Genomic DNA, 144,179 nt, shown 5'->3' on the forward strand with positions numbered 1-144,179 from the left:
ACTTTTTAGACAATTATTTGGAATGACCATTATGAAAACCATGAGCAGTGTTTGCTGCCAAGAGCCAAAAGTATATCACTTAAATTAACAAATTCATAATTACACTTAAAAGGTCTTTTAAAGAATTTCACATAAATTATTAAAATAACTGATTTCATTCTTTTTTCGTAAAATATGCAATACTTCTTACATTTATTTATATAAGATTAAATACTTAACTTGAAAATCCAACCTATAGGTATTATTAAAACCTAGGAAGTAATTTTGTAAATAATTTACTGAACCAAATAAATATTGTTATATCAAACAAATATTGTAGCCATTGGGACAAAAATTATTTCAAATTATAAAATTAGGAATAATTTTTTTTAAATAAAAATTACAAAAATGACTATTTTCCACCTTCGCTATACAACTAATAATTGTAAAATTGTTGTATGCTTGGATTTTTCATAATTTTAATTTTGCAAAAAATCTATCTAATCCAAAATTATTCAAGAAATGAGTGCATTTAATTCTGTAAACTTAAAAAGATGGGAAAAACACATGCCATACAATACGTAATAAATTTTCATGAACCCATAGTGAAAATTTTACAGTAAAATTTTAAAAACAAAATTTGCATATAACTAACTGAAACAGAAAAAATAATTAAAGGCAAGTAAAAGCACCCCAAAATAAATTGAAAACACTGAAATATATTATAATTATCCGACAACAACTTTAAAAAAAATTACCATGAAAACTTTTAGACAATTATTTGGAATGACCATTATGAAACCAAGAGCAAAGTTTGCACCCAATAGCCAAAACCATTTCACTTACAGCATTACATTTAAAAAATCTTTTAAAGAATTTCACATAACTAGAACCAAGTACCTCTGACTACAAGAACAAAGAACCTTTTCGAACAACGCGGTAAAAGATTGCTAATATGGCCGACGACATGCTGGATGTTACTTCGCACATGCGCAGTACGGTACGGAGGGTGGATGGATTGCCCCTTTAAAATAAGCTTCAAGGATATACATAATGTGTCTCTTCGGTCTGACGGAGCCACATTTGCCGCGGGGAACCTTTACTTCTTCCCCTTAGATATTCTTTGATTCGCGCAAGAAATCACCTGATATGCGGTCAGGTCGTAAATTTACAATCCCTTTTTTCAGGGGGAGAGCTGACGAGGAGGGGATAATCTTGCTCGGGGTCTTGAGAAAATGTGCGGGGGGCCGTTTAAACATGTAATTTCTCTACATTCAGTTTTATACAGAGGAAAATACAAATTGAATTTTTCTAATGAATGGAATTTTGTACAATGAAAATTTATTATTGAACGATAAGCTGTAAGGCAAATAACATCTTTTTTTAAAGCCATAGGAGTAGAAAGACAGATATTTGTTACAGGAATGAATTTGTAGTAAATATTGAGTTTTTCATTTCGAATGCTATGTTCCATGTATGCGAAGTAGCTGAGTATGTGAGAAAATAGTCTTAACACAAATGGCTTTCAACCTTTTCACGTCTAAGGACTGTTTTTCAATTACATTGTGATCGCTGCTTTTTGGTTAATTTTCTAACATATAAACAATATTTTTTTTTATTTGAGACTTATGAATAAAATAACGCAAACTAGACTTCAAAAAATTCTTCAGAATGAAGTTAAATAATACCTAAAAATACATTATTGGTGCACTTTTGGGTTTTATATGTAGTAGTTAATATGGAATCCTTAAATTATATATATCTATGTATAGGTATATATAAACGGAACAAAATATAGAACAAGGTATAAAATATCAAAGAAAAATACCTTTATTATACAATGTTCATTACCATACGTATGTTTACGTAATATCAATATAAATGGTTAGTTAGGTTTCGTAAACATATAATTTATTTTTATATTTTGTATTTTTTGTATTATACATATCTGAAGTTTAATTTTACTTGTTCTCCTTTTGGGTTACGACTGAGAAAGAATTGTTAGGGCATTTATAGGGATTACATTATATGCAATCAGTTAAGATCCGACTTTTCCTTTCTTTTAATCATTATATATATTTAAATACTACTTCATAAGTATACATAAAATATAGCAGTTTTTTAAGCTACTTATTTATATATCTATTGTTTGGTCTAGTTTGTTTGATTATAGCAAAGCATTCGACGGCTATTTGCCTAAGGGTGCCTCGCGGAGAACTTTCTGAGCAAAACGGACTCTTACGCACTTTACACGTGGGGAAAACCACGAAAACGCCAATACGGCCATCCCGTTCACCGGGATTGGAACCCCGGATCGACCTGCCAGAGTTCAACGACTTTACCGCTCAGCCGCTAGTAATCCACACACACACATCCACACATATACATTAAATTATATTTACATATCGTTTATTAAGTATAACTGAATGCAATTTAATCATAAAGAGTTACAAAATATTCTACGGAATTACTTCACTTCGTAGACTTTTTGTAAACTTCACCATATTTCTTAAAGAGAATCTCAGTGCTAGTTCCATTTCCAAGCCATTTATGTACCTTATTTTTTATGCTTTGAATTATATTTAGAGAATTATTTCACCTGGTTATAGCTGAAAATGCAGTTTTTTTATTGAAGAATTTAAGGGTAAGAAGAGAATTATGTCCTTTTCTAATTATTGTTGAAGCATTAATTTTTTAAAAGGGCACATTAGTACGGGTCACTGAACTAAGGTACTCGACACAGGAGAGATTAATCAGCTACTAAATTTTGATTTTCATTGAGTGAAAATGAATTCATCTGCATTCTATAAGAAAACAGATATTCAAAAAATATTTTTTCTATTCTCGCAGTAATAATATTTTTCTTAAATATTCAGCTAATTCATATTCAAATACTCCAATCCATTACAATTAGTAATAAATCGATACAGTAAATAAATAATTAAAATCAATTAAATGGAATTTTAATTGCCATTTTCCCTCTGATAAACCCCTCTTTAGAGTTCAATAACATTCGATGAGCTTTTGTTGGGGTTCATTTTTCTTTATGGTATGCTTACGTTATATATGTATGTATTATGCATTGCTAATACTCGTCAATTGCAACTTTTAATATCTCTTGGAAAAAAAATCAGTATGGGAACCCAGAAAATGATTCTTAGTGACTCTAAAACTATTATTACTAGGCATTGTCATTGCACAGTGTTTAAAAAAAAAACCATTTTTTAATGGTAGATCCTATGCTATTTTTTAAAGGTAGTCTACAATTAAAAGCTGCGAGTCAAAATTAAGGGGGTTGCTCTTAGGAAGCCTTAATTAGAAGTAGTTATAGGAAATGTTAATCAATACTTATTATCTTATGGATTAAACACTTACTTCCTATTTGATCACGTGTATGGCAAACGGATATTCGTCAATCATAAAGAAAAGAAAGGTGAATCAAAATGAGTTATATTCTTGTTTTTCCAACTGCAAAACCATCTTAAGCTACTATCGGATTTAATCTTTAAATTATTCCAATAATAATCAGAACAATGGGAGCCATTATTCTTAACTATAATTTATTAATGCAAATCTTATTTTGGTTTCAAATGCCTTTCATTAACTACATTAATGATATGGATATTTACTAATTATTACTATTACTAAAATAGTTGTAAATACTTTATTACTGATATGTTTATGTACTATTTTATTAAAAAACGTATTTATTAATTTATTAATAAATTTATTATAATTTATTAATATTAATTATTTATTTATTAATAAATTTATTATAATTTATTAATATTAATTATTTATTTATTAATAAACCAAAAAAGTGCATACTAATATTATTAAGCTGTTTAATAAATACGTAAAGGAGCACTTCAAAACTTTTCGTATCCTATGTAATTTGTCTCCATTCCGGTACCGTGTGCATCCTTGTACGCGTTACTGACTTGCAGTGAAAAACAGAGGAGAGCTCCATTCAAGATTTTATTCCTGATCTACTGATACTGAATGAGACCTAAAAGCACTTTTCTTTTAAAATATATGTCCCATTAGGATCCCCGACACAGCCCCTTCCGTAATTAACGTCAGTCTCTTACTCTTGACCGCATTTGCCAAGACAGAACTTAATTGCTTTAAAAAAGTTTTGCGTTCTGAAACATAATTTAATAAAATCAGAGAATAACACTGAACATAAATAAAAGTATGTATTTAATTACCTGTAGTGCATAGAACACCTGCATATGAGAGTTATTAAGTTAATAAATCCTTACTTTTATTCTTTTTGAATTACGTTTGAATTATTTTTTTGTGCTTCATTTTATTTTTATGTATTCATAAGATTTAATTATTGCCCTACGTCATTTATTTCATGAGTATTTTATATTCCTAACTGGTATCGAAATGAATCTTTTTATGTTTTCTAATTCTATGTAAGTCTTACATAAGAATTTTCAACTGGTTGTGGGCAACTCTGAATTGATTCGTAATATGATTGGTTTGGTTATTTTGATTACGGCAAAGCACTTCAGGGCTATCTGCCTGAGAAGAGGGATGCATTCGTGGAAGACTTTCTAAGGAAAATTGACCTGTATAAATGTTACACATAGGAAAAACTACGCCAACGCACATGCAACGAGCCCTTTCGCCGGGATGCGAATCCCGGACCCAACTACGAGTGTTCAGTAAACTTACTACACGACCAGTCCTAGGCTCATTTGTAATATCATTATGTCTATATGTCTCTGAGAAGTAATACTGAGCCATTGTGAAATTTTTGTTGTTTCTAAATTGAAGCATGCTTTTTTTTTTTTTTACTGCCGATAAGATTGATCAAAGCGAATGTTTAAATACGGTCTTTGCTGCTCAAACTGAGTAATTATAGCGCGTGTTGTGGTATAATTTTTGTTTCAATATCGCGCTAATAATGAAGAACCCAAAAGTTATTTAACCATATTATGCTCTTTGTCTGTAATTATTGTCTTGCAAGAACACAGAGATGTGAGGGTGTCATAATATGTCCTATGTATGATGCTTGTATGTGAAATTACTACGCGAAACAAACATTGTCCCTTAGGGCCTTTCTGAATATAAAAAGAGGAGAAATAAAAAGTGACTGTGCAAAGGATAGGAATCAGATACCAAATGTTAATAGATGGGTGTCATATGGGCGGAGGTTGAAATTATCTTCTAATAGTCCTTACTTAAAGTTATCGGCAAAATGAGCTGTGTCGTTGCTGATCGCTTTGTTGAAAAAGTTATTGTTAATATGTCCGATGTGCGTTTTGATATCTTCGATTTCAAGATTTTTGTGTAAATTCTCGTTACGGATGAAACAGGGCGCTCCCGTGGTTTTTCGAAGAAAGATTTTTCGAAGGAAGATATTTTGTAACGTTTGGAATTTTTGGAAATTAGACTTAGAAGCGGTACACCAGGCCGGTGAAGCATACGTAAGTACAGGGCAAAGAATTGATGTATTAATACGCTTTTTCCGTGCGAGATCAAGTTTTGAGGATGCATTGATGATCGGGTTGAGTTTGTGAGCAATGCTAGTTGCTCTGCCGACAGAAGTTGATATATGAGGGTTCCAGGTGAGTGTTGTATTAAATCGCACACCTAAATAGGTTGCTTTGCTAACTTTCGGAATTTTATCATTAAATAGTGTGAGTTCAGTGTGTGTGTTTTACCTTCTATGTCGTCCGATAAGAAAAAGCTGTGATTTGGTGGCGTTGATACAGGTTCTCCAGGTACTACACCATTTCTCAATTTCTCGCATATGCTCCTGTAAGCGTTTAATTGCATTGTCGGGATTCAAGAAACAGGACAGAATGGCTATATCATCAGCATAATATGCTGTAATGCAGTTAATGTTATCGTCAAAAAACGGGAAATCCATTGCATAAATCAGGTACAAGAGAGGACCTAAACTTGAGCCCTGGGCGACTCTGGCCTTAATTTGTCTGGAGGGGGGAGTAGAAATTACCGTATCTGATGGCAAATGTGCGATTGGTGATAAAAGAATAAATTAATAGAATCACCTCCCTGGTGACATTAAGAGGAAGCATTTTATAAATAAGCCCATTATGCCAGACGCAGTCAAAAGCTTTGGCATAAGAAACGCCGTCATCTGATGTTTATGGACTAATAAACTCCACTATCCTAACCAGCTGCATGGTGGTGGAGAGTAATCTTCTAAATCCGAACTATTGATCAGGCGGTGAGCTCAGTACAGAATCCAGACGTTTATAAATAATTCTTTCGAAAATTTTATAAATAAGCATTTTATAAATAAGCCCATTATGCCAGACGCAGTCAAAAGCTTTGGCCACGTCTAGCATAAGAAACGCCGTCATCTGATGTTTATGGACTAATAAACTCCACTATCCTAACCAGCTGCATGGTGGTGGAGAGTAATCTTCTAAATCCGAACTATTGATCAGGCGGTGAGCTCAGTACAGAATCCAGACGTTTATAAATAATTCTTTCGAAAATTCTTCCTAGTGTTGGTAACAGGATAATCGGACGGTGCTTTCTACTCGCGTAAGATCTTTCTCGGGTTTAGGGATAAGAATAATTGTTGCATGTTTCCATGCAGCCAGGAAGTACCTCAAATACAGGCAGGCGTTAAAAATCTCGCATAATTTGGAGATGTAGCGACTCGGTAAATTGTTAATCATTCTATTTGAGATATTGCCCTTGCCGGGTGCTTTGCGATTATGGAATTTTGAAGTAATGGTGTTTACTTCAGCGGGGACAGTGAAATTTGGGATGTTTCGAGCGGTAGGTTGGATTAGCCATCTTTCGATAGTGTTATTTACATGTTCCATAAAAGTAGGATCAGAAAGGTTTGTGTTTGGCTTCAATTGTTCAGTGAAGTGGTTTGCGAAAGCATTTCCTTTTTCTTCATCCGATTCTCATTCTCACGGTGTTTCTTTTCGGAAGTGTTTGTGTTTTGCTATACTCTTATGTTATAGTGTTTAGTGATTCCACTGTCTACGGTGTGTATTTGCAATGGAGGGAAATACGTTTCCCCCATCCAATTCTACAAATAACGGATTTATGAAGGCGGCGGATCGCTGCCATGTGCATGGATTAACAGCTGCTATGATCGAATACGGACATTTCTCATTTGATTGCGACTTGGAATCTCTGCTTGGTAAGGATAGCTTCACTCCAGATAGTTCGAGCTCTTTATGTTAAGGCCTCTATAGAAGCTGAAGTTAAAGCTGCAGGAGCTAATCTTGTTCGCATGATAAAAAATCTGATGTGTACACCACACGACTTCCTTGTACAGAATATTAAATTATATGTATTTTTCTTGCATTTCATTTAAACTTAATGGATTGAATTAAATCTACTTCGCCGACAGCGCATAAACCACAATAGAATAAATGCATTCTTTAAAATTCACTGTAGTATTTGTTTACCATAGCGACAGTCTGGCGCTAGATTCACTTAACAGTATTAATAATTATATAACAGTTAACTTATATAATAATTGTATAACGGAAACTAAGTTAACTATTATATAATCCAATAATTATATAACAATTAACTTATATATTTCGTTCATATTATAACTCATAATGCACAAAATTTATATCATTAAAAGAATAGAATTATCTAATCGTTGCCACATATTCTATTCAAATACTATAATAAAGCTAGAATGATGTATAAAAGATATTAAGCAAACAAAAGAAAAAAGAAACAGTTTTTCACAGACGATTGAGTATTTCTCATTTAATAAATTCAGTTCTCACTTCGCGAGAAGGCAAAAATACATAAAAACTCAAAATATCTATATTAAAAATTACGAAGTAAATCTTAAACACTTATTTCTTCGAAAAAATTCCAGAAAGAATTAAGCATGATTTAATTGGCAATAATAAATGAATGCGTTATCTGTGTTGTTGCGAAGCTAAGTTTCTCTAGATTGGCAACAAATTCACTAGTCTCCTGTTTCAAATGTAAACATCAATGGCCGCCATCAAGAGAAGTATTAGGCTTAGCGGCACTTAAACAACTTTAAAATTGTTGATAATTCTAAAAATATTGCATAGAGATTTACTAAAGGCATAAAAACCTTAACCGGAAGATAAAAACAACATAATACAATCATTTTTAAAGCAAAAAATGTACAATTTACAAACATATAAGAGTAAAGAAACTGAGATTACTGAGCCGGGTAACAGAGTGGATATATATATAAATATATTTATATACGTTTGGTACGGCCGATTGCAACCAAAATACGAGTTGCACATGGGCATGTTATAGCAGTCCTATATACAAAATTTCAACGTTCTGAGGCTACTCGTTTTTGATTTATGCGAGATACGTACGTACATACGCACGTACGTACATACGTTCGTACAGACGCCACGAAAAATTCTCTTCAGAATTAATTTTAAAGAAGTTTTATAATTTTTTTGAAAGAAAAGAGTATTTTATTCTGTCCTTACGTACAGATATCACGCAAAAACATCGTTAAATTGCATTCGATAGCGGTCAAAATGGATATTTTCGTTGAAATATGCTGCCTGAAACTTTTCGAGATTAGAATACTTCCTTTTTACTTCGTACAAGGAAGTAAAAAGGTGAAAAATGCTGATCTCGAGAGAGAAATCCAAGAAGATTTCGACATTCCTCGTGCCGTTGCGGAAGGACTCTACAAAATAATTCAAGGTAAGTTTGAGTTTTGTCTAATATCCTTAATACTGTTTTTTGTGCTGCTAAGCAAAATCGCACAACTAATATTAGTAGTAAAGTTAATGATTGTGATGTTGTATGCTTGAATGATAATGTTGATATTGGTAATAGCAAATCTCTTAAGCCAAAACGGCCTTTTAAAAAAATTGCAAAAAGGTCGATTAACGCCTGCAGAGACGAGGATGGCTTCGTTCAGCCGAAAACACGGCTCGCCCCTCAAAATTAGTTAAAGCAATGTTGTTACTAGTAATAAATTCGAGAAACTGTCTATTGACAATAATGATGTTAATATTGATAATAAAATGCAAAGGAAATCTCCACTGAGTCTGGAACTGAGGCAATCAAACCACCGAGAATTAAACCGTTAATTGTAAAACCAGAAGCCAAATTTACGGACTTTGTCAAAGTGCTCAAAAAAGATAGGAAATGTGAATTTGCAAGCAAAATTAGTGGTGAATTCTTAAAGGTTTTTCTGAAAACGGAGGATGATCACCGTATTATAACTAGTTATATGAATGAACATAAAGTTGATTATTATATAATAACTGCCAAATTCGAAAGGCCAGTAAAGGTGATCATATGAGGCCTTCCAATTGACTGCCCGTCGTAAGAAATAAGAGAGGAACTTAATGCACTAGGTTTCAAAACAAAAAAGGTAGCGCAGATGCATCGATTAGAAACACGAGCCCCCATGCCCCTTTTCCAGGCCCAGGTGGAGAATTTCCCAGGTGTGGATAAACTTTATGAAATTAACTTGTTTATGGGTTCCTATGTTAAAATTCATTCCTATGAGACAAAAGGAGGTGCTGTGCAGTGTCACAACTGCCAACACTTCCACCACTCATCAGATGTAGGTAAATTACAGCCGCGCTGTGTTAAGTGCGCTGGCTCTCATCGTACAGAGAATTGTTCGGCTAAAAGGCTAGATATTCTAAAGTGCTGGAACTGTTTACAGCAAGGACATACTTCAAATTATCGCGGTTGCCCGAAATTCCCGGTGCCTAACAAAAATGTTAAAAGCGATAAACATAATGTTGATTATAATTCTAAGTCACCCTTAAAAAATGTTGTAAATAATGATAAAATTGAAGGTGATAGTAATTCAAATTCGTATGTAAATTGGTTAAAATATGGTAAAGGTATCCCTAAACAAGATAGTAAGCCACAAACTGAGAATTATCTTAATGTTTTAAGTGATATAATTAAATTGGTTAAAGAAATTGCAAATGTTTTTAAAGGATTGTCAATAATGAGTATTTTGAAAAAAAATTGCTAGTAAAATGCCTGAGATACAGTCTACTGACAATGCTGTTGATAAGCTGTTTATACTGTTTGAAGTATTCGAAGGTATATTTGGTTCCCTCAATAATGAAAAATAATTCTGTAAATGTATTTTTAATGTAAATGGCTGTGTGTATTTTTGCTTATGTAAATGTAATTAATGTAATTGTATGTATCTCACTAGGGCACTGAGAGATTTGCACTGACCCTTTTACCGATAGCTGCTTGTATAGTTTGTTCTCAATGAACTCTATCATTATATATATATATAATGCAAAAAAAAGTTTTTTAAAAATTAATTAAATTTAAAAAAAAAAAGAGAAAAAGAAAATTACTTGAAAGAAAAAGAAGAAAAAAAAAGAGAAAGAAAAAAAAAATAGTTACTAGTATAGTTATGTATGTTGTAATACTTCATATATGAATATTTTTCTTTCCAGTCATGATTCGAAAGTATTGTTGTTCTACAGGGGGTAGGGTCTTTGAACCCAGGTACCCCTGTGTTTGTATACCATTCTGCTAGATCAGTTTTTCTTCATCCGTATATAAGTGCTTAGTGTTGTTTTTGAGTGGCATATTTTTAGTTTTGCTTGCTTTTTGCCTTCTGGTGTTTTTCCAAAATGCACCATTTGTCGATCGTGTGGTTCCAGGTAATGCCACGGTGCTCGTCAATGAGGTTTTTAATCTGTCTGTTTCTTTTATTGACCAGCGACTTCACAGCTGAGTCACATGAATAGATGTAGCGCTCCGGAGTCTGTTCCTTTCTCGGATCATGTTTTTTATGTTGGAGGGGAGTTTTAAATAATCTTTATTTGTTTTTATTTTCATAGTGGCATTCTTGAAGGCATCATATAAATGTTCAGTAATATTTTGTATGATGTTATCAACATTCTATGTTTTGCTTAGTGGATACGTGCTTGGGATATGAATGTTTACCAAATTTTTGATCTTATTTCAGTCTGTGCTTTTAGAAATGTGCTCCTTCTCCACCTTGTAGATTCTCAAGTGCGCCAATACTGGAATATGGTCCGATGATAAATCCTCTATCACTTCCGTGGCTAGTAGAAAATTCGTAGATGATAAAAAATAAGTCCAGAATATCTGGGTACTGTGTAGTTTTAGTCGGTCGGAAGGTGAACTCATTTGGGGGATGAATGTAGAATGGGTTGCTGAAAAGGAAATTATAAAGAATTTTGCCGTTTTTGTTGGTCCTACGGCATCTTCAAGCGGGTGTGTTTGGCATTTAGGTCACCGCCTAATAAAGTGGGAAATGGATTATTTAAAAGATTGAGAAGGAGCTGATCTTGGAGATTGAATTAGGGGGTTGTAAAGAAGCATATTGTGATTCCTTCCCAGTTAGGAATGGGAACAGTACCCTTTATTTCTTCAAATCCATTACTGTTATCCGAAAAATGATAGCCTGAGTTAAAACTGCTCTTTACTTAAATAAGGGCGCCTCCTCCTTTGTGCCGAATTCTATCACATCTGTAACTGCGATAGTTTGAGATGCTTAGTGAGTTTGCGGGCGTGGCGTGTGTTTCAGTATGAGGGCAATGTCAATGTTACGTGTATGAATGAAATCTTGTAGTTCACCCAGTTTGTTTGTGAGGTTATGAGCATTCCAGGTTAAGACCGTCACTGGATTTATTATTAATTGCGGCCTAAGGTTCATAACTAGTAGATTCGGGGCCTCACTAAGTTTGGTTCAGAAATCATGTGCTGAGAGTTATGTAACAGAGAAATGAGTCCTGTAAGTTTTGCATAACTTTTTGCGCCTCTAAAACTGAGTAATTTTTCAGTAAATATGTCAGACTTAACAGCCTGAGCGTAGGATATGTTTACCACAAATCTGTCCTCATTTTTAGGGATGGCGTCAGCTTTGGATTTCTGTGTGGGAAATGCATCACAGCTCTCCAGTTGCTAGTATGTTTTCCAAGGAAGTTGCAACACTTGGTTCAGAGTTCTTGGGTTTGGGGCAATCTCGGCTTCAGCTTTGCAGCAGCGTGGTGGGTGATTACATGCCGCTTGTGCATGATGATATCGCTGACATCTGTAGCATTGTAAGAGGCCTCGGCGTCCCCTATATCTCTCAACTTTGATGTGCAGCCTCATGAGAAATTTCAATTGGTGTATGCGCTTGTTCTGCTCATTTTGGGGTTAAGCGACCAAAAATAAGGGTAGGTTTTCGCGTTCTGTTCCTCGTCGCTGCAATAATTGCTCGACTTTTAGAACTTTCTCTTCAAGCTTTTCTTGTCTTTCTCTTCAAGCTTTCTTGTATGTATGCCGGGTCATTGTCAATATCGAGATTCCGAATTACACCTTCAAGTTTTTCTCATCTGGCAACTGACAGGAGTGATATGAAAGCTCGTGTGCTTTGAAAAGTATAGTGATCTTTTTGTGTGTTTCAGGGTTTTTTGTATGTATCTCATATTGTCCTTGTGCTTTCCGTTTTCCTGTGAAATCGGTTAATTCCTCTTTTTCCAGCATCTCATTAAAATCTTTCCAATTAAATTTACATCCTTCAATGCAAATTGGGGGCATTTCAGCGGGGAATTTGGGAAATGTAAAGTGCCCGTCTGTACTAGTTTGAGTTGCGCCAGCCTGGGGAGTATGAGCGTCATTAGGCCCACTAGCTTCAGTACATGAGCATCACATATTAGCCCAACCGGGCGCGTGACCTCATCTGTAGTACTGATAGGCCGTACTATGCTTTCCGTCTGAGACGTGTATGTAGCCGGCTTCTCGGGGGTTTCACCACATTAGCGTGGCTACTGGCCGCTACTTTAGATGGGTTTGTAGAGTGGATTTTATTCGATTTTTTTGTGAATCATCAGCTTTTGCAGCTCTCGGTTTCATCCTACGTTTTACTGCAACATCGCCTTTAGTACTGGAGTGAGTAATCAGTTCAGTGCGATGGGTATGAGCTTTATCGGCAGAAAGCTGAGTTAGCGCATGGTGTTGGTTTTTCAACTCCAATTCAGCTCCAATTCAATTTTTCAGGACTGAGCGGCCGTTTAACACTATGGCTGGAGGTAATACATTTCATGCTTGATTCCACATGGTTAGAATGGGTCGACTCAGCTTTGAGAGGCGCTCGGCTGGCAAGATGAAGGGGTGGTTAGGCTTGCTAGGACGCAAGCTTGTCCGGCCAATTCTCGTTCCGTGTTATGTATTATATCCATAAATCTGTTCAGGAATGCCAATTCAACTTACTCACAGGTCGTCAGGCTATCATTCACTATCATTCATGGAAGTCAGTGCATGAAAGCGATTCACTATATGCTGAATAATTCACATTTTTCAGATAAAGTCCAAGTATAGAAACTTAGAAGCTAGGCAAGAAGTAGGGCACGCAAGGACTTTTTACAGTCCCCAGAACAAAAGGTTCAACGGGAACAAACCTTCTATATGTGCCAACGAGTGCAGAGTTACGCGAGCAGTTATCAGAGTAGCGGCAATCAAGAGCAATGTGAAAAAAGGATGTGATACGAAATCTACACACTTATTTTCTGCGTTAATGGACGGGGAGGGGAGGAAATTGCTGTGAAACAGGAAAAGTATTTCGGGCGGTTCGGAATTTTGAGGATACAGGTTAGCGAAGGATCTGGTTTTCAAAGAGTTCAGGCAGCATATTTCAACGAAAATATTCATTTTGGCAGCTATCGAATGAAATTTAATGATGTTTTTGCGTGACATCTGTACGTAAGGACAGAATAAAATACTCTTTTCCTCCAAAAACATTATAAAGATGCTTCAAAATGAATTCTGAACAGAATTTTTCGTGGCGTCTGTACGTACTTATGTATCCCGCATAACTCAAAAACGAGTAGCCTCAGAACGTTGAAATTTTGTATATAGAACTGCTATAACATTTAGATGTGCACCTCGTATTTTGGTTGCAATCGGCCGCACCAAACGTATATAAATATATTTATATATATATCCACTCTGTTACCCGGCTCAGTGATCTCAGTTTATTTACTTTTATATGTTTGCAAATTGTGCATTTGTTGCTTTAAAAATGATTGAATTATGCTGTTCTTATCTTCCAGTTAAGGTTTTTATACCTTTAGGAAATCTGCAAGCAATGTTTGTAGAATTATAAACAATTTAAAAGCTGTTTAAGTGCGTTTAAGCCTAATTTTTAAATAACATGGCGGAAATGTTTGTTTACATTTGAAACAGTAGAATAGTAGATTTGTTGCCAATCTAGAGTGACAAAGGCTCGCAACAACAAAGATAACGCCTTATTACATCTTTATTACAGTCGATACCGGTTAATCGGACCACACCGGGAAGCGATCGTTTGAGTCTTAATAACCGGCGGGTCGGATTAGACGAACATGTCCTATGTTAATTCAGAAGTCAAACAACAAAAATCAGCTTTATATTTTCAAAATTTTCACAGGACTAGTTTCGATGGTTGTACCGAACCATCATCCTCAGCTGTAAAACCACAAATGAACAAGATAGGAAATAATGATTAGATAAGATAAGAAAGCCTGGACAAGAATAAGCAAGTGGCGCCATCTGTTGATAAAACCAGAACTAAAACATAATTTCTTTAAAGGCCGAAGGCAAAGATGGATTGGAGTTAGGATCGTTAACTACAACAGAAAGATTTTTTTGGATATGAAATGCCTCTAGAAAATCTAGTTCTCTAATGGAAGATGTTTCTTGAATAATTTGGCAGCAGAAAAAATTGAAAGCGTGATTTTCGGAACAACAATGTTGAGCAACAGAAGACTTCTGTGTTTCCTTCTTTCTAACATATGCCTCATGTTCCTTGACGCGAAATTTAAGGCTCTCTTTGTTTGGCAAATGTAAATTAAACCACACTGGCAAGGAATCCTATAAATACCCCAGGAATTCATATCCGAAATGGGGTCCTTGAGTATGGAACTCGGAATTTTATTGATGGGAGAATAAACAACCCGAAAGTTAAATTTCTGCAAAAATATATGCAACTTTATAGCTAATTGATGGAAAGAAGGGAATGACAACAGAATTTTTATAATCTCCTAAAACAAGAGTGTGCCTTTTAGTGTGTTCAGATGAGAATTTTTTAACTGCTTGATTAATAATGTAGGGTGAAAAGCCCCTGTCAATAGCTATTGCTTTTAAATAATTTAGTTCTTTATCAAGGGATGGTTTGGAGGAGCAAACTTGAAGAACACGGAAAAATAGGGATAAAATGAAGCTAACTTTTGTTTAGTCGGATGACATGATTTAAAGTGTGGTGGAAGGGAAACCGATGAAGGTTTACGGTAAACCGTAGAACTGAAGTTGGATGTTTTACAGAGTCGTAGCTAGGGTTTTCAGCGCCCAGGGACAACTGAAGATTTTGCGCCCCTACTGCTTGCCAAGGATGGAAAACATTTAATTCTAAAATGTCTTATCATCAGTTTGGCGCCCCTTGGATTCTGCGCCCAAGGACAGAAGCCCCCTTGCCCCCTCTAGCTACGCCCCTGATGTGTTACGTGCGACCAAAATGTCGAGAAACGGAAGAGAATTGCAAGTCTCAAGTTCAAAAGTGAACTGAATAGTAGGATCAATAGAATTCATTGTTGAAAGAACTTTATTTAAATCATCTTTATTACCTTCAAACAGGGTAAAAGTATCGTCTACGTAGAGGGGCACACCAGTGGCCGAGCGGTAAAGTCGCTGAACACTGGTAGTTCGGTCCGAGGTTCGAATCCCGCGAACGGGCTGGCTGCATGGGCGTTTTCGTGGTTTTCCCCATGTGTAACGTGTATACGAGCCAGTTTCCCTTAGAAAGTCCTCCACGAAGGCATCCCTCCCCTTAGGCAGATAGCCCTCGAGGCTTTGCCATAATCACACACACACGTCTACGTAGCGGAACCATGCCGGGAATTTTAAAGTTTCAAACAATTTTGATTAATAATAATGCATGTAGATATCAGCCAGAATGGGACTGAGGGGGCTTCCCATGCCTAATCCCTCAGTTTGCTTGTAATATTTTTTTTGGAAAACAAAATGTGTTTGTTTCAAATAGAGTTGAGTGAGAGAGTTTTGGTTTCATTAACAGATGGCGCCACTTGCTTATTCTTCTCCAGGCATTTCTTATCTTATCTAATCATTATTTCCTATCTTGTTCATTTGCGATTTTACAGTTGAGGATGATGTTTCGGTAAAACCATCGAAACTAGTCGTGTGAAATTTTGAAAATATAACGCTGATTTTTCTTGCTTGACTTCTGAATTAGTATTTGTTTGCGTGTTATTGTGTCTTAATTATAGAAGCCCCAAACAGGCTTATTTTTTGCTTTATTTTTTCCACGTGGTTTTCGTCGTGTTGCCGTTTGTATGTGTTTCGGAGACGAAAACGGCTTATTTTTGCTTCCTTTTTTGCACGTGGTGTGGCCGCCATTTTGTGATTGCATGGGTTTCCGTAAGTACATTTCTGCAATTTTGAAGTTCTGTTTATGTTTCGCATATATGGATATTGTGCTTTGCTTGTCTGATTTCATGCATTTTGATTACAAACGTTTTGTTTTCTATTCGTTTCAGTGAGGGATTTTTCTGCTGTTTTGTGTGTGATTTATTACTGCTTAGTTAATTTAGTTTGATTTTCTGCATTGTTTATCATGCCTTCATCCGTTAATCGTTTCACTAAATTACGCCCGAAACGGCAAAAATTCCTGAATCATCTTGACCTTTTACTTAAATGTAAATGTAAAAAAATGATCCCCAATTTTATTCTAATCAAAAACCTTCCAGTCGCGTTTCAAGAATTCTGTTAAATTGCAAGCTTGCCTTACTTCGGTCCATCATAAGGGATACACGTCAACAATTGTCCAAAATTGAACATGAACTCTATAGGCTTCATCTGGAACTCGCTAATTCATATCCAAAATTCACTGCCCTTGAACAAAAGTCTTGGTCTAGAACGAAGAATGCAGTTAACCGTCATAAAAACACTCTTGCAGTTAAATTCGAAAATCTTCTTTTACAGTCTTCCAGTTCAAGTAGTTCAAAAAATCTTCCCATCGTAAACATCAAGCAAATAGTTAATATTTCTAATGTTAGTCTTTCAGAAGAACAAGCGAGAATTCTAAAATATAATTTTACCTTCTCACAAACCTGTAAACCCTCGATTCCAAAGATTTTGGCTCCTATTGAAAAAGCTTTCAAGTTCAATGAAGTTTCAGATTTACAGAAAGAAATGATTAAGCATCTTATCGCTCATAATGTGAAATTCAATAATAAACCTTTGAAACCAAATCTAACTGCGAGAGAAAGAGCTACAGTGCGCGAAATTCATTCTAACCCGGATATTATCATTTCAAAGGCCGACAAAGGTGGCCAGATAGTCGTCATGGGTAAGAACACTTACATCGATGGTGTCACTAAACTTTTAAACGAAGGACCATATAATCCGATCCCTAAAGATCCTTCACCTTCGGAACTTTCTTTCTTTCCACCGACAGCGAGGCAGCCGGTTCACATGGTAGTTAGCATATCGGCCAGGTAGCCCCACTGACGGAAATAACTTGAACAAAAAAAAAAAAACACTTATAAATACATATTGTGCTCAAGACGACTGCTGGGGGCAGTGCAAACAAATGCTGGATGAAGACGATAGTGCATGATGGAAGAAGGGTGCATTGCGGGTGTGAAGAACAATTTCAGTTACATATTTACAGAGTTATGGATAGGTGGTTACAAATACTAAAAGTAATAAGAAGTAAAATACAAGAAAGTAAAACAATTGATAAAATAAAAAAAAGGCAAAACAGTGGAAACAATACATAAAATAAGGCAAAATACATAGTTCAAGGTTCATAATTCAAGGTTTACAGTTCAAGGAGATAAATATATACAGGGAATAAGAAAAGCCGAATAAGCTAACTTAAGATAAAATTAGTTCACTACAGGTACAGAGCATACAGGGGCTGTGCTGGTGACGAGGATGGTGGCTGAGAATTACTCCAGCCTGTCTGAGATTTTGCGTGCAATGTTTGTGCATTCGCATATGCGTTTCAATGCATTGCGATTTTTTGAAGTAGCTTCGGCCCATGCATGGATATGATTTGCTACTGGTTGCCTAAGATGATATTTGGCGGTCTCTCTGCAAGCGAACAGATAGTGGTCCGGATCTCCTACCATTCCGCAAGAGCAATGCTCGTTTTCGCGTCGTCTGAAGCGATGCAGGTAAGTCATGAAGGGACCATGTCCTGTTAGATACTGAGTGAAGTGAGACGAGCCAGATTTTAGAAGCCGGCAGACTTTTGGAAAAAATCTGTAAACTCTTCTGCCGGTGGTTTCTGTCTCCCACAGATGTTGCCAACGTTTGAGTAATTCTCTCTCGAGCTCAGCTTTTAAGAACGAACCCGGGAGAGGCACGTCAAGTGTGCGAACGTGGGGGTCAGTTGCTGCTCTTTTGGCTATTGCATCTGCAATTTCATTACCCAGTATTCCAGTGTGGGCAGGTACCCACTGGAGTTCTATAGTATTTAGGTGTTATTAGTAAGAGCTTTTGTATGGCCCTGACGAGTGGATTTTTACTACATGTGCTCTGGATTGCCTGGAGGCTAGAGGCTGAGTCTGAATATATACTGAAATAGTTATTTTCCAGTGCGTAGACAAGTGCAGCTTTTAATGCAATCAGTTCAGCCTGAAAAACTGAGTAGTGGTGCTTAAGCTTCTTTCCCAGATCTTTAAGATTTGGTTCCCAAGTAGAACACAGTATCCGCTACCGGTGCCACATTCTCCTTTGGAACCATCGGTGTAGATTGCAGTGGCGTTGAACCACGTTGGTGACCTGCAGTTAATCGAGATATTGAATTCGGCCGGGTGGCAAGGTGGCTCGGGAATGCTTTGCTCATAGTCAGTATAAACATAAATCTTGTCCCATAAACTTATTGTCTCTTTCAGTCGGAGCACTCGCACTATTGCACTCTCGCGCTGAGCTAAGAGATGCAGAAGCGGTAGTCCTGAAATCACGTTTAGAGCATTAGTGGGCGAGGTTTTATATCCTCGGGTAATGCTCAGGAGGAATGGTCTTTGTGCTGAGCGTAGCAGATTCTCCATTTTAGTAGTGATCGTTATGCCCCACATGGAGGCCCCATACAGTGCAATATATTCAGCAAGTACAGAGTACCACGTCTTAAGCATACTCGAAGGAACTCCTAATGTTGGTGCTGCTGTTCTGAGCATGGAATGAAATATCATGTGAAGTCGTGCCTTGACCTCCTTTAAATGTGGCATCCAAGTCAATGTGTCGTCAATTATAACTCAAAGGTACCTCAAGTTTCTGACTATTTTAATATTTTTCCCATGAAGGTTGATGCACGGGGTTCTTCGATGGCGCTTTACCTGGGCAAATAAGCATACCTTGGGTTTTTGAGTTGGCAATAATTAACTTATGATCATTGGCCCATTTGGTCATCTTGTCCATTGCTTGTTGCGCCCTAGTCTCATATGCCTTGCGGCTGTGCCCTTTTGGTTATCAGCAAAAAGTCATCGGCATAAGCCAGTATTTCCGTGTGAGGATCTGTGTTAAAGAGCGTCAGCGCTGTGTCCGCTACAAGATTCCAGAGTAGTGGACCCAGACAGGATCCTTGAGGTCAGCCTCTATTGATGGAACGTGAGTGCACTCCTGCGTCTGTAGTGGCTTGTAAGCGGCGATCACTTAGGTAGCTGTAAATAAGCTCAAAGAGAATCTTAGGGCTACCCATGTCCTGTAACCTCTTCAGTACATCGGGCCACCACAACGAGTCGAAAGCGCCCTGTATGTCCACAGAGATAAAGAGACTATGTTGGTTATTTCTTCTGTTATTTGTTATTAATTTTCGTAGGTGCTGCAGCAAGTGATCCACCGATCTGCCAGGAATGAAGCCACCTTCGGAACTGTCAAAAATAAAAACTGCGATCAAATCTTCACAAATCATTTCAAGCAACTTAAAACATTCGCTTATCCCATCTGTTGCGAATTGTGCCAGAGTATATGCTCTTTCCAAGATTCATAAAAGTAGTATTCCTTTCCGCCCTATTGTATCAAATTTAAGTACTGCCTCGTATCCTTTAGCTAAATATTTAGTTTCTAGATTTACAACTCTATAAGACAATAACATTTACACCATAAAAAATTCAATAGAGTTAGTAAAAAAGGTTAAAAACATTTCTCTTAGAAATTTACTCATTTTTTTTTATGTAAAATCATTATTTACCAATGTTCCAGTGGAGGGTGCATTAAGATGTCTAGAAACCAGACTTCGCGAATTTCATTTCTCTTGCATCGAAATTGATGAGCTAATTTCTCTCACTCTGTTTGAAACAAACACATTTTGTTTTCCAAAATAAATATTACAAGCGAACTGAGGGATTAGCCATGGAAGCCCCCTCAGTCCCATCCTCTCTGATATCTACATGCATAATAATGAATCAAAATTGTTTGAAACTTTAAACTTCCCGGCATGGTTCCTCTACGTAGACGATGCTTGAAGACGATGTTTGAAGGTAATAAAGATGATTTAAATAAAGTTCTTTCAACAATGAATTCTATTGATCCTGCTATTCAGTTCACTTTTGAACTTGAGAATTGCAATTCTCTTCCGTTTCTCGACATTCTGGTCACACGTAACACATCCAACTTCAGTTCTACGGTTTACTATAAACCTTCATCCGTTTGCATTCTACCACACTTTAAATCATTTCATCCGACTAAAAAAAAGTTAGCTTCATTTTATTCCTATGTTTTCCGTGCTCTTCAAGTTTGCTCCTCCAAACCATCCCTTTGATGAAGAACTAAATTATTTAAAAGCAATAGCTATTGACAGGGGCTTTCCACCCTACATTATTAATCAAGCAGTTAAAAAATTCTCATCTGAATACACTAAAAGGCACACTCTTGTTTTAGGAGATTATAAAAATTCTGTTGTCATTCCCTTCTTTCGATCAATTAGCTATAAAGTTGCATATCTTTTGCAGAAATTTAACTTTCGGGTTGTTTATTCTCCCATCAATGAAATTCCAAGTTCCATACTCAAGGACCCCATTCCGGATATGAATTCCTGGGGTATTTATAGGATTCCTTGCCAGTGTGGTTTAATTTACATTGGCCAAACTAACAGAGCCTTAAAATTTCGCGTCAAGGAACATGAGGCATATGCTAAAAAAAAGGAAACACAGAAGTCTTCTGTTGCTCAACATTGTTGGTCCGAAAATCACACTTTCAATTTTTCTGCTGCCAAAATTATTCAAAAAACATTTTCCATTGGAGAACTGGATTTTCTAGAGGCATTTCACATTCAAAAAACCTTTTTGTTCTAGTTAACGATCCTAATTCCAATCCATCTTTGCCTTTGGTCTTTAAAGAAATTATGTTTTAGTTCTGGGTTCATCAACAGATGGCGCCACTTGCTTATTCTTGTCCAGGCTTTCTTATCTTATCTAATCATTATTTCCTATCTAATTCATTTGCGGTTTTACAGCTGAGGATGATGGTTCGGTAAAACCATCGGAACTAGTCCAATGAAAATTTTGAAAAATAGAGCGCTGATTTTTTTTTTTTTTTACTTCTGAATAATATTTGTTTGGCGTGTTATTGTGTCTTAATGTCCTATGTTGTAAGACGGGACGTGCTATATATAGCAAACAGTAAATGTACATGTAAATCATGTATTAAAATGTAATTATGAACTTTATTGTGCGGTACACACTATGGCGAACATACATGTATATACAAGAAATACAGTCGAACTTTTTTTCATTGAGAAAATTAATTTAGAATCAAATTCTAAGAAACAATCTCCACGATACTCAACATACGAAGCACAATACATACAATTTCTTACCAGTTCCAGTCAACATTTGAAGAACTTATCCAATGTTATGTGACGCGTTCTCTTGACGGATTGCACGTGAACGAAATCGCTGCAAACATCTAAATAACCCTATCACTTCTATGGACGCGCGCGCTTACCCGGGACAATTCCGAGAAACGAGATTCTAGTAGCACGGCTTTAAGCGGCAGGCTTCCGAGAAATGTTTCGTCTAGCTAGGAGGAACCTGTCCCGGCTACGAGCAACATTTTAAAATTTGTCCGAAAATGTTCCGGCTGGAGACGTGTTCCTCGAACGTTCAACCAATCAAACGAAAGTTCTGCTTCTGAAGGGTCACGGGTAACTTTCAATATGGCGATGGCTCTCACTGTGAAGTGATGGGCGGTGGAAATAGAGGTCGATTATTTATTGCTGTTTTGTTGTAATACAACTGCCTGAGTCATTTTTTAAATGTGTATATATTCATTAAATATATAATCGTGGAAATTTCAGAGTTGACAGTATTTTACGACGTTCTTGCAGTTCGGATTTGTTTAAAAATTGTTCGTCGCCAAAAGTTCGCCAAATTTGTCGTATTTCGTGCTGTCGTGTATTATCACTGTTATATAATAGAATTTTATTTCTTAAATTTAAGTTGAATAATTTTTTTAAATCCGTTTGTATATGCGCGGCTTTTCTCCTAATTACTTATCTTTTAAATTGTTAATTGCATAATCAGTGACACATTTTAAACAGCATAAAAGATGCATAAAAAAAGAAAAGCATAGCTTATGTAATAATGAGAATACTCATTAAATTTGTCTATTATCTTCATGTTATTAATGAACTACTTTTCGGATTATAAATACATTAGAAACTATACTTTTATTGTAAATGCTACATATTGAAACATTGGAAATTTATGGATTTATTATTATGCATGATGAAAAACATTTGTATATACATTCATTAATATAAATCTTATTCATTACATTAATACTAATAAATATATATTAACAACTTCTAAACCATCGCATCTCTCTATCTGTATGTAAATATATGACTTATTAGATGTGTATATATATGCATGTATGAATGTATGTATGTGTATATATATGCATGTATGAATACAAAAATAAACATTGCCAAGAAGTTTATTTGAAGTTGCTTTTAATTGAGATAGCGATTATGTAATTGGCAGCAACTATAGTTATCAGTTCTTTGCAAATTATTATGGGTATGTAATAATCAGTTGAAAAATAATTGATAAGTATTTGAGTACTAAAGAGTGTACACATTTTATTATTGGGTTAATTCATAATTATATCATATGTATGATCTACGTAATAAAAAAGTGACTAATAAATAATAAGAAATGTAACAGCTGTGCATTTATAACATTTGATTACTTAAAACAGTGCACAACTGATTATCACCTATTTATCCAGCACACATTTTAAACTATTTTTAGTGTATACAGAATTTGGCTATTACTGATGTAATTGATTATTATAACCAGAAGTGTGTTTATCTGTTACTTGAAGTGCCAGAGTGGAGATCAAAGTGATTAACTTGATAGCAGTCACCTTTCTATTATCTTCCATTACTAACAATAAAGTTTAAAACGAAAAGCGTGTGAGCGATACAAAACAACACGAAGAAGCGAATGTCACTTGAAAGGAAACGTCACTTTCGCCAATCTGAGAGATAACTGATTCTTGCTTGGCTTTCAGCCTATTTACCAAATGAAGATGGTAACCCTATTTCGCCAAAGTGCGTTTCTCAGAACTGTTGCTGCAAACGTTTTGTTCCGGCAACAAATATCGTATGTGATAAGGGTTTTACGCAGCAGTGGGACTGCCTGCATTTCTCTCCTGCATGAAATACCGACATAAAGTTTCAATGCCTTTCCTCGTATCCTGTGTTGTCACTCGCAACAACTTACCACGCGCACAGTTCACTGACTAAAGCGGTCTGAAGAAACCTTGGTGTTTCAGGTTTAAGATGTTGAGGTCAAGAGGGAGATAAAATGCTCGCCATTCAAAGCTTTGGCACTAAAATCATCCCAAAAAGGTGATGAAATGATAGCTTTCTCGTGTAAACTTTAATCATGATTGACAGGCAGGAATTCCTTTCAGGTGGAGCAGGACACTCTATTGTTAATGTCCTGGAAACTCGGGGGCGCAGATCAAAGAAAGGTCAAAGAAAATGGTGAGCATGTTCACCTCCCACCGGTTTTGCTTTTGTCATGTACTACTTCAAGGAATTCCTGACCTTTGATAAAGCATTTTCCTGGGCAGCAGCAATTACAGATCCTCCCATATGTCGCAAAACATCTGTACATCCGCTGTACGCGGCCGACTTGTGGCTTCTGTTTCTTATTCGCTCTCACGTTTTCTGGTCTGATTAAACGGAATTTTGTTCCAAATAAACGAATAACATTAGGCTTATGTACATAGGATTTGTTTCGGTTCTTTAGGATTTGGTCGGTCCGAAAAAGCGACTGGTGCGATTATCCGGAAGTCCAATTAATCAGAATTGACTGTATTGCGAATTAAATCATGCTTAATCCATTCTAAAATTTTTTAGAGGAAATAAGTGTTTAAAATTTACTTCGTAATTTTTAATATAGATATTTTGAGTTTTATGTATTTTTGCCTTGTCGCGAAAGGAGAACTGAATTAATTGAATGAGAAATACTGAATCGTCTGTGAAAAACCGTTTCTTTTTTGTTTTGTTTGCTTAATTTCTTTTATACATTGTTCTAGATTTATTATAGTATTTGAATAGAACATGTGGCAACGATCAGATAGTTCTTCAAATGATATAAATTTTGTGCATTCTGAGTTATAATATGAACGAAATATAACGCTGTTAAGTGAACCCAGCGCCAAAGTGTCGCTATGGTAAACAAATATAGTGAATTTTAAAGAGTGCATTTATTCTATTGTGGTTTGTGCGCTATTGACGAAGTAGATTTAATTCAAATCCAATACGTTTAAATGAAATGCAAGAAAAATGCATATAATTTAATATTCCGTACAGGGAAGTCTTGTGGTGTACACATCAGATTTTTTTTTTCCGATAAGGAGTGCCATTGATCCAAGCGAATGTTTAAATACGGTCTTTGCTGCTCAAACTGAGCAATTATAGCGCGTGTTCTGGTATCCATAGTCGTCAAAATCCATACGATTTTGTTTCAATCTCACGCTAATAATGAAGAACCCAAAAGTTAATTTAATCATATTATGCTCTTTTATTTTAAAAAAGGAAGATATTAATCAAACTGCTCGTAAAATGAGTGCTATGTGTGGACAAAATGCTTTTTCTGTTGACACAATTCAAGGACAGTTTGAGAAGTTTAAGCATGGAAATTTTAGCTATGAAGATGACGCTCGCTCTGGATGACCATTCTCTATGAACAAAAGCTGTTATTGAAAATCCATGTTATACATTTCAGGAATTATAAGATAGAATAACTATTCTAAATATTGAAGTACATGCTCATTTGATGAATATCGGGTAAGTAAACTACTACGAAGTATGAGTACCCCATGCTTTAACACAGCAGAATATGCTTTTCGAGTTTCGGCAAATGATTCTTTGTTAAAAGAAATAAAAAGGCTTTCTTTTCCCTGGAAAAGCTGTTTACTTGCAATGACAAGTGGATACTTATATAATATTGTTACAAGAAAAACATTTTGGGGTAAATCCAATTAACCATCTTTAGTAACATCGAGAGGGCAATCGCAACTCGGAAAAATAATCCCTTACGAATGTTGGACTACAGAGGACTATATATTATGAATTATCAATAGAGCAGCCAATAAAATGGGAAAATACTGGTCCCAAATGGAAGTTTTAAAAGCAAAAAAATCGAAACAGCGCAACCAGACTTGAATCGTCGAGATGTTTGGTTTTCCATCATGGCACTAGTCAGTCTCACGTTTTGATGAATGTCAGACAAACAAGACTAACGGTCATAACGGTGCGTGAGCATAAGTACGCAAACTGATCAGTTTCTCATTTGAAATTGATCGTTGTCACCTTATGGCAATCCGGCGATTTTCATGAAGTGGCCATCTGCTTCTATAGGAATAGCCCGACCTGCTTTCTGGAAACGCAGATTTCAAACACTGAATAAGCTAGAACAACATGGTTTGCGACACGAACTTAATTGCGTTGAGGAGTAAAAATTTAGTTTAACATTTTTTGTTTTCATAAAATTTGACAAAGCTGCATAACAAAGCAATTAAGGGTCCTCTTCATCAGGAGCATAGGAATCTGAGAAATCTGTCAGCAGATTTCTTTGCTCCTGATCAAGACGGATCTGTACCTGTTTGCCCTCAAAATCTGCAATCTTGACTAAAATCTACGCCAAACATAAGGTTGTTGCTCTGCCTAATTTTATATTTTACTTTAACGCCATTCTCTTGATTTTTGCTGCCAACCAGCATTTTCGAGAAAGATCTTCCAGTTTGGATCGTTTGCTCACCTGCACCATTTTAGTTTTTGCTTCGCAATTCCACGTGTTTGCTGAATTCTATCATTTTCGAAATTTGGCGAGTTTCTCTTTTTTTTTATATTTTCCTTCGGGTAGCTTTCTTTGTCCCTGATGAAGAGGGATATGTACCTGTTTGCCCTCGAAATCGATAAGGTCTTGATTAAAATCTAAGCCAAACATAAGGTTGTTCTTTGTCTAATTTTATGTTTTACTTTGGTGGACTTTTCTTCTGTTTTAATATTTTTTTTTTGTTTTACAGTTACATATATTTATTTAAATTATGAACTAATTTCATAATTTAGCTTTCAATGAATGAATTTCAAACTTTAGAGTCCTTACTTCTCTTTCATGTAGATATTTCTAGAAATCAAATTTCATTTTACTAAAGAATATGGTCGTGAAGTTGAAAAATTTGGAAAACACTAGAAAAAAGAAGATATTAAATATTCGTGACGATTCGAAGCATTCTATTACTAATAGTAAATTTTTCATATATACTTCAAATCAACATGTGCATTAATAGCTGAAAGAAAACCCGATAGGATATTAAAAGGATTGGATAGAACGTATGAAGAACTGATTTGATAGATTTAGTATTTGATATTTTTATTAAATTTGTGGTCTATATTCATTTCATATTTTTTTAAAGAAAAGAAATAGAAAGATTAGGTAAAAACCATTTCACCCTTTGTTCTGATCATTTTGATTTCCGCTCTTCATCCGATTTTCATAAATTTATCTCAACGTATTGTGCATTAATGTACTCATTAGTCTTCTCATTCAAAATACAGTATATCTTTTCGTGACGGCCATCCCCCCTAACTTCTAAAAAGGACCAATACTTTTGATATTAACGCTATTCATCTTAGAGAGGATTATAATTCTATTCATACCCAGTCCTCTTCTGCAAAAACCACGGGACGCCCCTGGTTCAACTATACTGTTTTTTTTAGAAGTACCTATACAAAAGGTTTGATTTGGAGATAAATTTAACGAAAATATTAACTCATTATTTTCCTTGATATATCACTAGCACTTGCTGTATTATCTTACTCTTTGCGTTTGAAGGATATGTAAAGTACATTAGTAAGTTTTTGCTATTGTTACAAATGGTCGGACTCTTGCAGCTTACTGTGTTCATTAGCAATGGCGAATACTCATCACTATCTAGTGAGAGTGTGGCTCAAGGAAGAGGGACACAAGAAACGATCGAAATACACCCGTGAGAAAAAATATAGTTTATTTCAGTTTTGCTGGAGATTATCTTGGTGACAGTTTTCCATCAACCCTCTCGTGTCGCCATCATTTTAACTGCCTACATGCCGCACAGTGTTACCAAAACGTTTTCAACTAAAGTAGCAAAAGAGACACAAAAAGGTCGCAAATGACGACAGACATCACGTGATTTTTCTGACGTCATAGTTCCGCATGCTCACGTGACCTCTGACATCATGACAAATTTACCGTCTATTGGTCTGTAAGTTATAGACTGTATTCAATTCTTAGTCTTTTTTATGACGTATCTTAGCTTTAACGAAAATTTTAAAACTCTATTGTTCAATTTCAATTCTTTAATATCCATTTCTTTTTAAATTAATTCTCATTTAATTTAGGTTTCAATTTTTAAATGAATTTGTAAAAATCCATCCTTAAGAGATTGCTCGCGTTTAGACAGTCATCTCTCTCTCTTTTTTTTTTTTTTTTTTTTTTTTTTTTGAGTAAGCAGTTAATGTTTTTAATTCTTTTTTTTTTTTTTTTTTTTTTTTTTTTTTTTTTTTTTTTTGCTTAATTGTGAACATTTTAATTGAGGAATGCTTTTCACTGAGTTTTCCGTTCTGTGTGGTGGATCTGTTTCAGATTCTGATTACTTAAGAAAGCCTTGTTCTTTCACTGTTAAATTTATTTTTGTTGCTATTTAGAAAAATGCCGTGCACTGATTTTTAAGTCCTTTCCGTTACTTAGTTCTTAGCAATATTACAACCAGGAGTATGAATGAGGCGCAAGCTACAAGTTCAGTTCTTTGGTTCGATTCATTATCACCATAAAACTGGGAGGGGGCGGAACTGACTTAAAAACAAAATGCAAGGGGAGCGAGGGAGGGTGGGGAGAGGCCCCGAAGCATTTTTTTTCTTTTTTTTTTACATTTTTCCAGTTCCCTTACCCCTTTCTCATAGTTATATCGGCATCAAGATGTGCAGCCTTGAAAAAGGAAAGCCCACATGTAAATAAGATTGCCAGAAGTCAATTTCTACTTAAGCCTAAATAAAATATTTTTTAATATATATTATATTTAATTGATAAATTATTTAAAAATAAAAGCATTTTACGATACATTAAAATATCTTTGAAGTCGAAAAAAGCAGCATACGAAAATGATGGATGTCGCAAAATTTCACAAAATCGCAAATACTAAAATTTTAACAGCACAAGTTTGTCAAAAATCGCAAATTTGCGCAAAATCGCACCATCTGGCAGCACTGATGCCGCACAGATGCCTTATGTTTACAAATAGTCTTCAGGATTTGTGCCCGTGCCTAACCAGATGGCAATCAGCATCGACAGTACTGAGCAGAGCGGCATAGGTGTAAATGTTAATTAAAATTTGATATTTCTAATATTACGTTGTTAGAAAAAAGGTAGCAAAATTTAATTTCTGTTATTGATTTTAATGTGCACTTGAGCTTACGCTGTTATGTACGCTGTTATACGCTTGACCGTACGCTATATAAACTGGGATTGAGAAAAGTTGGTGCTGCTGTACGTCTCTGAATTATGGCAAATCTAGAAGGAGTTGTGCTAATAGGAGTTTATAGTGTTATGCTAATCTAGAAGAGTTTCGCTAACTATGAACATAATAAGTGAAACTGAAATTTTGTAATGTTTAGAAGTAAGAATTTGTTTTATCCAGCGTTGGGAAATTTGCAAAATATTTTTGAAGGTCCTTTGTTGCATTCGCTGTTATTTGTCTTATTTCCAACATATAAGTCATTGAGTGTAAAACCGAAACTCCCAAAAAGTTCATGTAAAGCTTTTAATTAAATTAGTAATCCACAAAGAGCATAAATATCTGCATGGAAATTTCATTTTTATATTTTCATATTACTATGAGGAAATATATAGCTTTTCGTGTTAAGAATTTGTAAAAACTCCTTGTAACTCCGAAACACGATTTCCGAATGACACGTTTATGAAAAAGTGAGGTACAGTCACATATTAGAAATTTCACGTAAAACTGATTCATGGGAAACATATTTAAGTGAAATTGTGAATATTAAATGTTAAAATGAAATTTTGTAATTTATGAATCATCAGATACCTGCAATTTGAAACATACTTATAAGGAAACTTTGTGGCATTAAAATCACAATCCCATTTCCTGCACATAAGAATTTTCCGTCACTAAATCTTTCGCCAGATTATAATTCGTAAGGTTTTATGAATTTACATAACCGCTGGTTCTTAAAATATTAGTAATCCACCAAAGGATTACGCACATCTGATTAATAATAAACAATTTTATTTTTGGTACATTGATTCTTTATTTTTATTTTCCGCGTTGTTTTACTAGCATAGGAGAAACAGCCACAACATCAACTTAATACTTTTTTATACAGTACGAACATACATAGATATTGAAATGCTTCATACAGTTTTAATATAACTCTCACTTTTTAAATGAAAATATGTTGGTGTGTTAGTAACACCTGAATTCTACAAGGAAAACTTCTGTTACTGTCAACATAATTGGTAGTTCCTGGTTTCACTACACCTCTAAAGCTTGGTTCCTTGCCAGCGGCTACCTTCTAATGGATCCATCTCTCAAATCTGCTGAAGCGACATATGTAGGTATCAAAATCCTTTTCTCATTGTCTAAAGAATGCTTGCTGCATATTGTTCTCAGATATTTAAAACTCAGTTAACTGCTCAGCTCTGACCTATGTGTATGCTTCGAAGTTCCAGACTTTTTTACCCCCTTCAGGATCATATTTAACAGCAAGTTAATGAGTCTATGCGCACCGATAGCTGAAACTGTTAAAATAATATATATGTAGTTCACTTGGCTGTTGCATGATTTTATTTTTATTTTTCGGTATTAAGATTACGTTTTGCTGTTTCTCGCATATATATCTAAGAGAAGATAGTTTACATATAAAAACTTAGAAACAAATAATACACAATAAAAGTAAGATTTAATGGTGCAAGGTGTGACACACACACACACACATACACACACAAAAAAAGAGACTGGACCAATAAATAATTGCACTTACAGAATCAGTTCCCCGAGACATTATCACGTTCAAAGTAGTTCCCTTCAGCCTTTACACACTTCTGCATTCCGTGCTGCCATTGCTGGTAATTCTGGAACCAGGTTTTTGGAAGGCACTTCAGGAAATTCTCCGTTTTTATCTGAACCTCTTCAGCTGAGGTAAAATGGGTTCCCTTTAAGTAACATTTAACTTTAGGAAATAAAAAAAAAGTCGCATGGAGTCAAATCAGGTGAATAAAGAGGATGCCCCATCAAAGTAATGATTTTTCTGGCCAGAAACTGCTTGACAGGTAGGGCCGTGTGAGCAGGGCATTGTCCTGGTGCAACAGCCATCCATCACTCCACAACTATGGCCTTTTTTTCCTTAATTTTTACACGAAGTCTTTTTAGTACTTCAATGTAGTAATGTTGTACTAGTGTTGTTTAACAGTCTGACCACTGGGAACCCATTTAATCCCGGTGAACGTGCTGGACGCCCCGTCCTCTTACAAATTTTCTTTCGCTCCCTGAAAACCGCTTATGCCATTCAAACACACGTGCATGAGACAAAGTTTTATCTCTATAAACCTCGGTTAGCATTTGAAATGTTTTCTCCGTGGCTGATTTCTGAAGTTTTATAAGAAACGTGATGTTGATGTGTTTTTACATTAGACATTTTTTCCGCAGAATGCAGTTGCACGTGTTCATTCAATGATGCAGTACTCCCACTGGCGTGGTTGGTTAAGTCGGAACTGGCCACACGAAGAGGAGATGTGTTGCATGACGTCACCAAAGCAGTTGTTACCAACTCTGTTTTCAAGCTACGCACTTAGTCTAGTTTTTTTTTTTTTTTTTTTTCTTTGCGTCACACCTCGTATGTAAATGTCATTTGGATGAACAATCAGTGATATTCAAAACAAATTTCAGCTTTAAACAGAATCAAAACTAGTTGCTATAGGATGCATGTTCTAGAGAATAACATATTTTACCTCATTTCAAAGAAATTTTTAAATTAAAAAAAATTCGTACAATGCTGACGGAAGCAAATTTACAGATGCAGAAGGAAATGGCATAATTTGTGCGATTAACAATAAGTACAATATTTCAAATGTTTGAAGAAAAAATTTAAGAAATATTTTTCACTTATACAAAAATATATAAAAATACATACATAGGTTGATACAACGTTTTTAACGTAAAAATTGCATACATAATGTACAATATATGCGAAAATAATTCTACAACTGTTGTACTAACATAACCATTTCATATTTTTTTGATGTCCTATATAAAAGTTATTGTACATCAGAAAAAGACATTAGTTTTTAGAAACGTTTTAAGTCTTAACAACTGTGTGACCATAATTTATTTGTACTATTAGCAGAAAAGATCTAAATTATATTAGATAATATTCTACAAATCCTTTTAAAATAGTATTCATTACAAAATGAAACTAAAATCTGAAAAATATTTTATTTATATTTACACAAAATTTGTATTTTACTGAAGAATTTCATTATAGACAGCCTATGGGGAGATTCGCGCTTCACTAACAATTTTGCCTCAAATATATCAACAAAAGTCAAGAATTTTCACTGATGCATCAGCAGTTTAATTTCTCTTACTAAGCGTGTATTTGAAATGCAGAGTTCCAAGGCTTCAAAGCGAAATCACGATTTCTTAATGTATTCATCATTATGTAAATGAAATATTCACAAATCAAATGCATCGATAGAAGTTAGAAACTCTTTTGAGATCGTGGCATAAAAAATCACTTAATTTCTACATCTTTTGAAAGATGCAGTGTATAGTAGTTCTGATAGCAATTGCATTGTAAATAGAAATGTGCTTTTAAGTGCTTGCGCTATTTATTCCTTTACTTTTGATTTTAAAGTTTCCATTTATGCTTTAGCAGACGTCATTGAACGAATTACCTCTGCTCCTTATTCAATAAATGTGTTAAGGGCTTTACTTTTTACATCGAGTATTTCTGTTAAAAATTATTTTGATATCGCTGTTTTGAGAAAACATTTAAGTTATTGTTAAAAAACAGAAAGTGCATTTGAATTATTTTGAATTTATAGGTTTTGTGAAGACATTTAATGTTGCTATCTTGTTAATAATGTGTGTTAAAATTTCATAACTATGGAGCAAGTCTTTCATAAGTTATTGCAGCTGGAAATGTTTTTATAATCATCAGTAAAGAAACTATTATTGCTATTCTTTTGAATTTAGATTTGAAATGCTATTTTTATGAAAATAGCAAATTAAAATTGTATGGCATTAAAACATTTCTAAACTAGATTTCAGTATTTATGTTGAATACATTTAGAAATGAATTTAAGAAATATTTTCAACCGTTTTTGTTTGGGAAAGTTTAAACTGAAATTAAAAATCTTTGGATAATTATTAACATTTTTAGTAGTCTGAAAATGAAATAGTTGTTAAATTTCCTTTATTATTTTTAGAGAAATGTTAATATGACTAACAAAGAAATAGTTTCGAATATTAGTATTTAAAATGATAATAAAAATGTGGTTTTGAAAATTAATAGAAAAAATGTTAAGCGTTGTGACACTGTAAATTGTTGCAAATGAGTATAAAATACTAAATAAAACTGATTTAAGAAAATAAATAGCTAAAATAAAACTGATTTTAGGCAATATAATTGAAAAGTGAAATGTGCATAAAAAAGTAACATAAAATTCTGGGAATTTAGTATTATAATTATGCAATGAATAAATGAAATCTACAAACGACTGTTATTTGCAAAAGCTAAAGCGACCATGTCTAGTGGAAAATTTAAAAAGGTGTCTAGTTTAGTCTCTGACAAGAACTAAATTTGTGTTCGGAATAAAAATTTAATAAAGAGAGAACAAAAGAAGTTGAGTGCTTTTCGTCTATTGGGTTAGGAAAAGAAAATTAAAAAACAATGTTTTAAAGTAAATGGTGTAATTCTCAGATTGCAACAATTGAGCAAAGAAGTATGGTGTAGATTGAGAAAGTGCTGAAATCGAACTCATTATTGGATGAAGCTTTTGTGTAAAATTATTATTATGTCATTAGCGTTCGTTGTACAGCGTTCATTATACGACATTAATCAATTTTGTAATAATGCATTTAAAAGCGATTTATTATGAGCAATGTCTATTTTTAGGATAGCGGGGGGAATATGCAAATTAAAACGGAAAGTTAAGAAACTACAGTAAATTAAAACTAGAATTTTTGATTTACTCATTTTTTTTATCTTACATAACAACCAATAAGAGAAATGTGGACTGAATTAAATCATTCTGAATGAGTATTTTATCATGAACATGCCGCATTTGCTCTCTGCTTCTCTTGCTAAATAGATTGCTCTCGCTGCTTTTCTTACCACAACGTCTTAAAACTATAAAATATATTCAAGAACAGGGGCTCAAAGCGCCAATTTGCCAGTGATGCATAAAAGCTTTTGTCAATGAAAATAGAAACGTAAAATGATTGACTACGTATTATTAAACGTATGATTAAGTGTGTTTTTATCCACCAGCTCTCAATCGTTAACAATGTCAAAAACATTTCACGTAATTTTGTTTTGCCTACACAAATTGTGCAAGTTCGACGTTAGTTAGTCGAAGCTAATTAATTAAATATAACATTTTACTGCTGGTAAATTTGGACATTTTGGAAAATAGTTATAACTAAAACCTGCTGCATTAATTTATTGTATTTAGGTAAAGGCCGTATTAAGCCAATAGTAGAGTCCATCCACTTAATATTCAGAAAATGAGATTTAGTTTGTTAGGTTATTTAGATGTTTGAGTTTGACAAGGTAAATTTTTTTCCTGCTATGCTAATAGTTATTAGTTAAAAATAATACATTAATATTTTATTTATTTAGTTAGGCTTTTATAAAAGTTCAAAGAGTCGTTATTATAATGACTTATTTGAAATATATACTTATCAGTACAAAAAAGTCGACGCTTGTTTGATCTTATTTAGTTGCGAATGAATTAGAAATTCAGTAAATGACTAGAATATGGCAGTATAAATTCTCAATTGTGGCAGTGTAAATTCACGTAACATCAGATAAGAAAACAATTGGTTTCAATATTTTATCTAATAGTAATACAAAAGATTCGATTCGGCACTTGTTTTTTGATCTTATTAGCTAATCGTGAATTAGAAATTCAGCAAATGACTATAATATGGTAGTATAAATTCTCAGTTGTGGCAGTGTAAATTCATGTAACATCAGATAAGAAAGAAATTAGTTTGAATATTTTATATAGTAGTAATACAAAAGATTCGGCACTAGTTTTCTTGATCTTCTTAGCTCTGCGTGAATTAGAAATTTAGCAAATGATTAGATTATGGCAGTATACATTCTCAGTTGTAGCAGTGTAAATTCCTGTAACATCAAATAAGAAAACAATTGGCCTGGATATTATATGTAGTAATACAAAAAATTCGGCAATTGTTTAACCCTGTTAGGTACGTATGAATTAGAAATTCAGAAAATGACTATGATATGGCATATTCACAATTGTGACAGTGTTAACTCATTACAGCAAATATGGAAACACTTGGTTTGATTTGAGTTCTTTGGTTAATGATACTTTAAGTACATCGATTAGGTGATTAATGATAATAAAAACTGCTGAGATAATAGACCCAATAACAAATAGCAAACACAGTGAAAGAAAAAGGAAACAGTTTTCTGCAAGCTTTATCAATTGAATATGAATCGCAATATCTTGAGACCGAGAGGTACTTCACTTCTTTCTTAGTCTCATTCAGTTCAGTCCTATCCACTTTATTATTCCTACTCAAGGAATTGTGTTTTCCACGAACAGAACAAATAACAGCTGGAAAAGATTTCACTGATTTTTCCTTCTGTAACATAATTTAGTAAAAATAAAAAATTTTCATTGCAGTGATAGAGTATTAATGGAAAATAATAGCAAAAATATCAATATAAAATGCAACTGCATTTACATCATAAAGACGTTTAAATTATGAAACTGAATATGTAAGCATTTAAATAAAATTAAAAGCATTAATCTTTCTCTTTCTTTCGAAAACTTAGATCTCTTGCACCTTTATGACCATCCTTAGATTATGTAGCCAATCTGATGACAGCCGCAGATGTATTAGGAAGGTTCGTATATAAAATTTTTTAAAACGAAAGGCTTTTGCTTTTTAGTTCTATTCACACTCTTCAGTACTGACACATAAATATTTTGTCCTAGCATTTCATAATTAAATAAATGAAATAAGTGAATTTAAAATTTTTAGATAACATCATATGTATTTAATACTTTTGCACATTTAAAAATTATTTCGCAGAAAATTTTAAAATTTTAACAAAGGTCTACGAACATGTCAATTCAATTATATCAAGCTAGACAATAAAATTTTTCTAAAATATCTGTTTAATAATGAAAATCTTTTCAAGATTTAGAAATTGTATTATTTTTAATATGAAACTGATTTAAAATATTGGGACGTAAACTACAGACAAAGTCAATAAAATTAATTATATTGCATAATTTATCTTTCATTTGGTTACGATAGAAGGCTGTCGCTTCTAATTCATAATAGTTTTATCAAAATGACGAGCCGAATTCTTAACTCATAAATGCATTTGCAGAAATATGTAAAAGTTTTACATTTAAAAGAAATGATAAAATAATAATTCGTAATTTAATCTAATTTAATCCCTGATATAACGTTTGTTTCAAGTTAAATAAGTTGTTCTAATCAAAATCTTTTTTATGCGCAATAAACAGAAAAGCTTTCAGATTCTGTGTATACTTTTCAGAAATGTTGAAGAGATTTAAAACATGGAGAGAGGTAGTAGTTCTAAACATTATCGCTAAGGCGGTGCTAATTACTGAGATCGAAAGTAAATTATTTTATAAATTATTCATATTCAATTATAATAAAATGTAATTATTGTCTTTAGATGATCTTAATTAGCTTAATTAATCATTGATCGGGAGCATGATCAAGCATGTCTACCACGAAACTCTGCAGTACGAAATGTTTTATTATTGGATTGTTAGTTTTAATCAGATGAATTATTTACTATATTAATCCTTGTTAACAGCCATTAGTTGGTACGGACAGACAGCTGTCTTGACATACAGAAAGAAACTGTAAATTATTCAGCGCTTTTCGCAGTTTAAAACTATATGTCCCATAATGCTATTTTCAGGTTGCAACTTTTCAATTAAAGCATATAAATACGTAACAGCGTTAAATATATATATATATATGAAATATAGAATCTCATACATTATTTTTGTTGTGCAGCCAGGGCAACAGGAATGAGACAAATTTTGGAATTATAAAGTGATACGTTTATTTTGGCATCCATCTCGCAAGCGTTCCTCCTGTACCTTTAGGAGAAGCCCTATTTATAGATATGTGTACATCATACTGCTCATCCCATAGAGCTTATAAGAAATAGACTAACCCAAACAAGTTTTCTCCCTCGTCTGAGGCGTTGACGGCTGTCACCTTGATCACATCCGGAGGTGTAGGGACGACTTGCAGAAATTTAACATTGGTTGGCTATTGCAGCGTGTATAATTATCAAGAAAAAGCTGTATGTAGCGCCTCATTTGACAAATTAGAATTTCTATATATTTTTATTTTTGAAATTGAGATTAATTTTTAAAACTTTAGCATATTTATCAAGCATAATTAACGTTCCAAATAATTATAAAGCTATTCCATGCTTTCAGGGCTGGATATTTTTTTAGCTTTTCCTATGCTGTAACGAAATTTGTAACTAATTCTTTTAGAAAATAATATTTTAAATCTGAACTAATAGAAAATTTCAAATAAGCAATTTTCTCTTGCAATTTTTATGCTTTTTATGGGTGTAAATAAGTGAAAAGTACTAAAATATTTAAAAACGAATTTTTGAAAGTTTTGCTTAAAATTCTAAATTGTGCTGCTTTTTTAAAATTATAGATGAGTATTATAGCACAATTTCTATAAAGGAATTTTATTTCAATTATCTTCCATAATACATCATAGTGCTAAAGACTTTTGCGCCTTAAAAATTTTTATGCGTTTAATTCTAATATTAAAATTGTATTTAACCGTAATAATTAATTTTGCTTGTATTTTATAGTGAAGATTTTTTTAAATTTATTTTAGTTCTGCGGCGGTCGCCCAGAAAGGCTGTTAGTTTCAAAGCGGAATTTTGCGCTGTTTTACTATAAGTGTCCATGTCTCCTTGCAAATTGTTGTTACCAAATATTATCGCCCTGTATTATATGTAAAGAAATTAAATAATGAAGAAATATGCATGAATACATGTATGTTTCTTGCACTGTGACAAAAACGACAGTATCTAGAGCCATCAAATTTTGAATAATGTAATCCTCCAACCGAACGTGGGCATCTGGATGGCCGAATTTCGAATTTATTTTAATCTATTTCATATTTTGTAAAACTTTATAACAAATTTTTGATTAACAAACTCAACGAGTTCAGAGCGACCACTGTACGGAAAATAACAGTTTTACCTCCAATGCGAAAATTCTAAGGATATACTGTTTTCAAATGTATGTGGTTTACGGGCGAAGAACATGATAATCAATAAATATAGGTAACGCACAAAACTTTAAAAAAAGTTTCCTATAATATAAAATTTTAGTGCTTCTAGATTTTATTTTATCTTTTTTTTCCTTCATTACGCTTAGAAAATTTTATGCTCCGAATTTTATGAATTATTAAAATAACTAATCCACTTTAATGTTAATAATTTAATGATCATATAATCAAATAAATATGATCGTTTTGTAATGTTATTATACTTTGGAAAATCACTGTCTGAAAATTTTCATTAAATTTAAAAAGAAAAAAAAAAATATCAGATCTTGTTTAATTTTACCTTATTTATTTCAAAGCATCACGTACTATCAATCTTATTTAATTTTATTTTATTTTTACACAAAATTAAGTTCATAAATTTTGTGCTTAGTGTTTTTACCGTTTTACCAAAGTAAAGATGTTTGTACAAGAATTACGCGTGGAATAAATGCGCGAAATGCAGTAAAAAGTGCTTTAATGAGATATATTAAATTCTATTTGGAAAAAACTGTGGGTTTCATAATCTCATCACTATACAACGTATCACATTTAATAATTAAAAAGAGTTATGTGATACAAACGCCATAGGTTTCAATGTTAAAGTAAACCAGATCGTCCCTACTCTTTCTTGCCGACATGTCAGTGACGCGCGCCTCGCCTACAGGGTTAGTCTATTTCTTATAAGGTCCATGGCTTATCCAGTCAGCGATATTAATTGAAATCACGAGGTGACGCTATCTCCTCATCAGGAGTGTTCTTAAGGACTTTTTATGTAATATGACAGATTTATGAGTTTCATGATTTGGCGGGCGCCAACAGGTTAATATAATTTATAATAAAGAAAGGATTTCGCCAAAATTTAGGAACAGGGATGCAATTTAGGTAGAGAATCGCCAACACATTATTAAGCAATATGAGTAGAATTTAATTTAATCAATCGATTTAAAGATATCATTACATATATATATATATATATATATATATATATATATGCTTTTATCGGTGCTACTTGATTTTTCCGGCCCACGTTATCAAAGCGCTAAGATTATTGCCAAGTTTAAACTACGTACCATGTAGTTTGTGTCTGCGATTGATTTTAGTGCGGCATTAAAAGGTTTTTCTTTCCCAAAACATTTCCGCTACATGAATTTGGAAAGATACGACTCTGATGATGTAGAGGCATATTTGCTTTTTGTTTCGCCACTTAACAGAACCTCGCAATCTTCCCATATTTTGGGTGTCAGCACCCATTGTTGGATCAACAAAATTAAATGTGTGATTCACAGTTAAATTGCTGTAAGCTCGTCTGTTTTATTGATTGTTGGCTCGTCTGTCGCCAACAATCTGAATATATCTTTGATCCTTCTGTGTTATACCGTCGTTGATATAGGTGTGCCTGCTTTTCGATTTGGTACTTGAAAAAGCAAGCACTCGCCACTTTCACGACTTAATCCGCCGAATATATACTGCTGTGGAAGTAGCCTGCCAGCGTTTTTTTTTTTTTTTTTTTCCCACGAACAAATTATCCTCAAGCTGGACTAGTTTTCCAGAGCCACTTATTCGTTCTTTAGGTTGTCGAAGTAAATCTATCGGACAATCTCTCTTATAATAATATTTCCAGTCAATCGTCGTATTTTGACAGATGTTGAGTTGTATCGCACCACTTAAGTGGCATTAGTTCCTCTGCCCAACACTAGAGAAAAGCAGAGTGGTTAGGAATGGTGTTTGGAACCACTGAACCAGTTGTTGAATCGAATGGGCTCTTTTCTTTTATAAATTTTCATGTTTCGCTACATTTTTTTCGTTTACATATAGTTTCATTTCGTGGCCATTTGTACATATTCGTTTGCGAGGTAATATATCTTTTTCCTGGGAAAACTATACGGAATCTTCCGCACTACTCGGTAAGTTAAAAGTTGAACACGTTTTTCTATAATGTTTAAACTGCAAAAACGATTATTATGATATCACACGGTTCGTCAAATACGTAAAAGTACGTTCTTTTTTTTTTTTTTTTTTTTTTTTTTTTGTTACAAAACTGCACGGTTTATCGCAGGGGCCGTGAAAATCAAGTGGCATACTCTTATTTAACAATTTTACCTTGATGAGCTTTTCCATCACTTGCCTTTGCGACACACCTGTTACATGGGCCACATGTAGGAGGATTTATAGGCAAACTTTCCATAGATACAGAGTAAAATATTGTAATGGCCATTTGAATGCAGAAGATGGACTACCATTTTATTTTAAGGAAACTGTTACGGCTGCATCTTCATCACTTCAAACGTAATACACCATTTGCCACATTTTCAAATCAAAATATTTTGTATATTTTGTATATAATCAATATATTACTACAAGCATCAGATAAATTAACAGGTGGCTCCCTTTGTTGTGATGGGAAACCAAAATTTGTATGGCCTTTAAAAGAACTTAAAAGTGCTTAGGGTTTTTTTTTTGTTTTGTTTTTGTTTTGTTTTGTGGAAACGACTTTTGGTTCTTAAAAGTCCTTAATTTCACTTATCTGACATTTCTATTTGTTTTTTACGATTAATTTTGAATGTTAATTAACATTTTTGAGAAATAATTTTTGTGACTCTTTGACAAATATGTATTTTATGGGTTATCATTTGAATTTTTTCCTGCTTCTAATATAAACGGTGCGATTTTCGAGTTTTTGGGCACGAAACCCTGCTTCTCTTGAAGCATTTCAAAATTATTTCTTTTTTAGAATGAAGAGTTCATAAAATATCACATCAAAATAACGTTTCCTGTTTGGTATATGATTTCTTTTATTATGCGGTGCTAAATTTAGCGACTTTTCAACATTTTACCGAATTCAAGATCAATTTGTATACAAAAGTTTTGATCCGGAGATTTGCGAACTTTTCGATATTTATTTTCATATTTTACAAACATAAAAAATTATAATATATCATTAAAATAACGATAATCTATTAAAATTGTAATTAGGAAATAGCATTAAAATAAAACATTTTTATTTTCTCATGTCAGATTTTAAAGTGACATTACTTTCCACTTTGATGTTTTAAAAATATTTTGATTTGAAAAAATAAAGAAGATAATTCATACGATAAAACACCATTTCTGAAGCACCTCTTAAAAAAAGCAAAAAAGGTACTTAATTATTGAAATACTAATTTATCTGTTTTCTTTTATATTTTTACAGAAGTTTCTCTCCCTCCCCAGTCTAGTTGTTTCAAACTGTTCAAATGTGTGTCAGGTTTCTCTTAAAAATTCAATTTAGTCTCTTGTTTTCTAAATTTTTTATTCAAAAATCTTCTGACTCTTTGCTCTTACAGAGTGGGATAATTTTTAGACCTAGCACCTCGGAAGGATTTGAAAACAAGATTTATAGATAAATGTGACAAAATAAAAAATTTCGACATGTCATTAAAATGAAAATGGATAGGTTTTACAGGATATTTGTAATGAATTTCTTTTCTTTTGGAATTAAAGAACAGTGAAAACAAAGTTATTTAAATTTTCTACTTTTGATCCTAAAAAGTCTCTTCCTTAACATGTTTATTTTCACTTTATTTCCTCGACTTTTCACTAGATACAAGGTGGGAAATTACAAAAGAAGTTCTAATCTTGTCCCATGGACAGGTATCTGTAGAAGGGAATTTTTCTATTAAAAAGAAAGAAAATTATGCCAACCTAATCTGTAATCTTTTAATTTTGTTGCTCAGTGCTTCACTAATTTCTAAAATTCTGCCTCAATAGCTCTAGGGCCAGTCCTGACTTTATATCTTTTTACCTTTATTCTCAATATTCATATCATAAGAGAAATAAAATTAGCAGTTTTTTCTATACATTCTAAATATGTGCACTTCTTTAGAGCAAAAAATTTTCATTTAAATCTAAAATTTTAATGAAGAGGAAACTTAATGAGATTACATGAAGAAAATTATTGTTCAAAGGTAAATTCAAATTAGGTTGTGAAGCAGAAACTAGTGAGAGAATTACTTTGTTTATTGAAACAGATAAATTTAGAAAAAATACTAAAGAAAAAAATTATGCTAAATATCCGGAATCAGCTAAATATCCGGAAAATGTTCAAATTAAAAAAAGGCATAAATATTCTGTTGTGAGTTGTTGCTACGAAACATATGTTAGGTAGTTTGTTATGTGTACTTATATCGTTTCAGAATCAATGTCATAAATTCCTTGCATGAAAATGTTAAAAATTAGACTATATTTAGCAATGATGTATCCTACTTACACATTTATTTTATTCTTAAAATTCTTAGAATGATATTATAAAAGTGAAGTTCGATTATCAATAATTGCTTTCGTTTATTAAATTTCCTCTGCTGGTAGTCTCTAAGTTTTTTTTTTTTGCATTAGTGATTTAAGGGTATACGTGGTTAAAGTCGCATAATATTTTATGCATTTAAATTAATCGTAACAGAGGTAAAACTGGATGCACATAGAATTATCAACTTTCATTCTGTGAACAGGAAGTTCTTTTATTCAAGCGCTTAAATTACACAGGAATTTTTATGCAATTAATTTTCAATTGCTTTGACACTGTATTTTAGAGCTCAGAATGCTAAATTATACGATTAGGCCTTATGTAACAGATCAGGAAAAAATGTATAAAAAGCGTAGAAAATTTTAAATTCCTTTTTGAAACTGAAATCAAGAAAATATTTTCAAGCGATTCTCTTATTAAAAAGTATGCTTCGCTCCTGAAGAAAAGGACATTTGATTGATCACTCTCGAAATTAAAAAAGTTTTATTGAATCTAAAATTCTGTTTAAATTTCATGGAGGATCTGAATGAAAGTCCATAAAACACTTAGTCTAAAATATCCTGACAAGACTTATGCATAAGACATTTACAACGAATACGTAATCTATTCCAGAAACTGAAACTTTGCTAGAAGTACTTTATTTAGCTCATTCGGTAAATTTAGAAAATTTTATGAACCCTTGCTCTAAAGCATGCTGTATAGAAAAGCTCTATGCTCAATGTTGTAAAAGGAAACCAAATGAATTTCTATCTGTACAACGATTTGTTAAGTTTCTAGTATAGAATATAAGAGAGATATATCTTCAGCTTATAACTTATGCTTTTGCGTTAGCAATGTTTTCGTAAACATGAGAAATACTTTACAAAATATTTTACATACCATTTTTAAACAAAATATTACGTTTTAGAAGAGCATAACTGAATAAGCATATTAGATTAGAAGATTAGCTTTTTTGGGATGCTAATTACACAGTTTATATAAAAAGTGTTAAGATAACTTAAGTAATTCTAATAGCATTTCTGTTCCCTTGAAGTAAGGTATAACAACAAACTTAACTTACTTCTCTAGCATAGTATGCTTCGTATGAAGCAGCGAAAACTATCAGAGTTGAGAATACAGTAATAATGCATGCAAAGAACCAGATATCCAAAGCCGTCACGTAGCTTATTGGAGGGAGGTGAGATTTATATTGCTGAATCTGCATAAAATTTAAGAAAGCAATATAAGAGGCAATTTTCATTACATTAAATTAAATTTTCTCAATATTGTTGGTTTGTATTACAGTTTACAGAGCATAATTGTTACTTTTTACAGAGCCTAATGATTGTAACACTACATGTACTTGCGTTTTTTAATTAAAACGTTAAATAAAAATGTAATGAGTTTGTGGATCGACTGAAAAAGAAGAGATACTTAAATACCCTATCGATTTGAAGCCTAATAGGTAAAAAGTAAAGTAAGACTTTGACTCATTATTCTATATAATATTGAGATTTCATCTATCTTAAGGAAGTTTTCGCAAAATTTCTCCATTTGCATTTCTGCCACTAATTTTTTCTTTGCTTGTATTTTAATGCACTCTTTCTTTGTATCGTATGGATTTACTTTCTTTATATATTATGGATGTATTTTATTCATGTTGTCCGATGCTAATGCACAGAAGCTGTTTCACATTTATAGAAATATTTCGAGGCCATTTAATTAATGCTTAAAATGTAAATGTCTTAAATGTGTTGTAAGGATCTTAAGTTTTACTAACGTTTATTTTATTTTAAATCTTTACTATCACTTCTTATTTTCTACTTCCGGCCAGAATTATAAGCGTGAAGGAGTTTATGCAAAGTTGTCTGGCGAACGCCAAGTATTTAAGTGTGGCCTTTTTGCCAAGCAGAAGAGAGGAAGCCGTGAGTTCGAAGCAGGCCGCTTACCTTAGAAGTTACGCAGTTGCTACTTTGCCTTCCAGGCCAGAGGTTTTAATCCTCTTGATAAATTAAACGTATTGTAGTGTTCACAGTCTCTGTGCTACATACGCTTTCTGTTATTATAAGGCCAATCTTATTCTAAAGTTAAATTAGAGTTTAGTTTTATTTTGATATCTTTTAAGTTAGACCCCGAGTGGAGGGTCATTGTATTCCGAAGTACGGAAGTCATTGTATATAAAGAAAAAAATAAAGGGTTTTGTATACCCTTCGTCTGTATCCTGTCCACTTACTACAATTAGTGAACATAGCTTTAGTAAGCTCTCTGTTCTAGTCAGGTCATTGTATGTTTCCGAAGAAAGTTAGAAGAAACATTGAACCTGATAGTGGCGCCCGACGAAGAATAACCATGGCCGAGTTTCAAGAAGAACCTGTGCTGCCTGCAGAAACAGCTCAGAATCCAGAAATGCCAGCTGCCGCCCTGGAAGGATTTGGGTATATTGTCCAGACCATGCGCGCTTCGATGAAACCAGAAGCAACGTTTAATGGACACTCACAGGTAACCAGTTTTTTGGAAAAATTGGATGACCACTTCATGCTCTACCCCGTGCACGAGTTTCAAAAAGTTACCTTAGCTACCAGCGCTTTGAGGGGCCAAGCGCTTAACTGGTTCAAATGTATCGGCAGAAGTCTCTTGGGTCAAGCAGGAAGTCCCACCTATACCTACGAAAATTTCAAGACTGCCCTACTAAAAGCCTTCCCTGTTGTAAGGGATCGTGCGAAATTAGAAACAGAACTTTTCAGTATATATCAACAAAGAATGGAAAAGCTCTCCAGGTTTATTTTAAGAAAAATTCACGTTTTCAAGCTCTTGTATGGAAACCGTCCGGATCCTGAAATAATTCAAGTGATTTTGCCGAGGTTACTACCCCAAGTGCAAGACTTTATTGAATTGAGAAATCCGACTACACTGGAAAAATTATTTGAGCTAGCAATCCAGTTTGAAAGTAGAAGAACGGCGGACGTCGAAAGAAGACGCCAATATCAACAGCGAAACCAATTTGGTACGCCAAGACTACAGCAAACTCAAGCACATGGCTACGGAGAAAAAGCGAATCAGTGGGCAAGGAAACCCGAGCATTCAAAAACAGCCGGCGAACGTCGACAGTTCAATAGCAACCCAGGAAAAAAGTCTCAAGGCCAGTGGAGAAAGAAGGAAAGCACCGAAAGAAAAAATAATTTAAACTAAAACGGATTTCTGCTGACGAGAGGGTGCGGAAATCCGAAGGCCACGAAAACCCCTCTTCCTACAAGTTAAATACAGTAATGGTGAAAAATTTAACTCTTCCGAAGATTGAAGTCTTGGTAAATAATATCCCGGCCACCGCACTCCTGGATACCGGCGCGCAGTGTTCCTGTGTGGCAGAAGTCTTTTTTAGAAAGTATTTTCGCAAATACCGCATATATAATGCGGATAATACAACAGTATTAGCGGCGCAAGGAGAACAATGTAAGTGCGTAGGTAAAGTACCTTTGTACATCCGTATCAAGGACGAACAAGTAAAGGTGATGTTTTTTATAGTAAAGAATTTGCAAGCACACTTAATACTAGGAATAGACTTTCTTTCAGACGCACAAGCTACACTGGATTTTAATGAAGCGTCTCTTAAGCTGACGATGAAGCCAGTGCGTGTAGAAAAGGTTGAACCGCCAAGGGTAAATCTCGACCACCTGCCTAATGACGAGCAAGATAGAATCCGACAAGTGGTAAGTGAATTTGCTTCCTTATTTAGTGATATTCCAGGATTTACCCAGGTTACTAACCATAGTATTGACACCGGAGATGCATTGCCGGTTCGTCAAAAACCATACCGGTATGATAAGAATAAGGAAAAAATTATAGAATGGCATATTACCGATATGCTACGTAAAAAGATCGTAACGCCTATCTCAAGTAGTTATGCTAGTCCGGTGGTTTTATGTAAGAAAAATAATGATTATCCTTTGGAGCATCCAAAAAGGTGGAGATTCGCTATTGATTACCGTAAATTAAATTCCATAACGAAATATCCGGTATATCCGTTACCGATTATAGAAGAAATTTTAAGGAACATAAAATCAACCAAATTTATGACAACTTTAGACTTAACGAATGGTTATTTTCAAATAGGGATCAGGCCTGAGGACGTGCCTAAGACTGCTTTTATAACCAAGTCTGGCACTTATGCATTTTTGCGAATGCCGTTTGGCCTTTCAGGCGCCCCAGCAACATTTCAGCGATGCATGGACATTGTGTTAAGACCTGTTCTCGGAAAGTCCACATTTATCTATTTAGACGATATCATTATTACTAGTGATAATCTAGACCAACATGTACAGGATTTAAGACAGGTGTTTTCTTTATTAAATGAGGCCGGTCTAAAAGTTAATGTCGAAAAATGCAAATTTGCAGCCCCTGAATTAAAATATTTAGGTTACAAAATATCGCAAAAAGGGATCGAGACAGATGAATCAAAAATAATCGCGGTACAAAAGTATCCCACTCCAAACACGGCAAAGAAGCTCTCTTCTTTTCTAGGACTTTGTTCATATTATAGGTCCTTTATAAAAGATTTTGCGGCTATCGCTGAGCCATTGTTAAAATTAAAAAGGAAAAAGGCAAGATTCTCGTGGACGGCCGAAGCCAATAGTGCTTTCGAAAAATTAAAACAAGCATTAACGCAAGCCCCTGTGTTGAAATTTCCTGAAAAGGATGAAAATTTAGAAATTTCAGCGGATTCTTCGGATTATGCGGTAGGAGCGGTACTTTCGCAAAATCAGCAGCCAGTAGCATTTTTTAGCCGAACTTTAAATCAAACACAAAGAAACTATTCCGCGACCGAGAGAGAGGCACTTGCAGTTCTGTTAGCAGTGCAAAAGTTCCGAGTCTATTTTGGAAAGGCGCCGATAACAGTATATTCTGATCATGCGGCGGTAACTAGATTGTACTCTGGAAAAAATTTATCCCCAAGGTTAATAAGATGGGCACTCAAGCTGCAAGAATATAATCTGGTAATCAAGCATACCCCCGGAAAGGAAAATATCGTAGCAGATGCCCTGTCACGAATTAAATTAGACGAACAGGGTAATACCGTAAAAGTTGCAATGCTGACAGCGTGTACAATAAATTCCCGAGAAACTGTAATAACCGAACTGGGTAAGGATCCTGAGTTTGGAAGTATTTATGAGTATTTGAAGGATCCTGAAAATTTTAGCCACCAAGATATTGTGGCGATAAGAAATAGGGCGGCCCATTACGAACTAATAGATGGTCTATTATTTTATACAAAAGCTACGAATTCCAACAACGAATTTCGACCTGTTATCCCAGCTAGTCTTAGATTAAATATCCTGCAAGAGCTCCATGACAGCCCTTTAGCTTCTCATGCTGGTATTCGAAAAACTACTCAACGCGTACGCGAGGCAGTCTACTTTCCTGAACTGCAAAAGTTAACAAGGGCGTATGTCCAGTCCTGCCCAACATGTCAAGCCGTTAATTATATTAATTTCCGCCCGGCCGGGTTTCTAAATAGTATTAAATCCGAATTTCCAAATGAAATAATCGGTATCGATTTATTGGGCCCTTTCCCAAAAAGTCAGTTAAACAAAAGTCGCTATCTCCTTGTTATAGTTGATCATTTTAGTAAATGGACCGAAATTGTTCCCTTAAAACGAGCCTCCGCGAAATTAGTTACCGATTCTATTTTAAATAAATATATTTTAAAATACGGGGCGCCCCTAAAAGTTATATCGGATAATGGTCCTCAATTTGTAAGTAATATATTTGAAGACATGTGCCAAAAACTGGGCATACGTCATTTAAAAATGGTCCCGTATCGGCCGCAATCAAATATAGCGGAACGGGTCAACAGAAATATAGTGAAAATTATCCGTAGTTATGTTAAAAATTTTCATAAAAGCTGGGATAACTATGTCAATGAATTTGCTTTCGCCCTTAGGACCGCAAAACATGATACAACGGGCAAAACTCCTGCTGAGTTATTTCTAGGCAGAAAGATTATAACACCGTTAGATAAATTATTTTATGTGCAACAAAGAGCCCCAGAATTTAAAATGGGTGATATAGAAAAACTAATTAAGGAAGCAAAGAAGAATACGGAAGTAGCACAAAGAAAACAGAAGCTCTATTATGATTTGAAACGACGGGGAGTAACTTATAAAGTAGGGGATGAAGTACTAAAAATTAAGCATTCACTTTCTTCAGCACCAGAAGATAAAACTGCCAAATTTTTCCCACGCTTTGAAGGACCATATGTTATAGAAAAAATAACTCACGCTGTTGTAGTATTAAAGGCAAGAAATGGCGAAACCTGTTCCGCAAACATTGACCAGATAAAACCATTCTATGACCGTAATAAAATGCAAATCTTTTCAGATCTTTTGCAGGATCCGGTACGGCAGACACCGCAGGTACAAGTTCCAGAGGTGGGAAAACGACAAGTACAAGGGCAAGCCAATGAGAGACAGAAGCAAGTGAAAAGAAAATTGCCCCGCGGAAAAATTGAAGGTACAAAGAAAAAGAAGTCGTTCCACCGTCCAAAAAACAGAGTTCACGAACACCCCCAGAATGAAGAAGGGAGAAGGACGACGTATGTGGAAAAGACCGGGAGAAAGGACGGCAACTATAACCCGGCTGTGAAACGGAAGATTGACTCATCCGACAGAACTCTCCGCAGCAAAAGTCGCCGAACTGCGGAAGGGCAATCAGCGGCGGAGGAAAAAGTACAAGAAAAATTTGAACGGCCAACAACGAGGTCCAAGCAGGATCACGACAGAAGTTTCCCGGTTCCACCAAGACCAGCTGCCTTCAAGCGGCCAAGACCACAAGCAGAGGACAGAAGGAAGATGTTCAAGGGTGGCCGTAGTGGTGAAAAACGGAAGCTTCCAGAGGAAAGCACTGAAGGGCGAGCCCGTACAAGAAGGAGGATCAACCAAGCAACGGTCTGCGGCACCTTTAAAGACTGGGCCCAGAAAAGGATGTCTGAATATTACAAAGATAAGTAAAATTTTGTGTTACTTTACAAACTTAAGTTAATCTTTCATTCTTACTGCAAGTGGCAGATTTGAAGAAGTTTTACCTCATGCGAGGTCTACCTTTATCGCCAAAAGGGCGAGAAATGAGTTGTGACCGATTTTCTTATTATGTTTTTCAATTACTCGCGCGTAAAACTAAAGTTGATGTATAATAGCGTTGTATAAAGACTTAAATTGTATAAATTTTATTTAAAACATTCTAACAAGAAAGAAGTTTTAGTCTGAAAGACTTTTTGAAATGTAGTATTATTTCAATGTAGAAAGAATTGGCACTTGCTTTGAAAAGAATAGAAGTTAACAATGTACTACTAATGTATGTTTTCAAATGTGTAAAATTAACGGCATCTTGATATGTTCTTGTATACATGTGAACTGTTATTTTGAATGTTTAGAAATACCGTGATATGGTAAAAGTGAAAGTAATGTTAAAAAATTTGTTATTCGTGTGACTGTAAAGATTAAATCATGGTGAATATGTGTTAAAGGTTGAATGATGTAGTTAGGCTCTCTGACGCTACACTTTAGAGTTAGCCACTTTCAGAATAGTACCTCAGGGTCTAGAGTTGAAATTAGGGTGTGTTAAGAGGTCTCGTATGTTGAATTTTAACACGTTAGTGTTTTGATTATAGGAGGAAGTGTTGAACACATAGACAGAAACACATTCGTGTTTGGTGTTTTTACAACACATGTCAGAGAGCACGGGGAGAGATAATTAAAATAGTCATGAATGAAATAAGAATGTTAAGAAAAGTATATTCTATATGTTATTTGCAATGTCATTCTGTAACATTTCATTAAACTAGTTTTCCTTCCAGATCTCTGGAAGGAACCAGAATTGAATAAAGCTCCTGTTTTGATGCAGTACAGATGAAAAAGAAAAAAGATTGTTGTATATTCCGGGAGCTGCTATTGTAACAAATTTCTTTCTTTTAAAATTTTCTAGTTTCTAGCTAAGTTATGTTTGTAAAAGTTTGGCCTCGCGTTAGTTTCTAGAGCTAAAAGTTTTCAACAAGGTCGTTTTAGACCTCAGTTTCAAACTAATTAACTCTGGCGGGAAGTATGTAAGGATCTTAAGTTTTACTAACGTTTATTTTATTTTAAATCTTTACTATCACTTCTTATTTTCTACTTCCGGCCAGAATTATAAGCGTGAAGGAGTTTATGCAAAGTTGTCTGGCGAACGCCAAGTATTTAAGTGTGGCCTTTTTGCCAAGCAGAAGAGAGGAAGCCGTGAGTTCGAAGCAGGCCGCTTACCTTAGAAGTTACGCAGTTGCTACTTTGCCTTCCAGGCCAGAGGTTTTAATCCTCTTGATAAATTAAACGTATTGTAGTGTTCACAGTCTCTGTGCTACATACGCTTTCTGTTATTATAAGGCCAATCTTATTCTAAAGTTAAATTAGAGTTTAGTTTTATTTTGATATCTTTTAAGTTAGACCCCGAGTGGAGGGTCATTGTATTCCGAAGTACGGAAGTCATTGTATATAAAGAAAAAAATAAAGGGTTTTGTATACCCTTCGTCTGTATCCTGTCCACTTACTACAATTAGTGAACATAGCTTTAGTAAGCTCTCTGTTCTAGTCAGGTCATTGTATGTTTCCGAAGAAAGTTAGAAGAAACATTGAACCTGATAGTGTGATCTAATTTTTTCGTTTATAAGTCTGCACTATGAGTTTCATGATAGAAGGGCTTTCTTAAAATTTCCAGGGATATTGATTTCCATTCTTCTCCCATTACTTTCCAGAGCCTATCAATCGTCGTGGTATGCGTTTATAAAGTGCTTTTTTCAAGGGATCAAAGGTACAGTAAGTCCAAAGGTGGAAGGTCAGGGAAATTCACAAGAATACGTTAAAAAGGCATAAATGCAATACCTGTATCAGTCTTCATTTTGTTAAGGAATGCAATAGTACTTTTCGAAGTATAACTTGTTGCTTTTTCTTGAGGAAGTTTCATTCTTTGAAAATCGCTTGGGTGAAGAAATGAAATTTTTTCTGTAAATATCGGATGTAAACTTTTCTCTTGTTAGTACGTTGATTTAAACAGTTTTTTCCCTCTTTTTTTAGATTTTCCACCGTAAGAGGATCTTGTGACACTTATAAACTCCTTTCTGAAACCTTTTGTGCATTGACGAAACCAGGTTTATGCATTTTTTCTCTTCGTTTTAAATATTAGACGTTTAATAGACTGTTAATAGACTTGTTGCAGTCATTTAGGTAAATACATGCTTCATCAATGATCACAATGTATTTCTATTTATGTTGCTATTGTAATGTCTATGATAATGATTATTCAGATAGTGCCATGGGCGGAGATGACAGCCCTAGCAATCTTCAAAATGTTATCATAGAGACATCATTAAACAAGATTCCAATTTCTAGCAATTCAGAAAGGATGGATGGACAATCAAAAATGTGTGTAGTTGTCAGTTCTCTGTCCAGGCATATATCACAGTTCTTATAGATTTTCCTACTCTGTCAATTTTCAATCCTCTTTAATGCGAGTTCTAAGTCTGACAATGGATTTAGTTATATGTCGATTTATTGATGCTGTATGCAACTGAAAGTTCCTTCAATCTGTATTTGGCATGGCATTTGCGTCCGAAAGGGAAACTCTCGGGGAAGCCTGTAACTCCTAGAGAGCGCATACCCAGATGGCGGTTAGGGCCCACTGTTTTTTTCTTTTTCTTTTTTTTTTTTTTTTTTTTTTTTTTTGAGGGGGGCATAGTAGATGGGAAATAAAATACCTTCTGCAGACAAACAGGCAGAATTTCAACCTAAAACTTCGCATCACAGAAAAGAGTGCCTTCGGGCAATTGCATTGTTTTCTGTGATGAATCTAGATTTTCATTCATGTCCTGATAAATAGTTGTACGAAGTTCTACAAATTGTTTTTCTTTAGCCACATGCCTCGGCAAAAGCTGGTGAACATTATGTTTTAACTTTTTTAAGATCTAAATCTTGGCTTATTATTTTAGTTATTGTTGCTACATATTGTTGCTACAGATGCATCTCTTTCAAGGGATTATGAGACTGACGCGCTGCCTACTGCGCTACCGAGGCTTGCTACAGATGCATACGCAATTTACATTTACTTCTGCGTAGGCTGATTTTCTCTTGTTACCAACTAATTAACTTTAGAAACACATTAAATAGTGCTTACCTTTTTTCGAGTATTCATTTGGAGACTTGTTTCCATTCAGAAGTCATGACTGACCGTTTTCCTTTTCTGATTAATAATGTTGTTTGTTTTACATTTAGATATTTTAATACCGTGCATTTCACAACGTTTTTGGTATTATGGAATTGGAATATTCTTCTTCGGAAAGCGCAGAAACATATCCTTCAATCTACAAACTGTTTACATGCAACATTTTGAAAAAAGAATAAATTTAAAAGTAGCACAGATTATTTCTCATTTCAAACAATAGGCTGCAACCAGAAATTTTTATTCCAAAATATTAATTAAAAACAATTTTTTTATCGAAATCATTCTAAAATTGTGTAAACATCCTCTGTTGCACAATAGGTCGCATATTTCTCTAGAATGTTTACATTTTCGCCATTGGGTGAATATTTATTTCTTGATTTCATTTGTTTCAAGTAAATTTCTGAACTTGGGTGAAAATGACTTATAACCTGAATGTCTCCAATCATACCGTAAACTTAACTGGTATTTAAATTTATGGGACATTGTTCCTTCTTGGTTTCAATGGATATTATTCCACAGTGAATCAGGCATGCAAAATATAAATATACTACAAAGTTTTTTTGCGATTTTCAATAATCTTCTGAGATAATATAACTGAGAAAGAAAAATCTAACTGAAAAATCCTTTTGAACTGGAAGAAACGGTTATGGTGAAGATTTTCTAACTATCATAAGCGACTGTTTTAATGCAAAATAGGTTTATGATTTCTGCATCATAGTAAAACAGTTAAAAAAAACAGTAAGATAACATACATGGTAATATAACATAGTAAGATAGTAAAGTATACACGAGCACTACCTGAGCGTCGGCATGAAACAAAAGCAATAATTAATTTCGTGCCGGGCGCATTCTAGTTAAGTAACATGCATGAAATGCAAAGCAGTTATAAATATTTGTAGAAATTCTTGTAAAGCGATACTAGAATTGGCACATGCACGTTCTCTTTGAGAATCTCCAGAGATAAATGGCACTAGTGGTTCATTTCTGAGAGTATAGAGATGACTCTAAACGCTACTGACGCCATTTCATGCACTCAACTGATCCAGCGCTGAGGAGAACTTACCTTTATATTACCACAGTGAGAGAAATTGAGCTGCAAAACATACAATGTTCCTTTTTTTTCGATGAAATAATACATGACGTATGTTTCTATTGCAAAAATCAAAAATTTCTTTCATTTTGAAACACTCCGAAATTTTTCCGTTAAAAGCATCGTATAAGATGGATTTTTTTAAGAAGTTTGAATACGATTACTTTTATGGAAACGACGATTCATCATCTACTTCCCAGAAAATATTGTTTACCAGGCATTTAGTTAGTTATAAATGCTTAAGTATAATTAAAAACAAAAATATAATAATAAAAAAACGAAAGAAAAGAATTAAAAATTTTAAAAAGTCTTAAAGAATCAGATTTTAATGGCTACCCAGAAATACTCTTTTAAAGTTTAAGATGATTTATCAGAAAAGATTGCCAATAGAAATCCCATCGAGAATAGTAAAACATTTCACAGAATATTGGAGGAATATACATTTAGATTCACATGGTGAAGTTATATCCTATAAAAACATATAATGCTTTTAATTAGCTATATCATCAATTAAGTGCTAAATCAATTAGATTGAAAAAAAAATAATAGATTGGATCCTAGCAGAGCCCACACCCTGGGAGCGAATGATTTTGGTTATGGCGCATATGGATGTGTACATGGACAAAGTAAAGGGAGTGTGCAATTCCAAATTTGTGAAATTCTCTGATACTTTTTTTAAGTGAAAATAGGTCGATGCGTACATGGATACGAGTTTGTACAATTCTTTGACTTGTTATTTTTAAGTTGGTTATTTTGAGAAACGCGTGAAGCAGTTGTCGTCCTTTCCCAGTTCGTCGTCAAGGGTGTGGGCTCTCCTAGGATTTTACCAAATAATATTCTTAGCAGTTTATATTGGTTTTAAACAACTTACTTTGTCAATCAATAACAGACAGAATAAATTTAAAACGTAAATATTTTACATTTTTCCGAATGGAAAAGACTTGAATGAAAAGTGAAATTAGACATTTACAATAAGCGGCATTTAAACTGACTAAACGTAAAATCTTGTTTCGAGACTAATAGCTCTTTTGAGCTGATAAATAAATAGATTAAGGAAATATAAAACATTAATTAAAAACAGAAGTTCTTTATTATTTCGGAGTATAATTGATTGTGTTCATATTGTTTTGCTAAAGTAGGCAGGTGTTTTTGACAAATGGTTTGCTTTCTCATGCTTTCTCACAACACATTTTTGATTAGTAGTAGATTTTTTAAAGCTCATTGGCGTATTAGATGAAGATTTTTTGTAACATGCTTGTGTATTTTAATGTTTCAATGTGTGTTCAATGTTGAACCCAGTTTATGTTTCTTATACAAATAATTCTTACACAATTTTATAAATGGCACGTATACAATATAAATTTAATTGCACAGAAATACTTGGCTATTTTTAGATTTATCAGGCTGTGTTTAGATTTCGATATGTCGATATATATATATACTTAATGTTTCAACTGGATTCGAGATATAATTATAGGGATATACTTATGGCATATTCCTACCGTATATTGCAATTCATGTAGCATATTCAAAGCGAGAGAAATTTTAGCTGATGCTCATTGCATTAAAATTTTTTGTTTATGATATGCTTGTGTATACAACTAGCTTAAATTATTAGGATGATTAAATACTAATTTACTTGTGATTTTATGAATGCATAAAATTTCCAAAATTAAAATTCATATTTACAAAATATGTTAAAAAATTAAACAACAAATAAAATTTTTATTTTCAATACCTGAGTGCACAACGTGAGAAGGCAAGTGATGCTAAGGGTCACTCGTGCTGGTGCAGCCTCTGGTCTCAGCCAGAAAGTCACGCAACTCACGATAACTATCAAGGTTGAAGGAATATAACAATTGATTATGCTGCCAGTGATATGGCGCACGAAAGGGAGTTTAAGCATCAAACAAGTAAAGTTTTCTGAAAAATAAAACGCATTTTTAGTTTCATAATTTATAGAAATACGTTTGTTATTCTCTTATTGAATGAAAGTTCATTATCCAAGGAATACAAATTATTTAACTAGTAAAAATTTTAAAAAAAAAAAATAAAATAAAAATGAAATAAAAAAAACTCCTCTGCAAAATAGAATTCGAGGAGAATTTTTAGAAGGCAGACGTGGGTTAACTTAAGAAATTCACAACGAATATGAATTCAATCTGCAATTTTTCGTAATATGTATCAGTTTATCCCCCCCCCAACTTCTGATTAGGTCAATTAAGTTCTGTAAAGAGTTATGTAAACTATAGACGAATTTAGTCTTGGTTAAGATTTTCTGCGGATTATTAATTATAATTTGATTTACGTTCTAAGTAAAGTATAAGATATACAAGGAGTCAGTTCTTACTCAACTGAAACCAGTGATCTCCGGTGGTTAGAGATGCTCATTGATTTCACAATATTAGTGGCAGCAGTTAAGGCAATAACGCTTTAACGTTGGTGTTCGTACTTTGAAGACATTTTGCCATTCTGTCACTAGTTACGTTTTTTGTACTGGCATAAGCTCTTTTAATGTATAAAGCATATGTATGTATAAATGTGTTAACACTAGCACTTTTCAAGGCATATAAATTGACGAGTCGATATAAACATTTTAAAACTTTAAATTCGAACAGAACTTGAAGGTCTGGCAACTAGCGAATATTTATCAAACTAAAATACGAAACTTTTTACCCTTATTTACCAACAATGAAATAATTCAGATCATTTAACATAGTTATTTCATCTAGGATTTACTGATCTTTACGTGGCTTCTTCCATGTGTGATGTTAAGACGAAGCAAAATCACGCAACTGTTTCAATTCTCAGCAAAGTATTTTTTTTTAAATTCCAGCGACGAGGCAAATGCAAAAATATAAACTAACAATAAAAAGTGTACATAAAATATATAAAATTGACCGAAGTCATTGCCTCAGAAGTTCTCTAGCACGCCAATAAAGCGAAGTTTTAGAGTCATTAAGAAGTGGCGTACATCGACGGAGGTGGTCTCTATTCATTGGATCTGCGGAATCAGAGAGAGGTCCACCAGAGTTCGAAAAGATCCCAATGCGATGGAGATGCTCTGCCAAGAAGTCATGTGCGAGTACAGTTGTAGATATGAGTATCTACAATTTTTGTATAAAAATGAATACGTTCAACGTAATAATTAGCAAATGTAATAAAATATTTTTTTCTATGACTACAGTTTCATTACATCTTAATGCAGCATAAGTGGTATTATGTGAGCAGTAGGAGTGTAACTCAAATGAACGAATCACTGAATTCAGGCACTTAGGCGAAAACCCAATCTCGCATAGAACTACGCACAATTCCAAACCATGTCTTCATTTATGACATTGCAGCGATGGTGATGATAGAATAAGGTCGAAGTCTAATCCCAAGACGCGTAAGTCAACCAAATCGAAGTCACGTATGGTGCAATCCAAGTTGAAATATTTAATAGTGAATAATAACACTTAATATTAGAGCTTATTTGAAAGAGCAGAGGTAGGACTCGGAAAACATTTTTTTTAAGCCGTGGAAATGAAACGGAGGGCAAATTTCGTTCTTACAAAGACTGATGACGTAGGACAATTTCAGGAGCTTCTAAGAAATCCAAACTAATGGGCGAAGCAGTATGAGCAATAATTTTGGCTTTCGAATATTGAAATTTGTTTTTCCCGCCAATAATGGGAAGCTATCGAAGGGAAGCTTCCTTTTGTTTAACAGATCGTATGCAAAGATTTATCCTGAATTTTAAAGATCTGCGAGTTTATTTGAATGTTTGGTACTCGGTCTTTTACGAACTAGAATTTGAATTTTATTGACAGGCTTAAAAGATTTCCGAAAAGCATATTGTTAGAAACTTTAATCCTTTAGGATAAATGGCAGACAAAAAGAAAGAAATTATAAATAAATTTTAAGAGCTAAAGGTGAAGGTGATAAAGGCTTGGAAAGATTCTTATGTGTGATGTTAATGATGAACATAAGAAGATGACCATCAAAAACGTGAGTGCCTTTCAGAATATTGAGTTTATATTCTAATGTACTGTTTGCCAAAAGACAGTTGTAGGGTCCAGGTGGGTTCACTTCTGTATGAATACAGGAGTAGCAGGAAACTACACAGAAGAAGGGTTAAAACCCTTTATTAACTCTTTAAAATTTGCACTGCGTCAACTCGACGTAACAAACTTCGCCTCTACAATGGCGCCCGAACTAAAAGGGTGGTTGATGAGGATTTCTCCCCACCCAGGATTTGGCGATTGCGTTCTCTAAAAACCCAGTCGCCCTTTAAAAGGGGGAGTATATAAGGTATTTCTACCGCCTTTCTAGCTTGCCTTCGTGGTGTAATGGTTCTGCACGCTGGGCCGCTATTCCAGAGGTCCGCATTTCGATTCTCGGCGAAGGCGTTGCTAATTTTTCCTCTTTCCTGCTTCAAAAAAATACCTAATGTCTCTACACAGTTTTCAGATGACTTGACCTCAAAACCCGTGCACATACGTTAGCTTGTACTGGATTAAGGGGATTACCTCATAGCATATCTTTCAAATTTCCTGTAGTAATAAGCTATTTTAAAGTTAAATTATTTTAACAATCTTTTCGAATGAGAATTCGCTATTTGATGATACTTTCTATAAATATTATTGGTAATCTATAATATAATGGATAATCTATAAATATTAGGTCTATAAAATATAACTTCCTATACAATATAGGTAAACTTGATGAATGAAAAACTGTATGAGATCTTATAGTGTCTTGCTTAACGATGACCGATTTTTAATTAATCAATCCTAGATGATAAATTTAATATTTTCCTTCAGTCTTTCTAAGTGTTGGAAAAAACTGCATGCATGAAATTCACCACTCCAGATAGGTGTGTAATAATTTGGCATCTGATGTCATTGAACAAGATAGGTTTCCTACAGTTTTCACATGAGCGAGACCAATATTTATATTTTTTCCTGTACTAGATCTATCCTTTTATTGCTTCATTTGTACCAAAAAAAATTTTTGATAATTGATTAACAATTCAATTTTCAAAATCTCAATTTAGCCGTACAACAGTACAGCTAGAATAAGATTTTTCAAAACTTCTGATGAGCATGAAGTATGCTTCAGACGAGTTTTTGGCTTTGTCGAACGGATGAAGGATACATTCTTGAAATGATGCTTGTTAATCCATGCCTAATTTATTTTACATGAGCTACCATGGCGCAATTGGTATTACTCCAATTTTAGGATAGTGAACAATGATGGTGATGCCCTGCAGTTGTCAAAGATCACGTGGAAAACCTGTTCTTTGACCAATACAGTCCGCAGATTATTTTATCACGAAAATAAGTTTTTACTTTAATTTGCATCGTAAAAAGTGAAGAGAACTTTCATGCTCAGTATTATGGAATCTGGCATATAAACTAATCCACATGAGTATTATTCTGCAGACCGAGATTAGCTTCATTAACTGCGTACTTGTCATATAGGAGCTTTACGTCACAGGTGGCAAAAATCTGATAATGTACTTGACAATGACATGTAGCTTTGAAACACATTGCAAATTTTTTTATCTTTCCATGCAGGCAATAAATTAGTTTTATTTCTAGAAATGCATTTGATATTGACTATAGTGTAAATTAGTTGCGGACTAAACGGGGTTGAAGTTTCAATAAAAACTTATAAATAAAGCTGACAAATAAACATTCCTGTTAGTTTTCCATAGCAAGATCTACAAGTTTCGCAACTTTTATCTCATTTTTTTTAATTTGAGTTTTCATTAGATAAAATTTTATATTAATGCACAGTCTAAATATCTTTAAATTAATAGACTACAGAGGCTGTTCGCACATTTTTTAGACGATTTTGCTTTGCCGTAAAAAAGAATCGTCTGCTTGAAATTTTGTTTTAAGTGTAAGTATATTTTTGAAAGTATAAAATTATCGTCTGCTGCTTGACAGTTCTGTTTTTATGCAAAATGTCGCTTTTAAAGAAGCAATGTATGAAAGGCTATGTTTCTGTTCTTTCCGAAAAAAAGTATTCATATCTCTATATTAAAAGGGCATTGTGTATAAAGAGAAGGTATTTCATGTTTTAAAATTGGGTGTAAAATATCTTTTTGGTAATAAGTGGAGTTGTGAAAGCCAGCCATGGTTTTTCGACATCTAAAGCTAAGATAGGTAATGTTGTCAGCAACAAAGGGGAAAAAATGCCAAAATTTAGCTTCAAGTGGAAAAATTATTCCAAATACGTATCCAAGGATAAAAAAACGGAATGTTTCGAATGTTGCAAAAGTAAGATATGTAACATTTTGCTGAATTGTAACATAATGGCACCAATAACGTTAAAGTAACTGGTCAAGAAATTGGTTAAATGTATTAAATAACAAAGATACCATTGGAAACGTGAGGGTACCGTGCTTAAGACAAGTACTAATACTAATAGTTCTAAATAATATAACAAAATCTAAAATACAACATTAAATAAACCGAGTATGTGGGATATTGCGTTGTGACTGGTTTTTCTGGGTTCTCGCCGATTGAACTCCCATACACTTAATTAAAGTATAATACTCAGACGTTAAACTAAATATACTGAAGCATATCATGTAACCATTAAATAAATGAACCAGTTGCAATCATGAGGATATATAACAAATAAAAAGAAAATAAACAATTGAGAGCCTCAACTTTCCTCTTGATATTCCGATTTATTATACAAAGTTTAAATCATGGTTAACACTTTTACACAAAAGCATTTCATTAAGAAAATCTTATTGCTAGGCCGGTACCAAATTAAATAATTATAGTATTAAGAGCATAATTAGAATGAATTATTACAGAAAACATTTCGTATCTTAACACACATTTTCGAGGGAGAAAAGAATTTAAAATTTTTACTTTGAAAACTAAATTTTTTGTTCCTCAGCCATCCAGGCGAAAGAGGCGTTATACTTTTGACATATCAACGTTAATTCAAATTAGACTTTAGGAAAGTTTAGTAGGTTACATTCATAAATCAGAACTCAACAAATTAGCCATTCATCAAACATTAAGCTGTTAGGCGGACTCAAAATCAGACAGGAAATATATTAATAAGGAAGTACTTAGCTTGGTAGACACTTCCCAAAGTGGGTAGCATGAAACAGGTACGGAAAGAGAATCCTTCCTTCGGGTAGACTCCATACTCAGGGGGAAAAAGGAAGGCGTTAATGTCTACTCTACCACAGGAAGAGTTTGATGGAAACTTCATAGAAGACGTCGATAAAACTGTGTGAACCCATGGGGGTTAACAACAACACAACATTCAAAGGTGTCCGGATCTCGACAGCTGTCGAAATTAGGAAATAGTAGTCAAGCTTATTGACACCGCCGGCAGGCAGAGTAGTCATCGACATCAATCTAGTCAACGGGATACAAGCATAGTTTACACGCATCGAAAGCATTATCAGGTAGCTCAACTAGCAGGAAGTACTTTTTGGTCATCTGTAGAAACAGGCTCAAAAGCGACAAAATCACAAACTCTTTGTCATGGATGAGAGAAGTTATTTTCTTAATTTTTGTTCACTGACCTTCCTGAATATTTTACAATTTTGAAGCATTTTTATAGATTCTACTAAAACTGGGAATAAGCAAGGGTCCTTCAGTCTTCTAGAATCCTCAGTGGAAAAATCTGATCCTGACGTAGTTTTAGATCATCTCCCTATGGCAGACAAGCAAAAAGGCTCGAGATTACGCACTCTTTTAAGACACATCGAAAAAGTCTTTTAATGTCAGTTCATTTAACTTCCTAGAAAATCTAGACGATTATGAAGCATTTTCTAGATCCTTTTAAAATTGGGAATGAGCAAAAAAATTTTCGGTTCTTCAGAATCCCCAATAGTAAGACTGATTAGGAAGCATTATTTTAGATCTTAACCTCACGGAAAACTAGTAAAGCGTGACTAGGGCACGAACTCCTTCGCGCGCTCACAAAAAACAACGAGCATACCGAAATCCCCTAAACACGACTGATACCACTTTTCCGCCAAATCAGTCAAAAACAATCCTTGCGCAGGCTCGGCCAGTAAACCAGAGAGCCAAAGCTGGACAGAGCCAAGTCCAACCTCATTGACCTTCCCGCGTAACCTAATATTAACCCTTGACCATTAATCAAGGAGAACAGGTACTCAATCCCCCCACAGCCAGTACCTACTACATACATACTGTATGTAGGAGGTACTGCCACAGCAACATAAGACAATAGGGAATATTCTGGAACATTTTAAGATTTCGAGAGCACGGAATGGTTCAGAAAATTGCTGAGCTCTCCAGATTTCTTTTACACACAAAAATATTTCTTTTTGTTCCTATTTTTCAATTAGAAATTAACAAAAGTAACATTAAAGCACTTGTTTTCAGGTAAGAATTTAGTGAAATACTCGTAAAAGCCCTATTAAATAAAGAAACAAAATTACAGTAGAATAATTTTAGTTTCCTAATAATTACAATTAAGATATTAAATTCTCTCCTCAGCAAATTCTCCAGTTTCACTATACACTGACTACCAATAAGTATTTGGACACCTGAGATAGAAAAGAAAAACTAACTTTATTCAAAATCAATAGTTGGTAGAGCCTCCACCAGAGGTAATTACAGCGTGGACCCTCCGGGGCATACTTTCCACAAGTCTTTGTATGACAGCTAGTGTTATTTTCTTCCACTCGGCTTGCAGAAGACATAGAAGTTCCTTCACCGATTTTGCACGGGTAGTGCACCCCTGAATTCGGCGATGCAACTCGTCCCAGAGGTTCTCGATAGGGTTCAGGTATGAAATCTGGGCAGGCCAGTCCTTTCGATGAACTCCATTGGCATCATACCAAGCCGTGGTTAACGTCGAAACATGACAACTGGCATTGTCGTCCTGAAAGTAACAGGGGTCCAACCCGTAAAACTGCCACAACGTACGAAGCACATTGTCATCCAAAATAGTGCATTAGGCATCGGATTTGAGCTTACCATGAATGGGGACCAAGGGTCCCAGCCCATACCAGGAGAAACACCCCCAGACCATAATTCCACCTCCGCCGAACTTGACTGTTGGCGCAATGCATTCTGGAAGGAGACGTTCTCCAGGTAGACGGCAGACCCAGACCCTGCCATCCGAACGGTAAAAGGTGAACTTTGATTCGTCACTCCAAAGAACCCGTTTCCAATGATCTACGGTCCAATTTCGATGTGCTTTGCACCACATTAACCAAGCAGCGCGGTTGGACTTGGTGACCAAATGCTTATGGGCAGCAGTACGACCATGAAAACCAAGCATATGTGCTTCCTTACGGATGATATTCATTGAAACAATACTCCCGGATGCCTGTTGAAACTCCTTGCGGATGAGGGCCATCGGTTGGGTGCGGTTCTTCCGAATTTCTCTGGACAGCATTCGTCGGTCTCTATATCTCCCAGTTTCGTTGGTCTGCCGACTCGGGGCCCATTCTGATAATCACCGCTCACCTTCAACTTCTTAATCACATAGGCCACTGTCGATTTTGGGTACTTAAGATCTCTAGATATGTCCCTTAAGGATCGGCCACATTTGTGATGCCCGATAATTATACCTTTCACGAAATCAGAGAGCTCCGAACTACGAGACATCTTGCATGCGACTAAAGCCGATGCTGTTTCCTACACGATATATACCGGCGGAGTCCGTGACGTACCTTAGGACCGCAGATATCGTCATTTGCATAGGTGTCCAAATAGTTATTGGTAGTCAGTGTATAACAGATCTATTATGTCAAAAATAATTCCGCCAATTCAAAGGACAGTTGCAAACAAATCATTAAAATGTTCAGTGTCAACTGTAAACAAAATGATTAGGGCTGATCTGAATCTTAAAAAGCGAAAAAACATAAGGCGCATCGTCTTTCTCCGCGACATATCGCTGAATGCAGAACGCGCTGCATAATTCGTTATGAGAAACATTAACTGCCACAGCAACATAAGACAATAGGGACAAAAATGAAAAAACATTGTCACTATAGAGTGTCACTTAGGTGTAAGTAAATGACTGCAATAAAATGAAATGCATTTATAATCATCTAGAAAGGAGGAAAAAAAATCTTGAAAAATGGTTCAAGTTAATTCAAATAAGTTTTTCTAAAGGTTTTATGATTGTTCCTGATTTTTTATATAATGGCAAATTGAAAATAAAGAGAGTGAAAATAAGTATTAAGATCGACTCCACATATTATCAAAAACATATTTTGTACTCAATTTTCAAATATGAAATACCTTCTCTTTACACATAGTGTGATAAATCAGTAGAATTGCCTAAAGACAAAGCAAGCAGCGACACATCAAAATCTACTGTCAATTTCTTGGAAAAAATAGAACAAGAAACGGGTGTCAAGGTCATACTCTTCCCTTATATGCCTACTAATTCTCCTGATCTATCACCAATGTATTTTTGCGCTTTGGGACTTTTATAAAGCGGGGTTTTCCAAACGTCGACATGCAACCTCCTCTCACTTTGGAAAGCAGTTCGAGAACAATAGGATAAAATACCTCTTCCGATACTGCAAAAGGCTTTATTGTCTTGGAAATTACGATGTTTAAAGATGGTGAAGAATAAGGGTTATCAAATAGATACATTTAAAGCATAAAAATTCGAATTCAAATATTTCTGTAATTGCAATGAAAATCGTCTAAAATTGTGCGAACAGCTTCTGTATACTGCTAGCGTATTTTCATGGACTCACCAACATATTCTTTTAGTATAACTGAGTAAGTGACAGTTTTTCCTAGACTGAATTGCAGTGGCTCAATATGCTTCACGAAAACAATAGAGCTTCGGTTCGAGGAGTAAGCAGAATTTTCGTCTTGATACCACTTCAAGACTGCTTCTTCATCTGATGTACCCACTAAAGCGTATAAAAAAACAGAATTTATTACACTAGACGAAATCAAATTGCATTTCATTTATATTATTCAGCTTGTTTCATATATTTGTGAAACACAAATCCTAAAAACGTTTTCTCAATTTGATAAATATTTATAAATGATCAAACTTTAAAATGGATAAACCATTATGCTCTTAAACATTATTAAATAAAACTTTAAATTTAAATAAAACATTATTTAAAGTTTTATTAAAAGTTTATTGAAACTGACATTCCGCATCTTTTCTGATCGAATTTTCGTTTTTTAGTTCCAAATTAAGAACTAACTAATGAGTGTCTAACCACAACATGTTTTATTGATGTATGCGTGATAACGCAACGTTGAAAAACGCTACAGGACATTAAAACTGTAACAAGCGTACAAGAAATCTGAAATTTGAATGAAAGATAAACATACGGGATATGCAAATTATTAGAATTACATGACATACACATAATAAAAGCTGAAAAAACTTAAAAAGGCAAACTCAATCTTGTTGAGATTGCGGATTATCCTTGAGCACAATTTCTGCTTGTTTTGGTCGAGATCCAATTATTGGTATGAGAAATTACTTTCGATGGTCCCAAGAGGATCATACAAATTGGCATTCGGGATCTCAATCCAAATACTCGTCAATACCCGAGATGACAATCATATTGTCCGCGTCGCTGTTAGGAATAGTACAGCTACACCATATGTTCTAGTTTAAGAAATTTTTCATGTTGAACGGGGCGACGATGTGTGAAAAGGACTGTCGAAAGGACTACCATTACTTTGGCTTCCTTTGATACTATAGGCATAGGTATTAGAGAACTATAATAGTGCATTCAGCAATGTAATGACCCGATATCTTATATGACGAATCTCTTTCGTTAAAAAGATTCATGTTGGCCGTATCTTTTGAGAAGATACCAAGGAGACGAACCTTCATTGCACGAAGCTTGCATTCTTCATCCTCATATCATGCATAAACAAATTTTTAGCTCACATTTTTATGAACATCTGAAAGCAACAGGTGTTTTCTGCCGATATATTCTATTGTCCACCAGTACATTATTTTAAAACTTAAGTATTAAGCTGAAAATGCAGGTATTGTAAGACAACTACACTCATTTTATGACTCCCACTTAGACACGCCTTTACCTGGCCGGTTACTTGCTAGTGAGCTCTTGCGTTGCTGGTCTTCCTATTCTTTATCCGTCTTTCTCCTCCTTACTGCGGACATTATGTGAAGATAGTTCTATGTTATTGTGCTCATCCGGCATAAATTTGATTGAGCCAGATAAACTACTGATCTCAGTGGTATTCTGGCTATAAGTTATCAGTCAGTCAGTGTAAGACGGCAACATCTATTAAATTGTTCATTATCTAAAATTGAGCCGCCTAGACTGGAAAGTGTTTAGTGACTCTGAATGCCCCACCGAAAGGGCCCGGGTTCGAATCCAGGAGAAAGTACGGGTGTAAATTATCTGTCCCCTCATAGAACGCAATGAAGTTCCATTTATTAGGAGGCTCCATAATAAAGTGACCATCTCTTCCGGCCTTAGTAGTGGCCAACGCCTATAATGGCTAATGTCCGCCCTTGGAAAAAAATCTTGAATTTGACGAATTTTATAAAAGAGCTTTAACAATGTCTTATCTAGATTCTTTAATACCATCAATGGGGCAACACATTTCCAGCGACAATTTATCAGTATTTTCTTCTCTGTTACTGCAGCATGCGGTTATCTTAGAGATGCCACACGAAGAGTTTAGCAAAAAAAAAAAAAAAAAGCCAAAAAAAAAATATTTAGCACAGGTAGAAGGTAATTTTTTACAGTTCGAGTTAAAATTTAAGTTAAACAAGCCCAGAATTATTTTCGTTTTGTTCTCCAAATTTCAGCCTTCCACCTCATGTATTCGAGTGCAGTATTTATTTACTCCTTTATTAGTTTACAGCAAAGAGAGTCAGGCTATCTGCGTAAGGAGAGTTGTATCTTTGCCTAGGACTTTTGTATAATTAACTGGATTATATTTATGCTATACATACACACACCATGCAAACATTCGTACAATCAGCCGGTTTGTAAGAATTTAAAATCTCGAAACGGACTAGTAGGCTTTCCACTCGGCCACTAATTGTCATATCTGATTTAGTTTTCTCAGTCTCAAGTCGTTTGCACACCCCTCCTTGCTCAGATCTTTTCTACTCCCATGTCTGGTTGTTTACTGTACTTTCCAGATTGCTGATTGTGTTATTTATTGCAGATATTTTAATCCTACAGTTTTTACGTTATGTATTAGGCGATAATCCTCGAACACAAGGTAAAATTGAATCGTTGCATAGGAAAGACGATAGACTGACATTGGAGTACACCTGTGTGTGATCTCCTCAGGCTTTTATTTTTGATTGAAGGAAAGAAGCTTATTAAAAACTAAAATCTCTTGCTGTTCGCTGTTTCAAAACAGTTTTACTTAGAAATCTAATCTTTTTTCAGAAGTGTGATTGGGGGTTGCGTAAGGAAAGAATAAAGAACTTAAATGCCAAATATAGAAGATTACTTAATACTCTCCTTCCCCCCCAACCTGGAAGATATGGTGCATTACACCAAATTTTCATTTTATAGTTTTCTTTACTCTTACTTTATCATTATTTGCTTTATTATAATATATATTCATTAGTTTTTTGTTTTTTTTAGGGGGATGGGAAGCAGAAGACGTGAAAAATATGCAGTGCCCCTCGTCGGCACCTGGACCTGTCGAATCCCTGTCGCTTATGCTTTAACTTACACCACGAAGGCATGCGGAAAGGAAAATTTCAAAGGGTGACTGGGGATTAGGGACCCCATCGCCAAATCCTGGTGGTGACTATCACCACTTGTGAAGTCATTAGATTTTTTTTTGAAGCAAGAGACGTGAAAAATGTGCAATGCCCTCGCCTTGAATCCTGGACATCTCGAATAGCATAAAGTATGCTTCAACTTACATCACGAAGGTCGGAAAGAATGGAGAAAATAATCTTATAATACATTTAAAACATTGCATTTGGAGTCAATTGTATTTTCAAGGAATTGCATTTTTAATGTATTCTAATTATAAAGTATTGTATATTTTATCAATTAATTTCAAAAATAGAGATCTTATAATTTAACGCCTCGTGGTCATTGAACTGGGTAATATTGACTAACTCATTAAATTTGTGTTATTATATCTACCGACTGTTTTTTAACTAGATCGTCACTAAGTCGAATGCCAAATAATCAACTCATACCCATATAATTAGATAAATATATTCAAAATTGTTTTAATTTAATTTAATTTATTTATATATATTTAGTATTTGTTTATAATTTTTTTAAAGGACTAAAATTATTTTGAAAATGGTAAAGAAATTGCCATGGATATCACCTATAATTATTATTTACTTTTACTTTTAATTCCAGAAATTCTGTAAAACGAAGAATAAAAGAAGCTTCCTAAAAGAATGAGACATACTCTTTGATCGCCAAATGTCTTGGGGGATGAAATTTATAGAAGTCCTTCAAAATTTATTTTATAGTTAAATAACACTATTATATATCCTTTTGATCATCAGTTTGATGAGAGTGTAAATTAGGTTCGACAAAAAGCTAGTTTTGAATGTGCAGTTGGGCAGTTTGAACTGCATATTTTCGATTTAAAATTATAAATGGAACAATGTTTGGATGAATTTCATTAATACTTTTAAATTAGAATGAAAGGAGGATTGATTACTTACTGAAAGTCACAGTGAATAAACAAGTCTGAATGTCAAATGGATAAGCTCCAAAGTGCATTAAACATGTAACTCGAAAAGAATATCTGAAAAAAAAAAAGAGAAAATATAATTATTGCACAAGCATTTTATTTAGGTTGAAGTAAAACAATTAAAATTAAGACTTTTTTAATATACAAAGGGTGTGTCAAAAAGTGCACTACGAAATACCTCTTGAATCACTAGTAAATTTAATGTTAAAAAGAAAGGCCAAATAAATCAAATAATATAAGAAAAGAAAAAGTTCAGATTGCGACAATTGCGATCTTGTAGCATCATTTCATTAATATTTGTAAAATTAGAATTTTTGTATAAATAAGAAAGTATAAATAAGAAAATAGATAGTATACGTAAAAGGCAAAACTGTAGTAAAGAGGAATTCGCAGTATTAAGAGAAGGAGAATGCTTTTTATAGAAGAATTTATTTACAAAAATCTAGCCTCATAAAATCAAATTTCACACGATAAATTAAGTATTGTATTTTTTCTGAGGTCCAGATACATGTAGCATTGAAGACAATTATTCATATAAATCAGAAAGTGACCAGTTTTCTGGGTGGGAGCACAGAACAAATGAAGTCAGAGAACAGCAATTAGTAAATTAAAATTTCTTCTCCAAAGAGTGCTTTCATTGCATTATAATAATACTGGCTCTCAAAAGTTTTGATTTTAATACTCTTGAACTGAAGATCCCCTGTTAGAGATGTTTCAGATAAGTTGTTTTACGTATTCATGTTTTATTACTTTCTAACATAGTAATAACTATTGGAGAACGTTTTCAACTTATTCCAATAAGATCCGTTTAAACAATTTTAATACTTTGTAGAGCCGCGTAAGTGTTGCTGGTACTTAACTTCGAGCTCATTATTGTCTATATTCTCTAATTTTCTCCTAACTGCAATCTAAAGCGCTTTTACTTTTCTTTACGCCGAAGAGCAGCCGGTGAACTTATGGTGTTTATCTGCCTGTTTAAGCCCTTCCAGTGATTCCAAGTCATCCGTCGGAGACATGTCTTCCGGGAGCTTTATTTATTGGAAAGGGCAACGAAAGTACGATGCAAGGCATGATGTCAACCATGCGGCTAAAAGTACTCTGTTTTGATTCTTCAGCTTAAGCTGAAAGAGACAAGAAGGGAACACTATCCATGTGCTGTTCTACTGAATTAAAATGAATCTATCGTTTACCGGGTTCTCGAAATTTCACAATTGTTCGAAACAGATATATATAAAATAAAACGTTACAATGCAGTTACAAGCATATTGATGTGCATTATTTTAAAATGGATTTGTCTCGCAGTTGTTTGTTATACATATACAAACGCAATAATATTGTGCTACATTCATCAAAACACCGTTACAAAAACCGTCATAAACAACGTTACAAAAACTGCACTTCTGCAACACTAAAATACTGGGGCAGCAATAGGAAACTATTATTTGTGCATTACTATATCACACTGTTATATTCCTATATTAATGCATTGATTTTACAAAGCTATTGCACATATGTTAGTTCTGGTATGTAGAATTTACATTGAAGATCAAATTCGAACAGAACTTCTAAAGATGTTTATAGTTGTTACCTAGACTCACTTGTCTGACAGCAATATCAGCTCAAGCCTACGAAATTCCTCAGGGGAAGGAGCTCAAGATTACGCCTGCCGTTGGCAACAGGGATCAAAGGAATCAAATTGTTAATGGAAAAAGGTAGCCGAAGAAGAGCAGAATTTGTAAAAGTTTATTAATTTTCCCAAAATGTCAGATTCATGTAAGGACTTGGCAAAATGAATGCCCCTCTTCACTATTTTTGTATATTAAATATTTTTTGTTCCATTTTTGTGCATTTAAGTATTTAAGTAAAAGTAAAGTTAACTGGATCATGAATGAAATCCCAAAATAAAAGGATTTGTTAGTAAAGACATACTCGCAGGCAGGTCTTCTAGTCGGAAGGATCGTAGTACGGACGTGTTTCTGAAAGAGACTTAGCCGCATAGCTTTCTGTCCAAGTGTATAGTCTTAAGGCATTTAAGCCGCAGACCTAACGCAATAGCAGATCTTCTTCTCCCCCAATAAGGAGTGAGACAAGCCATGTGTCCAAGTGTATTCAAAAACCACCTTAGTCATAACGACCATTGCGCTCTAACATATTCTTCCCGCCTAATACGGAGTGAGGTTTCCTACAGTTGGATTAAGTTGCAGGAGTGGGGGGAAAAATTTGATTGATCCCCGAAAGATGCTCAGGAAAAAGGAGACATTGGGTAGAACTAAGTTGTTATGAGGGTAATATGTGAACCCTACACAGAAGCTCTATGCAGTGCTACACGTTCTGCTTCAGTCTAAATTCTAGGTATCTGCTAAAATAGTCCCCCATTTGGTAGCCGTGGTTCTATTTAGTGAGTGTGAGAGTTTGCAAAGGCTTTGATTGATACGCAGTATATGATCATGCCAAATTAGCTGATCATCAGTTATCACACCCAAATATGTTTCACGTATCTTCGTCTTTAATTGCTTTTTCTGTCGAGGGCAACACAGGGAGTGCAAGTGTACCTTCATTGTGGACTGATAAGCATTCTTTGTGTCTTGGACACAGAAATGGTATGCTTTTGATTTATTACCCGCTTAGTAAAAAGATTAAATGCCTATTGTGGAATAGTCTCATATTTTTTCCTCGAACGTTCTTTGACCACTCACAGAAAATCATCAGCATAAGCAAGTATGTTCATAATGTTATTTCCAGCGAAGTGTTCCAAAGATGAGTCTGCCACTATATTCTACAGCACAGGCCCAAGGCAGGATTCCAAAGTGCAGCCTCTATTAATGGGTGTCGCAAAAATGCCTTCGTCCGTTGTAGCTGGCATGTGCCTATTTTTCAGATGGCTGAAAGCCAGATCAAAGAGGGCTTTTGGACAATGCATGTCCATAAGTCTGTATAGTATATCAGGTCGCCATAACGAACCAAAAGCACCCTGAATCTCGATAGAAATAATATGTAAGTTAGCAGACGTATTACTCACAGAAACGGTTTTTAGTTTGTCATCATCAACAACTGAGCCGGCTCTGAAACCATCCTGATGAATATTTCGATTCCCCTAACTTACTGAAATGATTGAGACCTTGGAGAATAACCCTTTCAAGCACTTCTCCTAAGGCAGAGAAAAGGCAGATGGGATGATAAGATGCAGTCTCTTTGAGAGTTTCCCCAATTTTCAAAACGTATTCTACCTCTGTCTTCTTTGTAGCTGCCAGGAAATGCCTATTCTTCCAGTAAGTTGTGACGTATGACATGAGGATGGCTAGATACGTACATAAATACTGCACGTAAAATACTATTCTCTACCCCATCCGGCTCCGGCACCTTATTTGGGTTAAGAAACCTTTAAAAAAATCACTTAGTTTTTTGGCCGTCGACAATGATTTCATATCTTGGATATGTGTGTTTTGATACTGCTCCACGATGATATTAGTAGCTTGTTGTTCATTGGCGATGTTTGAACTAGGATGGTATCAATACTAAAAGCATGGAGAGAGACTCACCTTTATCGTGTGTAACTTCGAAATCAGCACCGAATTTGTTACTGCTATCACTTAACAAAATGTTTTTATGATTCCAGTTTGGCTCTGCTGATGGCTGTCTTGTAGGCAGCTCTCTGGGTTCTGAGAAAAATTTTAAGAGGTTATCGCTCTTAACGGTCGTGGCATTTTTTACTCTTCTCAAAGTTCTCACTTTGCATCTATCGATGGCTAGTATGCTTGTATACTAGGAGCTTCTGCTTGGTGCAATATACATTTTTCATTCAAAATGATCTTGCATACTGAGAGATGATTTCAAACTCGCACTGTTGTCACAGGTAATGACAAGTGACGTACATGAGGGTAAATGTTATCTCGAAATTGATTCAAACTGATGTGCTAAATTTAAAATCAATTTTTGGCAGTATATTTGTGGAATATCTTTAATGTGAATACTAAGCTGTGATCGCTTAAGGAAGGCATGTCATTTACTTCCTAATGTTATTTAATAGGGGGTATTCAGTTTATGAACAAGGTAATGTCTAGTCAGCCGTCTGAGCGTGAATTTGTCACAGCTGTTCATTATTGCTAATGTGATAAAGTGAAATACAGTGGTAGCACGTATATTATCTTCTGGTGCACTCCAGAGTGTACTTACTTTATTAAAGTTGATCTCTATGACGTTAAAGTTTGCTAATGTGTGAGAAGGTTAGTTATAGCTCAGTAAGTGCTTCCGAGAAGTTTCGTGACGAAGGGATATATGCCTCTATATCTGGTTGCACAGTAATGGTAAATTCCCTTTACAAAGAACTGGGGATAAAGGACCATTGTAAATAGTGGCCTCTAAGTTGCTAGTAGACTGTAACACTACCATGCGGCCACATTCAAAAACTATTCTATTAAATGTATAATACCCCCGTATTGCCCTTGGCCCCAGCGTTTGACTTTTTGGATCTCTGCATGGGAGCCGCTTTGCTGATTTCTTGCCGAACTTTCCGGACTTTCTACTCTTTCGTTGATTTCTTATTGCTGTCTCTAGTTAATTTTGACTTTCTTCCCTTCTCTCCCCGGTTGCAGCCATCTTCGCTTTCATTTGAAGCTGCTCTCCAGTTGAAGTATCCCTTCTTTTTTTCTAGACGTAAATTTCTGAAGTTTTTGCAGCACAAGTAGCTTCACTACTGGTTTCCTGCAAAAAATTTTAAATATTCTCCTAGGTTTACGATCAAAATAGAGCTTGACCTGATCCATATTTGCTACATTTTGTCGGCTATTTTCATCTCTGAGATTGACCGCCGTTTATCTATCATGAACGAGTCTTTGAATTTCGGCACAAATCTAGCTACTTTGCTTTGTTGAGCACACGGTAATACATGTTCTTCTTTGAGAATCTTATCTCTTACCTTATATTTCATCTGCCTTCTTTTATAATCATACTAATACTTCTACTTCTCTTTTGCCATATCCGAACATTTTATAGCCTCGTTAATACTTTTCTGAATATCCTGCATTTTGAATTCTGCCCCTCTCTGTTCTACGAAGAATAACTTGTATAAGGGAGTTAACGCTTTTCTTCCGAGAAATAGTTCAGACGCTTTGCCAATAATATCATGTTTTGCTGTTTTGAGCGCAAACGCTAGCTCATTGACACAGTCATCCCAGCGACTATGGTATTCTTTTACATAACTACGAATAATTTTGACTATATTTGTATTTACTTGTTCCATTGTATTAGACTGCGGACAATACGGGACCATCTTTAAATACCGTATGTCAAGCCCAGAGCATAAGTTTTCAAAAATTTGCCTTGCGGAGTGCTTACCATTATTTGAAATTACTTTTAGTGGGGACCGATATTTTAACACTTATTGAAAAACGAAGCACAGACAACTTTTGCGGAAACTCTTTTGAGGGAAACTGTCTCTACTCACTTAGAAAAATGGTCCATGATAACAAGCAAGTATCGATTTTTATTAATTTGATCGCGTGAGTTTGAGCCCAATAAGCCGATTCCGACCAATTCATTAGACAAGTTGGTCTCAATGCTATTTAAGTACTCCGCCGGGCTAACTAACTGATACGTATATGACATGACTTGCCATACACACTTACAAATTTCTGCACCTGCGGAAATATACAGCCTCACAAACTCTTTGTCTTTCTTATGAAACAATGGCCTGAAATAGGCGAATCATCCTATTCTTGCAAAATAAGTAATCCTAAACTAGCTAGAATAACTTGTCTTAAATCATAGTTTTCATTAATTGTTTCAATATAGAACTAAAATTTATCGATGAGTTCGTAGAGTGCCGCTCTATTTCTAATTGTATCAATATCCATATGCTCAGAATTACCAGAGTCTTCGAGATAGGCTTATATATTTTTAAACTCTCGATCTGCTTTCAATTCAGCAATGATTGCATTGAGTCAATTATCTCTGAGGTCAACGTAGCACCTTTAATTGTGTTCTTCTCCTCTTCATCAAGCTTTATCCTAGATAACGCATCAGAGACAACATATTCTTTTCCAAGTGTATGCTTAATAATTAAATTATGCTCTTGGAACTTAAGAGCCACCTGACTAAGTCTTCGGGGATAAGTTCTTGTTTGAATATAACCGACTGACGGCAGCATGGCTTAAGGGCACTGTTACTGGCGCGTTTTCAAAGTATAAATTCGAAACTTCTGAACTGCTAGTAAAACAGCTAATGTTTCTCGACTTTTCCTACGGCTTAGCTTTCTTAATTGGAAGCATCTGCAGTGATTTACAAATTGTGATCCCACTCCGAAAATTTCAACACAGGAACCTAAATTAACGCTTGTCTAAGTTGTTCAAATGCCGTATTGGCTTCTAAAGTCCACGTAAATCTCGTGTTTTTCTTTCCAAAACAAGTAAGGGTTCAATTATTTTGGTGAAGCCCTTTATAAACGATCTTAATAAGAGAACTTGCCACTAAACGATGACAATGTCTTTGTAGTGTTTGGTGGCAGATAATTTTTAATCGCTAGTATTTTTGAATTCTTTGTTTCAATACCGTTTGTGGGATACTTTATATCTTAGGTAATGAAGTTCTTTTGGGGCGAATTTACACTTCTAGACGATTATTTTGATAATTTTTAATGGCTACTATTTTTCAATTCTTTGTTTCAATATCTTTTGTGGGAAATTTTATACCCTACGTAATGAAGTTCATTTCCGGCGAATTTACACTTCTAAACGCTTATTTTAATAATTTTTAATGACTACTATTTTTTAATTCTTTGTTTCAATACCTTTTTTGGGAAATTTTATACCCTACGTAATGAAATTCTTTTGTGGCGAATTTACCCTTCTAAATGCTTATTGTGAGTCCAGCTTCATATAACGATGAAAATACTTAAGTGTTCTATATATTCGTCAATTGTTTCACTAGAAATAATTGTATCGGCCAAGTATATAAATGCTTGGCCTTAAGTAAATATGGCCTTAAGTAAAAGTATATAAACGGGCCTTAAAAGATAATTCCTTTGGAATGTTGCCAGAGATCCGCGTAGTCCAAATGGCATCCTTAAGACATTTACGCCTGATTTAGTGATGAAAGACGTTTTCTGGATGTTCTCGGGCTTTACACCTATTTGAAAAAGTTAAATCTAAAGTTTTTATGCATTTTATTTTCCGTATAATTTCTTCTGTTATTGACAACGGGTATATTAGATATTTAGTAATACTATTGAATTTACGATCATCCGCCAGCAAATCGTCATAATTTATGGTCCGAAGGCATAAATACTACACGACTCCCATATAGACTGTTTGTGGGGATTATAATTTTATTTCCTAACATTTCCTTAACATGTTTTTCGATTATTCCCTCCTTAATTTTATCATATCTATAGGGCTTAGCTCTTATAAAGGAGAGTGTTTCTTGTATCTATTTTATGGCTCACAATTTGAGTGTAGCCCGACTTGGAATCGAATAGTTGTAACAATGTTGTTGCCAAAGCTTCCAAGTTTAGCTTTCTCTTCTTTCGGCAGATGGCCGAGTTCTACTTCTGGCACTTAGATTTCCTGCAATGTCGCATCCTGAAAATGCTTCCCGCTGCGCGTGAAAAAACAATTCTTAATATTACATGCCTAATAAATATTTTACTACGAGGAAGTAACTCTCTTCCTCGTAGTAAGCATACTTCCTCGTTCTTCGTTTTTAATTTTCGTTTTGTGATTTTTGCGTTTTTAACTCGCTTTTTCAATTTGCACAGCCAGATGGCGTATTCATTGCTTCTCCTTCTTCTGTCCCCTCATTTTAAACACGCAATATCTCTTAAAATTTCTCTTAAAGAAGTCTTACGACCAAAAGCTGCACTGGGCCTCAGAGTCTAACAAAGCAGTAGCTGGCATGTTATTTAACAAAATTTACATTTCCGGCAGAGCGATATAGCACTGTATTTAATTTAATTGTAGATTGCCTCAGGTTAACCGTACTCTTTTAACATCGATCCTCCGAATTAGTTTAAATTCTGTTTCTCTGCCCCTTGTTTTTGTTCCCTTCAGACTTCCTCTGGCAATCGCCTAATCGTTTCCTTTTCTAACCACTACTTTTACCAGCGACCTTGCGGTTGCATCTGTTTGACGGTAAGGATATTGTCTATTCTGGTTAATCTGTCGTTTTTTCTGGTGTGGAGATCTGAAAAAAGTCCAGGCGGCCCTCTGCGCATATCCCACCGTAAGCATACTTTCCGTCACTCGCTATTGAACTTAACTGCTAACTGAAATAAATTTTCGAGCGTTGTAGGGTTTCTCACCTTAAAAATGTACTGAATTGGAGAAAGCAGCAGCAGTACAATGAGTTCAATCACCCCGGCGACTGATTTCTTGCCGTACAACATACTGAATATCTGAATTTTTCTCAATGTGATAAGGTCGCATAAAGGAAGAAGAAACTGAAGATTAATATGGACAAGGATGTCTCGTGAGCATAAGATGAAAATTATTATTATTTAACTTCCGAATACGTTTTTAATAGTTGTTAAAATAGTTGTTATTAAAATAATTAAATTGTTTGCAATGTTGCAAATGTTTGCAATAATGCAGGCTCGGGAGCCACGTATTGTTCTCGCACGTAAAATGTATAGAATTTGATTTTAAGAAAGAGATTTAGGTTTTTCTCTTGTTGATTGTATGTAGCCATTTTTTGGGCGTTCAATAAAATTTTCATGTGGTGTTCCATCATTAGAGTTTTCATTGGAGTACCACACCACACCGTTGAATCATTAACACTACACCACATCAAAATAAATTCGGCCAACTCCTGGACATAATTCTGATATTTGCTGAAAAGTTCAGTCTCTAATTTAGCTCGGTCCTTTACCATTGGGAATGCTTTTATGAATGCATTTTTAAGCATTTTCCAGGTGCAGGTGCCACTTTCTGGTTTGCTTAGCAGGCAGTTGTCTATTCCTTTATACCAGCTTAAAGCTTGGCCTTTAAAATTTGTCGTAGCAATTGTAAGATTTTGCATTTCCAGAACATTATATAATATGAAGGATTTTATAGCAGCCGGCACTGTCTCGACGTCGAGGAGCCAAAGTAAATTTTCGCCTCTCATGTGACATGGCTTGTAAATTTTTCGGGCGCCAAATGTTAAGATTCTAACTAAATTAAAGTTACTTTTTTAGCTAGATCTTTACTTGAATTATGAATGACTATTCCCTAAGTTTACACTGTATCAATGATAATATGCATGAAGTGTGAAAAGATCCTTTTATTTAACTCAAGAAAGGATTTACAGTCGATATTGCTGATGCTCACAACACAGCCAATACTTTTGGTCGTAACTCAAAATAGAACTATAAGATTGAAACGCAAACAGGCTCTTAAGGCAAACTGGTCTTAGCCCCATCACATGCATAGATCAACAGGAAATAGAATGCGTGGCCATAAAATAGCAAGCTTAAATAAATTTAACTTGATCAATTAATAGTTTGCTATTATTTTCACTGTCAATTACTAATATCTCCCTTTTACTTTCTCTGTTTTAATTAATACTGACAGACCTTTTAGAACTATAAATAGTATTCTGCTTGTGAAAACATTAGGTTCCTGAAGTTTGTAAAAATCGAATTTTCCCTCAGCAGTACGCTCAACTTTGAACAATATTTGATATATATATAGCACAGTAATAATAAAGATAAATACCTTTAGGTAAAGGATGGTGATAAAGATGCAGTTCGTCCTAGAACTGCGGCCTGAGGAACACTAAATATGAATATTCATGTAAGCTATGCTAGAGATAGCAGGCACTGAATATTGTTTTCGGTTTTTACCATTGTGATCTGCTTTAGTTCTTAAAATACTCACCAAGGGATGTTTAAACCTATCTATTAATTTCTTATATTCATAAATATATTAACTTTTTATACAGCTGTAGATATTTTAGTAAACCTTTCGGCTCTAGAATTAAAACATTACTGTTTTTTCAGTTCCTCTGAACATATTCCAAATGAATTTTTTGGTTAGATATTATATCAGCTTTGTATTCCTTCTCCGTGAACACCTCCTGAAATCTCTTCAATTCCAGATACGTCAAATCCTTTTTGTTTCTTACGGTGACATCCCAAAATTTCATGCTTGTCTTCTTACGTTTAATATTCCAACTTCTTAATCGGCTCGACAATAAAATTTTCGATTTGTAGATAAGTTGCAAGGTTTAGTTCTACGGCTTCTGAATTACTTGAATCGGCTTTCGCCTTGCTAGAAAAGAAAAAGAGAAAGAACATGCATTTTTATACATTGCAATGAAGGAAATTTCAGCAGTATCACGATGCGGGTGACAAGAAACGTCACTGGGAATTAAGCTGTCAAAATAAATTTTTAGGTAGCATTTATAATTAAAAATTCAGAGCCACTTAGCAAACTATCAAACATTATTTGATACGCTGACATTTATTTTCTTGATAGTAAAATATTTCAGAACAATTAATAAATAATAAATATTATCTGGTATTCTATCATATTGTTATGGTTTTTGTATTTAGTTAGCTATTTTTTGGTAGAATTGAAATTAAAATTGTTTTATATCCCCGTGCAATGCTTCACGAGACTTATTCGAAGAGAAAGCTACGCCGGAAAAGTTAAAATACAGGAGCACGCGCATTTAACATTTAATAAATAGATATCTCGTAATTGTACTCTTTTACTATCCAGAAAAATCGAGAAAATAGAATATTCAGAATGTTCTCGTGCATGATTATAAAGCTTTAAAAAGTGAGAGGAAAACATCTCACTTCAGTTGTTTACTTAGTTCTTGTTGTGGATTGTAGCGAATTCGCGGTGAGCTCGGGTTAGCTTTCTCTGCTTTGAATTGGATTCTGTTTAAAGTTTTAATAGTTTAAAATATAACTACTGTGAGATATTGTGATATTGAAAGAATATCTCTGAAGAAATTTCAGCATTTTGTTTAATTTCTTGGAATAAGAATAAATTTTATTCACTTTTCATCGGACTTGCGCATTCAATCCATTACGAACTCGTATACACGCAACAATATTTTATGGCATTCATACGTTGAGGTTTAAATCATTTAGTGAATATGCAAACATTGAAAGGTGAAATACTGACATTTTATTTCTACTTACTATATTATGAAATTATATGTAAAGCTGATGTAACATAAAATACCTCAAGAGGTTGAAATTTCGATAGAAAAATAAGGTTACAGAGGTAAGTCTATTTAACATTGAGGTAACTAGCCACTGGCGATGGTTTTCGAGACTAATTTTTGTCACTATATTTAACGAAAAATCACGAAATGACGAGAATTCGGTGACATTTTTTGGTCCGATCACTCTGTAACTTTCTTTATTACTATTTAACTATTACGGCCTCTATTTAATTGTAACTGTGTATGTTTTTCAGAACTTTCGAGAAATTGAGATTGAAGAAAACTATATAAGAGAGGATTGGTTCTTAGTTTACTGAGAGATCTCTTTGCAAGTTTCGCTCTTTAGATGCACTTTGCATTAGTTGTGTTTAACGTTCTTAGTAGTTTGAAGTGGTAACTACTGATTTTTCTCTGCCATACTGAGAAGAGTTGTATGAATTACCATCGGTTCTGTGTGCATTCAATTCTTCTAAATTTATAAGTAATTATTTTTATAATAGTATATTTTCACCTTTTCACTAAAGATTAATTAAATGCGTGCGTTATATAGATATTGATTATACAGTTAGGGTCAAGCAAATATCGCAGAATTTCAATTTTATTTATTACATAAAGATTTACTACTAACCTGTGGCTCAGATACAAGGAGCCATCGGCTTCAATTCGAAAGTAACTTTTGCCAGCGCTTAGCAAATTTGTTTGCTTTGCAGTTTCAAATATAAGATCTGGTGTCCAAATGCTGTTCAAACATTGATGATAAACCTGCTTATTTTCCACCTGGTCAAGTCTGGAGTCATTCCATGCTGAACTTACATAAGCGTGTAGCCGAAAATCCTGCGAACACAACGCCATTATAATAATTAATTGTGTATAATGAAAAGAATTTCATGAAATAATTAAGAATTAATGTAGTTTCTGAAACATTTCTATTCCCTTATTCCAGTGAAAAGTTTCTAAAACGTTGCTCACCGGGTAATAATTTGTCTGCTCACCAGGTTTACAAGACCAGAAGATATGTTATTTACATGCAAAATGAACAAGACTGGTGTAATTAGAGAAATCTTAAAAACATTTATTGGATGAGAACATAATATCTCGCTTTAAAGCGGGAAGAAAATGACACCGTATTCTGTTTTGTGTTATTTCAGAGCAAATACGCTTTTCCAGAGAAGATTAGGACGAAACAGTCGATTCTTGAAATATCACTGTGTAACACGAGATTACTTTTTTTTCTTCTTTTTCGAATAGCGGACACTGACATTTTTTTCAGCACTGGCCACTCCTAAGGCCAGAAGTGATTACTATTTTACTGTGGAGGCACACAACAGGCGGCCACCGTTACCTCGTATAAGAGGGCAGACAATTTACATCCATGCCTTCTGCGGATTTCAAACCCGTACCCTTCGATATTGCAGTCGGCTCCCATAACCACAATACTGTCTGGGCGGCAACACGCGATAAATATAGATTTAAACAAATAATTCAATACAAAATAATTAACGCTGATTTTATTAGCTAAAATAAGAATACTTCATGCATAAAATATGAAAAACGATAAAACTCTGTAAAAACTGTTTGTGTACACATAGGTCCTCAATGCAGTTGAAAGAAAATCAGGGCACAGTGCTTGATATGCACCTTATTCACGAATGTCCTTATACGACTTTTATTTCTTCAACTATTGGTCATAGCATTATTCCCAATGCAAAAAATCTGATGTGTGCACCATATGACTTCCTGGTACGGAATATTAAATTATACGCATTTTTTCTTGCATTCCATTTAAACTTATTGGATTGAATTAAATCTACTTCGTCGAAAGCGCATAAACCACAATATAATAAAGGCTCTCTTTAAAATTCTCTATATTTCTTAAGCATAGCAACACTCTGGCGCTAGGTTCACTTAATATTTCGTTCATATTTATAACCTTTACCTTTACCTTCACTCGCATTTGGTACCAACTACTGTGAGTTATCACCAATAGATCAAGTATGCCTCAGGATTTGGATTTGGATTATTTTAATTATGGCAAAGCACACGAGGGCTATATGCCTAAAGGGAGGGATGCCTTCGTGGAGGACTTTCTAAGGGAAACTGGCTCGTATACACGTTACACATGGGGAAAACAACGAAAACGCCCATGCAGCCAGCCCGTTCACGGGATTCGAACCTCGGACCGAACTACCAGTGTTCAGCGTCTTTACCGCTCGACCGCTGGTGGGCAGTATGCCTCAGGCCTTTCATGTTTGTATCAAAAAGAAGATGTACTATTGGTACATCTAATCACCCAGAGGCGTATAATGCATTCAAAAACTGTAAGGTTTGGAGTAATCTGGTCGTGGGGAAGCAAAAGTTTCCATAGATCTTAAGTTGTAAAGCAATCTTTTACAAATGGTCGCATCCAGTCTGTGCTGGATATCAATGCGGAGTTATTTAAGAAGAAGCATTCTGAATTGAGAGCACTTTGTCACAGGATAGGAAAACAGTTTAAGTCTGCGTTCAATTAATCAGTAATGTCCTTAACATGCACCAAAACGTCAAAGTTCAATCAGACTTTGGTCAAAAACACACAGTTCATTAAATTTTGTAGAATTTGCAATCACTTCAAAAGTCACATCATATGAAGACACGTTAAAACTTTATTCTCAGATACGCCCATGTGGGCGTGTCAACGAAAAAAGTAGCGCAATTTCCACTTCAAATCTTGGAATTAAACATTAAATTTACAGTCATGAATACAAAATACTTGATTAAATACGAATAAAAATGAACTATTTACATATTTACAGTTACCAAGATGAGTTGTGATGTATTGTACGGGGTCATTTTACTACGCTTTCAATTGTAGGATCGCAGTCACACAAACTTCGGAGGGAGGCGTATTCTGAGTTACTTAAACTTTCGAAGAAACTATGAGACGAGATTAATATCTGTTGGTGCATGGCTTTCACGTATAGGTCGTGGTGAATATCCGCATTTCTCACATACCAAGGAGCTTTCATTATGGATTGTAGAATTTTATTCTGGAGAATATCAAGTTTAGCACGCAATGTTTTAATGGCGGTTGCTCAAGCCGGCACGGCATAAAGCATGATAGGCCTTATTAAGGTGATATAGAGAGTTCTTTTGATTTTGAGTGATAATTTAGAGTTCTTGCCTATTAGGCTGTAAAGTGCACAAAAAGCCGCATTTGCTTTATCTGCCACTGCTTTCACATGATAGGTGAAGGTAATCCGCTTATCAATAATAACTACTAAATATTTGTAAGCGCTTTCACGCGGAACAATATCACTCTTAATTTTGATCTCATTATTGATAATTACACTTTGGTGCTACTTTGGTAGACGATTGCACGGATTTTGGCGAATTTTTTGGGCTATTTTTCTTTTGGCGAGTAAGGTATACCCATTCCTGGATAAGTTATTTATGGTAACCGATACTTTGTTCCAATTTTATTTAAAAAATAATGCGTTTTATTATGCATAAATTCCGTGCTTTAAATATTATTTATGGCTTCTAAATATTAAGAATTAATTTAATTTTGCATTTTTATTTGAAATAAAAATTTTATTAATTCAGAAGACAAACAACAAAAATCAGCGTTATATTTACAAAATTCCCACAGACTAGTTTCGATGGTTTGCGATTTTGCAGCTGAGGATGGTGGTTCGGTAAAACCATCGAAACTAGTCCTGTGGAAATTTTGTAAATATAACGCTGATTTTTGTTGTTTGTCTTCTGAATTAGTATTTATTCGGCGTGTAATTGTGTCTTAAAAATTTTATTGTTTATGATATTTTATGAAATTTTATGTTGTGGATGATGTAATCAAGGTTGTCACCTTACTTTAAAAGTAATTAGTTTTAATATCTATAAATTTAATCTAATGTTTTAAACATTATTTATGGCTGTTAAATATTAAAATACAATTTAATTTTGCATATTTTAAAAAATGATTTCATTATGTATGATTATTTGAATAATTTTAATTCTAGACGTGACGTAATCAGCTCTCTGATTGGTTATAGAATATTTGTGCCTTAACGAGCTGAAATCAGCTCCCTAATTGGTTACTGAAAATTTGAGCATTACCGCGCCATTTTAAAATTTAATTCATATCTTCGAATTCCATCAAAGATGTCTGTTTTAAAGATGAATGTTGTTATTGGTAAGTACCAAGAATTATTGGTATCGGAATCAAAAAATTGTCCTTTGTACTTCAGGGAGGGGCGGTTAAAGGATCTTCGAAATCTTAAAAACAATACTTATTATTGGAGGGTTTTTTTTTTTTTTTTTTTTTTTTTTTTTCAAATTTTTTTGTTATTTTTAATCTTCATAATCCATTAATTTGGCTCTAAATTGCTTTATCTATTTTTTTTTAATTTTTTTATTCCTGCCCTTGATATTACATTTTTCAAATTTTTTTCATTGATATCTAAATTATTATTCCGATTTTTTTTGTGTGGTACTTATCAATAAACGACCGATTAAATGACTCTAAAATATGTTAAGGGGTGATCAAATGAAAAGATATGAAACGACACGGTGGGTACAAATGTAGACTTTATTCAAAATATACAGCATAGGCCTGAACACAAAGATCCCTCTGATAAACAAACCGCAGGATTTCTTGTTCTCATAATTCCTGTGGCCGTGACGAGACACAGTCCTTCACAGCGTCCTTGAGTACGTCGTCCGAGTTGAAGCGCTTCTCTTTCAGGTGTTTCTTCAGTGGACCAAACACATGGAAATCGCAGGGCGACATGTCCGGACTGTAGGGCGGATGGTCCAACGTCTCCCACTTGAAATTGGCCAGTTCCATGTGTGTGACACTGGAGACGTGTGGACATGCGTTATCATGGAGCAGAACTACACCCTCCATGAGCGTCCCCGGTCTTTTGTTCTTGATGGACTGCGTAAGCGTCGGAGTGTCTCACAGTACACATCGGAGTTAATGGTATTTCTGTGCTCGAGGAATTCCACAAGTAGTGGACCTTGAACGTCGAAAAAGACGGTGAGCAACACCTTGCCTGCTGACGGCACGGCTTTGAACTTTTTAGGGGAGGTGACTACGCATGCTTCCACTGCATGCTGTCCCCCTTTGTCTCTGGCTCGTAGTGATAGCATCAGGTCTCATCACCTGTGACGATCCGCTCCATGAAAGCGGGGCCTTCCTGATACCGAAACAGATGTTGCAATGCTAGGCCCCATACGCATTTCCTTTTGCTGGTCGGTGAGCTGCTTCGGAACCCAAGTGGCACACACCTTCCGATATCGCAACCTGTCGTGAACAATTGTCCACACGGTTCCATGGCTGACATCCACCTTCACCGCCAACATTCGCAATATGACACGCCGATCACTTCTCACAAGGTCGTCCACCTTGTCGATGAGATCGCTTGTGGTGACAGTGTTTGCCTAGATTACTGAAAGCGTATCCAAAAGCACACCATCTACTAGCAGGCGATTTCAATGCCCACTCGGAACTGTGGGGTTACTTAGATACTGACGCTCGAGGACGACAGGTAGAGGACTTCATTGCCTGTGACGATCTCGTCCTGCATAATGTCTCAGGCAGTCAATCCACATATGAAACCATTGACGGACAGGGTTGGCCAGATTTAACTTTAACAACAGCAGCCTTTGCATCAAAATTGCATTCCTGGATGGCTGATGATACCCCGTGTTAACTCGGACCATAAATACATAACGTACAGCATAGAACATCATAATAAAAAATTCTCAATCAAGAGGTACTAACTCAAGCGAAGGACGCTAAAGCTCTTCAGCCAAAAGGCCCGCAGTACACTCACACGTGCAGAACGAGATTTAGAACACTGCCACAATACAGATGACGTTGATAGCTTCACTAGTATCCTAATTAAAGAGCTTCAGGCCATTTGTGATTTGACTTGCCAGATCAAATCTCCAAAGGTATACTATGTTGCCAACTGGTAGACTAAAAGCTTCAGGATACAAAGGAGTAAGATCCGAGCTCTTCGCAGAAAGATGAAGTCGGAGCATAATTCAGAACGCCGAGAAGAAATAAGTATTACCTACAAAAAAGCACAAGCCCAGTATAAAAAGGCCATTCTAGAAGCCAAGCTGTACAGCTGGAGGGCGTTTTGCATAAACAATAAAAATCCCTATGGGGTATTGCATAAAATCGCAAAGAATAAGATCTTTGGCCCTCCAATTCACAAGGTCTACGTAGACGGCACCAATAATGCGCAACCGACAGAGGAGCACAGGAGCACTACTGCGGCAACACTCACCAAGATTCTTGATGCAGTCTTTCAAGATGACAATACATTGGACGCTTCCAATCCACAACATCCAGCTTATCTTCTATACTCCACAACAGATGATGACGTGTCATTCACGCAGCCTGAAGTCTGCGCTGTTTTACGAAATCTACCGAGGAACAAAGCCCCAGGGCCCGATTCGTTGGCCTTCAACATTGTCAAGGCGATGCATCAGGCAAAACCAACGTTTCTTAAAAAAATTTAAATAAATTGCTGCAACTGCGTTATTTTCCCAAGCTGTTTAAGACAGGGCAAGTTATTCTCTTCCAAAAGAAAGAAAAGGACCCCACGATCCGGCCTCATTCCGGCCCATCTGTCTTCTGCCCGCCATAGAGAAAATTATGAGAAACTTTTACTTCAGAGAATAAAGCACTACTTGGAGATTAAGGGTGAGATCACGGACTCTCAGTATGGTTTTCGAGAGCAGCGCTCAACTATCCAAGTCTTACCGCCATGCGAAAGGGAATCTATGACGCTTATGACTCCAACAACCAATTAGCCGTACTCAGTCTGGATCTGAAAAGTGCGTTCGATTCCATGTGGTGGCCAGCAATCCTGGAGGCACTTCGCGAGGCTCAGATCCCTGATAATCTGCTGCAGGTGTGCACAAGTTATCTTTTTGATCGCACTCTCGTAGCAGTGCATGACGGAGGAGTTGTTGAGGGAAAGCAGACCAGGGGCTGCCCTCAGGGTTCATGTGCAGGTCCTGACCTATGGAATGCAACTTTTAATTCCATTCTCAAAGCACTGTGGCCATCCACACAAAGGTGATTGCTTTTGCTGATGACGCGACATTCATCATCAGAGGCAAATCGAGAGACCAGCTGAAAAGAAACAGTAATGAGACCATAGCACAATTTGTACAGCTCTGTGAAGGCAAGAAACTCACCATCTCGGAGCAAAAGTCAAAGTATTTGATCGTACACAAACCAGGTCAAACTCTTGCAAGAAATCCAGTTTTGAAACTAAAGGGCCGTACAATCAAACGAACTCGGGAACTAAAACTGCTGGGGCTTATAATTGATGAAGAGCTCTCCTGGCTGCCTCACCTCAGAGCAGTCCGCGCGAGAAAACATGCAATGGCAAATACTTTAAGGGGCCTTCAAGGATCAGACTGGGGCCTTAGACCACATATCCTAAAAATCCTCTATCAGTCCGTCGTGAAAAAAATGGCCCTCTATGGAGCGGCAATCTGAGCAACTCCAATGAATGAAAGGAAAAGGATATTGCTCAGTAGTATACAACGCCCTTTTGCTCTGGCTATTACAAAAGGATACCGTACAACAGCGACAGCTGCAGCCACAATACTGGCGGGACTTTTGCCATTACATATTGGAGCAGCACAAGAAGCAGCAGTAACGACTGTTCTCCAATTACATCTCTGCACTACTTTCGGACCGCTATGCTGTGATCCAGAGGAGTATGAAACAAAACGTCTCATAAATGCAACCCATCCTTCACACAATGGAAAAGGGATTATAGCACATACCACCTCTCAGCACAGCCCCCATGAAGAAATAAGGCCAGTAAATGTCATCCATTCGTCTAACTACGGAAAAGAAGTCACGGCCCACACATCATGGAAACATGACTCTGACATAAAGGATCAATATTATGTTTATACCGATGGTTCAAACGTTGACGGACAAGTAGGCTGTGGCCTTACGCTGATAACATGGAAAGGTCATATGGGACAGAATAATTCAGTTTTCCAGGCTGAAGCAATTGCGATTCGCAAAGTTATCCAGTTAACAAGCCCCCCAGCAGGATCCACTATTAATATTCTTACAGACAGCCTTTCGGTCATATATGCCTTACGAAATACCAGACATCCTTCTCCTATCATAGCGAAGATTCAGGACACGCTGAAGGAGCGTTCGCCGACAATAAATATCCTCATATCTTGGATAAAGGCGCATGTCGACATTCAAGGTAATGAGGAAACCGACAGTCTAGCAAAAGAAGCAGCTAACAATGTCGATGCGTTATTACCAAACTCCCTTGGTCTCATCTTAAAAAAAGCGACAAGGACAGCAGCTGAGCACCAGTGGCAATGGAATGGGACACTACCGAACAAAGCTGGAAGACCTATGAATATTACCATAAAGTTTCGCTCGATCGTCTCGAGTTATCCCCACAAATAACGAGATTTGTGACGGGGCACGGGCCTTTTCCCTCCTATTACTATGAGCGAGGAATTGCAAATACCGAAAATTGTGTCTGTGGAGGCATTGGTAAACCAGACCATTACTTGACCCAATGCCCTCTAACCGCACAGTGGCATGTGCAGCTTCCGGAACAGGCAATTTCTCATAAGCGTTATCTGATCAAACAGCCAGCATTTCGCATCAAAATATGCAAGATAATGCAGAAACTGGAGGAATTGGGAACAGATTTGTGCAGTGTGGAATAGTTCCCTGCCAATCTCTCTTCTCTCTATCTCTTTTTGTACTGTATATATTATGAAACATGTATGCATTATGGCCAATGAAAATAAATTATTAGGAACTATGTATGTATTATGTAACAGGCTCAATATATTATGAATTATGTAAGCAAGTAACTATGTAAGCAACTATGAAGTATGTAAGCATGTATTATGAACTATAAGCATATATTATGAACTATGTGCGCATCTATACAGGATCAATGTATGCCCTTATAGAGCCCATGAGGTGTTTCCCCGGATAGTTGCGGATCCTGGACTAGACCCGAATAGTCTAAGTAAGCCGCACGGTTGTCCAGATTCTGCTCTCAACTGTCAACTGGCCTGGTCTCGGGTCATCACCCATACTCTCACGGGCTGCACGAAAACGGGCACTCCATTTTCTGACAGAACTGTCAGAGATACATTTCTCCCCGTAAACTGTTTCAATCCGAGAATGAATAGCTGCCGGTTTCTCACCTTCGGCTGTCAGAAATCGAATAACACCTCGCTGCTCCTCAGTAGTCGAATTTTGCAACGCGAACGCCATTCTGCCCTCATACGGACTGCCGCATCATTTCGACGCCGCTATTGATAAGAGCCTCTGCTCTCTCCTGCGCATGCGGGCCCCCGCGCATGCTCCGATCAATCTCCAATTGCAATTGGAGTCTCCAATCGCATCCCGAGATGTCTCGCTACGTTCTCCCATGGCGGAGTATGCAAATATTTAACTGTTACGTTTCTACACCGTTTCGTACCTTTTCATTTGATCACCCCTTGTACATATTTTTCTTTTATTTTATACTTGTATGCTTCAATTTTTGTTAAAAAAATTAATACACTATTTTCAAAAATTGCAGAGATAATTATTGCCACATACAGTTTAATGTTAATTATATTCTATATAACGTATTTTAAAGTATTTGGATTTAGTAATATGTTAATTCTTTTAAATGTTAGTATAATGTTTTTAATTCGATTTTCAATTTAAGTAATATTTTAATCTAATTAAACGTTGGCACAATGTTTTTATAGCAGTGATTTTATTCTCTTCTTTGCTATATGAAAGTAATGATAACCTTACTTTAGTATTTTATACTCATAGTAAATGTGTTTATTTACACTTGCCTGCCATCTTAAAAAACAACATTTTAACAAAAAATTAATCCATTACTTTTAACAATATTATTTTTTTTTATGTTTCGAATACTTTACTATGCATAAAAACAGCGTTTTTCAAGATGGCTGACGACTGAAAACACCGCTCCAAAAATTGCGCCAACGTAAATCGCCAAAATCCGTGCAACCGTCTACCAAAGTAGCACCTACACTTTTTCTGTATCGTCTAAAAAGAACAACACAACATTTGCTTGATTTTAAATTTATCTTCCAATCATCACACCATTTATTAACGAACCTGAAAACACATAAATTTCAATACAAAATCTAGAGATAGCCTTAAAACCTTAACATTTAAAATACCACACAGATCTCTTCAAAACACCAGGGAAAGATACATCTCACATTTAAGAAGTCTACTCAACAAATCAAGATAAATTAATTAGTCCGATCGTAGTGTCACCAACACTTAAAACTGATTTTTTTTCTACTTCCGCAATATGGTTACCCAGGTTCGATAGAATAACCATGTTCCGTAAGGATCACATGGGTGACCTACAGTAGACAACAATTAAACTCAAAGAAACATACAATAATAAAAATAATAAACACATTTATTGAACATTTCCACACATTATAATTTAAAATAAATTATAATATTCAGTTCAACTTATTACCCCTACAAAACATACTCTTACAACTTATTATTTTAATTTCATAGTTAACGTTATTCAAATTATACTAAATCGTATTGAAACACATCACAGTTTTTAATCCTTTTAAACAGGAACTCAAGAAGTTTAAACTCATTTATAAAAGCTAATTTAGAATAAATCATATTTCTTTCAACTGTGACACATCAGCATATTCATCCTCGGTCAATTGAAATTACACGAACATAGCACTTAAACATTAAAACAAAAATTCCTTGATATAATACTGAAATCACAATTACTTCAGTGAAAATTTCTTTTCAGAAGTATTTATTTTAAAACATATCGAAATTAAATAAACAAGACCATTAAATATTAAAAAACAATCAATTCAATCCCTCTATTTAGACAAAGCACTCGTATGTGCCGTTCCCGTCCCATTTCGTCGAAACAAAAAAGGCCGAGACAAACAGGCAAAGAAGACACGCCCTTATTTCATATTCCATTCCACCAGAAAATATGTCTCTTTCTATTGAAAACACTAGGACGAAACGAAGACCATTGTGCAGCCGGACAGGAAAAACACTTCGCCACGAAGAGAGTCCGCACGGGCTCAGACAGGCCTCCGCAGTCAGAATCAAGCGGACGCGGTAATATCCCTTAACTATAACCCACGGTCCTCTTTTTTCTCCGCTCCTACTTAGAAGAATTGGTCAGAACTCGTACAAAATCTCCGCTATCGTCTACTGATCGGTGCAGCAGCACATCACTGACCGCGGCCGGCTTCAAGGGGCCGCCGTCAAAGAAGCAAACCCGCTAAGTCTCTGAAAAAATCTGCTAAAAAGTATCTTTCAGTCTAAAATCTGCTTCTGCCTCTCGTGCAACGGCTTAAGAAAACTCGGTTGACACTCACAAAGAAACGCCTCTAATTCACTATTGCGCAAACCACACTAAAATTAAAAATTTAACCAATTTTAAAGAAACTTGGACCCTCTTTGGCCAACTACAAACTGGTGATAAACCATTACGAAATTTCCAAGAAAATTCAGAACTCACAGCAAGATGACAGACCCTTTCTTTCCCACGTAAAGAGGAATGTTTCGAACCTATAACTATGTCTGCGATACTGCGATATTCTTTATTGTATTGGGTTTCTATTGACGGAGCAATACTTCCCAGTCATGCAAAGAGTTCCATGCGGAGCCTAGTATTAGAAAATTTCTGATTGGTGGTGTTGGTGTATTTAATTATGGCAAAGCACACGAGGGCTATCTGCCTAAAGGGAGGGATGCCTTTCGTGGAGGACTTTCTAAGGGAAACTGGCTCGTATACACGTTACACATGGGGAAAACCACGAAAACGCCCATGCAGCCAGCCCGTTCGCGGGATTCGAACCTCGGACCGAACTACCAGTGTTCAGCGTCTTTACCGCTCGGCCGCTGGTGGGCCCCAAAATTTCTGATTGAGTTTCCTCTGAGAGGAGAAATAACAGGGAGAAAAGGTGATAGGGCGGAATTTACGCCTGGGCTCAGGAGCTGACGCGAGCTATTTGCAACACTGGTCCAAACAAGAACAAGTCCAAAGTAATTACTCCAAAAGTCCGTAAGATACTCGTAGCCTGCTGGCACTTCACTGATATTGGTCTAAATCTAGATCGGAATCCTTGTCAGAAGAGATGAAGTGAAAAGATGCACACGGAGCGTCAGCACGGAGTACTGACGAGAACACTTAATTATTGGCTTGCCTAATTAAGTGTGCAGCATAAGGCCGGATGAGCAAATCGTCCGGGATTACTTCGTATCTCAGAATATACTCAAAGTTAGCTGTACTGTTAGTCTTTGCTTTCCTGAAAAAGTTCCCATTTATCTTAGATAAGTAGTCTTTGATATAATCAATGTGAAGGTCGCGATGTAAATCTTCATTTCTAATATAGTAAGGGGCGTTCGTGATAGTTCTCAGGATCTTATTTTGCATAACTTGCAGCCGGTGAATTTCACTTGCCTTAGCACTTGCCCAGGCCGAGGAGGCATATGTGATAACAGGTCTGACAATTGCAGTGTAAAGCCTTCTATTGCGTGCAAGGTTTAATCCAGAGTCCTTAGAAAGTAGTGGGTAAAGCTTTTTCACAATGCCGTACGCTTTTCCACAAACACTGCTTATGTGTGCATTCCAGGTAAACGATCGATTTAAAATGACTCCTAGGTATTTTGCCGTGCTTACAGTAGGGACTGTTTTGCCGAAGAGCGTAAGATTACAGGTGAGGGGGGTCTGTGGTCTTGAATTTTCTGATAACTAAAACTTTTGACTTCTTCGGGTTCATCTGAATTTTCCATCGTTGACACCATGCTTCAATATCGGGAATAATCTGCTGAATCTTTTCCAAGGCGTAGTTTGGTCGTCTGGACTTCGCGATGATGGCGGTGTCATCCGGGTAGCATGCTAACATAATATTATGGTCTTGTTTGAATTTTGGGAAGTCATTTACATACAAAATATAAAATATTGGTCCAAGGATACTTCCTTGTGGGACACCAGCGTAAATTTGATGTGGGTTTGAACTGGAATCTCCTTGTCGTACTGAAAAAGTCCGGGAATTCAGAAATGAGCTGAGGATGAGGATAATTTCCCGAGGAAAATTCAAATTGATGAGCTTCTATGCCAGACGGTCCTCTATGCCAGACGCGGTCAAATGCTTTTGCCACGTCTAGCATAAGGATAGCTGCACTATTTTTGTTATGTAAAGCCGCTCCAATATATTCAGTGATTCTGACTAACTGATGAGAAGTGGATAGTCCTCTTCGGAAACCATGTTGTTCATCCGCCAGAATATCGAGGAAAGGTTTAATTCTATTGTAAATTATTCTTTCAAGAATCTTTCCCAGTGTCGACAGGAGGCTAATTGGTCTGTAACTGGCCGGTTCATCGGGAGACTTGCCTGGTTTCTGTATCAGAAAAATGCTTGCATGCCTCCACGGGGTTGGAAAATAGGAATGCGTCAAACAAGCATTGTAGATGCTAGTCAGCTTTGTAATTAGACAGTGAGGCAGGTTCTTCATCATTCTGTTCGTTATTTTGTCACTTCCAGGCGCCTTTTTTGAGTTGGTGTGCTTGATGATATCTTTTATTTCTAAAGGAGTAGTGAGCTTAATCGTGTTTATCGGTGTGCTAATCTCAAGCCATTCTTGAACAAAGTTGTCAATATCAGAGTTATTATTATTCGGCATTACATTCGGAGTGAACTGCTCGCTCAGATGCTTTGCGAAAGTGTCCGCTTTTTCCTGATCCGCATATGCAAAACCGTGTGTTGTTTTGATTGGCTGAGAATGATGATAGACTCTTTTCAGCTTCCGAGCGAAGTTCCAAAATGAACCGTCATCCAGATTTAAGTTGTCTATTTTGTGACTCCATACTTCGTTTCGGTGCTCACTGATGAGAGCTTTAATCTGCCTTGTGAGCCTATTTATATCCGTCTTAATAGCCGGATTCCAATCTTTACTGTACTGTTTGCGAAGTCTGTTCCGGAAGTGTGCTGTCTAGGTAATTGTTCCCCATTTCTGTAGTTGCATTTTGTAGGAACTCCTGAAGTTTATTGGTAAAATTTTTTACTGCAGCGACAATGTATGGTTTAGTCTTAAGAGAACCTAAACTGAATTTCGATGTGCTAGTGATATTGTGAAATAGGTTCCAGTCCACTATTTTCTTTGGAGTTGGATTTGTCTTGGGAGCTCCACCTATTCTAGCTATAACAGGAACGTGATCTGATGAAAGATCAGCAAGCACCTCAAGGGAAATAGGGATGTTATCCGTTGAGAGGAATAAGTCTAGAATATCGTGACGCCGGCCTGGGATGCTCGGCCAGAAGGTGGCTTCTTCAGGGATGAATAAATAAACTGGGTGATTATACACATAGTTATGAATTACCTTGCCATTTCTGTTTGTGCTGTGACAGCCCCATTCCACGTGTTTTGAGTTCCAATCACCCCCTATTATACAGGTTTCTTGGCTGAGAAGCAATTCATCAAGGATATTATCCGTCAATTGATTGTCTGGAGGGTTATATATTGCACAAAAGTTAATTTTTCCAAGCCTGGGAAGCTTTACTTGAACCTTCACCGTTTCAAACGCCTTAGAGTTGTCTGTTTTAATCAAACACGCCTCATACGACCTTTTCACGTAAATGATAACACGTCTCAACACTCACCCCGGTGGCGCCATCTATCGCATCTAAAGGAAGTAAAGTTTGCTGTACGAAGATTTTTATTCTGAATAGCATGAGCTTCCGTGATTAAACATATATCTAATACATCCTCTCTTCTGACAAAGTCCTGGAATTCATGAAGTTTCGTAGTTACATTTTGTGCATTCCACAGCATGATTTTGACCGGTGTATACGAGTTGCGAGAAAAATTATTCATTTTGGCTGGATTGAGGCCTGACTACATTTTCAACCAATTTAGTTAGTTGTAAGTCCTTAAGCATATTTAGAGCAGCGGTGACCTTAGAAATCACCGCTTTGGCTGGGGAGTTTTTTATTAAGTTCCGAAATATCCGCGGAATTTCTGGCACTTTGCATCTGGGAGCTGTTAGTTATAACCCACTCTGAGAAAAGTCTGTTATTTTGCGGCTTAGATTTAGGAAAGGCACTGCAAGCTCTATTAGCTCGCGACGAGATCTAGTCCACAATTTGCACAAGTGGGGGATGCGTCTCTGGGTTTTGCGCATTCCCTGGATTCATGATCGGCACCGCATTTTACACAGCGAGGCGGGAATTTGCATGTATCTTGTGCATGATAAAAACCCTGGCAGCGATAGCACTGCGTAGGGCCTCTTCTTCCTTTGTATGTCTCAACACTCACTCTGAGACGCATTAAATATTCAAGCTGATGAATTGTCCTGCTTTTGTCGTTACGAGGAAGAAAGATCAAGTACAAGGGCATTTTAACTATGTCCGGGCCTCTGCATCGTGTGAGTTGTATCACGTTCTCAACTTGATATCCAAGTTCAGTAAGAGCTTCTCCTACGTCAACCGGCGGACTTACAGTTTAATGTTCAATATCATACATATGAGAATAAGATGTGTATACAATGTATACAGTACATAACATAAATATATATACAAACAGAATACACTTAAAACATAAGTAAATAAACATAATAATGAAATTTAATATAATATTTGAAACATAACTAAATATATCATTTAGAACATAACAAAGTTAAGATAATAAAACTAAATTAAACGCTTAAACTTAATTAAACATCAAAGTATACACAAATTATAAATTTACAATCACTTAAATTAAAATATAAGGCAAGTGCTTAGACTAAATACAAATCCATTTAAAATTTTCAATTTAAACTGGTCTTTCGCTTATACATTTACAAGTAAAATTACACCTAAATGTTTAAAATTATGTTTTAAAGTTATAATTATTATAACCTAAGGTAAAGTTTTAATTACTACTATGTTTGAAAACCTCTGATCGCCCCCCCCAAAAGCTGTATATATACGGCATGCTTCAGACTTCTTCCTCTTCCTCCCCCCCCCCGACTGAAAAGGGTTATGAAAGGACGGCACCACGGCTCAATTCAAGCCATTCAAGAGGCCGTAATGAGGGAGCTGAGCGCCGCCTGAGATAACCACTGACCTGACTTTGTTGTAAAAGTCTTACAGTGTTAATAGTCATCCTGGCAGAAGGGAAAATTTTCTCCGTGTAAAAATATACATATAAATAATACATGGGCATACAAGGCCTGTGTATAAGCATAGATATGTTGATTACAATCATTGTCTTGTACAATTTACATATGATAGATACATAAAATCATGACAGCTATGTGTACATTTAAACATTATATGAATTCATATTTACAATACTTTTACTGAGATAATCAAATTAAACTTGTAATTCATTTACACATTGACTGGATTTTCAATATCATTTAAACTGCTTTACAATAGTATTTTTATCAAGTACATACAAACTGGATAGTAATATGCTTACATTACAATAGTTTTGCTCTTACAGTCCTGTTATTATTCTACGGGGTGAGCTATTTTCCTAGTAATGAGGGAGCTGAAGAACATTCCAATTTCTGCGTTCTAGTGAGCCTTCAGTGATTGGCAGAGTCACTGAAACGCTGTGCTGATCCAGAAGGGCATATTTTGAAAACTTTTAAGTCGATGTGTCAAAATTGTGAATAAATTTTTAAAAAATAATTCGTCCTTCTACTTTCTGGATAGCCGCCCAGAACGTTTTGTGGCAGTATAGCACCAGTGGGCACTAATATAGCACTAGTGGGCATTAAATTCTCCACTAAGAATTTGTGGGATATCAGGATATCTAGAGAAAGGTCTATCTAATATTTCTGTTAAAGTTATGATGATGTCATTCGTAGGTGAAAGAACAGATAGAGCTGAGAGTGAGATGAGAAGAATTTAATTGCAGTAAGACGGCAACGAAATCTATTTTAGTGATGATAGTAATAGGTTACAAGAAAGGATTGCAGCAGATGATAGCGACTTTTGGTGCGTGTTCGTTAATTAATGTACAGTGTACTTTTTGACAAAAGTGACGAAAGCTAGGGGTTTGATTTTCTCTACATTAAGGTTTCTGAATTAGAAAACAGTCTGCATTTTGTTGAATTGCATGCACAACTAGCTGTGTAGCTTGTACGTCTGTGCGTTTTACACACTCTGGACAATGAATGAGAAACTTCAAATCAATATTTTATTATACCACCATTTGCACGGATAACTGCTCTGATTCGTTTTAGCATTGAGTCTACATGCTTCTGGGGTGCATTTACGTCACGAGAATACCATGCATTGGCTATGTAAGATTTTAGATCTTGTAAATTAGATGTAAAGTGCTGTCGGATGCGTCTTTCTACCATGTCTCACACATTTTCTATGGGGTTGAGATCCGGGCTATGCGGTAGCCAGGAAAGGTGTTGGAAGTCAGACTGATGCTCAGCGAACCAATTTTGAATACTTCTGGCACGATGCATAGTTGCATTATCTTCTAGGAAGTATCCATCGCCATCATTTGTTTACCCTGGAGAAACACTAGTGCACCACTCCCATGCCAACAGAACATGCTCCATATTATGATACTCCCAACAGACCCTTGCACAGTGCGAATAAGGCAAGATGGATTCATGCCTTCATGGGGTTCTTGCCAAATTCGACGTCTTCCATCAGTGCAAAATGAGGTTTAGCGTGAATCATCCGACCACTTTACCCATTTTCAATCCTCCAGATGTCCAGTGTCTTCTTTCTCGACACCACTGCAAACGCATTCTTGCATGTCGGACAGAAATAAGTGATTTTCTCACAGGAACCCCACAATGCATTCCTATCCTCTGCAATTCTTTGTGCATGCTTCGAGCTGAAATCTGTTGGGAAGAGCCTTGGTTGACGATCTGTGTTAGATGAAGCATAGTAGAGTGTCTATTCTGCCATACAATTTGTTGGAGACGACGGCGTTCACTCGCTTGGGAAACTGTGCTCCAACCGCAGTTATGTTTTCTATAGAAGACTGTGTATTCTGATTCCAACTTTTGTAAACCTCTGATATGGCTGCTTTTGAGAACGCAGTGAGATTTACTGTCTTCGAAATCGAGGCTCCAGCTAAAAGGACACCAACAAAAAGCCCTTTTTCAAATAGTTAAAAATCTGTAGTTTTCCCCATTTTACTTCATTCATCGTGAAAAGCACGCTTACACTTACTTATACTTATTTCCAACCACGTGTAAGCCACGTAAAAAAAAAAATGTGCATACTTCATCCCTAGCACACAGTCAAAAAGAAATCTCAAAGATTTCTAATTCATTGGCCAGTGTGTGTAAATTAACTTGAATACAGCGTACAGCGGACAGGATCGTCTTGATTGAAGGTGCCTTGATTAATACTGTGTGCTTCTTCAGCAGTGTTCCACGCTTCAGCTTTTGTAGCTGAAACAGAAATTGACTGACATCTCGATTGCATGTTCTGTTTGAAAAATCTGTTTTGGGGCAATAAACCAGAGGGTTTATTTTTGAGAAAAACATTGGCTTATTGCTTATATTTGATAAGTAGCGTTTCAGTTTTAAAATATTTTGGTAATAATTTAGTTTTCAAAACCTCATAAGCCGCGCGTTTCAATGCACTGCGTTCTACTATATCGCCAACAACAAGTTCTGTGATAGTCCATCCAACGATGTTTTATGTTTTTTGAAATTAAAGCAAGAAATTGCGAAGTCTGATTTTAACGTGTTGGTGAGTGTTGATAATAACTACGGAGCCAACTCAGTGGTATTGAGGAAAAACGAAAAGGCTCTGTAATTGCATTTTAAGTTGCCAGAAGGTTTGTCCCATAATATTCAAAATGTATGTTCTGGAATAATTACTTCAGGTATGGGGAAAGGAAGCAATGATTCTTACCTCCATGGATTAAAGTGGTTATTTGTTTAAATGCTCATCACTTGAGCTATTTTTTAGAATATTTTAGCATACATTTAACTAATAGTTAAAGTAAATAGTTATTTAAAAATGCTAAATTCAATTTTGCTAAACACATTATTTCTCTATTGAAAACAAGCATTGATTTCTTACCATTGTTTCTTCATTGACTTCATCGATGTCAAGAATGTCGAGCTGAATATAAACATTTATGGGCTGACCTGCAAAAGGAAAAAAATAGTTGATAATGTCATCTCATAAGCATGCTTACAAAACTGTCGCACGGTGCTGTAAAATATAGTGGCATTACCATGCAAAAAGGAACCATTGCTCAGCGTCAAAACGTTCGCTTCTAACTTGTCTTACCTCTTTCTTGCACATCGTTGTAAGAACACTGATTAATTGATTGATACTTAGGGACACATTCATGTCTTTTGTAATACAAAAATGCAGTCAGCATTATATTAATCTTTTATTTCAACAGCCGTGCTTTTATTTTTGTATGGAGGAACTGACGGACGGCCCTTTCAGTTGTGCACTGTGTATTTTATTTTCTTGGTTGCACTGTAGATACCAGTGATACCATTGTAGATATTAGATCTTATCTCCGATTACACTTTAAGAAATTGTTTTCCTGTATCGCAGTAGTCAGCTATTCATCACAGCAAGCTTTTCTATCAGCAATTCTGCCAAAACCCGAAGCAAATTTGGAGTACAAACTTTCCTATTTTCAGATTTTTAATTAAAATTAGCCATCGATTTTTCTTCACATAACCTCATTTTCGAAGTTGAAAAAAAAGTTACCCTATCTTTGGTTGATCTTTAACTTCCACATTTAAAGTAACATTTCACGCCCACATTTAAAGTGGTTACACACGCATTTGTGTTCTCCATAACCATGCATCACCATATACTATTCAAATCATCTCTAACATTTCGCTAGCAAACTTACCTAACTTTAACAATTTAAATGTTAAAACGTTGTCCCACCTCGAAGCAACTTTCTTTGTACAATGTCCCCTCAGTAAATGAAAACGACTTCAGCGTTTTGATATGCAGACGATAAAACAACTAGTTTTAACTGGCTTTAATAAGAGTTGAGATGTCACGCTTTCTAAATTATGAAATCTTAAGAAAATAATAACCTATGTATGAGAAAATTTATAAATTGTTATATTTTGGAACAGAATTAAATTTTTTGTAAGAAAAATGAATAGTTATTCCTCTATATGTATAAGGTACTTGATCGTTTTTCACATACCTTTGTTAGAAGGAGCTCTGTATTTTTCGTATCCTTTTGGTATCAAAATAGAACACGGATCGTCGTCTTCTTGAAGTCTGAAAATAATATTTATTTCAAAAGCTAATAAGGAAATTAATTTTCTTTTTCAAGCATTTATCTGAATTTTTTGTAAAAACAAAGAATTAAAAACAAACATATCATTTTCTATACTTGAAATTAGCTATTGTTTGAATTCTTAAATATGTAGTTTCGACTGACAAATGGGAAAGAAACAATCTGCTGCTAAACTTATTTAGTACCTTCTGCCTTTCGTATACGAAAACGTAATGCAGTTAGTAAAACTTTATTCTATTTTACTATAAAGCATTTCATAATCTTCGAACTTCGATTTTATAATATTCTAATGTAATAAATAACGGCATGCAAAGTAAAAATTCTTCTTTATTAAATGCAATGATACTCGTATTTATACAGCTGTTATTTACCAAAATAAAAGCGAGATCTACTCCAGGAAAAAAACCGCGGGTTATGACTTTCCATATTCTCTTATATGGAATTTCCAGTTTAGATTTACTAAAGTATGATTCGTACCATCTAGTTACATACAGCCGCCGTATGTAATACAAAATTATGCGAAAAGGGAAGTTTTTTAAATAAACAGTAAAAACATTTGTGAGCTATAATAAAAAATTTTAAGTATTTTCTTTTAATTTTTATTTAATAATAACTAATATTAATGTAATAATTTATATAATTTGAGAACAAATTAAAATAAGGAAAAAGGAATCACTCAAAGTATAGCCTTCAGAATAGCAATGATTGAGCTAAGATGAATACAATTCTATCCATCTGGTACAGATCTTTCCAGGTTCTTTTAGCTTCTCTTTTGTAAGAACATGCTTAGGAGCAGAACTAAAATAGTCGAAACTGACTGCGTTGAACCATGGTCTGATCACATTATTATAATCACCAACTTACTATTCAAAATATGCACCACTTTCAGCTAGCACATCTGTGACATATTCAAAATATTTTCCGTACAGCTGCAACACATTTCTGCCATCATGCTGACTATAGTGCTTCTCAGATGTTCTTGAAATTGCTTTGCATCCTTTGAATTCCTTATAAAAATATCAGAATGAACACGGAAGCTATGACTTCATTAGCCATTTTAATTGAGTTAAATTATTGATAACTTAGAAAAAAGACGTTAATTCAAAGTTTCCTTCATACATCTCAAACAAATCGGGCATAATTTTTACACTGTACCACAGCGTATAATCCTGATGATACCCTTACTACATCAGGCGCAAGGCATACACGAAACGTATGCTTCAGGTCCTAGCATGATTACAGCAAGATTTCACCAAGGCAGGGTTACAGTAAGCAGACATTAGCATGCCTGCTTGCTGTAATCCTGCCTTGGTATCTATTCTCAGAAATTTCGTTTTTATACACTTTCGTTCTTCCCTTTTATGCAAGAAAATTCTCTTCTCATCGCATAATGCCACTTTTTGCCAAACGATCAAAATATTATTTCGGTAATGTTGTGCAAACTATTTCCTATTAGCAGCCGTCAACATATGCGTTGCAGCTAACTATCTGCTCCAACCCCGTAACCGAACAGGGCTCAGTGACTATTTTGAAAAGTTTTAACTGCAGTATATTAAATGCAGAAGCTCGTTGGTCAGATCTGACAAGCTATCTCAGTCGACTTTACTTTTAGACTCGGCCTAAACATTTGCACTGTAATGTAGCCAGAGTAATTAATTGTTTTTCGTTAATGTAATTGTTTTTTTCGGGTCTATTATTGCAGCTCACTTCTGCATCAGGTAAGTACGTCGAAACGTTCTCTGCTTATGAAATAGTAGCATGCTCATCCCGATAACCAACTACCAATTACCATTGCGCTTTTCGAAATTAACTGAGTTCACTGATGGCGAATATCCAGCCATGGATGCTTCTTGTAAAAACTTTGAAAAGACGGCATAATGGGAATCACTTTATATATGATGTCTGCAGGCAATAAATTATAACTTTTATAGCATTTATAATAAATTATAACTTTTTATATTACCGGGTTGTTCTAGATTTCTGATAAAAAGGTGCATTTCTAGAAGTGCAAGATTCCTGATGAACGCTATGTGGGATTTCCGAGGATTTTCTGTATGTAATATGAATACTTTATCAAATTCTCTATGAAGATATCCCTCCCAAAGAAAGCTAAACCTGAGGTGTTTCGCGATAGCAAATAAACTAAGTAACTTATTTAAATCAAAAACATACGAACAAGTTAACTAATACTCCAGGATGTTTCATACCTAAATTGCTCCGAGTTCCATTTCTTGAAAAATTTAATAAACCTACGTACAATTTTTATAGTCTAATATGAAAAAAATAATTTACCTGTCGGATTTTATCGCTTGAGGATATTATTATTTGTTAAGGTTAAATACATAAGGTAAAAATAGTAAATAGCACGAGAGTTTAGATTTTTTAACGAAAGTTTCCCGGTTCTAGACAGTTCCCGGTAAACGAAAATTTTCTTAAACATTAGTCTAAGGTTCTTTATGATATCTGCGGTTCAACTTTTCGTAGTTTTAAATTCCTTATTTGTTAATTCATGCGATGTGAAAGGTACTTTAACCTTTCCTTCTAAATTACCATGATACATTTGAATTAATTTGAACTATTTACTATCATACAATTTTATCATAGAATTTCAGAGACATCTTAAATCTAGAATTACTAGTTATCGAAAATGATGCAATTTCTTCTGTGATAAATTTTTATAAGTCGTATATTAATCATCTATTAATACAGCGTTTAGTTTCTAATATTTGTATTGCGTTTTTGATATGCAGGGTAAAAGGTTTTCAAGAATTTCTCTGATTTTCATTTTCTGCAATTCCGTTGTATCATTTCACTATTCTGAAATCAATTTTATTAATTTTTTCTATAATATATATAATATAATATATATATATATATATATATATATATACATAAAATATATATATATATATATATTATATAAGACTTTGTGAGGCGTATATTTTTGATTGTTAGTTGTAGACATATATTTTCAGTTACAAAGTTATTTTAAATCAAACATCCGTTCATCGTTTGGCATTTTGAAATTAAATAATTCGGTTTTGTAAAAACTATGTAATCTAACTTTTTATATAATACCCTACGACTCCATTTTTTAAAAGTCAGTAAATGTTTACATTCGTTCTAAAATTAAAAAAACAGTATTTTACAAAATACACATATATTTTCAGAAATTCATATTGCCGTTTGGTTCCAGTTTCTTCTCTGTGACTCAATTTTGAATATCATGTTTGAAAGTGAGCACGCGCACGAAACGAAAATCTGTAATGCTCCTCGCTTCTAAAAAATGAGAATATTTCGGAGTGAGTTTACTATAAAGTAAGAATTAACCATTATATTTGATATTAGATTTTATGATGTAAGGAAATATGTTTATTTCATTTAAAAATGCTGTTTTATCCTGAAAATAAATCTGAAAATATCAAGTTTTGAAACAAAATACTATTAATATATTATTAAATCTTTCCTGAAAATTTGGAAGGAAGATCCTGAACTGTACAATTTTCATAGGCATAATATAAATATTTTATTGGAATGTTAAATTGAAGAATATAAACAGAGTTTTCTGTTTTGTATTGCTTATTACTTTAAAGAAGTTAAATTTATACAATTCAGAATACGATTGTGAAGTTCTTTGAAAACATTTTATCTATAATATGCTTTGAAAAATGATTTGAATTATTTAATAAGTATATACAATTTGTTATAACCTATTACCATTCTAAAATGTCATAAAATACGCTAAGGAATGAGAAACCTATGCATATCAAGAAAGCGTTTGATTTAAAATTATATATATAAAAAAATATAAAATACGAAAGCTTTCAGATCTTATATTACGCCCAAACGGGCGTTTTTTGAATGTTTTGTGTGTTACGTTTTTTGATTAAATATCATGTTCTTCCTACTTAACATCATAAAATTCAATTCAACAGCAATATCACAAAATATTTAAAAGCAGCATGCATACCTTAAGAATTTCCGATACACAGTCTCCCGTGCTGGATATATATATATATATATATTCCGCACAGTGTTGCCATTGCTCGCCGCGCTGTATATCGGAAATTATAGCTATGCTCGCTTGCTAATTCGGGCTTCCAGTTGCCCATGTTCCAACGGAGGGTTACATTATTTAAAATTTGATGGCTCTAAGTACCGTCGTTTTTTCACAGTGCGAGAAACATACCTGCATTCATGCACATTCTCCTTTACTTAATTTCTCTTAAAATAATACAGGGCAATAATATTTGATAGCAACAATTTGAAAAGTGATTCAGCCTTTTGCAGTAATTCAACGCAAAATCCCGTTTCAAAACGAACAGCCCTTCTGAGCTTACGCTCCTTTGGGTTAATAACGTTATTACTTTTATTCAGTAAATTTTTGGAGCCGAAAACTAATGAGATACATCAATTCAAAAATTTATTAAACTTGGGTCTCTTTTAATCTTATCGTAATTTCCGGTTTTTTAATGCTGAAATACAACGCAGAAATGAAAATAGAAATAAAAAATAAAAAGCTGATATCTGGCTTAGACAAGAGTTTTAAATATTGCTTAATTATTATTCAATATAATAATCACTTATAATTTTCATAAGCTACTGAAATAATTTCCGCGCGTTCCTTACAACGGAAACAAAGAAAGTAAAGAAAAATAAAATAAAAATTAATGATGCTATTGAGAAAACAGAACACTGGTTTCATAACTAAGAAAAGACTGAAAAAATCTCATTTAACGAGCGGCGAAAAGGGCTCTTTAAAAATTTAATGTGGTTTATCATTAGAGACAATCGATAGAGATGTCCCAGGTGGAACAGCGAAACATTTTAAAGGATATTAGATGAATATGCATTTAGACTAATATTGGAACATTATATATCTTCTGTACCTTTAAAAGGTAAAATAACTCAATTAAGTGAAACAACGCATAATCGCATTTCGAGACAAATAGCCTTTTTGGGGTCAAAAGGAGGATTATCTTATAATAGCATTATTTTGTAAAATATTAAATTAACGTAATTAGAATAAAATTCTATTTATACACATGTAAATTAAACATTTTAAATCATAAAAGAAAGAAAAAAATCATAAAATCATAAGAAATCTCAGAAAAAACTCATAAGAAAGAATGGGAAGAAAATCATAAGAAAAATCATAAAATCTTACTGAGCTTCACGTAAGAAGGTACTTGAAAACATAAAGATTAAATAAAATAAATAAAAGGAACAGTGGAATTCGAGATTATTAGCCCTGAATTAACAGCATTATTTTGAAAATTATTAAATTAATATAATTAGCATAAAATTACATTTATATGCATGTAAATTAAACATTCTATAGAACATAAGAATAATCATAAAGTCTTACTGAGATTCACATAAGAAGGTACTTGAAAACATAAGGTTTAAACAAAAGAAATAAAAGGAACAGAGAAAGAAATTGTTGCCCATTTCGTTACTAAAGTATCACCATTGCATTGTCAGAAGGACTATCTGCCATCGGCTTTATTTTGGAAAAAGCGCCCTCTCGCAATGTTTCGAGGAAGTTCAACAAACGTAACTCGATAAAATGTAAATTCGATAAGTATTTTCTAAAAGTAGATTAGTGAGTTTCTTATGGATAAAATAACTACACGGATTTAATTTAAATACAGTAGAACATAGTTTATGGGAATTAACTTGGGCGAAGTTAACACAGGTTCGTTCAGATAACACAGGTTTCTTTTTTTTTATTTTATAAAAATGAAACAATTTCATGTTCCGATGTAAATGATATTTGGTCTTAAAAACATCCTTTTATCAATAATGACATATATTATAATTATTTATATATTTATCATTTGGGTGTATTAATTATATAATTTAAATATATAATAAATTATATCAGTAAAATATATAATAAAATATATCGAGCGAAAAGAAAAGAAATACACGAAAATTCTGTTTTCAAGTGCGTATTATGAGGTAGCATAAATATTTTGTATGACTTAATATATTAGTAAAATATTCATAAAAGTATTTTATTATATCTATCATAAACTGAATATATTGAAATATATATTTTTAAAAGATTTATTTCTGATACAAAATAGGTTTTAAATTATCAAGAGGAGTGGTTTCTACTTTTAAATCGCTCAGTTGATTAAATAATTACGGATTGATTAAAGTTAAAAGTCAGTTAAAGATTTTGTGCTTTGCCGAATGGCAGCACTCTCAGAAATGGTTTTTTGTGAGACTGCATGAAAGCTTAAGTTATCGGAAAGAAATATCAATGTTAAATGGCTTGTTTCCATATTTTTCAAAAAGTTCAGTTGCTTGGCAATATTATACTTTAGGGTATTACGCCAAGCTTTCAAATTATCAAACAGAAAAAAAAAAAAAAAAAAAAAAAAAACACGCATGAAAACATAACACTGAAGACTACAACTTGTAATAATAAAAAGGAGTAAGCTCGAGACTGTAAGACGAATGAGGTAAACTTTAATTTCTTCAAATTCAAGTTCTAATTTTTGAGCAGTTTTCTATTATTAGGTTAGGCTATTTGAATATGACAAAGCGCACGAAGGCTATCTGCCTACAGGGAAAGATGTATTCGTGGAGGACTTTCTAAAGAAAATCGACTCTTAGGCAATTACACATGAAGAAAACCACGAAAACCAACCATGCAGCCAATCCTTTCGCTTGGGTTTGAACCTACGTCGGATTAATATTATTCGACGGGCTTAACCTCTCGTCTATTGGTAGGGCTCATTTAGAAGAAGCGCATTTCTGCACTTGTCAGGCCCATTCTTTATAAGGATACAAGAGCCAACATCTGTGATGTTGCAGAAGAGTTCTTCATCTGGTTCATCAAACAGGATATTTTTCATATACAAAAGTATAAATTTAAAACGTAAAAGTAAGATCTTATGTATTTACCATCTGGCGCAATTTCGGAATGAGTTAAAAGTGAGTTACTAGTTGAAAATTCAATGAATATTAATCTCAAATAATCTTTCGTATAATTCTTGCATTACGACATGTTCTACCAGTTTCTGTCAATTTACCCATTGTCAGCATTTTCTGTGTTCGGAATTAAGAAAATGTTTGTCTTTGGTATGAAAATCCAGTTTTGATTACATGGCCTTACACATTTGAAAAACTGCAAATCCAAAGATTTTTGAAAATAATTTTGAGGAGTTCCACCAAAACGATAGCAAAAATGCAATTTTCTAGTTCATGGTGTAAATAACAAGTATTTATGTTATAGATTCTGACTGATATTCATATATTTACTAAGAAGAGATAAAAAGTAGCCTTTCTTATTTAAAAATATCCGATACGGACCACCTCATGACTCCTTCACACCGTTTATTAAATTACACATATTTTTGTTGCATAAAGTTATTTTATCGAATTAACCGATCCCTCGAGGTTTCAAAATGACATCCGAAATTTGAAAATTTTGAGATTAAATATCTCGGTCAATTTTTATCATATGGAAGTTCTTATAATTTTATATTTTCATAACGAGTATAAAACTTTCCAAATATAAGTAAAGGAAACGAAGACCACATTGAAAGTTATATTTCGTTATTTGTCGAAAAACCAATTCTTTTTTAAATTTACAATTGACAAAACATGAATATTTTCGTCATTTAAAAACACTTCTGTAACTGGAAATATATGACTACGACCAACGATTGCGGAAATAAAGGCCGAGTAAGGACTTTTAAGCCGGGTAAAAGGATGGATTATATATTATATATACATATTATTACGAATTTTGTATCAAAGTAAACAATTTTAGTGAAATTATATGTTTTTTTTTTTTTTTTTTTTTTTTTTTTTGTATAATATAATATGAACTACTTGAAAGAAACAATGCTCTGCCGGAAAAATCAAAACGCAGGGGCAAAGTCTATTTAACATTGAGTAAATGGCTATGTCGCTAAATTGGCGAGATATCGCCAAGCTGGCAACGGTTTTGGCGACTAACTTTTGTCTTCGGCTATATTTGGCGACATTCTGTTGCGGTCCCCGTATAACTGTAATGGGTATCGTAATTGAATAGCTACAATTGATCCTCTATGCAACTGTAACGCTACCAGGCCCTCATATACCTTCCAGTAATATCCAAAAGCACTAGAAATTTCTCAGCGGCTTACAAAAAGCTATATAAGACTGAAGAGAACACCAGTTTCCCAGTCATCTCAGTTCAGAACGTTTTCGAAGGTTTGATATGTCCGTGAAAGCTTCGCCTTTTAGACGCGCTTTGCATTTTGTTGTGTTTAACGTTCCTAGTAGCTTGAACCGTAACTACGGGTTGTGCTCTGTGATGCAATAAAGAGCTGTGCGAGTATTTTTATGGAAAATAAATACCAGAATATAAAATTTTACAGATTAGGAAGCGTTTTAATGAAACTAAAGGTACTGAATCTGCCATGATTTGGCAAAATAGATATTGTTACGTTATTTTCTTCCTTCATGTTCGTAAGGGGTTCGTATGGATTTGGAGTGAATAACGACGACACTTGATGAAATATCGAAACACACTTTATTTACCAATATTTAATCAGATAGCTCCTAAATCACTTTTACAGTCATCGAACTGTTATAAACACGCTGACACGTTCAGCGACACAGCCTTCACACTGTCAGGTAATAACGGTGGAGGCAGCTTCACTGCAAAGCAGTAGAGTACTGCTTCCGACTCTGCTTGGTCGTTCTCGGAACTCCACGTACTCTCGAGACGAGACTCTCCACGCTACAACTCGCGATGCACTCGACGATACACAGTTTCAACGATGCACTAATTCGCTCGCGATACATTACAAGACTCTTTCGATGCATTCGACCACCAACTCGGCGCTAGACTTCGAGAAACTCGTTAATTACTTACTATCAGCTCGCTAGACAAGGCACACACTCGATACTAACTGACTGACTGACTGACTGATATCTTATAGCCAGAATACCACTGAGATCAGTAGTTTATCTGGCTCAATCAAATTTATGCCGGATGGGCACAATAACATAGAACTATCTTCACATAATGTCCGCAGTAAGGAGGAGAAAGACGGATAAAGAATAGAAAGACCAGCAACGCAAGAGCTCACTAGCAAGTAACCGGCCCGGTAAAGGCGTGACTAAGTGGGAGTCATAAAATGAGTGTAGAATGTGAATAAAACTAGTGAATTTAAGAAATACACAATACAATAAATGAGTAAGATACAAAATTAAGAATGCTAATAAACACATTGGGTACATTATTTACAGGTGGGCACTAGGTGGGAAAGTTCGGGTCCCTGCTAAGGTGGGCCGCAAGTGGGCGCAGTTTGGCGTCCTCATTCAATATTTCGTAGGTAAAGATATCAAAATTTCTCATATGGTCACAGTTCAGAGCTTTCGTGAAGAACTTCCTGTTGATCTTATTCAGGTGCTCTTCTATAGTGTCCAGTTTTAAGTCACAATGCAGTGTAGCATTGCTCACAAAAAAGTGAGCATGGGTGATAAGCCTTAAAACTTTGTTTTGCAAGCATTTTTATATCCTCCTTGGTAGCCGTGCACCAGGCCGGCGACGCATAAGTCATCAATGGCCTAATTGCCGTGATATAAACTAGCCTCTTTTTCTTGAGGTCTAAGCTAGAATGATTACCCAATAAAGGGATGAGACTATTTACAACAGTGAAAATTTTTCTTCTGACCTCTGTTATATGATCTCCCCATTTTAATCTTTCATTTAGCATTACTCCTAAATATTTCGCCTTACTAACCCTAGGAATCTCTTCAGAGAATAAGAGGAGCTTCTATTAATAGTCAACTGTGTATTTTTCCTCCTTATCAGTAATAATTGCGACTTGCTGGCATTAATAGCAATTCTCCAAGTCGTACACCACTTTTCTACCACTGGTAGAAGCTCCTGTAATTTCTTGATTGCATGGTGTGCGTTTGCGGACTTCACGGCTAATGCCGTATCGTACTAACTGACTGCGGACCAGCAGGGTTTATATAGCTTTCGGCTTGTGTTCGAGGACATTCTGGGCTAAACCAGTAAGAATTCGTTCCAGAAGGTTCTCCATCCGTTCATGGCGTATCACCAATTTTGTCGCCAAATGTGCGATTTCTCGCCAAATGTGGCAACCCTAAAACTGCTTTGCGGGGAAGCCATCTTACCCCGCCCGTACATTTCGTAACAATATATTGCTGTTCATCAGCCAATTTGGTGCTTTGTTGAAGTTTCTGAAATTTTAAAACTGGAGCTTCCCTAGTATTTATGTATGAAAACAGGAAAAATTTTCAGAACTTCACCTCTGTGAATTCATTTTATTCCTCACGAATACAAAGCTAACTGCTACTGACAACAAAACAAAAATGTTTGCTCCTTAAATTACGTGATTTTAGCGAGATTTTTGTTGTTCGATACTGAATATTCTCATAATGCTTTTTACAGTATTTTTGTTCTCAGTCTTCTGAAGATTTTTACTTATTTTGGAACTAAAATAAGGGCATTTGTTCCTGTTTATTGAAAATTATTCAACCTTATCTTCGTATATAAGAACAATAGTTTAGTGTGTTTCACCTTATAATAATGAATATAATCATTTCACAATATTAAATATAATTATTTGCTTATTCCTTACCAAAGAACTGCTTATTAATGAATAAACCTGAACTTCTGCCACTCTAGTGCCTTGCGAAAGATCTGATTTATTTTTATACTGGAGATGAAAACAATGTGAACGCCACTTTTAAGAAATTTATTCTCTTAGGGTAAAAAGATTACGGATATTATCGCAACTAACTAACCGACGGAAGACTTTTGAAAAAGATTCAATTTTTGGTATGAAAGGTCAATTGCTGAACAACGGAAGCGAAAAGGAATATCACTAGCATTTATTATTTGCGAAATAAAATAAGAAGGGTAACAAGAATCAATGCACTAAAGCAGGATATTATATACTGAGAAAAAGAAATTATTGGTCCAAAACAAAAATTTGTTAACGAATTAGAGAAGGTTATAAAGAACTAAATCAACTTTGGTGAATAAAAAAATTACGATTGTTAATGATAAGATTCCTTTTATTAACCGATAACTGAATAACAAAATGTAAATAGATCGGAGTATGATATTAACACTTCTACAGTAACTGTACTTTTTGCTGAACTTTCCTGTCCCCAAACTGGAATGTCTGTATATGACGGGGAAAAAAAAAAAAAAAAAAAAAAATATCTGATTTGGGCATCACATGACTTCCTGTACGGCCTATTAAATTATACACATATTTTTCTGCACGTCCTTTAAACTTATTTTATCGAATTCCATTAGAGATATATTTCTAATTCTCTCCATTGAGGTCTCACTTCAAGACAAGGCAAAAATTCATAAAACTCAGACTTTATTAAAAATTGTAAAATAAAAAAAAACTAAAGCATCAAATACAGTTAAAAACTTTTAGTATTAAAATTAGAGTTTCTAAGGAAAAACAAGAAATTAGGTCAGCGGACAGTAAGACAAAATTTACGGGGCACAAAATTTAAATTTAACTTTTGGTCTGGGGAAAAAAATAATCTGAAAGGTTTCAAATTTCAAATTACGTCCAAAGGGGCGTTTTTTTAACATTTTGTCTGTTACCTTTATTTATTAAATATCACTTTCTTCGCACTTAAACCATAAAATTCAGTTCAAGAACAATATCGCAAAATAGTTTCTATTTGAGCATATCTTTAGAATTTCTGATACAGAGTTCATTGCGCTTGAGATAAAAATGTTTTTTTGTACAACATTGCCACTGCTCGCTTTGAAATCCTTGAGTTTTTTAATCAAAAATTCGTTAATTTTTTACAAAATATAAAATCAATAATAAAGCAAATTCCAAATTTCAAATTTGATCTTCCACATGCCCATATTCGCAGTAGGATTACGTCATTAAAAATTTGATGACTCTATGTACCGTTGTTTTATCACAATGCGAAAAATCTGCATACATTTATGCATATTTTCATTCTTTAATTTCTGAAAACATAATGCAGGACTCTAACATTCGGTGGCAACAGTTTGAAAAGTAAAACGGACATTTATAGTGAACCAACGTAAAATCGCAAAACGAAAAGAGACAAAGCCCCTTTGGACTTAAAAAAAAATATAAATAAATAAATAAACCACATTGAATTTGGTGAACCAACTGACTTAATTCATTATTCTGTTAAGAATTTCAAATGAAAACAAACTGCGGCCTCGTTAGGCTTAGCGGCACTTAAAATTTTAAACTTGAAGTCTCTACAACTATTTCATGTAGATCAACTAAAGGCATAAAAACCTTAACCCAAAACGTAGAAATAACATAATTCAATCACCTTTAAAGCAAAAAATGCACACTTTACCAACACAGAAGAAGAAAAAAACTGGATTCATCGAGCCGGGTAATAGAGGGGCAATATATATACGTTTGGGTGCAGCCGATTGCAACAAGAAATGGAGAAGCACAGTTGCATATTATAGCAGTCCCACGTATAAAATTTCAGCGTTCTACGGTTATTGGTTTTTGAGTAAGAGAGATACAAACGTACTTACGTAAACTATTACATTTTATGAAACAAATCTCTTCTGAATGATTTCAAATCCATTTTACAATCCGTTTTGGGAAAAAAAAGTTCTTTATTCTGTCCGTACTTACAGATGTCACGCAAGAACATCATTAAAATGGATTCGAGAGCGGTCAAAAGGGATATTTTCACTGAAATATGATAGCGGAATTTTTTTGCGACTACAATACTTCCTTTACTTCGTATAATGAAGAAATAAAGTGTTAAAATGCAAAGGAAGCATAAATTAAAATGATAACACAGGTACACTATAGATGCAAGCATGTAATTAACCTTTTATGAGTTAGCGCTTTCGCCATCCTTCGAATAGTAGAATGAATACCAGGGTCTTGTACCCATCTTTTGCCGCCAGCGACCTCAGTCTTTCTTCAGTCCTCAGTCGTTATATTAAAATACCTCATATTTTGTGAAAGCATTAAAGTGGCAAACGTCATTGCCTTAACCGGCAATCGAACCCAAATCCTGCAACTTAGTAATCGGTCTTCATCAACCCTTCCAACAGTTCGGACGAATAATGATTATATCTCGGTTTTTATATAAATAATATAATTGTTTCTCTCTCTTCGGAGTTGAAGAATGGCCGAATGGATTCGATAGTTGAATATGCAAGTTCGGAAGTTTGGGTTGATTACACGTACAAACGTACACATGTGGCTATGTGGTTTCACTTATGTATAATATGAAAAAAATATGAGCCACTTTCTCTTAGACAGTCCTTCATGTAAGCATCCCTCTCCTCAGGCAGATTCTTCTAATGCACTTTGCCATAACCAATTAAACCAACTAACGTTTTTTCCTATGAGCCGTTTTATTATCAGATTATGAAAGACAACAAAACAAATTAGTGAAAGAGTTAATTACGTTAAAATATTTTCTTAAAACTCTTGAAACAGTTGTCGAAATATAAAATTGTAATAATATAATTGTATTCTGTAAATTGGAGAAGCGAATTAATTACCAAGAAACTCTTTCGTGATATGTCCTTGTATATTATCATAAAAATACAATGTCTGATGAAAGATATAAATATGGATCCAGCTTTACTTTGCCTTCTAAATATTCAGTTTTACGCTTCATAAATATTACCCAATTTAATACTTTATGATAAAAGATATTATGGAGATTAAAGCAGAATCTCATAAAATGCAATATTTATTGAGAATTTCTTTCACGCACGACATTTTTGTGAGTAATTTTTCAGCAACATTTTTTTTTTTTTTTTTTTTTTTTTGGAAACATCATTATAAAATAAAAAAAATGGTTATTTTTATGATAACAGTAGCAAGCAATTTGAATGAATGGAAAGGAAATAAAAAATTATCTATTTTTGCAATAATAACAGCTAGTAGTTTGAATGAATCGCAGATACGTTTTTTTTAGAAAATTGGAAAAAACAAATTGTTCTGATATTGATTTCGTTTTTGGATGAATATACTAACTGAATGCCTGTCTTCTTATTATACAAGAAAGTATTGGCTTTCGGACAAATCAAATATGCTTTATCGTTCTAAATAACTTCGAAAAATGGTAACTAAGAATAAGTGTTATTGATTATCAATAAGCGGTAGAGTACCAAAACTTAAGTATGTATCAATTTGGAAATCATATTTGCGCTTTATTGTTTTGGATAGATTTTTTTCTAATGTTGCATGATAATTTGAGACGATTTCGAGAATACGTAATGTTAGGTAAATGGAGTATCATGTGCCTAAAACGATAAGAAAAATCATTAATAAAATACTCTAGTGGCAATCAAAGTCTTTACTGAATTTGATTCTGCATATCTGTTTTTCTCGCTTAGTAAAACTGTAGCTTATAACTAAGCTTTAAAATGGAAATATTCTATTGATAATGAAAAATATGCTGAGATTTCTTACCTTGCAATGCATGTGTAATGTGAATACGAGACAGTTTCCCTTAAAAAGTCCTCCACATCTTTTCAGTGTTGTGCCAAATGGTGGAGCACGTAGTAATAAATAAATAAATAAATAAAAATGCATGCCGCGAGTAACTGCATGTAGATTTGACTAGATACGATGTTTCCTACAAATTGCGTATTTTTGTCTAATTCTGCCAATAGGTAGTGGAGCTTTTACTTGAGCTTCGCGTGCGCTGATCCTTTTGCGTTTGTCACAATTATTCAGTACGCATTTTATACTTTGAGAACTTTTTATTACCCATTAGCGGTCCTGAATTCGAACGAGCGTATCAGAATGCCGGATCCCAACGCATTTTGATGTGGTATACTTAATAGGTAGTAAAGCAAAGCTTTTCCGAAAGTATTAAGGGGATGTTTTGACTGGATGAGTTGCATAGCTGTCCTCCTAAACAGAAGTCCGTTTTCATATGATTTCGTCTTATACCTAGCAAATCGAGAGGCACTTTTCGACTCTTTGACATATGCCAGTTCTTTATGACCTCGTTTTTTTGAACGCATTTAATTCAGATGATAGTCAAACATATCATTTTTAAAAAGGATTTGAAAAATTAATATCAGCAGTAACGGCGTTAAAACGGTGTATATGGAGCATACGAAGACGGTTTTGCATCTAATGGTTCTGTGAGACTAAAGGTGCATCCAAGAGATAATAAGAGGTTTTGTTAACAATAACAACATTTATTTACAGGAAAATATACGAAAATTTCAATCAATTAGAGATATATTATTAGGCATCTCTGCCTTCCACGTCTTACACCTTTAGTATCCTGCCTGCCACTGACTATTAGGACGAACGCAGCGCCCTCTAGTCAGAATGACGCTGGAAATATGTAATACTCCCCACCTGAACTCACTTGAGTTCACTTACTATTGAATTTCAACTAAATTTACATTCAGGAACCATTTAAAATTACAAGAATAAAAATATAAGTAGCATATTATATCAAATACAAAGCTTCAAAATTATTCAGTGACTTAACATACAAAAACCAATTACACTTTTAACTTCCAAAGAAAATTGTTCAAATATAATACCTTAAAATATAAGCACACTTAAACTATCATTAATACACAGATAGAACATTAACAAGTTGCAACTCAATAAAACTAACACAATTAAGGATTAATTTCCAAATTATACACAAGTTGTACTGAGCGTTTTATTTGTCCTTTAGGAGTCTGAATAAGAAGAGAACGAACTTTTCCATCTCTTCCTGGATATAGCTCTAAAATTTTTCCCATCATCCACATATTTCTGGGATAACGCTCATCATTAATCAAAACAATATCATTCACTTTAAATGAAACTATATTACCTGGTTGTGGAGAAATAAAAGCTGATCTTAGATTAAGTAAATATTCCTTTCTCCACCTGTTCCAGAAGTGATTCAAAAGTGTTTGCTGATATTTATATTTCTTTACCAAAGAATTCTTATTAACATTTAAATTTTCATTTTTATGTTTTATTACAGGTAAAGACACCAACCTTTTACCAATAAGAAAATGAGATGGGGTGAGTGGAGAGGGTTCTGAGGGTTCGTTGTACAGATACGTGATAGGCCTGGAATTAACCAGAGCTTCAATTTCCGAAAAAACAGTTTCCAATTCCTTCAAAGATAGAGAGGATCGTCCAACAATTTTCTTTAAGCAGGTTTTAACCGTCCGTATCTGTCTCTCCCAGAAACCTCCCCACCATGGACTTTTTTCAACTATAAAATTCCAAACTATACCTTTAGAAGCAAACAAATTTTTAACTTGATCATTATCTATCTTATTCCACCATTTTTTCAATTCACTATTTGCTTTTTTAAAAGCTTTGGCGTTATCAGAATATATAATGTAACATAATCCTCGACGAGAAACAAATCGTCGAAATCCTAACAAAAAAGAATCAGCACTTATGTTAAGAACTACTTCTAAGTGGATAGCTCTTGTCACTGCACAGCTGAATATAAGTAAATAACACTTTGAATTAAAATCACGAACAAAAAATGGTCCGGCAAAATCCGCACCGCATACATCAAATGGTGGATGCTCTTGAATTCTATCAGGCGGTAAAGGGGCAACCACCTGCATTCCAGATTTCACTTTGAATCGTCTACAAATCAGACAGTTATTTAACACTTTTTTCACAAATTGACGACCTTTAACAATCCAGAATTTTTCTCGTAAATGTGTTAAAGTTGCATCAACACCTAAATGGCACATTTTAGTATGAAAATCACAGATAAGTAGTTCAACAAATTTATCATTAGATGGAAGAAGCCATGGATGTTTGGCTCGCATATCGTTACTTGAAAACTGTAAACGTCCCTTTAAACAAAGTAAGTTATTATCATCAAGTTCAGGATTCAAATTAAATATGCGTGAACTCTTATCGATAGTTCCTTTAGAAAGAAGTTGGGTAACTTCTGTACTATAATGCTTGAATTGTGTAGCTTTGATCCAAAAACGCAAAGCTTGCTCGAGTTCTGGAGCACATATAGGTCCATTTAATTTTGTAGAATTAGGTTTAGAATTGTGCACAAGCCTTTTAATCCAAGCAGTAACACGCAGTAATCTACTTAATTCGCTGAAGTCATTAACGTCCAGTAACGACGACATAGGTAAGTTTCCATTAGCTGAACTGGTTACCATGGAATTAACCAGTGCAGTCCGTCGCTCTTTCACGCGTTCATCACAGATGTCATTAAAATGTTGTAGCGATTCTTGAAGAGGCCATGAGTGAAGCGGTTTAGACAACCAAACAGGGCCTGACCACCACAGAGAACTTGTAAGAATCCTCCTAGCCGATTCTCCTCTAGTAGTAAGGTCTGCGGGATTGTCGGAGCCACTGCAATGGTTCCAACACTCTGGTAGAGTCAGCGACTGCACTTGAACTACTCTGTTGGCGACAAATGGTTTCCATTGTTTAGAAGATCGTTTCAACCAATGAAGGACGATTTCAGAGTCGCTCCAAAAGAAAATTTGTGTCGCGAAATTAGGAAATAGACCTTGTAAATAATTTCCTAAACGTGCAGCGAGGAGTGCTGCCATTAACTCTAATCTTGCAAGAGTCAAAGTTTTTAAAGGAGCAACCTTACTTTTTGACATTATAAAGCTCACTTTGATTTGGCCATTGTAATTCACATACCTTAGGAACGCAACAGCCCCATATGCCTTGGTACTGGCGTCGCAAAACACATGAAGAGAAACTTCACTTATTTCTACACTTTCAAAAAACCTTCTTTCGATAGATACTGATTCAAGTTCACAAAGTTCAGAACACCAGGTTCTCCATTTATTTTGTAGGTCACTTGGCAAATCTTCATCCCATTGTAGACTACGTTCCCACATCTCTTGCAGAAGAATTTTCACAGTGATTACAAAGGGACTAATCAGTCCACATGGATCAAATATCTTTGAAATAACTTTCAAAACGTGACGCTTGGTGATTCTAGCATCAATGGAATCCCTAACATCTCTTAAATCTAATTTAATTTTATCCTCAATCGGATCCCACTTCAATAATATTGGATTCAATAAATGCCCATATGAACCCTCCGTTACATTTAATGAACGCAAATTTCTTATATTAACGTCTATTTCATCGTATAATTTACGCAAACCCTTAACATTAGACGAACTTCTCACGGGTTCTAAGCTTAATAATTTAGTCATGTAAGAATTTATAATAGAATCAGTTCTACCATATCTTTGTTTTAAAAGCTCAAGACATGAGTCATAGTTTTTCTCATTTAATTCAAAACCCGAAACAACGTTATATGCAGGACCAGAAAGAAGAGATTTTAAATATTGGAATTTTTCAATTTTCGTAAGTGAATTGTTTGAACCGATTGCGCTATCAAAACAGTTTAAGAATTCCATAAATTTGCCAGAATCACCATAGAATCGCGAAATTTCTAACTTTGGTAATTTTAAAGCCGTAACAGTGTTTTCCGAAACACTAGATGTGTTAAGAACTGAAGAAGTCCGCTGAACATTTTCTGCTGCTAATTCTTTAATTTTGCTTTTTAGTTTAATCTTAGCTAACAATATTTTGTCATCGTATTCTTCCGAAGCTTTTAATTCACCTTTAAATTTTTCCGGATCGTCTATGAGTGCTTCCACCTCTAAATAATGGCTTTTCAAGATCTGCTCTTTCGTTTCTAATAGTTCCAGTTGTTCTGAGCTTTTAACTAGTTTAGTAACACTAGCGCAAACGTTACTTCTTTTTTCAATTATTTTCGAAAGCTTATCCATATTAACTCCGAATTTGTGAGTTTAAAAGGTCTTACCTCCACAGTCCAGTATGCAATGTTGTATCCAAAAGCGTACGTAAAGTACCCAAACTTCTCAGAAATATAATCCAGTAATGATGACTAATTACTTCCGGTATTCCACATTCGCGGACAAGATGCACCAATTTTGCATCTAATGGTTCTGTGAGACTAAAGGTGCATCCAAGAGATAATAAGAGGTTTTGTTAACAATAACAACATTTATTTACAGGAAAATATACGAAAATTTCAATCAATTAGAGATATATTATTAGGCATCTCGGCCTTCCACGTCTTACACCTTTAGTATCCTGCCTGCCACTGACTATTAGGACGAACGCAGCGCCCTCTAGTCAGAATGACGCTGGAAATATGTAATAGACGGAATGGAAAATCAGCAACGGTAGCGTTGCCCAGAAGCGGTAAACTAGCTTCCTCGCAAAGCGCGTTTAGGATTGTCAGATTTGGAGTGAAATCATCCATTTGGCGACAAAACTGGCTAACGGAACGAGAACATTCTTCACATAAAATTCCCAAGAACTGACCTCCTGGCATTCCAAAGATTTTTAATTAAAGATAAACATCAATATCCAAAGTTTCAGAAAATTATGCAGCGACTCTCTTCCTACGGCCTAGACCTCTGTCAAGTGTAAATCCACATACAGTTTAAACTTGGTGAACTTTTACATGCTGTAATTATGGACAAAATGGATCCGCTCGTGAACTGAACTTTATAAACTGCAATAAACCAATACATCTGAAATAACCCATGGACACCCACCTCTTTAGCATTATTATAACAATTCATTTAACATTGTGTTGCCAGTACTAATTATAATTATCTCATTATGTTTATTTGTTTATTAATTATGTTTATCTCCTATTTTTGTTGCACCAAATCAGATGTTCAATTTATCTTGTGAATCTCAAATTGTATTCCTACTATTTTGTAATCTACTTATGCCCTACACCATTATTTTTAATAAATACTGGATGCGGGGCGTACTGTGGAATTGCACGATGTACCATAATAGGCAAACTTTAGACCTTTTGAAAAACTTCAGTTTATGCAAATTCTTATAAAACTTGCAATTACCCCCCCTTTTTTTTTTTTTTTTTTTTTTCTCAAAGAGTTAGTATGGGAAGGCATTACCAGTTGACCTATGGTACATCGCTGGTGTCCCCCATACTTTTACCTTTACCTTTACCTTTACCTTTACCAGTTTGCCGAAGAATGTTCTCGAAGGCAGGTCAAAAGTTATATAAACCCTGCCTGTACGAGGAGTAGCAGTCTGTCTTGAGTTATAGTGTAGAGTATCTAGAGTACATTGATTTCAATAGCAGATGCTTGAGCTCCGAGAGCGATCGACCGAGTCGGGCTGTACTTCAGTGCTTCGCCGTCAAGTTGTCTTTACCCTTCTAGCCTGATAGTCTGAAGGCTGTGCTGCTGATTGTTTCAGCGTGTTTGTCGTAGTTTTTTGACTATAACGCGTCTTTGGAATTATTCTCTGTAATACGGACAAATAAATTCTGTTTTAATTCTTCATCAAGTGTTCTTGTCAGTCAGTCCAAATCCACGAACTTGTAGAACGTAACAATACCCTGCTGTATGGGAGTGCTTTTATCCACAAAAGAGTAGGTAATTAAAAAGCATGCGTAATTCAGAACATATACACAACTATCGTTTAAAGTTTACCTGCTCAATTCTAAAAATAGATAAAGTGTTTTTATTGAGTCTTTATGCGAGTATGCTCTTAATGAGTTACATTTATTTTTTATATGTTGTTGTTTGACTTACCACATACAAACTTGTAGAGACAGTAGGATTTTTTTTTTTTTTTTTTTTTTTTTTTTTTTTTTTTTTTATTATTGGAAGCAGGCAAGGCGAAAAATGAGTAAACGCCTTCACCATGAATTGAACCGCGGACCTCTGGAATACGCGCCCAGCACACACAACAAAGGCATGCCAAGAAAGGCGTAAAAAATACCTTATATACTTAGTTACTTACTTAGAAGTAGAAATCCATCAGTGGCAAATTGGATGAGATCAGCTGAACACTGGTGACTTAATCTGATTTCAAATTTCGGAGAAAGGATCGACTACTTAGTCCTTTTCACGGTTTCCTACATGTATAACGTGAATAAGAGCCATTTTTCCACAACATCTTTGATGAAGGTATCTGTTCCAGGAATCTTGGAGTACTTAGGCGTAATGAAATCTAAATATGGGTTTCGCATTTTTCTTATGAGTTTCAATTATACATGGATGTTGCAGCCGATATTACCCCGATAAATAATCGAGTTCATCAACTTTCTGTTAAAGATCTATGATTAGGTGTTTATCACCACAAGCTACTTGTTTTAATCTTGAAATTAAAGAAAAATATTAAACACAATGCCATTCTTTTGTATCATTCAAATAATCAAAAGTTTCAATTACTCATTTTTCAAAATTTAAGCGTCAAGAAGAAATTTTGATCCAAAGTTTTAACTATTTTATCTCGTTTTTAAAATTAATTAGAATTGATTTTCGCATTGGAAGCTATGCAAACTTAAATTTGGTTTAGTTACTAACTACGTAAGTGTCTTTACAATTTATGCCTGCGCTATCCATTTCAGAAGTTTTCGTCATCGCAAAGCTATGCTTTTAGAATTTCAATAAAAAAAATAATTTGTAAGCTTGAAGGTTTCTTACTATGTTTATCTCCATTTTTACTGAAGAAATTACAAACAATTTCTTTCTTGTCCAAAAAAAGCGTGAAAACCTACAGTAAAATATAGAATTACGATGCAGTTTTGTTACTATTCATGAAAGGTAGATATTTGTAATCAGGCACTTTTCAAATTACGTGCAAACATCTTCTTACATATATGCGGCTTAAGTATTTGTCGCCGATAGTTTATTGGTTGCTTGCGTAATTGTAAATTGTTTTATTCCCCGTTCAGTGCAGCGCGTGACGAATATTACGAGAAAGCTAAGCCGGAAAAATTAAAAATACAAGAGCACGTGCATTTAATATTTAATAAATAAATTTAACATATATAATAGAATTCGGAAATATGCAACCCGCAAAAATCGGCAACGATGGAAAAGCAAATAAAATGAAATAAATAAATATCTTTATTATGTGCGGCTTAAGTGCCTGTTTGTAGCCGATAGTTTATTGGTTGCTTGCTAACTGTACTAGCCAATGGGGTGAAGTTTCCACGGCACATGATTGCCGTTTCAATTGAGACGTAGACAATTTCCTGTAAAACTTGTCTTTGCTATGATCATCAATAAGTCTCAAGGCCAAACGATTAAGCGTGTTGGCATTTTTTACCTGAGCCTGCATTTGGACAGGGTCAACTTTATGTTGCCTGTTCAAGAGTTCGTGAAAGAACAGACGTGAAAATAATTGATGGTCCTGTGCAAGGCGAGCTTAAACATGAAAGAAATATTGTGTACAAAATGATCTCTGACATGTGAATTAACATTTTGTTATTTAAATCGCCTTTATTTATTGAGTTAACGGTCGCTCTTAAGAAATTCCAGTGGTTTCCTTCATTGCACTCTACTTTAAGGAGTAAGCAAGTAGAAGGGGGGAAACCCCGTGGGGCAGTAAGCAAAGGGGTGTCCTCGCCGCCTGCCCTGGGTAATTCAGTTTGAATTAGCAAACAACTTTGCACAAACCATTTTAATTACAGTTTATAATATCTGAAACAGCGGTCCTTTCGTATATTCCGGGCTTTCTAGTTTATCATATTTGGATTAAAAACATTAATCGGAAATACACAATAGGCATTGTATGAAATTGCGCAATTACCGAAATACAGTATGCAAATTCCTTTTCCTTCTCGACGAAATAATGAAAAATTTGAAGCTATATTTTTCTGTTTTGTTCTAAAATATATTTGCTGTTTGATATTATCGAAAGACGCGAAACCAACTGTAATTTCTTGGTCCAAAAATTCTAGAATAATACGCAACGGCGCTATTTCGTGTTTGATATTAAACATTAAAACTCGATTTCTGAGTATTTTATACGTGTCTGCCTGATCTCGTTTTCGTATACATTTCAGTTCATATTTTTATACTTCGTAAGTAAGTTTCGAGTATGAGAAAAGCAGTTCTGCTAAACGCAGTAATAAAATATAATCATAATAGAAGTACTGCGAAATATTTAGATGAGACCCGATGCAAATTTTATGTATTTTTGTTTAAGAATAAATGAAAATTCCTTGGGGAAATATATCTTTGTTTCACTTCGAATATTTTATAAAGCAGATTTGTGTGATTTCCCGTCACTCAATAATGCTGATCGCATCTGGTGCAACATTTTTGGTGAGAGATGAACAAATTTGGATTAGGAGAAAATGATATGATAGAAGTACATTTTTTCTTTACATTTCCTCAGTCTATTTAACGACCATCAGATAAGGCTTGTTTCCTAGTAATGTTTTAAATGAATTTATTGAACAGTAAATCAATAATCGCATATTTGTTGAACGCTGAGATAATAAAACCAGTAAGAAATAGAAAGTGCAACGAAGATACTCCTTTGCAAAATTCATCTAATGGTTTGGAATGATAGGATCTTCCGCACTAGTAGACATTTGAACGCTTTTCCTATTATTTATTTTGCTCTTTTAATTTTTTCCTTATCATCATCTTCTCTGTTACAAAATCATTTTCTGCGTTTTCAAGTAATCGGAGGATCATGGACAAAATATTCTTATGTATGCTAATTATGAAAATATTCAAATTTTATCTTTAGGAATAATCTAAAAAAGAATTTAAAAGGAAATTTTTAAGAAGTTTTAAATTGAAGTCTAATATTTTAACTTTACTCGTAAGTACTTGAAACTCTTAACATAAATGCTAACAACTGAAAGTTATAATTTTTAATTTTTTCGTTAGCGTCACTTCACATTATGAAATTTACGGTTGTATACATGGCCAGGTAACTTCTTGATACTACTAGATTTTTAAAATAGTTTCGCAGAACATCTTAAATATGTGTTTAAAATAACAAATGTAGTAAGTTGCAAGCAGTATAATAAATTGAAAGATTTTAAGATTTTTTTTTAAGTATACATACGATTAGGAAAGACAGTATTTTGATGAGCACACTTTCTAGAATAGATAATGTTTTCATTTTCTTCACTCTTGAAATCACACTCTTAGACGAGAAAAAGAAGAAAAAAAAAAAAAAAGATGCACCAAGAAGGAGTTATCCGAATGGAACGGTACAGAAAAACAAATGATTATAGTTTGAGAAAAAGTGAATGATTTAATGAAGTGATAGAGCTTCACAAAGTGAAAAAAACCAGCAACACGTTTGTTTACCTCTGGCCCTTATGCAAGCAGTTATTCGCGTTGGCATCGACTGATAGAGGTTGCAGATGTCCTCCTGAGGGATATTGTGCCAAATTCTGTCCAACTGGCGCGTTAGATTTTCAACATCCCAAGCCGGTTGGAAGGCTCTGGCCATAATGCTCCAAACGTGCTCAATAGGAGAGAGATCCGGTAACCTTGTTGGCTAACGTAATGTTCGGCAAGCACTAAGGCAAGCAGTAGAAACATGTGCAGTGTGGGGACGGGCATTATCTTGCTGAAATGTAAGACCAGGGAGCGTGACATGAAGGACTACACAACGAGCCTTGGAACTTCATCGACGTACCGCTTTGCTGTAAGGTTGCGACGAATGCCAACCAAAGGGGTCCTACTATGAAATGAAATGGCAGCCCCGACGATCCCTCCTGGTTGTCGGCCTGTCCCGGAAGACAGTCGGGTTGGCATCCAGAGTGTCCGGAGTGTCTCCAGACTCGCCTTCGCTGGTCATCGGAGCTCAATTCAAAGCGGGACTCATAACTGAAGACTATTCTACTCCAGTAAGTGACATTCCAGTGCGAATGCGCCCGACGCCACTGCAAACGGGCTTGATGTTGTACAGAGGTCAATGGCAGTCGGCGCAAGGGGCGCCGTGACCTTAGCCCCCTTTCTGCGAGCCGTCTATGAATGGTCCTTGCGGTAACTGAAGCACTAGTTGCACGTACAATCGATGATAATGATGCATCTGGGTCAGAGGCGTAGCTAAGTTTTTCAGCGCCAGGGAACAACTCAAGATTTTGCGCATCTTTCTCTGTGCCAAGAATGGAAAACATTTCATTCTAAAATTTCGTAACATCAATTTGGCGCCCCCTGAAAGCTGCGCCCGGGGATAAATGTCCCTGCTTGCCCCACCCTAGCTACGCCACTGATCCTGGGCTGTGAGTGCCGCTCCGACGATTTCTCGGTCTTCACGTTCTGTCGTTTCTCTAGGCCTACCGTTTCCTTCTTGACGCTGTGTACGGCCATGATTCACCCATTCCTGCCAACATCGTCTAATAGTGGCATCGCTCCTGCTCAAATGTCGAGCTATTCGGCGATAAGACTAACAGGCTTCTTTGAGCCCAACTGCACAACCTCTCTCAAATTCTGACATCTGCGCATACCGTTCGCACACCTGTATGCGAGGCATAGTTACTTTCTACCAGAGTACACGGAATGAAATTCGTGAAGAATTTATGACCTGGAATCGTAATTTCTCCTCTTAAATATCCTGCCAGTTGCGCAGATCAAATGCGCTGTAGCGACAACCGTTCATTCATTGGCAGCCAAAATGTAAAATTTTGCATTTTCCGTCGAAACCTATGCATATCAATTTGTGTCCAATTTGCTTTATATCTTCTCGGTGCGTCGTGATGCGTCGTTTTTTTTTTTGTCTAAAAGTGTATAGAAGAATAAAATATGACTGAAGAGACTAGTTACTGAAAAACCCAGCATTGGCAAAAACATGTAATATTCAATGTATATATATATATATATATATAAATTATAAATGTAAGTGTACAGTGCGTGTGCCTCTAAAACTCAGAAACGAGTCCTAAGTACGATCAAAGGAGTTTATCATGTGGTAGCCCTCTATGCTCCATCCATGAAGAAGGTTCCCGTTTTTATCTGAAGGGTGTGCTTTTGAAGATACAAGGGCTCTAAGTTTCGCCCTCTAGAAATTTGCAGACAGTCCAGAACATTCGAGAACATTCCCCAACATTCCAGAACATACCGGAACATTCCGGAATGTCGGGAATATTCTGAAACGTTCGGGAACATCCTAGATAATTATGGAACATTCCAGAACATTCTCAAATGTTGTGGAATGTTCTGAAATATTGCGGAAGATTTGAAGCTTTTTTTGCACGAGAGAGACTACCCATTGGTAGGGTATATAAAGCAATATCCGTCGTGGGTTCGAACGTTCAACAATTACTTCAATACATTGATTATAACAAACCACTCCTCAATGACGATCAAAAAAAAGAAAAGAAAAGAATACAATGCTACCATGGACTGCATCAACAACAACAGTGGCGGAATTATTTACTTGGACGCACCAAGTGGTACCGGGAAAACGTTCCCAATAAATCTATTGCTGTCACAAATACGTGCTAGACAACACATCGCACTTGTACTGGCATCATACGGCATTGCCGCCACACTTATGGAAGGAGAACCAACTGCTCCTTCCGCCCTACATCGTTGAATAGAGCCGGTATATATGTAATATTTTAGCAGTCGTGATGAAGCTTGGCATCAAAGTTCAGGCATGGCTTTTGCAGTGTGACAAGGCAAAAATCCAGATAATGAGACAAGATGGTTTAGCTTTTAACTGCACATTTTTATTTAATCTATTTAGCAGATCATTTTCCTTTTAGATGAAACTCTTTAATTACATATCTATAGTGATTTTATTTAACTAAGTATGACTGAATTTAAACTTTATGCGTCATAACTAATTCTAACAAAGGAAGGAAAAATGGACAGAACAGCGCATAGTCTTGTAGCAGCGAGATTAGGAAGCATTCTGTGGAGTTGTTAATTGCATTCTGAATTTTAAAATTAAATTTGGTAATTTCGTGCTCAATTTCACAGATATGTTGTTCAAACGTTGCTCTGCTAGGAATGTTCTGAAGTTCATCTGTTACGAAATTCCAGTTAACCTTAGTACAGGTTTTGAGAAGTGGGGGATAAAACCCATAAAATTAAAAAAGATAGGCAGATTATCAGAAGCTAATACGTGTAAGACTTCAAGTTGAGGGGTATTGGGCAGGTTTTTCATCTGGACAATATCCAAAATATCTCCAAGTCCATTGGCAATATAATGGGTTGGATTGTTAGGAGCTATGAGTCTAATGTCGCTATTGAGAATGAAATTATTAAGGACAATTCCATTTCTGTTGGTGTTCCTGCAGTGCCAAGCATTATTTTTAGCATTGAAATCTCTTGCTATGCTGGTAGGATAATTGTTATTAGGGAGAATATTAAGATCTTGAGTAGTGAGCATATTAGAAGGAGCATTATAAACTGAGATGAAAAGATATGGTTCACTGAATCCACCGTAAATCAGGGCGGCTGCATTTTCGATGGAGCAAAAAGTATCGATGTTAAATTTAGTGGCTTTTATATGGCTTTTAATTATGATAGAATTTCCACTTCCTCTGTTGTGGGGTCTATCCTCACAGATTATCTTATAACCATGAATTCTGAATCTGCCACATCCTCGAAGATGTGTCTCATTGACTAACATGACATCAATGCCAGGTTTTTGGAGGTAAGAGATTTAGCTGGAGTTGTTGCTTACGGATTCCATTTGCATTGAAGAAACTAATTTTTAAAAAGCTCTTGGTAGCTGAAATAGGATGAGTTATATTATGAATTGGCTTAAAAGTCATAATCGATATTTGACAGATAATCAAAAACGGCCATACCGACCTCTAAGTTTTCAAATATTCCTTTAGCATTTTTAAATTTCTGAGAGAAATCTTTAATTTGCAACATTTGTAGCTTTAGCCACTCGAAAAATACTAATTGGCTAGGTTTTGATCCTTTAGGCTGGTTTTCATCGCTGGTTGGCTGTTGCTAGGCGCGTTTAGGGATCTCCTTCGGATTGAGCGCCGGGAATTCATTTTTGTCGTAATGGAACTGTTTCTTCGCCGCTTCTTTTTTGGATTTCATTTCTTCGATTTCTTTCTGGATGTTAAATGGGTACTTAGGGCAACCTTTAAAGGAAGAAATACGATCTGCTCCGCAGAGGGCACAAACAGGAGGTTTATCTTTATCACTTTTTGTTTGGGAGCAAGTATAGGTCTCGTGAGGTTTTGCACATTTTAAACAGCGTGCTTTGTATTTGCAGCGATCCCGTGTATACGGCACAATGGCGCGTACTCAGTATTTGTAGTAGCGGTTACGTAATAGGCTAGCAAATTCTAGAAGGCACTGGTCTAGGGGAAAGATCCTGAATTGCAGAAAGTTGATTAAAGATTGCGTGTTCGTGTAGAGCAAAGCCCTCGTATTTTTTTTTCTTTTATATATATATATATTTTGCATCTCCCCTCCCCTAATAAACAAGACGCCGGGTGAGTAAAGCATTAGTAGTTTAGTGAAGCAAGAAGTGTTGTGAGAAAAGACATGAAGAAACATCTAGAACATAGCTTACAGACTTTAACTATGTCCCATCATAAATCATGATATTTTCTCATATAAGTATAAAGTTTTTGAATTATACAACTTTACAATGATTTATAAATAAACATATAACTACATTTTATATGGAAGAATAATAATAAATTAAAATCATAAAAGTCCCGAAATTTTCTCAAAATATCCATTAAACAGTCCCTTCATAAAAATAGTTGAAATTGAATGAAATACTTTTCTAAAGTCTCTTGAGGCCAGTACGTCAGTTTATTTTCATCATGTAGACTAATAAGTTCACAAATATTATGCACTTTTCCAATAAATATGATTCAATAATAATTTGTGAATGCAAGATATTTAATATTTTTCTTTTCATATAAAACTTAGAAGATATACAATTTATACCATTTATAAATAATGTATTATGCGCATTTATTTTTCTCATCGTAGGTAATTAACAATACATTGACACATTTTAAAATAATTATTAAATTCAATACAAAACATTACGATAAAATTCAATATAAATAATGATATGATAAAATAAGACATTAACACTTTGAATCAAAATTTTGGAATGTATTCGCCAACAGATCAGCATGACGAGCTTGCTGATGGTTCGGGGGTGCTAGGTACAAAATATCAAGAAATCTCCTTGCCTAATGAAACGTAACTAATTTTTGGCACTGTACATTACATCAAAGAGTTTTTATAAAAAATACAAAATTCTACAAAATTAAAATCTAAGGCAAATAGTTAGTCTCAGTTACTTTTTTAGAATTTTTGTGAACTAGAAATAAGTATTACCTTACAGCAAGGAAAAAAAAATTTTGGTTACCAAATAATCTAAGATTATGTGAAAAATATGTGTTTATGTGTTGTGTCGTAGTACTTCTGTGCTAAACTATGGTCAGAGGATCGTGGCTGGTAGGAAAATTGTATACAAAAACCCAAACCAGTTTCATGACCATAGCTGATTCTCCTAACAAAATTTAAAAATGAAAAGATGAAAATTTTGAGGGGATGTTAGGAGTATTACCTAGTGGGACGTCGAGCGTGTGCTATCACTTCTTACTTCCTCTCTAAAGAGAGGACGCACGAAGTAATACACATAGTGATATATATATATATATATATGTTTCATAAGAATAAATTGAGTTTAATTTAAAAAAATTTTAATTTAAATACATATTTAATTAAATATTCTTTGCGCCACTGCTGCAAGGAATAAAATTTAAATTTAAACAAGTTTAAATTCTTAACAAATACGTATAAAAGTAAAAAGGTATAAAAGCAAATTTAAATTCTAAAAAAAAGGAAAAAAGCCAAAATAATTTAAAATAATTTTAAAATATGCAAACATGTAAAAGATTTAATTCTCGAACTAATCTACAATATCATTTAAATTCAGAAGCATAAGCAAATCAAGTGCAAAATCTATCCATGAAAATAAATCTACAAATTAAAATTAAATTAAACAATTTTTTTAAAAAATGCATATGTGAATGATCGTAGAGTAGGCAGGAGACAGACTTATCAAGGGGAAGTTGCCTCCAAACCTAACTCTCCAATCATTCAATTCGTGTTTCGTCATTCATGCAGGCAAGGGTAAAAGTTTAATTACAGATTTAAATTACAGATTAAATCTGGATTAAATTACAGATTTTTTAAGTATAATTTCAAATATGTAATCTATATTCTTTTTATAATTATTTGTACCATCAGCAATAAATCTAAATTTGAGTGGTGATTTGAAAACCTTTATGACTATGACTATGACTATTGACTATGAAAATGACAAGGATTTCTAAAATACATTGGTTTCTAGACTTTTTAATTATTTTATAAAAAATTAATTTTTTTTAAAAATTTAATTTTTTAAGAAAAAGTTTAATTTTTAACGATACTTGCTTGTTTCTCAAAAGACTTAATTAGTATTTTCCTTTTTGAACTTTAATTCTTAAATGTTAATACTTAAATGTTAATTTCTAAGGGTACCACTTTATTGGAATTACTTTTGGTTTTGACTTTTACCCTTGCCTGCATGAATGACGAAACACGAATTGAATGATTGGAGAGTTAGGTTTGGAGGCAACTTCCCCTTGATAAGTCTGTCTCCTGCCTACTCTACGATCATTCACATATGCATTTTTTAAAAAAATTGTTTAATTTAATTTTAATTTGTAGATTTATTTTCATGGATAGATTTTGCACTTGATTTGCTTATGCTTCTGAATTTAAATGATATTGTAGATTAGTTCGAGAATTAAATCTTTTACATGTTTGCCTATTTTTAAATTATTTTAAATTATTTTGGCTTTTTTCCTTTTTTTAGAATTTAAATTTGCTTTTTTACCTTTTTACTTTTATACGTATTTGTTAAGAATTTAAATTTGTTTAAATTTATATATATATATAATGTTGTATGATCTTAAATCCATTTAGTGTGAATACAAGTTATTACTACTTGCGCAATTGCTGCAAAGTTAGTTAATAATAATTTATTTCCTAAACAGTATTAATTAATTGATTATATTATCTCCTAAGTTTAATTAAAGTAGAATTATTTTAAAAGTGTGAATCCATACTGGTAAGTTATATTTTGAAAGATGTTTTGAAGTAATTTGAAAGTAAAAAGTTAATAATGTTTTAACGGGGACTGAAGTTAAATCATCATGAAGAATAAAATTTCAATTGTAAAAGGAAAAATTAAAACATGTAATCATTGTCATTGATCGGAAATCAGTTGACTTTTTAAGGGGAACAAACCAACTCCCGTTCAATGAACAATAATTGATAAAAATACGTAAATACGAAAGTGTTTCGTCTTTACTCGAGTTATAAGTTAAAGCCAAACCGGCAATTCTAGTCAGGCCAAATATTTCCGCGAATAGAAGGAATTATGAACCAATGCTGATACTCAAAGAACTTATTCTTATGAAGCATTTTAGTCAATTCAATTTGGAGTAAAAATCAATTACTGTAGAGAAATCCTATTTAACTCGAGTAACCGTCCCCGACACTTTCATGTTTATGCATTTGAGTACTATATTCTTTGTAGAAATTAAACATTGGAAATTATCATTATGAAATCGAATTCAAAGTAAAGTTGAAATAAACATAGAAGATTACAAAATAAGATAAATAATGCAAACTTTGTAGAAACAAATCAAAGACAATATAAAAATATAAAAATAATATAAAAATTATATAGAAAATAATATAAATAAGATCAGTGAATGTACATGAAGATATAAAGTCCAGAAATGGTATTAAGTAACTTACATTCTTTCTAGTGGGGGAGTTGGCAAACTGTTCTCTTCGTGTCTAACTCAGAAGTGTAGGGTGTCCGAAAATTCTTAGCGGCAGTAGGGGCTTTGAATAATGTCAGTCGGTAAGACTTGGGTGAAGTAATTTATGGTAGTGGGTGGGACTTGGAATTCTTGAGGGATGTATTTTGTGGAGTTCTTATCTGAGAGAGACTGTCTGTTAAGATTTTTTTGAAAATACTAGTGAATGGAAATTAGTTAATTTCTGGCTAATTGTCGTGTCGCAATGATTAAGAATTTAAGAAAGGAAAAAGGAATTTTCACTGTCCAAGAGCTGATAGATAGACTAAAGGCATGAAATAGGCCCATTTTTTTAGTAACAGTATATGTCTGAAGTAAGTAACAGTATATGTCTTTACAATATATACAATTGAGTAATTACACTATATACAAATCTTCCAACTGACAATCATCCAACTTATACCGCCTTCTCAGGTTTAGGAACGAATTATCATATCCCTATCAGTTAAATGATTTAGAATGAGTATTTAACGCCTGCTCTTTTAAGGCAATGTTTGATAAATTGAATGGGAATTAGATTATTTTTGAGTATTTTGATAAGGATCAAAATTTCGCGTTGTAAATCTATTGTATCTGTGCATATAGTTTTAATTCGTTGTATTTGATTAATTATAGTATTGTTAATTACGTTTTTGGATATGTTGGAGTTCCAATTTATTAATTTGTTAGTATTGAAATTGAAGTTTCTTGTTTTGTCAAAAAGTAAAATTTTTTTGTAGTTAATGATTTGAAGATCTACACATAGCACAAAGTAATACACATAGTGATATATATATATATATATATACATAGCACAAAGTAATACACATAGTGATATATATATATATATATATATATATATATATATGTTAAAGATTAAATTAGCAGCGTAAATTAATTTCCCTTCTCAATTCTAAAAATAGTAACTCCTCTCTGCACTGCGTCATTTCGAGACTATTCTATGTCATACAATTCTTACGTAATTATGATGATGTAAATGGAACTAAAACTCAAAGCAACATTACTATCACAATATAGCAATATCACAGCAATATTAACTATCCAATCAAAATGCTTTGAGAACCAAAACTAACTCAGTCTGACTTGAGATTTCATCCTGAACATTACGCACTTGCTTTCCACGCTTTTGCCTAGCTACACTGCTGTCAGTCTCTGCTGATTTCTTGCTAAAAAGTTATTAAAAATGTAAGCTTTTGAAACGGGCACATTTAATGTGCCGACTTGTGTGTAGCCGCAACATGTTGCTGAAAATAAAACTGAAGATTTAATCTGCCTTCGCCTCCAATTTCCTAGTCATTATGGGATTAGCACTTCTACGTCGTCAAAATTTCCTTCACCTGAATATATTACAACTGAGTGGACAGGACACATATCTTGTGCGTTGAAATTCCAGTGGGAATGTCTGCAATAACCAACCATCTCTTCAAACTTCCATGTATAACGGACATTTATAATGTATATCGAGTATCTGCAAGTCCAAAAGTGCTAACGTCAGTGAAAACGAAGTGTGCAACCATCTCTTAAATGTTTAAAAGGAAAAAAAAGTGTTTTAAATCATCAAAGTCTGCCGATTCTTCACAGAAGTGTTATCATCCAAATTGTGGCCATGACTGTGACAGCGAATTAGTTAATTAATGCCTTCATGTTATAATCTTCAAGATATCTTCGGCTCCGTCAATCTATGTGCGCAACCTGGAATCAGCGAGTCGTGTTAAAAGTTTTAAATGGTTTAAGTCAGGTGATTTAATAAGTGAGCCGTCGTAAGTGAGCATCGTAAGCGTCGTAAGATGAAAATGTGAAAAAATATTCGAATCATAGATTTGCTGCGAGTGCTTAAAAATGAAATCTAGTGTCAGCCTTTCAAAATTAATCCAGGGTTTGTTTATAGTAAAATGACGAATGATTCCTGGTGCTGACGTTTCAAATCATTCCAGTTCTTTCAAGGTCATCAAACTGCATATCTTAATATGGCTTTTATGCGAATAAATTAGGTTGTTCTTTTGCAGTTATAGGATTAAATTTACACTTGAAGTAGGTATCAGAAAATTATATTCGCTTCTGTTTTTGCGTAATTAAATCTCCATTGGGAACTGATATTTTTTCTTAATAAATTGGATATGCATGAATAATGCATTATAAAGCGAATTAAAGTCAATTTGCAGTTCCTTTGAAATGGTATCGTTGCACAACATGAAACCCTGCAGGATTCCTCTGAAAAATCTCTTTTGTTTTTAAGATTGGTACTTAACATTTAAATAAAAAGCTGACATCCCCCTCCCGACTGAGAACTCCTGCTTGAGGTTGTCTCCATTGTTACTACTAGAGTTGACGTAGTGCACTCTCTATATAAATAAGTAGCTTTCTCCAGATTTAGTTTATTTTAATTAGTCCAGAAGAGTTTCTTCAGAATATTCTCTCCCTTTATCAAATGCCCTGGTCATGTCTTTGGTCATTATCCATGACGAATTTCCAAATAATTGTGTTCGTACTTTGAATCATTCCGATGGCGACGTTTTCGTTAGAGTAGGCCGAAGCATGGCTGTAAAGTTAAGATCGAAGTCCAAGAAATTCTTCTTTGTTAATAAAATGTTATTTTGTTGATTACACCTATTTTGAAAGACAGCACGAAAAGCAATCAGATTTCTAAACATTCATTTTGGGAGGGGGCAACTGTTTCTCATAGTGTACAGCATCAGTTTGCGATGCCTTTGTTACGTATCGTATGACTTGATTTTACCCAATCCCAACCAAAGTGCAGTCACAGAAAAAAATGGAAATTTCAAATGAGAAAAACCAAGGACTGTTTATATATTTTCACTAAATGTAAGACATTTAAGAACCCGCAATCATTTAAAAAAAAAACCTAAGAACTTTTAAAAGACCGAACGAAATCTGAGCTTAAATGGAATTTTTTTATGAATGGAGTTATTTTATTAAACGAAATAGAATATATTAAGACCAGCTTTCCTAAGCCGATTGTCAAATGGTAAATTTGCTTCTTTATACCTACAAAAAATGATTTCTTGATATCTCGCAAAAATCTCCAGTGAAAATTGATTTAAGCATTATATAGTTTAGTTTTTTCTTACGGAAGGGTTGTATAAACTCTTTATTTTAAACGATATTTTCTTTACAGTTTGGGTTGTATATATTTAATAATTTCTGTACTTAATTTTAAACAAAATGAATTACATTATCTAAAATTATGATTAATTTTGAAGCTGAAAAAGGAAATTGGTTTAAATATCAGAAGAAAAATTGTTATTTTTAGATTTAAAATATTTATTTCACATATCCAAATAAATTAGCTTATTACGATATTACGATTTTCATAGGGCACTGTCAAATAAACTTTTTTTTTTCATATGAGAAATTGCTTTCTTAATTGCTTTTATACTATGTGCTTCCCTTTCTCCCGCTCCCTCAGGGGTTCACTTCTTGTTAGTACGGGTGTGGGAATCCAAAGGTACTCTAGCCCTTCAGGAGATCATCATCTTGTTGAGACGGGATCCCGATCCTGAAGCCCATTGTTTCCTCTCCTCTGAGCTAAATCTCTTTTCCTTCCATTCTCCCTTGCCATTTTCCTCTTCGGAGTTGAGGCTCGTCATGAGGAACTGAACAGCCCTTGTTCCTAGTTGAGTGGCCAGAAAACTGCCCCCGTTTTTGCCGTGCGTGGAGACCCGTGTCGCTGGAAAGGACGATTCTGGTCGTTGAGGAGCGAGGTATTGAACCCAACGCACTGCTTTGGCCTCTGCTTCAGCTAAACTGGTGGCACCTTGTCGTCCTCACGGGTGTCAATCTTCTGGTCAGTAGTCCTGGATCTCATTCGGATTAGATGTAATTCGCAATGGCAAACCAAGGCATTCATGGCGTCGAAGACTGAGACTCTTATACTCAAATTTTATTTATCTACAATTATCATGCGCCAGTGTTATTACAGTGATATTTTTCTAAGACAATGTTAGACAACAGTTCTTACATTAGTTTTGTATATAGACTTTTCCTTCTTTTAATATAAAGCAAAATATGTAAAGTTCGTTTCGCCTCAGCCAATCAACATCATGGAATTTGCACATGTAACCAGCACTTCACTGATATTACGACGATAAATTACAGCACTAGATGGTGTGTGTGTGATTATGGAAAAGCCTCGAGGGCTATCTGCCTAAGGGAGGGATGCCTTCGTGGAGGACTTCCTAATGGGAACTGGCTCGTATACACGTTACACATGGGGAAAACCACGGAAACGCCCATGCAGCCAGCCCGTTCGCGGGATTCGAACCTCCGACCGAACTACCAGTGTTCAGTGTCTTTCCCGCTCGGCCGCTGGTGGGCCCCTCGGCACTAGATGGAGCCACCGTTGTAATCAACATCTTCGAAATACTGCTGTAATTCATGAATCTCATTCTCTACTAACATGCACCCATTCGGGACAAGCACTACAACATTATTTAAAGCCTTAAATGGATATTATCAGTAATGTACTTTTATTTGTACGAAACTTGATGTCTAATGTTATGACCTGACCTGAGACCAGCCAACTCTATTTTTCAAGTTGAACTACTTTCATTAAAAAATTAAGGACATCTTTCAAGTCAATTTCCATCACAAGTGGAAATTTACAGTGATTCACTTTCTAGTCTGGAGGCCATAAAGGGGGAAAATTCAAGAAATACAATAGTAATAAAGATAAAAATCCTTCTTAACCTTCCCACTCCTTCTAGACCCTTATTAAGCTGGGTTCCCGCTCATAAGGGGATTTATGGCATTGAGTTGGCAGACCAGTTGGCAAAAGAAGCGCTAAGAGGGAATAATCTTTCTCAATATTCATTGCCTTTACCATTTTCTTATATTAAGAGGTATACAAAAGTGAACTTACTCCAGCAATGGCAAAAAAATGGGAACACTCCACAACGGTCAGGAGAACTTTTAAAGTTTTGCCAAAGGTTTCGGAAACATTTTTGGTTTCATCTACAACTCAGTCAACTTTTCTCACATGACACGGACCCTTTCCATCGTTTTTTTTTTTTTTTTTTTTTTTTTTTCTTTTCTTTTCGATTTCATCTCAAGGAAGATGACAAATTTCACTGTGAAAGTATTGGGTCTCCAGACCATTTTGCTTTTTCTTGCCCACTCACCGCTGAATTTCATCTGCAAAGACCATCAGACTTATACTGGAGTGAATGGACTAAAACACTATTAACGACAAATTCTTCAGCACAGATTAACTTGAATTTTTAACATTTGCAATGAGATGTATACTTTTCCAACAACCTTCGCATAATATTCGCACTATGGGTAGCTTTTTAATTTTTTTTCCATTTGACCTGTTGTAATTATATCTGTGTGTTTAACTTTAATGCATAGACTATTTAGGACTATTAAGTACTGGATGTGATTTCCACTTTCACATGGGAATAAGTTCTGTAGGTATTTATAACTTATTGAGGCATTTGGGAATTGTCTCTTTGTTTGTTAATATGCCTTTAATTATAAATATTTTTGTTATTTTATAATTATTATTTTGTTCTTTTTATTATTATTTTTGCCATTTTGTTATTATGACATTATTTTTGCATTATTGTAAGTCAATTACAATTATTATTTGCTGGTGAACTGGAATATTCTGATTGTGAAAAAGCGTTCATTACAGTTCTTGGAATATGTGCATTTTAAGTAAGAACAGGAGTTTAGAACTTTATCTAATTATTTTATTATCTAATTATTTATCTAATTATAATGCTTCCTTGTTATTAGAGTTATAATTAAATGTATGAAATATTTAAGTGTATTGAGTTTTGATAGATTTGGTAAATGTCTTTTCTATATTTGAGGTTTAGTGTTTTGTATTTGCACATAAGAATAAACATCCCAGGATGTCTTGTAGCTTTTTATAGGTTCTGGAATTATAACAGCCTTGTACATAATAACTTCTGTATATCATATCCATCATAATTGTGTATAAGTTCCTGTTTTCCAGTAGCTGTTCTTAACTATTTTAAGCATTGTGAACTATTACAGCAATTCAACTTAGAGCTGATTCATTTTATTAGCTGGAAATTGGAATATACTAACTGTAATGAAAAATTGGTTGTAGTATTTGAAACATGTGTATTTATATAGTACTAGAAAGCCCGTCGGTCATACGAAAAGGCCGCTGTTCTAGATATTATAAATTGTAATTAAAATGATTTGTGCAAAGGTGTCTGCTAATTCAAACTGAATTACCCAGGGCAGGCAGCGAGGACGCCCCTTTGCTTACTGCCTCACGGGGTTTCCCCCTTGCTTAATTGCTTAAAGTAGAGAGCAATGAAGGAAACCACTGGCGGTACATTTCTTAGGAGCCACCGTTAGCTCAATAAATAAAGGTGATTTAAGTAATAAAATGTTAATTCACATGTCAAAGATCTCTTTGTACACAACATTTCTTGTGTAGATCTTTCCATTATTTCTAAGCTCGCCTTGCAGAGGACCATCCATTATTTTTAGTTTTACGTCCGTTCTTTCACGAACTCTTGAGCAGGCAACATAAAGTTAATCGTGTCCAAATGCATACTCATCTAAAAAATGCCAACACGCTTACGCGTTTGGCCTTGAGACGTATTGATGGTCATAGCAAGGGCAAGTTTTACAGGAAATTGTCTACGTCTCAATTGAAACGGCAACCCTGTACCGTGGCAACTTCACCCCATTGGCTAGTACAGTTACGCAAGCAACCAATAAACTATCGGCGACATACAGACACTTAAGCCGCTTATATATATATGGGGTGAAGTAACATTATCTCCTCCGAAACCATTCTCATCTTTGTGGGACTTTAATTAGCCGAGATATTAATTAAAAACTAATTTTCCCCTATGTTTTATCTACATTTTCCACTTTCTTTCTTGGGTTTTCCCTACTAGAGGGATTTGGCTACGTGCCAAATTCTTTTTTCTCGAATATGTACGGAACGGCGCCGAGTTGAAATTCGAGACGCGTATCCTCGGATTCCAAAAAATTCTCCGGATCCATCGATACCGTTCTCATCTTCGTACGACTTTAACAGGCCGGGATATTAATTAAAAACTGCGGAAATGAATTTCCGCGCTCATTTTTCCGAGTGGCAACAATAAACTATCGGCGACACACACTTTAGCCGCTTATATATAGAGAGATGATGGATTGGTAACTATACTAGACTTCACGGGGGATTGGGATAAGATGAAAGAAGATTTTGAAGAGCAATTAAATATAAAAAAATATCGTGGAAACCTAAGTGAAGGTACACTGACCATAAGAGTTTATGATTCAGACCACTACCGCACAGTTACTGAATACCTAACTAAACTACATATTCCTTTTCATAATTTTAAACTCAACAATGAAAAGCCTATCAAGGCAATAATTAAAAAAACTTCCAAAAACAGCTAATATGGAACTAATCAAAAAAGAAATTTCCCAAAAAGGTATCCCAATTCAAAAAATTCGACAAGCAATTCACACTATTGAAGGAAAGCAAGTTCATCTTCCTGTTTTTATAGCAGAATGTACTAGAAATAAAGAACGTAAAAGAATATATGATCTAAAGAAACTCAGAAGTCTGGATGTCTTTATCGAGCCTTTTAAAGCTCGCCCTGGACCCGTGCAGTGCTATAAGTGCCAAAGGTACGGGCACACACGGAACAAATGTCACTATAAACCTCGCTGTTTAAAATGTGCAGAGCCTCATGAAACAGTCACTTGTAAACAAACAAAAAATGACAACAAACCCCCTGTCTGTGACCTCTGTGGGCAAAATCACGTTTCTCTTCCTTCAAAGGTTGCAGTAAACATCCTTATAATGTTCAGAAGCAAATCGAAGAATTTAAAGCTTTAAAAGAAGAAAAGAAAAAAGAACAATTTAAATTTAACAAAAAAGATTTTCCTTCACTCCCTGAGCTCAAACCAAAAAATGCATGGAATACTTCAAAGGAAAATGAAAACAATAATAAAACAGAAGACATAAACTCAAACCCATTTGGCTTTTTTAACTGGATAAAAATCCGATTCACTCGAGTTAAAGAATTCTTCCAGAAATTTAAAACAGCAAAAACAATATTTGACAAACTAGAGGTCGGTATGGCGGCCTTCGAATATTTCGCAAATCTAAACCATGAATTTTAATCAAACTTACAGTCAAATAAATTTTATCTCAGCTACAAATAGCTTCTTAAAGATTTGTTACTATAATGCAAGCCGCATCAGATACCAACAAGTGAAAATTTCAAATTTTCTTACTAGACATAAAATTGATGTTATGCTAGTAAATGAAACGCATCTCCGCTCTTGAGACAAATTTAAAATACAAGGCCACCGCATCTACAGAAAAGACAGAGGACATAATAGAGGAGGAGGAAACGCAATTCTCATTAAAAACCATATCAAAACAGCCAAATATGATTTAAATCCCGCTTTACTATAGAAAATGCTGCAGTACATATCTATAGTGGTTTTAGAGAACCTTTTCTTTTTATCTCCGTCTACAGTCCCCCCTCAAGCACTCTTGATCTCAAAAATCTGAAACTACTTACTGAAAATAACTACCCCACCTTAATAGCAGGTGATTTAAATGCTAAACATTCCTTTTGGAATTGTAGAGTCACAAATAGAAATGGAGAAAATTTAAACAACTTCATCCACAATAGTAACGTCAATCACCCAACCTCCCATCACCCAACGCACTATACGCACAACGGACTCGGAGATATTTTAGATATAGTTTTGATGAAAAACTTTCCTAATATTCTTAATCTTGATGTTCTCCCAGAACTTTCGTCTGACCATCTCCCTATAGTCTTCAACTTCTATGGATTTTATCCCCATCTCCCTAAAGCTCATACAAAAGTTAATTGGTATATGGTTACCGAATAGCTAAATTCTGTAAACAGAAGAGCCACACTTCATTATGACTGCGATATTAAGCTGGAAATCACCAGATTAAATTCCAAAATTCAAAACGCTATCAATAATGCTACCTATACAGTCAAGAATAAAAATAGACAAGCATCAATTTGGATTCCGAAAAGTCCACAGTACCACACATCAAATACTAAATTTAGTTGAATTTATTGCCCAAGAATTTACAAAAAAGAACGGAGTAGCGGCATGCTTCCTCGATTTCGAAAACGCTTTCGATCGAGTGTGGCATGCTGGCTCACTTCATAAGCTATCTAACTTCCTTTTACCAAACAGCTTTATCAAGCTTATGCATTCTTATTGTAAACATTGTACTTTTCAAGTGCGCTGTGGTGAAGCAATCTCTTCAAAAAAAGTGATTTACAGTAAAGTAGCTCAGGGCAGTGTTTTAGGACCGAAGCCTTTTACAATATTCATAAATGATATGTCTCTACCTTTTCATTCTAATATACTCAAATATGCTGACGACACAGTCATCCTCACCAGTTCACGAAGCCCAAATAATGCTTTAGATAAACTTGAGCTCCAAGTCAAAGTTATTAACAAATTTTGTCAATACTGGAATATCAAACTAAATACTGATAAATGCTGCGTAGTTCTCTTCCGCAGATACAGGAAAAATATCCCCGTGAATATAAATATCCGACTCAATAACCAAGATATTCCTGTTGCCAACTCCTATAAGTACTTAGGTGTCTATATTGACAAAACCCTAAATTTCAAAGATCATGTTCAATATGTTACAAATAAGGTTAACGCTGCTTTCATTGCTCTCTACTCATTAATTGGAAGAAACTCTAAGTTAAACCTCTGTACCAAGAAAAATATCTACATCTCACTTATTCGCCCAATAATCCTTTATGCAGTTCCAGCCTGGCTACTGCCCGAAAAATATACAGACAAAAATAAAATGTTCTTCAAAACAAAACCTTACGTAGCATAGTGAACGCACCCTGGTTCGTGCGAAATTTTCAAATTCACAAAGATCTGGATATCATCCCAATTCACGACCAAATCCTAATTTCTGCACACAACTTCTTTGAAGATATGAGAAATTCTCCCTATGAAGCTATTAAATCGCTTACAGACTATGACCCTACTATTGAGCACGTAGTGAAAAGACCTCGAACGATCCACCACAATTCTAAGTGGTGGTAGTGTATATAATGTAAAAAAAAAAAAATTACAATTCCTCTGCAGTTACTATTCAAGAAAGATGAACTTTGCAAAGTTAGGACTTTATTTTACATCGATGAATTCTTCGTTTTACTATTTATTTAACCAAAGTTTTTACTTTTACTTTTTATTTTTACTATTTCGTATCGTGTGTTTTAAAATCAAAGTTCGTGGTCAACCAAGTGCTTACTCTCATTCATTAGCCCTAGTGAGCAAATGACCTCATTTTCGCCTTTTACAGTTTCCTATTCATTTAATGATTATATCGCCAGTTTAGATGATTTTCAAGTACTAATTCAGAAGTCAAACAACAAAAATCAGCATTAATTTACAAAATTTTCACAGGACTAGTTTCAATGGTTTTACCAAACCATCATCTTCAGCTGCAAAACCGCAAATGAACAAGACAGGAAACAATGTTCAGATAAGACAAGAAAGCCTGGACAAGAATAAGCAAGTGGCGCCATCTGTTGGCGAAACCAGAACTAAAACATAATTTCTCTAAAAGCCAAGGCAAATTTGGATTGGAATTAGGATCGTTAACTAGAACAGAAAGATTTTTATGAATGTGAAATGCCTCTAGAAAATCCAGTTCTCCAATGGAAGATGTTTTTTGAATAATTTTGGCAGCAGAAAAATTGAAAGTGTGATTTTCGGACCAACAATGTTGAGCAACAGAAGACTTCTGTGTTTCCTTTTTTCTAACATATGCCTCATGTTCTTTGACGCGAAATTTTAAGGCTCTCTTAGTTTGGCCAATGTAAATTAAACTGCACTGGCAAGGAATCCTATAAATACCCCAGGAATTCATATCCGGAATGGGGTCCTTGAGTATAGAAGTTGGAATTTTATTGATGGGAGAGTAAACAACCCGAAAGTTAAATTTCTGCAAAATATGTGCAACTTTATAGCTAATTGATGGAAAGAAGGGAATGACAACAGAATTTTTATAATCTCCTAAAATAAGAGTGTGGCTTTTAGTGTGTTGAGATGAGAATTTTTTAACTGCTTGATTAATAATGTTGGGTGAAAAGCCCCTGTCAATAGCTATTGCTTTTAAATAATTTAGTTCTTCATAAAGGGCTAGTTTGGAGGAGCAAACTTGAAGAGCACGGAAAACATAGGAATAAAATGAAGCTAACTTTTGTTTAGTCGGATGACATGATTTAAAGTGTGGTGGAAGGCAAACCGATGAAGGTTCACGTTAAACTGTAGTACTGAAGTTGGATATGTTACGTGTGACCAGAATGTCGAGAAACGGAAGAGAATTGCAAGTCTCAAGTTCAAAAGTGAACTGAATAGCAGGATCAATAGAATTCATTGTTGAAAGAACTCTATTTAAATCATCTTTATTACCTTCAAACAGGGTAAAAGTATCGTCTACGTAGCGGAACCATGCCGGGAAGTTTAAAGTTTCAAACAATTTTGATTCATAATAATGCATGTAGATATCAGCCAGGATGGGATAGAGGGGGCTTCCCATGGCTAATCCCTCAGTTTGCTTGTAATATTTATTTTGGAAAACAAAATGTGTTTGTTTCAAACAGAGTTGAGTCAGAGAAATTAGCTCATCAATTTCGATGCAAGAGAAATGAAATTCGCGAAGTCTGGTTTCTAGACATCTTAATGCACCCTCCACTGGGACATTGGTGAATAATGATTTTACATCAAAAGAAACCATGAGTAAATTACGAGGAGAAATGTTTTTAACCTTTTTTACAAACTCTATTGAATTTTTTATGGTGTAAATGTTATTGTCTAATAGAGTGGAAAATCTAGAAACTAAATATTTAGCTAATGGATACGAGGCAGTACCTAAATTTGATACAATAGGGCGGAAAGGAATACCACTTTTATGAATTTTGGGAAGAGCATATAATCTGGCACAATTCGCAACAGATGGGATAAGCGAATGTTTTAAGTTGCTTGAAATGATTTGCGAAGATTTGATCGCAGTTTTTATTTTGGATAAGTCCGAAGGTGAAGGATCTTTAGGGATCGGATTATATGGTCCTTCGTTTAAGAGTTTAGTGACACCATCGATGTAAGTGTTCTTATCCATGACGACTATCTGGCCACCTTTGTCGGCCTTTGAAATGACAATATCCGGGTTAGAATGAATCTCGCGCATTGTAGCTCTTTTTCTCGCAGTTAGATTTGGTTTCAAAGGTTTATTATTGAATTTCACATTATGAGCGATAAGATGCCTAATCATTTCTTTCTGTGTTTCAAAAGACATAGGACTCTTAAATTCACAGATGGATGTTGCTTTTACTATGTTCGAACTTTATTTATTTCCAAAAACTACAAAAAGCTTCATTTTTTGAACTCTTGACTCCTCGACCAATCTTAATGCCGGACGCTGCTGACGTATTTCTGCTCTTCTAGACTCACCCAGAAGCTTAGACTTTCATTTCGCCTCTCACCGCCATTGATATAACCACCCATGATATGCAATTTAGCAAAACTTATTTTATGAGTTCTCTCATTTATTGATCTCGCCTTCGGGCGCGGTGTATTTTTAAATACACCTCTTAAATTTTTAACTTTATGGCCTATGGTATAATGGTAATATACTGATAAGAGCTCCTAGTAGCTAAAGCCAGCAGTAAAGATACGATCCAAGATCCAAGGTAACTA

At 34.8% G+C, this 144,179-nt stretch overlaps 1 protein-coding gene across 2 annotated transcripts; it reads right to left on the reverse strand.

The window, feature by feature from the left end:
* Window positions 1-33,060: 33,060 nt before the first annotated feature.
* On the reverse strand, window positions 33,061-105,246 carry LOC118195498 (glycine receptor subunit alphaZ1-like). Of its 2 annotated transcripts, XM_035366821.2 has the most exons (9): window positions 105,163-105,246; window positions 99,699-99,775; window positions 98,591-98,658; window positions 80,118-80,323; window positions 68,310-68,392; window positions 64,393-64,554; window positions 55,417-55,601; window positions 43,431-43,568; window positions 33,061-35,376 (listed from the first exon to the last, which is right to left on the reverse strand). In XM_035366821.2, the coding sequence occupies exons 1-9, from the start codon at window positions 105,243-105,245 to the stop codon at window positions 35,122-35,124; spliced, it is 1,257 nt and encodes a 418-aa protein (XP_035222712.2). In that variant the 5' UTR covers window position 105,246; the 3' UTR covers window positions 33,061-35,121. The 2 variants fall into 2 exon arrangements, with proteins under 2 accessions (XP_035222712.2, XP_035222713.2); XM_035366822.2 differs by lacking the exon at window positions 64,393-64,554.
* Window positions 105,247-144,179: the final 38,933 nt, after the last annotated feature.

This window comes from Stegodyphus dumicola, chromosome 7, assembly GCF_044657685.1.
Source record: "Stegodyphus dumicola isolate Sdum_Otavi_A_Nest chromosome 7, ASM4465768v1".
Lineage (NCBI taxonomy): Eukaryota > Metazoa > Arthropoda > Arachnida > Araneae > Eresidae > Stegodyphus > Stegodyphus dumicola.

What these genes read in the sequence shown, in the direction of transcription:
- LOC118195498 (XM_035366821.2), bottom strand. Translation starts at nt 105,245, where the DNA reads ATGGGCAACAATTTCTTTCTCTGTTCCTTTTATTTCTTTTGTTTAAAC. An exon ending in AAGTCAATGAAGAAACAATG is followed by an intron (nt 80,324 to 98,590) that starts GTAAGAAATCAA and finishes TTGTGTTCGCAG; the next exon opens with GATTTTCGGCTACACGCTTA. An exon ending in TATACTAAAAGAATATGTTG is followed by an intron (nt 55,602 to 64,392) that starts GTGAGTCCATGA and finishes TTTATTTTTCAG; the next exon opens with AAAACTTTACTTGTTTGATG.